Source organism: Oncorhynchus nerka, linkage group LG27 (genome assembly GCF_034236695.1).
Source record: "Oncorhynchus nerka isolate Pitt River linkage group LG27, Oner_Uvic_2.0, whole genome shotgun sequence".
In the NCBI taxonomy this organism is placed as follows: domain Eukaryota; kingdom Metazoa; phylum Chordata; class Actinopteri; order Salmoniformes; family Salmonidae; genus Oncorhynchus; species Oncorhynchus nerka.
Genome location: NC_088422.1, coordinates 46,633,757 through 46,777,935, shown reverse-complemented (window position 1 = coordinate 46,777,935; position 144,179 = coordinate 46,633,757). Strand labels below are relative to the sequence as shown.

The 144,179-nt window shown below is 43.3% G+C and overlaps 3 protein-coding genes and 1 long non-coding RNA gene across 4 annotated transcripts; 1 reads left to right on the top strand and 3 right to left on the bottom strand.

Annotated features, from left to right (window-relative positions):
• The first annotated feature begins 41,418 nt into the window (after positions 1-41,418).
• On the top strand, positions 41,419-94,336 carry kcnt1b (potassium sodium-activated channel subfamily T member 1b). The gene is made up of 31 exons (XM_065011147.1): positions 41,419-41,430; positions 41,655-41,764; positions 45,622-45,701; positions 47,708-47,810; positions 48,417-48,482; positions 48,732-48,780; positions 49,006-49,065; positions 50,018-50,092; positions 50,345-50,428; positions 51,525-51,619; positions 52,481-52,661; positions 56,227-56,391; positions 56,622-56,758; positions 57,792-57,855; positions 58,247-58,355; positions 58,649-58,757; positions 59,943-60,092; positions 60,338-60,573; positions 68,688-68,904; positions 71,473-71,578; positions 71,960-72,132; positions 79,196-79,267; positions 79,570-79,704; positions 80,652-80,763; positions 81,030-81,131; positions 81,627-81,710; positions 84,451-84,579; positions 86,551-86,857; positions 87,678-87,740; positions 91,143-91,227; positions 91,420-94,336. Exons 1-31 carry the CDS (start codon positions 41,419-41,421, stop codon positions 91,547-91,549), a joined length of 3,600 nt encoding a protein of 1,199 aa, XP_064867219.1. The 3' UTR covers positions 91,550-94,336.
• LOC115111895 (uncharacterized) lies at positions 94,326-98,062 on the bottom strand. The gene is made up of 6 exons (XM_029638426.2): positions 97,788-98,062; positions 97,578-97,688; positions 96,962-97,390; positions 96,606-96,848; positions 96,169-96,354; positions 94,326-95,943 (listed from the first exon to the last, which is right to left on the bottom strand). Exons 1-6 carry the CDS (start codon positions 97,792-97,794, stop codon positions 94,562-94,564), a joined length of 2,358 nt encoding a protein of 785 aa, XP_029494286.2. The 5' UTR covers positions 97,795-98,062; the 3' UTR covers positions 94,326-94,561.
• Positions 98,063-98,453: 391 nt separating this feature from the next.
• camsap1b (calmodulin regulated spectrin-associated protein 1b) lies at positions 98,454-141,800 on the bottom strand. Its single transcript, XM_065011715.1, is given in 19 exon segments — positions 98,454-100,847; positions 102,882-103,000; positions 103,220-103,332; positions 103,493-103,595; positions 103,922-104,172; positions 104,922-105,058; positions 111,552-111,676; positions 111,679-113,894; positions 114,082-114,160; positions 114,402-114,499; positions 116,530-116,671; positions 117,514-117,607; positions 117,856-117,995; positions 118,300-118,441; positions 120,463-120,543; positions 120,715-120,876; positions 128,605-128,867; positions 140,731-140,891; positions 141,354-141,800. Coding segments are annotated over 18 exon segments (4,722 nt in total). The 5' UTR covers position 140,891; positions 141,354-141,800; the 3' UTR covers positions 98,454-100,550.
• LOC135565321 (uncharacterized) lies at positions 106,654-107,370 on the bottom strand. Its single transcript, XR_010461516.1, has 2 exons — positions 107,239-107,370; positions 106,654-107,058 (listed from the first exon to the last, which is right to left on the bottom strand). It is a non-coding gene; the product is annotated as an uncharacterized LOC135565321 (long non-coding RNA).
• Positions 141,801-144,179: the final 2,379 nt, after the last annotated feature.

Below are 144,179 nucleotides of genomic sequence, written 5' to 3'. Positions count from 1 at the left end.
TTTGGAATAGTTTTATTCTCTACAGGCTTCCTACTTTTCACTCTGTCAAAAGGGTTAGTATTTTGGAGTAACTACAATGTTGTTGAGCCTTCCTCAGTTTTATCCTATCACCGTCATTATCTTCGTAGTGACTTGGTGTATTGATACACCATCCAAAGTGTTATTAATAACGTCACCCTGCTCAAAGGGACATTCAATGTCTGCTTTTTAAATGTATTTAGTTTTGACGTGCTGTGATTACCGAGCCGACGTGTCTGTGATTTGTTGAGGGGGGTTATCTCCAAAACCACCAGCAACCCAATGTACCTGCCTGGTAGTGGTCTGATCAAATCAAATGTATTTATATAGCCCTTTGTACATCAGCTGATATCTGAAAGTGCTGTACAGAAACCCAGCCTAAAACCAGCAAGCAATGCAGGTGTGAAAGCACGGTGGCTAGGAAAAACTCCCTAGAAAGGCCCAAATCTAGGAACAAACCTAGAGAGGAACCAGGCTATGATGGTTGGCCAGTCCTCTTCTGGCTGTGCCGGGGGGAGATTATAACAGAACATGGCCAAGATGTTCAAATGTTCATAAATGACCAGCATGGTCAAATAATAATAATCACAGTAGTTGTCGAAGGTGCAACAAGTCAGCACCTCAGGAGTAAATGTCAGTTGGCTTTTCATAGCTGATCATTAAGAGTATCTCTACCACTCCTGCTGTCTCTAGAGAGTTGAAAACAGCAAGTCTGGGACAGGTAGCAGGTCCGGTGAACAGGTCAGGATTCCATAGCCGCAGGCAGAACAGTTGAAACTGGAGCAGCAGCACGGCCAGGTGGACTGGGGACAGGAGTCTGATCTGTTTGTGTTGTAGTCAATTCCTCGAAGGTTGTCATGCAATACAGTCTGACCTTGTTATAGTAAGGCACAGATGATAGGATGATAGGATAGGATGACCCCCAGTCTCCCATGCAACACCGTCCCCAGCTTTTCTCTCTCTCTCTCTCTCTCTCTCTCTCTCTCTCTCTCTCTAACTGGCAGTTTTTAGAAAATAGCTATATTTATTATTATTACTAGTATGCAGGCTAGTGGATGGGATGGTAGGGGTAGTTGTGCGATCCAACAGACTCGGTCAGTGCTTTCTCCTTCCCTCCACCCTGTGTCTGTCTGAGTAGAAGGGCTAGTGGGTTCTGTCAGTGCTGTCAGTCTCCCAGGCTGGCTGCTGCTCCTGCTGGTGTTGCTGGTAGGCTAGCATTGGCGTCCTTCTCAGAGGGGATCCCCTCACTGTCATTATCTCCAGGGCTGGGGGGTGCAGGGGGGTGAACAATTACTGCTGAAGAGGAGCAGGCACACCAGGGGCACGCATATGACGGGGGATGTTAATGTGTTTGTGTGTGTGTGTGGATACACACACACGTGTATGATTGACAGGGGGATGGAGAAAGTAGGGCTGGCAGAGCGGAGGAGGAGGAGGGAGGAGGAGGAGGGGTTGTTAAATGCTCATTTCAGAAATAGAAAACAGAAGTCAGATTCTCTATGTAGCTCGGCTTTTATGTGTCGCCCACCTCTTGATTGAAACCTGAACGAGCAGCTGGGTAATGTTTGTGAAAATTGGTTCTATCTACGCTACCATTCAAAAGTTTGAGGTCACTTAGAAATGTCCTTGTTTTTCCAAGAAAATCACATCTTTTGTCCATTAAAATAACATCAAATTGATCAGAGATACAGTGTAGACATTGTTAAATGTTGTAAATTACTATTGTAGCTGGAAACAACTGACTTTTAATGGAATATCTACATACGTAGGTGTACAGAGGCCCATTATCAGCAACCATCACTCCTGTGTTCCAATGGCACATTGTGTTAGTTAATCAAATTTGATCCTTTTAAAAGGCTAATTGATCATTAGAAAACCCTTTTGCAATTATGTTAGTGTTAGTGTGAACTTTTCCCTGTTCTGCCACCTAATGTGTGAAGATATGTTATGTGATGTGTCTGGACTGGAGTGTTGGGCAATGTTCCTTCCAAAACAGGGCACCTACAGGTTAGACACAAATGCATGGCACACACACGTGCACAAGCATCACACACACACTTTCAGACTCAGAGCCTGGAGTCTAGACCATAGGTAGGCTTAGTCATCATGCTAGTGTGTGGGTGGGCCAGTTATAGCTCTCGCCTCTCACCCTCACCGCGCACTAGAGATTGTTCCATTTCAGTTGACTGCACTGTCTCGATCTGTACATCTGTATTGCGGAATACAGCCCAATCAGTATGAGAATCCCAATGTGTTAAATGTGTCTTTGAGAATCGCTTTCTACTTCCCTCTGATATGATTAACACTTGTTTCAGTATTTTTCTATCTAGAATTAGTCCGTATCTCCTAGCTAGAAAATAGAATAAGATTAAATTTGTTTTTGCCTACAGTATGAATAGTTACTGTTAGCCTGTTTTATAGAGCCCCAACGCAGAGGATACTAATTGGTTGTTGAGCACAGTCTCACGAAGCTCAACCTGGTGGCAGCTGCAATAAGTATAGACTTCACAGAAGTGAGAAAGGAGAACTGTCAGGGGAGAACTGAGTTTTATAACCCCTGTATTGCTTTCCTTTATTTATTTGTGGTGGGAAATTGTATCACTCAGGCGTTTGTCTTCCCTTGTTTAATTAGCTGCCGTTGGTGGAGGCTGGAGCCCTATGGTTGTCATGTTTAATAAGCTGCTGTAATGACTAGGATGTGACTAGCTCGTCAGCGAGCGAAGGGACTGTGTGTGTGCGTGTGTGTGCGTGTGTGTGTGTGTGTGTGTGTGTGTGTGTGTGTGTGTGTGTGTGTGTGTGTGTGTGTGTGTGTGTGTGTGTGTGTGTGTGTGTGTGTGTGTGTTTGCGCGCAGGTGGTATGTCCATAGAGACGCAGCATCGTCACACTGGACTGGAGGCTGATGTGGGGACAAGGGGAAATGGGAATTGGTTTCTATGAGACATGGCAGAACGGTAGAAGAGTTACTCTTCTTCTCTGTGCAGGCAAGTGGAATACATAGAAAATAATTGGCTAGTACAGTGCCTTCAGAAAGTATTCATACCCCTTGACTTATTCCACATTTTGTTGTGTTACAGCCTGAATTCAAAATGGATTAAATTGTTTGTTTTTTTGCTCCCATCTACACACAATACCCCATAATGACAACATGACAACCGTTTTTAGAAATTGTAGCCAATTTATTGAAAATGAAATGCTGAAATATCTCATATACATATGTATTCACACCCCTGAGTCAATACTTTGTAGAAGCCACTTTAGCAGCGATTCCAGCTGTGAGTCTTTCTGGGTAAGTCTCTAAGAGCTTTCCATACCTGAATTTTGCTAAATTTGCCCATTTATTATTTTAAAAATTCTATAAGCTCTGTCAAATTGGTTGTTGATCATTACTAGACAACCATATTCAGGTCTTGCAATAGATTGTCAAGTAGATTTAAGTCAAAACTGTAACTCGGCCAGTCAGGAATATTCACTGTCTTCTTGGTAAGTAACTCCAGTGTAGATTTGGCCATGGGTTTTAGGTTATTGTCCTGCTGAAAGGTGAATTCATCTCCCAGTGTCCGGTGGAAAGCAGACTGAACCAGGTTTTGCTCTAGGATTTTGCCTGTGCTTAGCTCCATTCTGTTTATTTTTTATCCTGAAAAACTCCCCAGTATTTAAAGATTACAAGAATAGCCATAACATGATGCAGCCAGCACTGTGTTTGAAAATGTGGAGAGTGGTACTCAACAATGTGTTGTATTTGATTTGCCCCAAACATCACACTTTGTATTCAGGAGAAAAAGTGAATTACTTTTTTCCCCCAGTACTACTTTAGTGCCTTGTTGCAAGCAAGATGCATGTTTTGGAATATTTTTATTCTGTACAGTCTTCATTCTTTTCACACTATCAATTAGGTTGGTATTGTGGAGTAACTACAATGTTGTTGATCCATCCTCAGTTTTCTCCGATCACAGCCATTAAACTCTGTAACTGTTTTAAAGTCACAATTGGCCTCATGGTGAAATCCCTGACCGGTTTCCTTCCTCTCCGGCAACTGAGTTAGGAAGGACACGTGTATCTTTGTAGTGACTGGGTGTATTGATACACCATCCAAAGTGTAATTAATAACTTCACCATGCTCAAAAGGATATTCAATGTCTGTTTTATGTTTTTTACCCAGCTACCAATAGGTGCCCTTCTTTGCTAGGCATTGGTAAACCTCCCTGGTCTTTGTGGTTGAGTCTGTGTTTGAAATTCACTGCTCGACTGAGGGACCTTACAGATAATTGTATGTGTGGGGTAGAGAGATGAGGTAGTCATTCAAAACTCATGTTTAACACTAATAAATCAAGCAAGCAATGCAGGTGTAGAAGCACGGTGGCTAGGAAAAACTCCCTAGAAAGGCCAAACCCTAGGAAGAAACCTAGAGAGGAACCAGGCTATGTGGGGTGGCCAGTCCTCTTCTGGCTGTGCCGGGTGGAGATTATAACAGAACATGCCCAAGATGTTCAAATGTTCATAAATGACCAGCATGGTCGAATAATAATAAGGCAGAACAGTTGAAACTGGAGCAGCAGCACGGTCAGGTGGACTGGGGACAGCAAGGAGTCATCATGTCAGGTAGTCCTGGGGCACGGTCCTAGGGCTCAGGTCAGTTGAAACTGGAGCAGCAGCACGGCCAGGTGGACTGGGGACAGCAAGGAATCATCATGTCAGGTAGTCCTGGGGCATGGTCCTAGGGATCAGGTCCTCCGAGAGAGAGAAAGAAAGAGAGAAGGAGAGAATTAGAGAACGCACACTTAGATTCACACAGGACACCGAATAGGACAGGAGAAGTACTCCAGATATAACAAACTGACCCTAGCCCCCCGACACATAAACTACTGCAGCATAAATACTGGAGGCTGAGACAGGAGGGGTCAGGAGACACTGTGGCCCCATCCGAGGACACCCCCGGACAGGGTCAAACAGGAAGGATATAACCCCACCCACTTTGCCAAAGCACAGCCCCCACACCACTAGAGGGATATCTTCAACCACCAACTTACCATCCTGAGACAAGGCCGAGTATAGCCCACAAAGATCTCCGCCACGGCACAACCCAAGGGGGGCGCCAACCCAGACAGGATGACCACATCAGTGAATCAACCCACTCAGGTGACGCACCCCTTCCAGGGACGGCATGAGAGAGCCCCAGTAAGCCAGTGACTCAGCCCCTGTAATAGGGTTAGAGGCAGAGAATCCCAGTGGAAAGAGGGGAACCGGCCAGGCAGAGAGAGCAAGGGTGGTTCGTTGCTCCAGAGCCTTTCCATTCACCTTCCCGCTCCTGGGCCAGACTTCCCACTGAAGAGATGAGTCTTCAGTAAAGACTTAAAGGTTGAGACCGAGTTTGTGTCTCTGACATGGGTAGGCAGACCGTTCCATAAAAATGGAGCTCTATAGGAGAAAGCCCTGCCTCCAGCTGTTTGCTTAGAAATTCTAGGGACAATTAAGAGGCCTGCGTCTTGTGACCATAGCGTACGTGTAGGTATGTACGGCAGAACCAAATCAGAGAGATAGGTAGGAGCAAGCCCATGTAATGCTTTGTAGGTTAGCAGTAAAACCTTGAAATCAGCCCTTGCTTTGACAGGAAGCCAGTGTAGAGAGGCTAGCACTGGAGTAATATGATCAATTTTTTTGGTTCTAGTCAGGATTCTAGCAGCCGTATTTAGCACTAAGTTTATTTAGTGCTTTATCCGGGTAGCCGGAAAGTAGAGCATTGCAGTAGTCTAACCTAGAAGTGACAAAAGCATGGATTAATTTTTCTGCATCATTTTTGGACAGAAAGTTTCTGATTTTTGCAATGTTACTTAGATGGAAAAAAGCTGTCCTTGAAATGGTTTTGATATGTTCTTCAAAAGAGAGATCAGGGTCCAGAGTAACGCCGAGGTCCTTCACAGTTTTATTTGAGACGACTGTACAACCATTAAGATTAATTGTCAGATTCAACAGAAGATCTCTTTGTTTCTTGGGACCTAGAACAAGCATCTCTGTTTTGTCCGAGTTTAAAAGTAGAAAGTTTGCAGCCATCCACTTCCTTATGTCTGAAACACATGCTTCTAGCAAGGGCAATTTTGGGGCTTCACCATGTTTCATTGAAATGTACAGCTGTGTGTCATCCGCATAGCAGTGAAAGTTAACATGTTTTCGAATAACATCCCCAAGAGGTAAAATATATAGTGAAAACAATAGTGGTCCTAAAACAGAACCTTGAGGAACACCGAAATTTACAGTTGATTTGTCAGAGGACAAACCATTCACAGAGACAAACTGATATCTTTCTGACAGTTAAGATCTAAACCAGGCCAGAACTTGTCCGTGTAGACCAATTTGGGTTTCCAATCTCTCCAAAAGAATGTGGTGATCGATGGTATCAAAAGCAGCACTAAGGTCTAGGAGCACGAGGACAGATGCAGAGCCTCGGTCCGATGCCATTAAAATGTCATTTACCACCTTCACAAGTGCTGTCTCAGTGCTATGATGGGGTCTAAAACCAGACTGAAGCATTTCGTATACATTGTTTGTCTTCGGGAAGGCAGTGAGTTGCTGCGCAACAGCCTTCTCTAAAATTTTTGAGAGGAATGGAAGATTTGATATAGGCCGATAGTTTTTTATATTTTCTGGGTCAAGGTTTGGCTTTTTCAAGAGAGGCTTTATTACTGCCACTTTTAGTGAGTTTGTTACACATCCGGTGGATAGAGAGCCATTTATTATGTTCAACATAGGAGGGCCAAGCACAGGAAGCAGCTCTTTCAGTAGTTTAGTTGGAATAGGGTCCAGTATGCAGCTTGAAGGTTTAGAGGCCATGATTATTTTCATCATTGTGTCAAGAGATATAGTACTAAAACACTTGAGCGTCTCTCTTGATCCTAGGTCCTGGCAGAGTTGTGCAGACTCAGGACAACTGAGCTTTGAAGGAATACGCAGATTTAAAGAGGAGTCCGTAATTTGCTTTCTAATAATCATAATCCTTTCCTCAAAGAAGTTCATGAATTTATCACTGCTAAAGTGAAAGTCATCCTCTCTTGGGGAATGCTACTTTTTAGTTAGCTTTGCGACAGTATCAAAAAGGAATTTCGGATTGTTCTTATTTTCCTCAATTAAGTTAGAAAAATAGGATGATCGAGCAGCAGTAAGGGCTCTTCGGTACTGCACGGTACTGTCTTTCCAAGCTAGTCGGAAGACTTCCAGTTTGGTGTGGCGCCATTTCCGTTCCAATTTTCTGGAAGCTTGCTTCAGAGCTCGGGTATTTTCTGTGTACCAGGGAGCTAGTTTCTTATGAGAATTTATTTTAGTTTTTAGGGGTGCAACTGCATCTAGGGTATTGCACAAGGTTAAATTGAGTTCCTCAGTTAGGTGGTTAACTGATTTTTGTCCTCTGGCGTCCTTGGGTAGACAGAGGGAATCTGGAAGGACATCAAGGAATCTTTGTGTTGTCTGTGAATTTATAGCACGACTTTTGATGTTCCTTGGTTGGGGTCTGAGCAGATTATTTGTTGCAATTGCAAACGTAATAAAATGGTGGTCCGATAGTCCAGGATTATGAGGAAAAACATTAAGATCCACAACATTTATTCCAGTATTTATTACAGTATGTGACTTGTTAAGCAAATTTTAAGCAAGTATTTACTCCTGAACTTATTTTGGCTTGCCATAACAAAGGGGTTGAATACTTATTGACTCAAAACAATATCTTCAACTAGCCACCCTTTGCCTTGATGACAGCTTTGCACACTCTTGGCATTCTCTCAACCCGCTTCATGAGGTAGTCACCTGGAACGCATTTCAATTAACAGGTGTGCCTTGTTCAAAATTAATTTGTAGAATTTCTTTCCTTTTGAATGCGTTTGAGCCCATCAGTTGTGTTGTGACAAAGTAGGGTGTATACAGAAGATAGCCCTATTTGGTAAAAGACCAAGTTCATATTATGGCAAGAACAGCTCAAATAAGCAAAGAGAAGCAACAGTCCATCATTACTTTAAGACATGAAGGTCAGTCAATACAGAACATTTCAATAACTTTATGCAGTCGCAAAATCCATCAAGCACTATGATGAAACTGGCTCTCATGAGGACCGCCACAGGAATGTAAGACCCAGAATTACCTCTGCTGCAGAGAATAGGTTCATTAGAGTTCCCACACTCAGAAATTGCAGCCCAAATAAATGCTTCACAGAGTTCAAGTAACAGACACATCTCAACATCAACTGTTCAGAGGAGACTGTGTGAAGCAGGCCTTTATGGTTGAATTGCTGCAAAGAAACCACTACTAAAGGACACCAATAAGAAGAAGAGACTTGCTTGTGCCAAGAAACACGATCAATGGACATTAGACATGGAAGACGTGGAAATGTGTCCTTTGGTTTGATGAGTCCAAATTTGAGATTTTTGGTTCCAACCGCCATGTCTTTTTGAGACGCTGTGTGGGTGAACAGATGATCTCCGCATGTGTATTTCCCTCCATAAACAATGGAGGAGGAGATGTTATGGTTAGCCTTTTTGGGCGGCAGGTAGCCTAGTGGTTAGAGCATTGGGCCCGTAACCAAAAAGTTGCAAGATCAAATCCACGGGCTGACAAGGTAAACATCTGTCGAGGCAGTCAACCCACTGATCCTAGTCAGTCATTGTAAATAAGAATTTGTTCTTAAATGACTTGCCTAGTTAAATAAAGGTTAAATAAATAAATCCAAATATGGTGTGGGGATGCTTTGCTGGTGACACTGTATGTGGTTTATTTAGAAATCAAGGCACACTTAACCAGCATGGCTACCACAGAATTCTGCAGAAATATGCCATCCCATCTGGTTTGGGCTTAGTGGGACTATCATTTGTTTTTCAACAGGACACTGACCCAACACACCTCCAGGCTGTGTAAGGGCTACTTTACCAAGAAGGAGAGTGATGGAGTGCTGCATCAGATGACTTTGCTTCCACAATCACCCGACCTCAACCAAATTGAGATGGTTTGGGATGAGTGAAGGAAAAGTAGCCAACAAGTGCTCAGCATACAGTATGTGGGAACTCCTTCAGGAAAATTATTCCAGGTTAAGCTGGTTGAGAGAATGCCAAAAGTGTGCAAAGCTGTCATCAAGGCAAAGAATGGGTGGCTATTTGAAGAATCTCAAATCTCAAATATATTTGGATTTATTTAAAACTTTTTTGGTTACTACATGATTCCATATTTGTTATTTCATAGTTTTGATGTTTTCACTATTATTCTACAGTGTAGAAAATAGTAAAAATAAAGAAAAACCCTTGAATGACTAGGTGTGTCTGGTGACTGGTACTATATATACAGTGGGGCAAAAAAGTATTTAGTCAGCCACCAATTGTGCAAGTTCTCCCACTTAAAAAGATGAGAGAGGCCTGTAATTTTCATCATAGGTACACTTCAACTATGACAGAACAAATGAAAATCACATTGTAGGATTTTTAATGAATGTATTTGCAAATTATGGTGTAAAATAAGTATTTGGTCACCTACAAACAAGCAAGATTTCTGGCTCTCACAGACCTGTAACTTCTTCTTTAAGAGGCTCCTCTGTCCTCCACTCGTTACCTGTATTAATGGCACCTGTTTGAACTTGTTATCAGTATAAAAGACACCTGTCCACAACCTCAAACAGTCACACTCCAAACTCCACTATGGCCAAGACCAAAGAGCTGTCAAAGGACACCAGAAACAAAATTGTAGACCTGCACCAGGCTGGGAAGACTGAATCTGCAATAGGTAAGCAGCTTGGTTTGAAGAAATCAACTGTGGGAGCAATTGTTAGGAAATGGAAGACATACAAGACCACTGATAATCTCCCTCTATCTGTGGCTCCAAGCAAGATCTCACCCCGTGGGGTCAAAATTATCACAAGAACGGTGAGCAAAAATCCCAGAACCACACGGGGGGAGCTAGTGAATGACCTGCAGAGAGCTGGGACCAAAGTAACAAAGCCTGCCATCAGTAACACACTACGCCGCCAGGGACTCAAATCCTGCAGTGCCAGACGTTTCCCCCTGCTTAAGCCAGTACATGTCCAGGCCCGTCTGAAGTTTGCTAGAGAGCATTTGGATGATCCAGAAGAAGATTGGGAGAATGTCATATGGTCAGATGAAACCAAATGATAACTTTTTGGTAAAAACTCAACTCGTCGTGTTTGGAGGACAAAGAATGCTGAGTTGCATCCAAAGAACACCATACCTACTGTGAAGCATGGGGGTGGAAACATCATGCTTTGTGGCTGTTTTCTGCAAAGGGACCAGAGACGACTGATCCGTGTAAAGGAAAGAATGAATGGGGCCATGTATCGTGAGATTTTGAGTGAAAACCTCCTTCCATCAGCAAGGGCATTGAAGATGAAACGTGGCTGGGTCTTTCAGCATGACAATGATCCCAAACACACTGCCCGGGCAACGAAGGAGTGGCTTCGTAAGAAGCATTTCAAGGTCCTGGAGTGGCCTAGCCAGTCTCCAGATCTCAATCCCATAGAAAATCTTTGGAGGGAGTTGAAAGTCCGTGTTGCCCAGCAACAGCCCCAAAACATCACTGCTCTAGAGGAGATCTGCATGGAGGAATGGGCCAAAATACCAGCAACAGTGTGTGAAAACCTTGTGATGACTTACAGAAACAAAGGGTATATAACAAAGTATTGAGATAAACTTTTGTTATTGACCAAATACTTATTTTCCACCATAATTTGCAAATAAATTCATTAAAAATCCTACAATGAGATTTTCTGGGGGGAAAAAATCATTTTGTCTGTCATAGTTGAAGTGTACCTATGATGAAAATTACAGGCCTCTCTCATCTTTTTAAGTGGGAGAACTTGCACAATTGGTGGCTGACTAAATACTTTTTTGCCCCACTGTGTGTAACAGCATATACTTTACGTTACTATTATGCCATCAAAATAAACAACCAGTTTCCACTTCTGTACAATAAGATATGTCCATATGTGCCACCCTGATCCCTGAGGCATAGTCTATTTCAGACCACATAGAGATAAGTGCTCTTTTTCAGGTTAGCCCTTGTGTCACAGTCCCTCTGCTGCATGCACGTGTGTGTGTGTGTGTGTGTGTGTGTGTGTGTGTGTGTGTGTGTGTGTGTGTGTGTGTGTGTGTGTGTGTGTGTGTGTGTGTGTGTGTGTGTGTGTGTGTGTGTGTGTGTGTGCAAGCATGTACATACAGTATGTGTGTGCGTACTGTATGTGGTCATGAATGTGTGTGTCCAAGTGTGCCGGTGGTGTTGACTTGTCAGCCTTTCTCCCCTCTCTGGCCATGTTATGTTGAAGCAGACAGCTGTGGTGTTGTGTAGCCTGTGGAGCTTGACGCTGCTTGCTCCTGTTCTGTGTTTTGACAGAGTGGTATTACTGTGGCTCTCTGTTAAGGAGGTAGTGGTGCATGACCAGTGATTATGGGTGATTAGGGGACCGTGGTCGCTTCGACGGCAGTGTGTCTGTCCGTGTGTGTGTGTTGTCGCCCCCCAGACTGCCATTCCATTCCCACTGTCGCCAGCCTTAATTTCAGTATTGGAATAAGATTTATGGGGACCTTTTTGACCCTCTCCCAAAGTGCCTATTATCTGCAATTTGCTGACTGTTCAATCTTCTAACAACACTACAGTACAGTATGTATGTTTTTTATAGCTAGGGTTTTATTTTATTGTTACAGACTGTGGTAGTGTTATTAGTGCTATATATTGTTGTTTTCCAAAAAGGTACATGAAGCGGAGGTAATTTGAAATCACGCTCTGGCAATTATTGGCCTTGACTATGTATAAAACCCAATAGTAGCCCTTGCACCAGAGTGATTTCCCTTTGATCTAATGGCAATAGCTCCTGGTTACGAACATTGACAAAGCATCAACTTATCCTAAGAGCCATATTTTGCTTAAAAAAATACTACTGATCATTCAGTTGTGTCTGTCTGCTTCTTGTGGTAAACTGCTGCTCCTGCTCAGCTGGAGGTATGGCTGTTGTTCTCTCCATCACCACAAGGTGACTCTGTGGAGACTGAGTATGGTCCTCTCCTCTGTTTCCTCCTTTGTTTTCTTCCTCATCCTTTTTCCATCCTTCATTCTAAATCGTTTCTTTTCTTGCACCCCCTTCCATCTCCATCACTTTTTTATTACATTACCTATATCATTTTCTTCCCTTACTGGACTCAGTCCTCCTTCACTTTTCTTCTTGCAATTGCTTTTCCTGGAGTTGCTATCTATTGATCATTCTAAAGTGTTTGTGACCGGCTGTCTTTTTGTCTTTCCTTGTATTATCCTCTTCACTGTAGGACAACATAAAAGGTTTTGAGGGTTCAGTAATGTTGGATAATGTACTGTAGGCCATGGTGAGGAGTGGAGGTTCCATTTTTGTTTTGGTGTTATAAATGAGCTCCTATATTAAGTGCATACAAGCATCCTAGTGTTATGTTAATTGCAGTGCACCTGTTCGTGTGCCTGTGGCTGTTGGTCTGGTGGTGCCACATCAGGTGTTGTGTCTACACTGTAAAAGACTACTCACTTTAGATGAGACATGGGAGTGATTACTGATTATAGGAGTGTCAGATCTGGTGGCAACTGCGAGCTTCAAGCTTTACTGAGATTTCACAGTATGAATAAGTCATCCATCACTCTTGTTTTGTAAATTAATAAACCTCACCTCAGTGATCCTATGCATTAAAAACCTCTTAAGGATCCGCCCATTTATTTCCAATTTTCGCCTAAAATGCCTGTAGCTCAGGACCTGAACATGGATATGTATATGCTTGATACCATTTGAAAGGACACACTTTGAAGTTTGTGGAAATGTGAAATGAATGTAGGAGAATATAACAGATTAGAGCTGGTAAAAGATAATACAAAGTTTTTTAAAAATGTTATTTTTTTGTACAATCATCTTTGAAATGCAAGAGAAAGGCCATCATGTATTAATCCAGCCCATGCACAATTTAGATGTTGTCCACTAGATGGCAGCAGTGTAGGTGCAAAGTTTTAAACTGATCCAATGACCACTGCATTTCTGTTAAAAATGTTGTATCAAGACTGTCCAAAGTGCCTAATTGGTTTATTAATAACTTTTCAAGTTCATAACTGTGCACTCTCCTCAAACAATAGCATGGTATTATTTCACTGTAATAGCTACTATAAATTGAACTAACAAGAATTAGATTAACAAGAATTTAATCTTTCTGCAAATATCAGATATGTCTATGTCCTGGGAAATGTTTGTGTTACTTATAGAGGTTATTAATTCATAATGGGGTAAAGACACTTTAAACTACAAAACTGTTAATACACATTATATTTTGGTGCACAGAATGACAGCTGTGGCAATGTGCACTGATCAAAATAAATCTTTGATTTACACCCCCCTTTGAACATCTTGCATCAACATCAAGTTATGTAACAATTAGTACAGCTACACTAGCAACAGGGGCACGCGTCTACTGGGTAGAATGGTTTGATGACGTCTGGAGGCTGGGATGCAATGGACCTCACATCTGCAAAGGATGGAGTGCTGCTCAATAACAATAAGCTCCCAGCACTTTCTCACATGATTGTGTGATGCAGAAAGGAATGGAAAGCAAGTCTACCTCGGTCTATATTGCCGCAGAAGTGCGTTCAGGATGCAGTTTTGAATTTCAGTCGCTCCATAGGCTGGTATTGACAGCAGAGGGGTAACATATTGGTCATTCTCGGCTGGGGGTAACTTGGGAGAGGGTGAACGATGGCAGGCGCTAAACTCACGCCATCTCCTTCGGAGATAGACCCAGATGTCAAGACCGAGGCGACGAAAACACCGGAGGAGCCGACTTGGGTCAACCCGTTGAAGCCGATACGAACGATGGGCTCTTTTGGGAGTGATGCTGGGCAAAGGTACCGCACATTGACCCGCATGAAGCCGCTGCATGTCTCAGACTAAGAGCACCAGTTCGATATCAAACCCGCAGCATCCTCAAACCCGTGTGGTGCTTCAAGCGCGCAGCGCAAAGCGCAGTCAAATTGTATCCCATATAAGCTATTTATTATTAAATTTAGGCAAAGGGTATGAATTGACCTATGTAATGATACATTCGTATCGAATATATAGCCTACATTCCTTAGTCGATTATATCCTTTGCAAAAATGAAAATAACAAATCGCGATCTCTTTTTTCCAGTCTGTTGATAGGTTAAGGCTATATTGACACATGTTATGCGCGATTTATGAAACTGATTTATGACGGATTGTCAAAGCTGACTGCACGCAATGGCACTGTTTGTTACATTTGCGGAAATTGGCACTGTATGTGCCACCCACTTGTGAATAATATTTTTTTCTCAGCCTCCTGTTTAGGTTTTTCTGGGTTTTTCTTTATGTCTGCAGTTTGATTCCTGTGCATCGCTTACATAACTCCGAGGATGCTGCGGCTCTTTATAGACCGTACAATTGCTTTATCGGTTGCATGGAGGATATTAACACATTTGTATTGATATTTTACTCATTCAAGTGATTTAATCGATTTCAATTTCCACGATAGACATTTACTTTTGAGTAAATTAGCAGACGCTCTTAACCAGAGCGACTTACAGGAGCAATAAGCGTTAAGTGCCTTGCTCAAGGGCACATCGACAGAGCCCTGTCGGCTCGGCTTGGGGATTCGAGAATTCTAACCAGAAACCTTTCAGTTACTGTCTGCTTTCCAATGCAAACCACAGGGGATTGTGTGTGTGTGTGTGTGTGTGTGTGTGTGTGTGTGTGTGTGTGTGTGTGTGTGTGTGTGTGTGTGTGTGTGTGTAGCCTAGGCTACATGTGTGCCGGAGCACATCAGCAACTACAGTGGAGTAGCCTTACCTTCACTCCCCAGCCAAGTCACATGAGATGCTTCTCTCTGAATGAGACTGCAGGGTTTCATTAAGGGGGAGTATATGCAGGCAGCCTACATTGGCCTGCCTGAATAATAATCAGTATGGGAGTTAAAATGCTCTCTTTAACATTCTCATCCCTTCTCGCCGTTTCTCTTAGCACTTTACTGCATAATTCAATTAAGGATGTTGGTTGGGCAGAACCTTGAAACAATGTTTTGAGTCTGCTACAGTATTTTTGCTGTGTAGCAAAATCCAGAGGGGAAAGGTAAGGTTGAGCTTGATGCGGGGTGTTAAATCTTTCAATAGTTGCAGAGAGTTCTGCCAAGTCAATACAGTTAATTACAGCAGTTTTAACATAATTAACAGTTGCATATCCCTGTAATGTTTAGTTCTGACATTTATGCACATTGGAATCCACTTACCTGTGATTTTCCAATGTCACTGACTTCATTAACTATTCAGAAACATTGACACACGTATGTTAACCGTTTTCTGTATACCATTACAACAATAATTATGTCAAAGCGAATGCAATATTGCTGAGGCCATAGTATACTGCCTTACTGCCTGTGAAAATAAGACAGTATAGTCTGTAGGCAGTATATGTTTCTCTTTCAAAGGCACTAGCTCTCATCAATAATACAGACTGAGGCAGAACTCAAGAGGCCCACTGCTGCACCAACAGCAAAAATGCATCAGGGTTGCCTACCCCTTTTTTTGGAGTCTAAAGTAAAGTACTGTAGCTGGTATACCATAGAGCAGGGGTAGGCAACCCTGGTCCTGTGGGGCCACAGCCACTTCATGTTGTTGATTTAACGTGAAAATCTGAGGCCCGCACTCGATCCTAACCCGCAAATATAGAAAATGCGCTGTATGGTCAGAGATGGTGGAACTCTTTTTTGACAGGCCTTTTCAGATATATCTATGTTTCTGCTTATAATTTCCAACATTTATGTAGACTATTTGTTAGTCAGGCTATTTGTTAGGGGTTGCAGGAGCGTAGTGGTTAGAGTGTTGGGCCAGTAACCGAAATGTTGCTCCATGGAATCCCGGAGCTAACAAGGTAAACATCTGTCATTCTGCCCCTGAACAAGGCAGTTAACCCATTGTTCCCCGGTAGGTCGTCATTGTAAATAAGAATGTGTTCTTAATTAACTGACTTACCTGGTTAAATAAAAATATGGTGTGGGGTGCTTTGCACCCTCACTATAATTAGATACATGCAGCTTTTCTTCTGTTATTACTAGAACGCTAAATATATTCTTGCTCACCAGAATAATGTCATAAATAGATATGCTTCAATCCAGTTGACATCGGAAAGTTTGTTTTCTCTTTCTATTTCATCTCTGCTTCTCTCGCGCAGCAAAGACGTTTAGAGAAAATGCAATAGGCCTAACTCTAAAACAACGAGAAAGCCTTTCCATGCAAAACTTCATCCGTTTGACCAGTTTTAAGGAAATTAAAAGCTGTTAAAATGACTCAACATGCTTGTTTATAAGATTTCAGTTCAGCTTGGATGCATATTTTATGTGGTTGAAATACTATCAGCGTTTATAATGCTGTTAAAGCTGGCACCCTTTACAAGCGGTCCCTAACCGCGCCTTCATTCTCTCAACATCCTATAATAAAATAATATTTCTCCACTCCTGTTCCTGATTAAAAATGTAAATTTGTGTATAATTTTACTGTAAGAAATGCTTAATTCTGCAGGAGTTAATATCATATTAGGTCAGAGTTTCCCAAACTCGGTCCTCGGGACCCCAAGGTACATTTAGTTTTTTTGCCCTAACAAAACACAGCTGATTCAATTTGAATTCCCCCTCTTGTGACTGTCGAATTTGTATAGCGCCTCACAATCATCATACATAACATACATATCATCCTCTTTTACCACTTCACTAAATCTTTTCCAAACATTAGACTACTGTTCTGGTCCTTTCTTCTATTTATTTTCAACAGTAGAAGCTACCGGGCCTCTGCAGATCTTCTTCTCCCGTCTGCCCTGCCTACTTTCTATCCCCTGTTGTTGTTTCCCCATGCTGTCAGCCTTAGGCTCAGAGACAGAGATGATTGGGAAGTTTAAAGAGCCCTGTGTGTGTGTGTGTGTGTGTGTGTGTGTGTGTGTGTCCACGTACTAGTGATGCGCGGGTCAGCTGTTTCCCCCGCGCCCGCCCGCAATTGCTAATAACACAACTGCCGGAAAATATGTGAAAATCTGAGGCCCGCACCCGACCCTAACCCGCAAATATAGATAATGCGCTGTACAGTCAGAGATGGCGGAACAATTTTTTGACAGGCATTTGTACATAGGCCTATGTTTCTGCTTATAATTTCTGACATTTTGGTAGGCTATTTGTTAGTCAACTTGTCTATAATTAGATAGATGCAGCTTCTCTTCTGTCATTACATGTTGCCCGAGAATACTACACAAACCCTTGCTCACAATAATAAAAGTCATAAAACATTGATAGAATGAATTCTTAAATCTAGTTGACAGTGGTAAAGTTTGTTTTCTCTTTCATCTCCGTTTCTCTCGTGCAGCAAATACATTTAAGGCCTAATGAAAACCCTCAATATAGCCTATCGATATGAATTGCGCAAGAATGATACATTTATGGATTTTTAATGCATTGTTTTCTCTATATTCAACCCGTCTGCCCGCCACGCACCCACCCTTCATCCACGCGGATATAACCGCTGGGACTGCGGGTTATGAGTCAACCCTTGCATCACTAGAGTGCTTGTGCATGTGTATGTGCATTCATGTGTGTGTGCTTGCGTGCAGGGACAAGATAGTGTTCCTCAGATGATTATGATAATGGTGGTTATGACTCTAAGCCCATGCAGCTTAATATACTCACAAAAGCCTCAGTCTGTCAGGACCCGGTTACGAACCCGGGTCTCCGGAGTGAGAAACAGTCACTTAACCAACTGAGCCACGAATAGTTGGCAGAACCCAGAAGATGAGGCAGACACAGCAGTACTTGAGACGATGTATTTAATGAAGTAAAAAATGAAGTTCTTCAGGAAAACATGTAACTCCACAACTTCAAAAGGAATTCCACAAGAACAAAGGTAATCCTCCAAGACAAAAGGTAAATCCACAAGGTGGAAGGTATAGCACAAAAAGCATCAAAAAATACTCAAAAACAAACAAGAACAAAAAACATAATTCCACAAGAGAGTCCACCGGGATCAACAAGAGTACACAGAGTACTAGGGCTGGGTGCTAACATACAAACACAGAGCAAAGGACTGAGGAAAACAAAGGGTTTAAATACAATCAGGGGAAACAAGGCACAGGTGCAAATAATAATGGGGATCAAGGGAAAACAAAAGGTCAAAAGGCACAATGGGGGCATCTAGTGACCAAAAACCGGAACAACCCTGGCCAAATCCTGACAGAATCCCCCCCCCCCCTAGGAACGGCTCCTGACGTTCCTACCAGCTCTCTCAGGGTGGAGAGCCCTGAACTGACGAATGAGGTCAGGGTCCAGTATGTCTTTGGCAGGAACCCAGGAGCGCTCCTCGGGACCGTAGCCTTCCCAGTCCACCAGATACTGCCAGGACCGCTGCACCCGGCGGGAATCCAGTATCCGATGGACGGTATAAGCCGGCTGGCCTCCAGTGACACGAGGCGGAGGGGGAGGTCTGTCTGCCGGGACAAGGGGAGAAAAAACAACAGGTTTTAATAAGGAAATGTGAAATGTGGGATTAATCTTAAGGGATCTGGGTAAGTGTAGGCGATAAGAAACTGGGTTAACTCTCCTGGCAACCTTAAAGGGACCGATGTATTTTTGGGACAGCTTGCGAGACTCCACCCGTAGTGGTAAGTCTCTAGTGGAGAGCCAGACTCTCTGGCCGGAGCGCAGGGTAGGCCCGGGACGGCGACGTCTGTTGGCTTGTTGTTGGTACCTCTGTGAGGAACGCATAAGATTAAGACGGGTCTTCCTCCACATAAGCCGACAGCGTCTGACGAACTTCAAGGCTGAAGGCACTCTGACTTCTGCCTCCTGGTCCGGGAACAATGGAGGGGCATAGCCAAACTGACACTCGTGCGGGGACATACCAGTGGAGGAGGAGCGCAAGGTGTTGTGCGCGTATTCGGCCCAAACAATGAAGGACGACCATGTGGACGGGTTGTTACGAGTCATACATCGGAGGGTGGCTTCCAGCTCTTGATTCATCCTCTCTGTTTGGCCGTTGGACTCCGGATGGTACCCTGAAGATAGACTGGCAGAAGCACCCATGAGTTGGCAGAAGGCCTTCCAAAACCTTGAGGCGAACTGGGGACCTCTGTCAGAAACCATATCTTGAGGAATGCCGAAGACTCAGAACACATGATTAATTACCAACTCAGCCGTCTCCTTGGCAGAAGGTAACTTAGTCAGAGGGACGAACCTGGCCGCCTTTGAAAACCTGTCGATTATGACTAGGATAGTAGTATTGCCATGGGATGGAGGAAGGCCAGTAATAAAGTCCAACGAGATATGGGACCAGGGTCTGTGGGGAATAGGTAAAGGGTGAAGGAGTCCTTGAGGGCGGAGGTGAGAAGATTTGCCCTGGCAGCACACGGGGCAGGCATTGACGAAAGAGGCAACGTCTTCTCTTATGGTAGGCCACCAGAACTTACGCTGGATGAACTCCAAGGTGCGACCTACGCCCGGGTGACAGGTGAGGCGAGAGGAGTGCCCCACAGAAGGACCTGAGTCCTCACTGCCTTGGGGACAAACAACCGATTGGCAGGACCCCCTTTCGGGTCCGGTTCGATAGCTTGAGCTCGTCTCACGGTATCCTCAACTTGCCACGAAATCGGAGCCACGATCTTAGCAGCAGGAAGGACAGGCATGTCCGTGTCATCTCGAATGGCAGGAGCGTAGACTCGGGACAGGGCATCCGGTTTGAGATTCTTCGACCCGAGCCGATAGGTGAGGATAAACTGGAATCGATTGAAGAAAAGAGACCATCTAGCTTGTCTAGAGTTCAACCGCTTCGCCTGCTGGATATACTCCAGATTTTTGTGGTCCGTAAGCACTTGAAACGGGTGAGAAGCCCCCTCGAGCCAGTGTCTCCATTCCTTCAATGCCATCTTAACCGCTAGGAGTTCACGATCCCCCACATCGTAGTTCCTCTCAGCCGGGGTAAGCCGGTGTGAGAAGAAAGCGCACGGATGAAGCTTCTTGTCTTCACCCCTCTGAGACAGGACAGCTCCAACACCAACCTCTGAGGCGTCTACCTCCACCACAAACGGTTCATCCGTAGTCGGTAGTATCAGGATGGGAGCAGAGAGGACGCGCTGCTTGAGTCCTTGGAAGGCCGTCTCAGCTTCTCTTCCCCACAAAAACCTTGCATTGCCACCCTTGGTTAAAGCTGAGAGAGGGGCTGCCACCAAGCTGAAGTTCTTGATGAACTTGCGGTAAAAGTTTGTGAAGCCCAGGAAACGCTGAACTTCCTTAACGGATTTGGGGTGGGCCAATCCGCTACCGCCCCTACCTTCCTGGGGTCCATTTGGACTCGACCGGGTTCCACTACAAATCCCAGGAATTGTACTCGGGATGAATGGAATTCACATTTTTCCGGCTTAACGTACAGATGGCTGTCTAGGAGGCGTTTGAGTACTTGTCTGACATGCTTTGTGTGTTCTTGAAGAGAGCTCGAAAAGATGAGGATGTCATCCAAGTAAACAAACACAAATATGTTAAGCATATCCCTAAGCACATCGTTTATGAGCGTTTGGAACACCGCTGGGGCGTTGGTCAGGCCGAAGGGCATCACCAAGTATTCATAGTGACCAGTAGGCGTGTTGAACGCGGTCTTCCACTCGTCACCAGGTCTGATCCGCACAAGATGGTATGCGTTCCGCAGGTCAAGCTTAGTGAAAACAACTGCTTCCTGGAGCAGCTCGAAGGCTGTGGCCATAAGGGGTAGCGGGTAACGGTTACGGACGGTTATGGCATTGAGTCCCCGGTAGTCGATGCAAGGACGTAATCCACCGTCTTTCTTGGCCACAAAGAAAAACCCTGCTCCCGCCGGGGAGGTGGATGGACGCATGAGGCCTGCTTCCAGAGCGTCCTTGATGTAGGTATCCATAGCAGCTCGTTCGGGTGGAGATAGGGAAAAGATCCGACCCCTGGGGGGGCAAGTGCCCGGAAACAGTTCGATGGGGCAATCATAAGGTCTATGGGGTGGTAGCATGGTGGCCCTCTGTTTGCTAAATACCAGTTTGAGGTCATGGTAACACTCAGGAACTCGGGTCAGGTCGATGGATTCTAAAGACTCGGGAGTAGAACTCGGGGAATTCGGGAAAATACATGTAGCTTGGCACGTAGGACCCCACTGCTTGATAGTGCCCACAGACCAGTCGATGTGAGGGTTATGGCTGTGAAGCCAGGGGTATCCAAGGACGAGAGGGAACTCGGAACAGGAGATCAAATCAAAGTTCATCAATTCCTTGTGTTGTGAAACTGAAAGTCGCAAGGAGGTAGTGACATGAGTGACAAGTCCAGATCCCAAAGGGCTTCCATCCAATGTAGTAACCCTCATGGGGTTACTTAGAGGTTCAGAGGGAACGCCATTCTCCTTCGCCCAGACACCATCCATGAAGTTACCTGCGGCTCCAGAGTCTACCAAGGCTTGAAGGTGAAGCTTGTGGTTGTCCCAGGAAAGGGTGACTGGAATGAGCAGACGGGAGTTGGACGGATGGGAGGAGGTTATGTTTCCCGTTACAGTTCCCCCCGGTCTGTACGGGACAGAGCGTTTCCCTGGAGCCCGGGACACGTGGAACGGAAATGGCCCGGTTTGCCACAATATAGACAGCGTCGCTCCCTCATCCGGCGGTCTCTCTCAGCCTGGGAGATGCGTCCAATCTGCATGGGTTCCGGTGGAGCCAGCGAGGATAAAGGTGGGGACTCGGAGCTGGGACTGATAGGGGCTAGAGGTCTACGGTTGAGTTCTCTCTCTCAGACGCTGGTCAATGCGTGAGGCCAACTTGATCAGGGACTCAAGATTGTCCGGTGGTTCCCGAGTGGCCAGTTCATCTTGGATAGTGTCGGAAAGGCCTTTCAGAAAGCACACAGTGAGCGCCTCGTTGTTCCAGCCACTCGCTGCTGCCACCGTGCGGAACTGGATGGCATAGTCCGTCACGCTGCGCCGACCTTGGTGGAGAGTCAGGAGCTGTTTGGCTGAGTCAGGACCACTGCTTGGGCCTTGAAACACTCGTTTGAATTCCTCAGCAAAGGCAGAGTAGCTGGCACAGCAGGAACTATGGGCATCCCACACAGCAGTAGCCCAGGCCAGGGCTTTTTCCGACAGCAGGGTGATGATATATGCGATCTTAGAACGGTCGGTGGGGAACGACGAGGGTTGCAGCTCGAAGGAGAGAGAACATTGGGTGAGAAACCCTTTACAAGCACTTGAATCACCTGAGAACCGTTGGGGAGGTGGAAGACGAGGTTCAGCCAGAGGGTTAACTGCCATGGGTACGTGAATCTGAGGTACTGGGACGGGAACTGTTGCCGAGGTAAGTCGATCAGATATCTGCTTTATGGAAGTCAGCATCTCCGACAGAAGATGAGAATGTCTAGCCATTAAGGCCTCTTGCTGAACCAGGGCAGCTTCGTGGCGTTGGACAGTCTCCTGGTGGTGGAACAGCCTGGCAACAAGGTCCTGGGAACTGGCTGCCTCTGGGTTCATTTTTTGGCTCTGTGTTTCTGTCAGGACCCGGTTACGAACCCGGGTCTCCGGAGTGAGAAACAGTCACTTAACCAACTGAGCCACGAATAGTTGGCAGAACCCAGAAGATGAGGCAGACACAGCAGTACTTGAGACGATGTATTTAATGAAGTAAAAAATGAAGTTCTTCAGGAAAACATGTAACTCCACAACTTCAAAAGGAATTCCACAAGAACAAAGGTAATCCTCCAAGACAAAAGGTAAATCCACAAGGTGGAAGGTATAGCACAAAAAGCATCAAAAAATACTCAAAAACAAACAAGAACAAAAAACATAATTCCACAAGAGAGTCCACCGGGATCCAAGAGAGTACACAGAGTACTAGGGCTGGGTGCTAACATACAAACACAGAGCAAAGGACTGAGGAAAACAAAGGGTTTAAATACAATCAGGGGAAACGAGGCACAGGTGCAAATAATAATGGGGATCAAGGGAAAACAAAAGGTCAAAAGGCACAATGGGGGCATCTAGTGACCAAAAACCGGAACAACCCTGGCCAAATCCTGACAGAGTCATCGTGCACTGATCTAAATACACTGGAGTGGGAATGAGAGTAAACAGCACCGTTTTCACTGAATAGCCTACAGTGTTGATTTACTGCTGCGGCATGGAATGATAAACTCAGTAGAATATAGCAGAGATAGTCTGAGTCATTAGTAATATCCGTTATCATATTAGATAGTCAAACAGCACCTCACATTAGATAGTCTGGTGTGCTGATCTTTCATGCATTGATCTTGCATGAAATCGAAAGGGAAAGGGGGATACCTAGTCAGTTGTACAACTGAATGCATTCAACTGAAATGTGTCTTCCGCATTTAACCCAACCCCTCTGAATCAGAGAGGTGCGGGGGGCTGCCTTTAATCAACATCCATGTCGAGGCTCTCATTTGCATAATAGTGTCCATATCAATTAATTTGACAGTTATATTTGACATGTCCATGTATTGTGTGAAAAACATTTTATAGTATAAAAACGTTATATTACTGTATCTGTGACTGTAAAAAAAATCCCACTTCCCCTCACTTTTAATTAACTTCCTTCGGACAGAAAGGATGCTGTCAGTCAGTCAGTCAGAGTTCTCCATGGGAAGGCAATGAAACATGATCAGCGTGAGACCTGTCCTCTACATGCTGTGTTCACCTCCAGAGAGGATGGAAGTAAGAAGAGATGGAAGGAAGGAGTGAGAATCCATAATATGACCCATCTCCATTGACCCACCGCTCCATTCCTCCACACTCCTCACTGTTTAGTTATTCATTACGGCATTATTTAAATGCCTAGGAACCCCCTCAGTGCCGTGCTAGGATTCTTCCACGGTACATTCATACCAACAGCTGGTCGGAAGGATGTAGGATGTAAACAAACAGTGTAACCAAGACTTACAGTAAACTAATATAGTAGTTTTCTTTCCAAGGATACAGGAAGTTGATACTGTAAGATCTTGTTCTTTTATACTGTAAAATATGTGTACGGTATTCTGATTATGGGACTATTATGATTATGGGATTATAGGATTAATAGTACTCACTTCCAAAGCATGTGCCTTATATCATGAAATTAAAAAAAGAGATTCATTGTGTGCATCTCTATCCCTATAGAATCCATTGAGATGTTACTCAGGTTTGATACATTAGGGATAAATCATCATTTATATAATGGTTATGGGAATATGCTATGTTCTATGCTTCCAAAGTCTGTCCCTTAATGTTGTGAAACCAAATATTTTTTTTGCAACTGTATCCATGTATCCATATAGACCGCAAAGGGTGCATGATTAGGTTTTTACCCTAGCACTACACATCTGACTCAAATAATTCAAGCTTGAAGATGGGCAAAAAACTAAATGTGCATCCCTTGGGGGTTCCCAGGATCGAGTTTGGGAAACGCTGCTATAGATGTTACTCAGGTTTGATACATGATGAAAAGATCAATTGTGTGCACTCTTACAAACTCTATTGAGATGTAACTCAGATTGATTATACGAAGCTATAGGTATAGAAAAACGTAATACTTTAGCTGAATTCCCTCTCCAGAATCCTCATCATTAGGTCTTTATCTTCACACCAACTCACCCATTCCCACACGAAAAAATACTATACTAAATACTATACTATGGTATAAATACTATAGTAGGTCGCTGGTTCCAATCTCCGAGCTGACTAGGTGAAAAATGTGTAAATGTGCCCTTGAGTAAGGCACTTAACCTTACTTGCTACGGGTCTGCTAAATGACAAAAAGGAATGGCTTGATGCTCTGGCCTCAATAGTAATAACAACTTTTGTCTAGGGAATGGCTGGAGGATGCTGATGACGGATTGCAGGGGGATTTGTTGCTCTGCAAGCCGAGGCTGCTGCTTTTCTAATTGAAATGAGGAGAGTGCTGTGCTTGAAAAGACAACGCAATGTTCTTTCTCTTTGTTAGTTCTCTGCCTTAGTTTAATCTCTTACAACCTCACCAATCCTCTCTTAAGCCCCCTGTACCACAATAATTGATTATGTATAGGCTTCTCCTATTCAGCTGTTGTTCAATGTAGGGCCACTTCTATCATCATTCACACACTGTATGTTGTGCCAGTCATTATCTATTAGTACAAATTGGACATACAGTTGGCAGATTATTTTTCTTTTTTGTAAATGCAAATGATATCCCCATAACTCAAGCGCACCTTTTTATATTGTATTATTATTTATTTTTTTTACCCTGTTTTCTCCCCAATTTCGTGGTATCCAATTGTTTAGTAGCTTGTCTCATCGCTACAACTCCCGTACGGGCTCGGGAGAGACGAAGGTTGAAAATCATGCGTCCTCCGATACACAACCCAACCAAGCCGCACTGCTTCTTAACACAGCGCACATCCAACCCAGAAGCCAGCCGCACCAATGTGTCGGAGGAAACACTGTGCACCTGGCAACCTTGGTTAGCGCACACTGCGCCCGGCCCACCACAGAAGTCGCTGGTGCGCGATGAGACAAGGATATCCCTACCGGCCAACCCCTCCCTAACCACGCCCCACGGACCTCCCGGTCGCGGCCGGTTACGACAGAGCCTGGGCACGAACCCAGAGTCTCTGGTGGCACAGCTGGCGCTACAGTACAGCGCCCTTAACCACTGCACACCCGGGAGGCCTCAAGCGCACCTTTTTAATAAATCCAAGAGCACCTTTCCAAGGGGTTACCTAGTTAAAATACAGGAGCTTGTTAGTTGATTGGACTCAATGCTGTATTTTTTATTCCTTTAGTGGGAGGGAGAGCATGAACCAAGTTATTATCCAGGATCCCTTCTGGGATGTCTTCTTAGCAATCCATCTCTAATCCATTACTCTATATCTGTGCTTAAATTGGCTATTCACTCAATTTAATAGAAATGTTGGTTGCACCTTTAACTGTGCCCTAATTAGCGTACTACTTAATGATCAAGATCTTAGAAGTTAACACACACTCCATTAGCTTCAGTATACTCATAGCAGGTGTTACTGAAGCTAGCTACGGTGAGCTCCAAAGGTATTGGGACAGTGACACATTTGTTGATGTTTTGGCTCTGTACTCCAAAACTTGAAATTATAGTGACTATGAGGTTAAAGTGCAGACTAGACTATCAGCTTTAATTTGAGGGTATGTTAATCCATATCAGATTAATCGTTTAGAAAGTACAGCAGTTTTGGAACATAGTCCTCCCATATTAGGTGAACAAAAGTAGTGGGACAAATTCACATATACAAAGTTATAGATGTACAAATATCAATCCCCTAAAATGCTAACCTCCCCTGTTATTGTAATTGTGAGAGGTTAGCATATCATGGGGATATGATATTTGTGCATCTGTAACTTTCTCACTCATCATTGTTCACGATTCATTCAGGAGTATCCGTAATCATGGTAGCATCAATATTAAATGTAGAAGTGTTTAGAAACGTATTATATTCTTATTTACAATAAAAGTTACTCCAAAATGACACAATACATTATTTACCATTAATTTATATCAGGCACAAAATAATCTGGAACACAACCAAAACAAACAGCAAATGCATCAAACACATTTGTAGAGTCACAAGCTTGATGTAGCCATTGCATCCTATGCATATGGACCAAATACTTCACTTTTTACTACTTTAATATACATATAAATGAATTTGTTCCAAACGGTTCACTCGATATGGATGAAAATACCCTCAGATTAAAGCTGACAGTCTGCACTTTAACCTCATAGTTGTATCATTTCAAATCCAAAGTGCTGAAGTACACAGTCAAAACAACAACAAACGTGTCACTGTCCCAATACATTTGGAGCTCACTGTATAAAGGGAAGTGCATCTGAAATCTCCATCTCCTGGATTGTGTTGCTGCTTATTTCTAGCCATCTTAATATAACTGTTCGGTTATGATTTCCTTTTAGCAACTCTGGCTTAATGAGCTGTTTTAAAATTCAACTGCCCCTTAGAACCAACTTCTCTGCTTTTATACGGCCTATGTGGCATGGATATGAGTCAGAAACATTCATTCTAGTGTCAAAATTGACTACAAAGTGTAAATAGGATAATTCCAGTCTCGTCCAAAGCTGATTTTTCTAAGTGAGTTTGTCACTATTTGTGCCCACTTGCCCACTAACACGAGAGAAGTAGCTGTGCTGCACACTCCATGCAAACATAGCAGCCAATACCTCCAAGAAGTCAGACAGACCTGCACATTACACAGCACCTCAGACTTCTTTAAATAAGACAACACGTCGCCAAGGCTATGTTGAAATAACCCTTGGTTCTAAGCGTGGTCATTTGCTGATGTGTTTGATAGTGTCAATCACTCGAGTCTGCCACTTTTTGGTGCAAAATGAGAATTGAGATGATCAGTTTGCACTTGTATCCCAACTACAATTTGTCAATAATCCAAAACCCTGTTTTTTTAAACATGATTCCCCATTAGACACCACCAGACAGACGAACACTCTGGTAATAGATAGTGAGACAGTTACAAAAAACTAAACTGCACCGAAGCATGCTAGCTACTAACGTTACTTGCTAGCTTAATTGACAAACACAGAGTTGACATTTACATAGCTAGCAAGTGATTTTGAGCACTGATAGACAGCGTGTAATTTATGCTTTATTTACGATAGCTTGACAGTTTGCAGATGATGAAGTTGCATACATGTTAATGTTCTCAAAAATCAGTCCTGAGCGCGCAACCATACTTTCCCGACTCGATAGACTGTATACACTGCGCTGACTAATTTTATGCACATTTTTTACTTGAGAAATACTGCACTAAACACCTTAGCTAGATGTAAAATTGCGTGACTAAGACCTCATTGACAAAAACGTCTAAATTAATGACAAATGTCTTGATTTATCCGAAATTATTTTTGACTATTTTAAGGAATTGCCTATGTTGTTACTATGGTGAGGGGGGCAAACAACAGTATCAGCCAGTGTATGCAAACATAAAACACCCACATCAAACTACACCCCCAAGACAACTCTTGTTTGGTTTAATTCAATGTCCACTAGCATTTCTCAATCAGCAATCTTCAAAACGAGGCCGAATCAAGGAGTACAGTCATCCTTTAACGTGGTCCCCATGGCAAATTATGTCACAATTGTTATCATTAAAGCTGTGTTCTGGAGCGGAAGCAGTTGCTCATCAGTTGACTTGAAAAGCAAAGTAGTCCCCATGGAAGCGTTGTCGTGATTGGTACGTTGTGAGTTCCTACCCACAATCCCTACTTTGACAGTCGAGTGGAGCTAAAAGCTGCCATTAATATTCAGGAGGGTGTATATGTCTGTGCGTGCATGTGCATCCTTACAAACACTAAATGCAAATGCCTTACATCTTTATTGTTTAAATCCCTTTGGATTATAAGGACAGAGTAATTCCCCAGAGGTGTTGGCAGAGGCAGGTGTGACTTCAGGATGGGTGTAGTTATATGCCCTACTGGCAAGCTTCCACTTTTGGGAAACGGAATCAAAACTACAAGTTCCAGCATCCCTCTAAATTACTGCAGAGACTCATGTGGCCCCACAACATTTCAATAGGTCCTTGAGGGAACAAGTGACAGAGGATTCAGCCAGTGTCAGCAGCATGGATATGCATTAATTCACTAATACATGCAGTGTTTAGCACTGGTTTAGCACTAGCAGTTGCTGTTTTTTTAATATAAATTGGTTTGCTGGATCTACTGTCAAAGTGAGGTGAGAATCAATTTGTTCCTGCATTGCATGCCTCAGGGGCTAAACAGAATGTGACAGTGTTTATGATGCACTACCTCACCTGCATGATTACCAAGACAACAGAGACTTGCAAGCTCCTCCAGTGGGCCTGTGATGCCTCTGATACCAGAGGCAGAGACCGAGTGTTGGTGATGTAGCAGTAGATATGTCATCAACAGAGCTGATTAGAGGATGAACATCTGTGTATGGCCTACTGCTTGAGTACCAGATAAGTGCTTTATAATTAGATACCATCTTTATTGTTCATTTCACAGCCCTCAACTACAGCCATCAAACAGACCGACACTCACCAAGAGAGATGTTGACAAAACCACTCTGTTCATTGCCATGGAGACATCAGTCTCACTTGTAGAGGTCGGGACAATCCAAATACATATGCTGTAAAAAAAATGTGCGATGTGTTGTCTTAGTCAGTGCTGCTGGGCAGCTCAGGTCTGTCTCACTTGCTATGCTATTGGATAGAGAGCCATCACCGTAGCTGTTCACCCCATGATAGTGAGCAAATGGACATCGTCAACCCAAAACCGAACTTTCATTTACCCTGTTGTGACGTACAGATGTTCCAAACTCCATTTTTAGAAAAGACTGACTTTATGACCAACATTATCCTATTTACACTTTGTAGTCAATTCTGACACTAGAATAACCACATAGGCCATTTTCAAAGGGATTTGTTGTTTTTTAAAGGCAGTCGCTCTTTAAATGTCAACTGAAACTTAATAAATCAAACAGACAGCGTGAAAATTATTGATTGATTAGTTGAACATCTATACTGTATATCAGTGTCAAGTTTGTCAAGTTCCCCAAGGTTGCAAATGTATATTCTCCAGCTAATCATCAAACCCTTGATTAGTTGAATCAGGGGTGCTTGTGCGGGGCCTGAACAAAAAAAGGGTAGAAGGGGACTGCAGTTGAGAAACACCTGTGTAGATCATCTGTTGAAGACTGTGCAAATAAATTGCTTCTAAAAAATGTTGCAGTGTACAACGATGTCAGGGACAGGCTGAATACTAAAATAGTTTTTCTTATTTGGCAGTCAAAAGTATTCGCCTAAGAGACTCAATAGGTGATGAGTTCCAGTTTAGAGTAGTGTGGATAAAACGTCTCTGTTCACACCTAAGTGGTTACTGGACCTCTCCAGGGTCCTGACTACTTCCTGATTGTGATGCGCCACACACTATTCTCTTCATCCACACAGAGTGACCTGAATGTAGTTGAGCTCAGGGATTTAGGTTTAGCTCAAAAGTTTGTGGCCTGGACAACATTGTAATCTGTCCCTGATGTACAATACCATTAAAAAGTTTGAGGTCACTTAGAAATGTCCTTGTTTTGGAAAGAAAAGCAATTTTTTTTGTCCGTTAAAATAACATCAAATTGATTGGAAATACAGTGTAGACATTGTTAATGTTGTAAATGACGATTGTAGCTGGAAACGGCTGATTTTATTGGAATATCTACATAGGCGTACAGAGGCCCATTATCAGCAACCATCACTCCTTGTGTTAGCTAATCCAAGTTTATCATTTTAAAAGGCTAATTGATCATTAGAAAACCCTTTTGTAATTGTTAGCACAGCTGAAAACTTTTGTGCTCATTAAAGAAGCAATAAAACTGGCCTTCTTTAGACTAGTTAAGTATCAGGAGCATCAGCATTTGTGGGTTCGATTACAGGCTCAAAATGGCCAGAAACATATATATATTTCTTCTGAAACTCGTCAGTCTATTCTTGTTCTGAGAAATTACGACTATTCCATGCGAGAAATTGCCAAGAAACTGAAGATCTCGTACAACGCTGTGTACTACTCCCTTCACAGAACAGGGCAAACTGTCTCTAACCAGAATAGAAAGAGGAGTGGGAGGCCCCGGTGCACAACTGAGCAAGAGGACAAGTACATTAGAGTGTCTAGTTTGAGAAACAGATGCCTCACAAGTCCTCAACTGGCAGCTTCATTAAATAGTTCCTGCAAAACACCAGTCTCAACGTCAACAGTGAAGAGGCAACTCCAGGATGCTGGCCTTCTAGGCAGAGTTACAAAGAAAAAGCCATATCTCAGACTGGACAATAAAAATAAAAGATTAAGATGGGAAAAAGAACACAGACACTGGATAGAGGAACTCTGCCTAGAAGGCCAGCATCCCAGAGTCACCTCTTCACTGTTGACGCTGAGACTGGTGTTTGCTCCAGATACTCATCGAGTCTAAAGAAGGCCAGTTGTATTGCTTCTTTAATCAGCACAAAAGTTTTCAGCTGTGTTAACATAATTACAAAAGGATATTCTAATGATCAATTAGCCTTTACAAATGATTAACTTGGATTAGCTAACACAACGTGCCATTGGAACACAGGAGTGATGGTTGCTGATAATGTAGATATTCCATAAAAAGCATCCCTTTCCAGCTACAATAGGGATTTACAACATTAACAATTCTCTACACTGTGTTTCTGATCAATGTGTTGTTATTTTAAATGGACAAAAAAAAAGTGCTTTTCTTTAAAAAACAAGGACATTTCTAAGTGACCCCAAACTTTTGAACGGTAGTGTAGTAGGCCTATTTTAAGTGTCGCTTACATTTACATTTACATTTAAGTCATTTAGCAGACGCTCTTATCCAGAGCGACTTACAAATTGGTGCATTCACCTTATGACATCCAGTGGAGCAGCCACTTCACAATAGTGCATCTAAATCTTTTAAGGGGGGGGGGGGGGGGGGGGTGAGAAGGATTACTTTATCCTATTCCTTAAAGAGGTGGGGTTTCAGGTGTCTCCGGAAGGTGGTGATTGACTCCGCTGTCCTGGCGTCGTGAGGGAGTTTGTTCCACCATTGGGGGGCCAGAGCAGCGAACCCTGCTTGGTCAGGTACGGGTTCCAAATAAAAATTGAATATTTTTATCCATCTACAAGTATAGGAAGTGACAAATCCATAAAAGGTATTTATCCCATTCTATCTTTTTCATTTGTCAGGTACTATATCTAGGGAATTACCGTGCCCCTCCTAATAAGAACTCAATCTGTCTATATTAATTTATTTTTATGACTATGTTTGATCAAAAGTACATTGGAAGTAAAGTAATGGTCTCTCCCCAAGGTCTCTATAAGCTGTTGATTCTTATAACTAAGATTCTCATTAGCAAACTTCAGGAAGTCTATACCTTTAGCTAGCATATTGTATCAGTATAAAGTATGGTACAGTCATTTTATACAAATCTGTTCGATACGATTTCATTCCGATTATTTTATTTTTTAAAAGTAACCTTTATTTAACTAGGCAAGTCAGTTAAGAACAAATTCTTATTTAATTGACTCACTTTTCTTATATCCTCCATGACTATTCTCATATCCTCCATGTTTGACATTGAGCCTTTGATTCTCAACATTATCCTTCTCTGTTTGCTGTCACCATAGGTTATTAATGTGTCCATGGCACCGCTCGGCTCAATGTCACCATGATACATTCATTCAACCTGCTACAGAACGAAATATAATCTGTCCAATTTGTCATCATGTGAATGCTGAAGCCATTGCGATTGACCCAGTGGGTTTCCTTCCTGCTGTCCTGTAGTCTCCTGTGGTTTGCAATGAGAGTCTCCCGTCTGTTCTTAAACCAATCAAAGCATTGTATGTGAGAATACCTGTCAATCCTAATGTGTAATCCTGATCTAGGATCAGTTTTTCATTTTTGTAAATCATGGCACCTGCTAATAGATCAGCACTCCTACTCTGAGACCCTTTTGTCTTTCTGGTGTTACGTGTCCTCTATAAAAGCATGCCCTGCCCCCCATCCCTCCCTCTCTTCCTTTCCTCCTTTTCTCCTCTTAACATCTCCCTATCTATGTCCATGTGTGCTGTGCCTATAGGTATCAGGAGGAGTACAGTATGGACTCTACCAACACCCAGTAAGTCCCAGGATGCATCCCAAATGGCACCCGACTCCCTATATAGTGCATTACTTTTGACTAGGGCCCATAGGACTCTGCTTAAAAGTAGTGCACTATGTAGGGAATAGGGTACCATTTGGGACACACATCCAGCATCATGCTAGCATGGCATGGCATGTGTCCTGTGATTATGTCCACTATGGGAGATTGATAAACACACACAGCTTGTTTCTTCTATCCCTCCCTTTTGACTTGACTATGCATCCCAAATGGCACCCTATTCCCTATACAGTGAGTACACTACTTTTGACCAGAGCCATATGGGCCCTGGTCAAAAGTAGTGCACTATAAAGGGAATAGTGTGCCATTTGGGATGTAGACTTAGTCACAGCACCAGATAAAACCGTTGAGCTTGTGTCATCAACCACTGGAGGAGTTTAGAGAAGTACTTTAGGTGCTAAAACCTCGAGATTATTTGATTTTGTTCAGTGATGCAGTCAGTGGATATGGTTGGAGTACGTTGACTGTCTGCTTGCCTGCCTATAAATTATTGCAGCGTACCGTAGGCATTACAATGTACATATTGTATAGTGCTCTCTAGAAGAACTGCAAATGAGTAATGGATTGTCTTCGTAGAGGAACGCTTATAAACCATTGTCAGTCGGTTTGATAAGTGCTCCCTCAGCATTTTATTGCAAATGACTTTTTAGAGAGATCATTATCAAAGTGGGCTAAACGGGCTACTGGTTACTAAAATCACATTATCGCCTATTTAAAAAAAGATAAATACAGCCCTCCGGGCGGCAGAACAATCACCAACGCTACCAAGTCAAACAGCAATTTTGATGTAGTGCGCGTGTGGACTGTGGGCTTCTATGCCTGGCAGGCTGGAAATGATAACTGATAACATGCTTCCTGTGCTCTCTGTGGTTTCTGTATTGTCTGTCTGTCTGTCGAGGAAATGGATGGTGAATAGGTTTCCTTAGGGATGCTATAAGTGCTGATGGTGCGGTGTCAGAGGCATGCAGCGGAGCTTAAATGTTGGCACAAGTGTTCTCTTCCGCTCTAGAGATGGGGCTAGAAAGGGGATTATTTTGGACGATATTATATATTGATTCTATTATCCCAAGTATCGATTTTCAAAAAACGTAGTTAACGCTAGCTATCGCTAGTCGGATGTACCTGCGCCAAAAATGATTCTCCCCCTATAGCTTGGCCTCAATCTTATTTTTTAAATGGTGAGTCAACATGTTTTCAGCACTTTTATTTCCATGACCGATCAAAACTCGTTTTTATGATGGTTCTTTCTTGTCCCTCTGCAGCAGACCTTTATATAGTGAGCAATATGTTTGGAACATTGAATCGCAATAAAACTGTAGTATAAAAATGGAATACATATAGAAATGCAATACACATCATATCAGCACCTACGTATCATGATAATATTGTATCGTGAGGTCCCTGGCAATTTCCAGCCCTATTTGTTTCCCATTTATGGAGAAAGAATCAATCGAGCAGTGGGTGGCAAAATGTTTAAACAAAACACGATTTTCCTCACAATATTTCCATATGATGGCATTCTGCTTTTGAGCGTTTGGCACTCGAAAAAAACAAGCAGTTATAGCTTACAAATTGTATTTTGCTCTTGTGGTCAAAGTGGATATTTGAGAGCAAAGTGGTCCTACATAATGTGATATGTGATCTGACCAGGCTTTGGAATTGACTCAGAAACACCAATTTAGAATGGAAAACATGATTATAATCAATTTTGATCCATGTTACCACTCACAGCAACAGTGTTTCTTTAAGATGTATCATCATCACAGTCTAATGCAGGGGGCTGAACACGGGAAATAGATTATGTGATGCTTTATGAATTCCTCCCTAATGAATGTGGAGCATGTGAAGAAATCAATAATTAGCTAGCAGTCTTAATTACAGTACAAGTAATAATAATTATAGATTTCATTCCAAGTAAAATCTCAAAGGCGCTAAAATAATTTTTGGGATCTGGTGGTTTTTGGGCGATGGTCTTCCACAACTTCAGATGAAGCTAGTTAGTTTGGAAAATTAGTGTCTTGAGCGAAGAGAGCACTCATGGTGCAGCCAGGCAGGGAATTGTCTGGAAAACATCTGACAGAACGGCCCAGGAGCTTTTCATCGTGCACCTTGTCATCTTCGATGTTTGCAGCTCCTCCTTCGTAAGTGTCACATATACGCAGGGAGTCAGGAAGCAGCTGCAGTGGGAGAGTTTAATTACAATGATGCAAGGCAAATTAACAAAACGGAATGCATACTGAACATGAAAACAAACCATAACTGCCTGATGACTGAGGCTATTGAGGGCTAAATAAACGATGAGGAATGATGATGAGGAAGGGGAGTCTTTCCTGGTGCATGGGTCCCACGGTGAAGGTGAGTGATGTGTGTGATTGTGACAGATCCCAATGGTTGCTTATCCAGTGTTTGGACCGGAAAAGGAGAGGAGAGTGTGTAGATTTATGTTCAGGGAGGAGGCAAGGGCCTGGTCGAGGAAATTCCTTGTGGCACCCGAGTCCACTAGAGCTGCAGAGACAACACCTGAGAGACAGCCAGCTAGTGAAATGGGAACCAGAAAGGTTTGGCAGAAAACGATGATGGAATACGCACACCTACCCTGGGAGACGGAAGATCACCTCTGCCCTAGTGGAATCCGGGTTGGGACGCACCGGACACCGCTGAAGCTGGTGCCCCTCCTGGCCGCAATAGGGACAGAGCCCCAGCTGTCTCTGGCAACTCCACTCTGCCAGGGAGAGGTGTGGGTTCAGGCTCAGACTCGGGACAGACAAAGGTGGGAGGCGAGTGGCGAGGTGAGCAAAGGCGCTCCCGAAGAAGGTTATCCAGACGGATAGCCATTGTGATGAGTGCGTCCAAGGATAGGTTGTCATCCCGACACGACAACTCCATTTGGACCTCTTTGCACCGTCCTCTCCAGAAGAGAGTGTGGAGGCCCGTCTCATTCCATCCGCTACAGGCTGCCACAGTCCGAAGGTAAGGGCGTACTCCACAGCGGTCTGGGGACCCTGCTGGAGTTGGAGGTGTCGCTCACCTCCCTCTCTGCCATCTGGAGGATGGTCAAAAACCATCCAGAACAGACCCATGAACCTCTCATTGGAACCCAGCTCCTCCACTCCTCTCTCCCAGACAGTCGTAGACCACTTCAACGCCTGCCCGGTCAGTAGGGAGATGACCGTGGCAACCTTGGACCTCTCGGTGGTAGGGGCTCCCATCTGATGGGCGAAATAGAGGGAGCACTTGAGACGGAAGTCACGGCATTTCGATGAAGTACCGTTATACTTCTCCGGAAGGGACAGTAGGGCTTCGCTGACCTGGGTAGGCTGGGGGACTGGCTGACTGTGACGACCCTTGGTAGGAGGCCCTCTGATAGGGGTATGGATAGCCTCCCTGGTAGTGTTGAGGCGGTGGAGAACCTCCTCCATGGCCTTACCCAGTTGCGCCAGCTGGTTGCGAGGTTGGTGGAGCAGATGACCCTGTTCCTGGACCTTCTAGAAGATGGTTTTCTCCTCTGCTGCTTCCATATTGCGAGGCAGTATGCTGTCACGAATACGAGTCAGGAAACAGGTGCAAAAAAACAGGGGATTCGTACTAAACAGGACAACAAACCAATACTGCCTGATGACTGAGGCTACTGAGGGCTAAATAAAGGGAATATAATCAAGGTGATGAAGTCCAGGCGTAATGCTGGGGAGCAGGTGTGCGTAATAATGGTTGCCAGGGCCGGTGATTAGTAGACCGGCGACGTCGAGCGCTGGAGAGAGGGAGTAGGCATGACAGTACGTGGGCTGGATCATCCACTATCAAAGTGTACCACCCACCTGGGTGATGCAGCGGTGACTGTAAAAGCAGCAGTAAGACCACCTCACTTGGTGGTTGTTTGGAAAAGCCCCCTATAAAGGGGTCTATTTTTTATTTATTTATTAAAAAAAACACTTTAAAAACAGTAAAATATGACAATATTGACATAGTTCTCTGCCTAGGCTTCATCAACATGCCATGGCAACCACGGAACAAGACTTCCAAGTAGGAGTTGCAGGGACTGGCTCGGTTGTTTCCCTGAAAGCTGTAGTCTCTGTGTTGTGATACACCTTCAGTCAGCCTGGGCTGGACGATCCAAACCAGAAGGCGATGGAAGGCTGGTTCTGTTGATCAATAAATGTACATTTGAAAGTTAAACATAGCCTATGCTTGAAAGTTTTAAGTCTTGTATTTGCATGTGCACCAGATTCTCTACTTGCAACATATCTCAACATTGTGCTTAGAGTAAGAACTGCTATTTCTATTTCTGATCACTTTGTGTATATTATGGATAGTCTGACTTTACTCTATCCACAGCCATCAAAGATAGAAATTGGTTGACTGGAGCAGTGGAGTTGGTTGACTAGACAGAGAAAGAGAGATATAGAACATTGTTCAGTATGCAAATAAATGTATGTAGGAAGATAACATGGAAAATCAACATCGCTGTGTGTCTCCTATCAAACAAGCCTCGGCTCAGCCAATGGGATGTGTTCTGTTCTGAACGTGTAGAAAATTACCTAGACAATTTTCCAAGTGTCCAACTGTTTGGTTGCACCCCCCCCCCCCCCCCCCATGGTTAGAGAAGTAGCAATCACTGACACTGTCATCTGTGTGTGTTACTTCTACGCCTTTTAAAAACAAGACATATGGAAGGAAACATCTGTCTCTTTCATTTATCATGGTTTCACTTCTCCCAACAGATGATAGTGACTCAGATAACAGAGCATTTAAAGCAGCTTTGTTCTCTTCTTTTAGACAGATTGCCCTGCTGTCAAAAAGCTCTTTGATGTTTATTTCCAGTGCACAGTCTTCACTTCAGTGTGTCATTTTCAAAGCGGCTTGAAATCGTAATCTTCTCGTAGGCAATAGTGTGTGTGTGTGTGTGCATGTCTTTGCATGCACACACGTGCGTGTGTTCAATGTGAATGAAAATGCAATATTTAAGTTAAATTGTGAATTCTAATTAAATATACATTTGTGTGTGCATGTATACCGAACAAAAATATAAATGCAACAATTTCAAAGATTTTACTGAGTTACAGTTCATAAAAGGAAATCAGTAAATTGACAAATTCATTAGGCCCTAGTCTATGGATTTCACATGACTGGGAATACAGATATGCATCTATTGGTCACAGATACCTTAAAAATAAATTGGCCTCACAAAGGGCCTCAGGATCTCATCACCGTATTTTTGTGCATTCAAATTGCCATTGATAAAATGTATCATGACACTAGGCGAGACCCAAATGCAGGCACAGGAGGCAGATGGTTGGAGTTAAAGATGTTTAATAAATCCAAAGGGAATAGACAAGAGAATGGTCGTGAGTCAGAGTCCAGGAGGTACAGAGTGGCAGGCAGGCTTGAGGTCAGGGCAGGCAGAATGGTCAGGCATGTGGGTACAAAGTCCAGAACAAGCAAGGGTCAAAACCAGGAGCACTAGAAAAAGGCGAAAAGGCAAAGCAGGAAACCGGGAAAACCGCTGGTAGGCTTGGACATATAAGACGCACTGGCACAGAGACAGGAAACACTGGGATAAATACACTGGGAAAACAAGCGACACCTGGAGGGGGTAGAGACAATAACGAGGGCAGGTGAAACAGATCAGGGTGTGACACAATTGTGTTTGTAACTTGCCCATACAATAACCCCACCGCCACCATTATGTACACAGAGTACAACGTTGAGATCAGCAAACCGCTCGCCCACACGACACCATACACACGGTCTGTGGTTGTGAGGCCAGTTGGATATACTGCCAAATTCTCTAAAACAACATTGGAGGCGGCTTATGGGAGAGAAAAGAGCATTAAATTCTCTGGCAGCAGTTCTGGTGGACATTCATGCAGTCAGCACGCTAATCTGTGTCATTGTGTTGTGTGACAAAACTGCACATTTTAGAGTAGCCTTTTCTTGTCCCCAGCACAAGGTGCACCTGTGTTATGATCATGCTGTTTAATCAGCTTCTTGATATGCCACACCTATCAGGTGGATCGATTAACTTGGCAAAGGAGAAATGCTCACTAATAGGGATGTAAACAAATTTGTACACAAAAGTTGAGAGAAATACATTTTTTTGTGCAAATGGAACATTTCTGGGATCTTTTATTTCAGCTCATGAAACATGAAATGAATGAAAGCGAGATGCTGAGGAAGATTGTGGCTCAATAGCTGCACATCTCTTAGTATACAATCTAACCTGTCAGGCACAAACAAGGCTCCAAGGTCCCTGCTGGAGCTTACAGCCCATTATTATTACCCTCTGCAGGAGTTAGGGGAGGTAACCATTTTATTACAGAAGGAGATCAAATAGATCTGTTTCACCCCCACTTTAGATTAGTTGACTAACAGTTAGTCACAGTTAGCTCTCCCATCATTTGTAACCTCCCAGACACACCGCAACGTTCAGTCCATGGGCCCTTATTAATGGAATTGCTTTACATGAACGTCAATGTGTTTCATTAGATAGCTACAGTATATGCCTATGCAACTGTATAGAATGAAATATATATTTTTAGAGTGACTAGCTTGTCAGTTTTGAATAAGTGGTACCACATGGGTGATCCATAAATCACAGTGACTACACCGTTCCGTTTTACTTTTCATGACATGATGGATTAGGAGAGTCCAATTGAAATACATGGAATAGCTGAAGGACCAATCAGAGTGCATATTCTTAGAAAAAAAGGTTCTGGATAGAACCAATAAGGGTTATAGTGATTGCTGCATATACGACACCCCTAAAGGTTCTATATAGAACCGTTTTGTAGGGTTCTCTGATCAGAACCCCAAGGGTTCTTCTTCACTGAACAAAAATTGGTTCCATATAGAACCCTTGGATTCCATATAAGGGTCCATATGGAACCAATTGCAGGGTGATATATATGAAGCGTGCATATAACCCTTGGTGGTTCTATCCAGAACCTTCTTTCTAACAGTGCAGGATATAAATAGACCTCTGGTCTCTGAGGATGTCACACACAGGAAAGGATGGGTAGGGATGTGCTACCCTGGGGAACACCAGAAATACCGAATTCGCCTCTTCCTTTTTTAGTACACTAAAGTTCTTCACACCACAACAAAGCTTTCTACAGATAGGAGCCGCAGCTATGTAATGTGTTGATCATTAGGTCATATGCATTTTCAGTACTGCAGCTCACAGAGCATTATAATCAACATATGACTGAACTTAATGAGAGTTCCTACTTCTTACATTACTGAACTTCTCACACTAGTACAGTATGTAACTTGCTTGGATAAATGGTATTGTAGGCCAACTAAGGGGGTGGCTTAGCAAATTGCATCATGGGAGTAGTAGAAGAAGTAGATCAAATTTATGCTCAAGGTAGTCGGTGTAAAATAAAGAAATAAGTTGGAAGAACAATCACAGAAAGTCAACATGACTAATTTATTGATGTTCCTAAGTTATTAAACCACATACAGTTATGTGTGTAAGCTGTTAGGGTAAATTCTAGGCTCCCTAAGGATGTAGGATATGTGGTTTTAAATTGCATCATGGAAGAACAATTATGCTCAAGGCCGACATAAGTAAGAGGATCCATTGCACTTTTAAAGAAATACATTATTTAAGGTCTGTTCAAATCCTCCACCGGAAACGATGTTACTCCATAGCTATCAGTGTCAAATTGAAGATTAATGTGGCGTGTAGCTTAAATGCCACACATTTCAACAAGACAGGCAACAGTTCTTCCAGACAGCAGGGATGCAAACTAATCACCTTTCGGCTAAATTCGCCTTTTTGAATCCAAAATAAGTGTGCTATGTGCTTCGTGTAGATCCGATGAGAATAGTTTTGGGGGGGCTTTGTATAACGATGTGAAGAGGTAGGTGCCTGACCGCAGAGACAGGGGTTGAGAATGTGACGAAGCGTACGTTTTGAGCTATAACATAAAACAGCTGGCATTTGGAAGGTTTGGGGTGAGGGAGAAAGTGTGGTGGAACAAGTATTGTTAGCATGAGGTATCTTGCTAGCTGGATTGAATTCTCCGTTAGCTAGCCAGAGAAATGTTGAGCAACATTAGCCAACTTTAACTGATCAAATAATTTAGTTCATGGTGTGAAAATTAGCTGGCTGCTAACCAATTCGCTATAGTATTAACTGGTATACAACTCTACTTTCCACCATAATTTGCAAATAAATTCATTAAAAATCCTACAATGTGATTTTCTGGATTTGTTTTTCTCATTTTGTCTGTCATAGGTGAAGTGTACCTATGATGAAAATTACAGGCCTCTCTCATCTTTTTAAGTGGAAGAACTTGTACAATTGGTGGCTGACTAAATACTTTTTTGCCCCACTGTATATTACAGAAACACTACAGACAAGACAGAATTGTCCGATCTGAACAGCCATTCAGTAGTCCTGCTAGTCTGGGTAGAATAAGAGCAGAAGACAACATGAGCAAAATTGAAAAAACCAGACAATACTATATGTGAAATACTTAACATAATAAATAAATAAGATGCTGATGAGATTGGTAACTACATAATATATTTATACCAACCTAATCTGTATATTTCTCAGAAGAATGTATATTCTTCAGGATTGCTCTGTCTTTGGCCAGCTTCTCCATGAACTCCTGGCAGGGGAGGTTGAAGTTTGTCTTCACAATAAGCATGGCCTTGATGGTAGGAACAGTGAACCTATTTCTTGCTGCTGTCCATAGATCATTCATTTGGGAGAACACTCTCTCGACTGGTGCATTACTTCCAGGTAAGCACATGACAGAGGCTAATCTAGCCAGGTTAGTGTGTGGGATGTCATTCTCTTTGAAGTGGGTAACCACCGTGCTCCATCTGTGACTAAGCGGTGTCTCTGATGTTTTCCATTCTTTAAGCGATCCCCCCTTTAGGAACTCTTGCAGGCCAGTAACCTCGTCACACAATGCATCCTCATTGATGGTCACATTGGGGCATTTTTCCTGCAGTGTGACTGCTGCCTTCTGGATCTCTTCATGCAGAGGTTGCCTTTTTAAAAGGAGACAATGTAAATCTTTAGATCATCTGTGTGCTTTCCCCATGCTTGCACGTAGTTCACAGCCGTAGTGAAGAATGATTGGGATGTTTTGAGAAAGCTCTCTTTAGACATGGCTCCATTTTCCTCTAGCTCTCTCAGAAGTCCTCTGACCAAAACTGGAATGAAGTTGTCATTACGTCTTGCAGTCAATTTTGCCTCAACGTTTCTCAGAATTGCAGCGGACTCCACAGCACAGCGGTCCTGGCCTCCAAGCATCTTGACCGTGTCACTGAATACGGTCAAGTTTCCATGGACAAAGGCCAGCCAAAGTTCAGTCAGTGGATCTTCGAACATTGTTCGCTGGACAACAGAGCATTTGTCTTCAGAAATAAAAAAGGATTTCAATGGCACCTACATTTTCAGCACTCTTTCTAGAGCAGGGTGCATGGACATCCAGCAAACATTGCCATGTCCTAAAATGTTATGGTACTCCTGGCCAACAAACTCACAAAAGCCCTTCAGTCTTTCTACTCTTGACGGTGAAAATAGGAAACATATCAAAATATCTTTGTGAGCAAGTACTCAACATCATATCCAAAGCTGTTCTGGCCGTGTTATGAATGATGTGGGAAGGACAACCTAAGCCAATCACCTCCCGCTGCAGAGAATTTTAAACTTTGGTATGGACATTGACCCTCCCCAGCCTATTCAGTCCTCCAAAATTGGTATTTGTTGTCGGCAGAGAATGTTTTCCAGGTTACATTTTTGGATGACCATCAGGACCTCAGCTGCAATTTTCTCTGTCGTTTCTCCATTCAATTCAACAAAATCAAGCAGTTTTACTTCCACAGATGTTCTGCCATCATATATCTTAGATATCTGACTACTATTGGCAGCAGCTTTACATGTCCATGATTGGACGCATCAATGGACAGGGACACAAATTCAACCTGGTCTAGGTGCTGTGTTACCGAAGTACTTGCCCATGTTGCTAACACGTTACTCACTATGGCATCACATTTTGTCCTAGCACATGTCAACGTTGGCTCATAAAGCTTCCGTGTCAGTTGTGCTGTGCAGTCCATAGATCTGTAACTATGATTGTGTCACATATTGTGGTATGCAAAGACACCCTCCTGCACCGCTAAACCATATTCTTCTTGGGAAGGCTCTACCTTCTTGAAGAATGTGGTGAGAGAGGACATACCAGCACGGGCAATCAGAGAGGCTTTATGCTTTTTCGTCTGCTGATGTTCTACTACTGCCATTCTTCTCTGGCTGCCAATTGAAAGAGAGGAATTCTATCGTCTTGACCGGAGCGTATAAATGGAGCATAAAAAATGCATTTCCGTTTCTTGGAAAGAGTCATTGTATCTCCTCTGTCTGCTCTTCTTACTCTCAACTTTTTCTTCTCCTCCAATCTTACTCCTCTTTTCTTCACTCGTCTTCCTTTCATTTTCTTCACCTTTCCACCTCACTCTTCTACACTTTCCTTTGCTTCACTATTTTTACTACCTTAATTTTTCCTTCTCCTTCCTCTCCAATCTGTATTAATAAATAGCATACTATTAGATAAAATACTTTGGTTAACAGATTCCCATTGTTTGCCTCATGTTTGTATTTTATCTCAAAAACTTTGTTTGGAATAATAAATTGGCAGGCTCTGTAACCATATCTTCACCTTTCCTCCTGTCTTCCTCCTCTCCTTCCTCTCCACTGCTAATGCTATCCATGAATTTTTCTAAATATATTTTCACACTACTTATTATAACGCCAAACCATTAAAATTGTAATCTACAAAAATATTAGCAGAATTAATTATGCATTCATTTAATATAATAATATTTTCAAAATAGCCGTCCACTGCATGTTTACATGTGAACGTTTTTTAACCTAGCTACCATAACAGTAGCTGCTAACTTAGTCGTAGTCTAACTTAGTCTACATAGCAAACGTTAGCTAGCATAACCTATTTAAAACCTTATAGAGCAGATCATCTATCTATACAATAAATTGTGTCATACATCACTAGCTAGTATCTCAAACGATGACCTGACTTGAAAAGACGTTTGTGGTGATGTTGTGGATTCACTTGACACTTGCTAGCTTCTGGCCGAGTTTTCCACAGCAGTTTTCTCTAAAACTAGCGCGAGCAAGTAGTAAGTAGAAGAAGAAGAGTGAGTGAAGCTGCTATGGCGAGCAGCCCCCTCTGCTGGACAAAACAAGCACCACGCGATTGAGACATAAACCGGTAGGCTCTGCTGCCTGGTCTTTCCTGACAAGTAAAATATTTCACTTTGCAGTCTGTTTTTAACGCACAGTTAAAAACGGGGACATTTCCGGGACAGCTCCAGCCGAGGACAAGCCACCAAAAACGGGGACTGTCCCCGGGAAACGGGTAACACGTGTGAGTGAGGGAGGGTTATTACATTTTTTTACTCAGTGAACATAATTTTTGCACATATGTAGCCTGTCAACTATAGTGGGCACTATAATAATGCAAAAATAGAATGCCTGTTTTTTCATTCTATTTCTACTTTAAGATGGTTTATTCCCAAGTGCAATATTTAGATGTGTGTGTGGTCACAAGTGTTCTATTATAAAGGTTGTCACTGCAATTTTAGTGTATTGTTTTTTTCTCAAGACTTGAGTGTCATTTGCAGTAAAGTCTAGGCAACAAATAACATTGGATTGCTTTCTTTTCATTTTTTAGCTGCGAGTTAGGTTCACATTAACCACTTTATTTTTCACACAGAGACTGATCATGTAGATCATATTCTTTGTTGTTTAATTAGTTAACCTGCATTTCCCCCTAGCAGGGATTTTTTTTGCATGTTTCAGTGAAACAAAACAAAAAAATCACCTTTTTGGGCCCTCACCAATTTGCATCCCTGCAGACAGGGAAGGCACTCATGTTAAAACAGATTCCATTCTCAATGTGTTGTTCTCCAACATCAGATCAATTGCTCTGTCGTATAACAATATTCAACCTCTATATGTTTCCAAATTCTCATGCTTACTGTTCATCTCTTTAATAATTTATTAAACTTTGTTGTCGTAATTGGACCACTGTGGGTAATAAGAGACTATAAAGGGGCCATTACAATGTATTAGTTCTTTAAATCTAAGCAGTATCTGTCTAGCTACCCGTTCCAGGAAAACAGAATCAATGAAAGGAACTGGTTTTGTAATTGTGACCCATTTTTATTTATTTTATTTAACCCTTATATTTTACCAGGTAAGTTGACTGAAAATACATTCTCATTTACAGCAACAACTTGGGGAATTGTTACAAGGGAGAGGAGGGGGGATGAATGAGCCAATTGTAAGCTGAGGATGATTAGGTGACCGTGATGGTATGAGGGCCAGATTGGGAATTTAGCCAGGACACCAGGGTTAACACCCCTACTCTCACGATAAGTGCCATGGGATCTTTAGTGACCACAGGGAATCAGGGCACATGTTTAACGTCTCATCCGAAATACAGCACCCTACACAGGGCAATGTCCCCAATCACTGCCATGGGGCATTGGTATTTTATTTAGATCAGAGGAAAGGGTGCCTCCTACTGGCCTTCCAACACCACTTCCAGCAGCATCTGTTCTCCCATCCAGGACCAGCTATGTTCCTTGTCTCACACTGTTGAATGCCCCATATGGTACTCTAATGCAACAATGGATGTCACAGATACACACAAAAACAGAGCATCTCAGTATTCACCAGAATGCATCTTGATAAAGTTAATTTACTCACTAATATCATGACTCCGTTCAGAATTTAACGACAAAACCATGGTCCTTGTATCTATATGGATGCATGTGACCTTCCATGGTAGTTGTACCGACTGTCTCTCTTCTGTCCAGGGTGCAGGTGGAGTTCTATGTGAATGAAAACACCTTCAAGGAGAGGCTCAAGCTGTTCTTCATCAAAAACCAAAGGTCAAGTAAGTAGATTACAGCACAGATGTACAGTACCGTCACAAAATAACAAGGAAGTCAGACACCTGGAAACGAGAAGGATAATAACTTTAATCTAAGTGATAAGGTGCATTGCATATCCAATTTCAGCTCCAGTCAGGGTTTTCAATTAGTTGTCGTGACTCATGGTGCTGCATCTACACACCATGTAAGTGTGAAAGGAAGACAATACTTTCGTTTTTTTGTTGAGGGAGAGGGTATTATCATTTCTGATTAGGACATAAGGCAGTGGTACAGTAGGCTTTCTAAAATGGACATATCTGTCCAACTTGCCATGCACAATGTGTGTGTTAGACATCAGTCTTCGGTCTGTGTGTGTGTGGTTGCAGTATGTTGTTACTGTTTGCAATGTATTAGTCCTTATCTCTGAGCAACTTCCCATCAGTTATAGAAAAAAGCATCAGGGCCAAATACGAAATGTCATGCAAATCCAACCTGTATAGAGCCTACTGTTGAGCCAGCAAGCTGTTTACAATGATTGTTTTGGCCTGTTCAGTTTAGAACCATTGTGAAGCTTTGATGTTGTCACTGTGTCCCCTGGTGAGTTTATATTAAAAAGAGATTCAATGGTAGGCAGGCTTGGATGAATGAAAAGTGAACATTGTCTTTGTGAAGCAACTAGCACCATCCTCTGACTTACATGTGTATCTACAGCCAGGCAAGGTGTGTGTGTGTGTGTGTGTGTGTTCAGCTTTGTGCAAACACAGTGTTGTTGTAATGATTTTACTGTCACCGTACTCTGGGTTGTGTTTTCTTCCCCAATTATCATAATAATTCATCCTCTATTCCACTGCTTTATATACCTGCCACAACATACAGCATTCAAGCACGACCTCCCCCTACTTCAAAGCAGTGACACCTGTGATGTGTTGTTGCTGGGAGCTGTGTGTGATAAAGATGAGTCGGGGTAAATCAGTTGTGAAGGCTTGCCAGACCAGCATGAAGCCGTGTTAGTCATGGCTCTGTGCATAGACGTATATTGTCACTTTAGACTGGTCAGAGAGAGAGAGCAGAAAGCACAGCCTGGGCACTTAGACAGATAGGGTTCAGGGGAGGAGTGATGTCCGGTAAGGTAGAATCACTGCCTCTGTCCGTAGACAGATATAATCACTTTTTTCTGGCCAGAAACAGACAGAGAAGCAAACAGACGGGCAGCACTCTAACAGGTTCAGGTGAGAGATTATACATCTGTCAGGTAGAATCATTTTAAAACATTCGGAAATCTGTAAAGCATAGTCAAAATAAAATATAAAATAAAAAAATGAGAATGCAGCAAATGCACATGGCAGAGGTAATTAACAGAGGACTGGCTGCTTTTCTCTGTAGTTTTTGGCTAAAAGCAACAATGAAAGATATTTTTGCCATGATAGAACTGATTCTGACTGGAAGTCTAAATGTGCAGCATTAGCTCAGCATGGTTCTAAAAATATAATATATTTTATTAAGTATTTCAAATGTCATGGTAGGTAACAATGTCACAAGGATAATATCATTTAATTTATAATAAATATTTTTTTATCGTCAAAATAGGCCTACCATTTTTGTTCTCCGAAAATGAACACTCACTCAAGGAATCGAATACTAATGTCCACTTGGATATCCGGATATTCGATTAAATGTCCCCACCTCTTATTTCATTGGCCCGGGATGAGGTCAGTTTTCGAGTTAAAAACGCATTTCCTTAACTAGTATATCCCTATACTAATGTCTTGCATTACAAAAACTTTACTGCAAACATCATCCAGATTTATTAAAATACAGTAGCCCGGATTAAGCATATTCGTTTTTTAATAGGTGATAAATCAGCACAAATTCAGTTACTCTTTACCATAATACGTTATTAAGCTTGATTTGACCTTTGTCAGCTATAATCGTTTAATTCCCTCTTGAAAACAGGTGAACAGATTTGCTCCCAATGCAATTACTTAGTAAATCTGGCCTTTAGTGTTATATTGTGTTTGCTCCCCTGCAGGCCTGAGGATCCGTCTGTTTAACTTCTCCTTGAAGCTGTTGACGTGTGCCCTTTACGTCATCAGAGTGGCTCTGGACGACCCTGAACAGGTCACTGGAGTATGGTGAGACTCCTACAATTGCATTGATCTCTTACTAGAGTCCTGCTATTTCACCTCTTACTAGTGACTCACCATGTATGCTAAACTGTGATTTGTCATTTAAGCTGGTGAATACAGACTTGTGTGGGCGCTTGGAGACAGAATACCTACGTACTTTACTGATTAGGTATTTTATTCCTATTGATTGATACATGTGGTATTCATCCATGTGGGTATAGTTTGTTTCAGAGAATCTAACTTTTACACAGTTGAAAAGAGAACTATTTGGTCCAGATAAAAAAGATTCCGAGTTTCTATGACTCTGAAATGAGTTTTTTTTATTTGTGAGTGTGAGACACAAAGCATGAAAGAGCAGCGTTAGTGATGGGGCAGCTTTTCTCTCAGTCTTAGTGTGGTGATGTGGAAGCAGGATATGTTTGTTTGTGTATCCCGCCGCCAGAAGCTCTTAAAGACGTAGTCTCTCTGTCTCCCGGCCATCACCATGGCAGCATACAGTACTGAGTGAGTGATGGTGACTATTACCCACAGGGTATATTTTTCACCACACACACACACACACACTCTGAATGACTTCCTTCCCCCCACCTTTCCTATGCATTCCATTTGCAGTGTCAACTGTCAGAATAGAACAAGCACAGCCACAGCAGAATCCACAGAAATCACAGAAATCAACTGGTAAGTTATGAGGGTCACTGCACATTGACTTGACCCTGGGCTTTGAATGTGTTTTGGATTGTAATGTGCTCAGCTAATTCCATAGATATCAGGTGGTGTTTTGGAATTAATATTGTCTAACCCATATGGTGTATTTATAGCCTACTCAATAATATTGTTTTGTCTTGTGAAAGGGAGAATTAATTTTGTCTAATGATAAATATACAGCACATACTGTATAATCAATAAGGTTATTTTGTTTTGTGAAAGGGAGTTGATTTTCTGGGTGAACAGAAGGGTTCCTGTCTGGGCAATACAGGTAAGAGGAGACTGATAGTCACAAACATAGTTTATTGGTACTGTAGTCCCAACTAAAACGTAGCATCTTAACACACAGCATATAAACTGAAAACATTTTACAGCCGGAATGTTTTTAGAACAGGAACGACTTTACAACACATCTCTCTCAGGTAGTGGATTGCCTGGGCGCCTCGGTTAGATTGCAGCCCTGGTTAATACGTTTCTTCTGTCTGTGCTGCACCAGGTGACCGTGGCCTTAATCAGTTTCCTGGAGGCGATGCTCCTCACGTATCTCAGCTACAAGGTAAAGCCACCTCAGCTGTACTCCGCCAGGGTCGTATGAGCTAGAAGGAAGATTGCATTTAATTGGTGAACTTTCTGGCAACGTTTTTGCAGCGACCAGTGTGAATGCACCTTCACTTAGCTCTAAATTGGTTCAGAAGAACAGATAATGAATATGCTATCCCATTGAACAAAGTCCTGGAATCAAAATGAATAAAAGATTAGGTGTCCATCCTACATTGATTTTATTTCCTCAAAAGGCCCATTAATTAAAGTGCCACAGTGCTATGTCTCTTTGATGAATTAGGTGAAGTTCGATCTACTTCAGGAGGACAAAGTAGATTGGGTTTAGTTTTAGTTTGTTTTGGCAGATAGATCCCATCCCCAATTGTTTTAATGAATCCTTGTATTATAATAAGTTATGAGGGCTTGTCATTACTACAACGATATTGGTGTTGTTGTTTTGGTATTCGGACCTAGTCACTATTACTGTAATTAGTACACAGACAGAGCCAATGCCACGGCTAACACTTTGAACGTTTGCTCTAGTCTACCAGATGGACGGATTTCGCAGTTTTGTCCCTATTTTATTGGTTCCATTGCACCAGGCAAGCTCAGTCAAGCTCAGCTAAAGTATTTCAAATGATTTAGAATGGTGTTTGAACCCAGGTATGATCGATCATAGTTATTTTGTCATTCGTGGCGGCAGGTAGCCTAGTGGTTAGAGCGTTGGGCTAGTAACCGAAAGGTTGCTGGATTGTATCCCCGAGCTGACAAGGTAAAAATCTGTTGTTCTGCCCCTGAACAAGGCAGTTAACCCACTGTTCTCCGGTAGGCCGTCATTGTAAATAAGAATTTGTTCTTAAATGACTTGACTAGTTAAATAAAATATAATAGTTCTGATCTGGTCACTATTACTGTAATTAATACACAGCCTTGGCTTACACTGCATTGATCCTGTTTCTTTGTTTCAGGGGAACATCTGGGAGCAGATGTTCCAGATCTCCTTCATCCTGGAGATGATTAATACCGTGCCATTTATAATTACTGTGAGTCTTCTTCCACCTGATCTCTCACACACACACACACACACACACTATATTCCACAAGCAAACGAGGCCAATTAGCAAACATATGACTTTTTGCAATGTTTATGGTGTCGATTTCAGGCTCTCGAGACTTAGGAGTATGGTAACGCAAGACTATGAGTATCGAAACTTGATGATGGGAGCATAGGCCTACACTGTACATGTGCATATTGACCTAGGCTCGAGTATTCACTCATTCAATTGTCTTTTCAGATCTTCTGGCCTCCGTTGAGAAACATCTTCATCCCAGTGTTTCTCAACTGCTGGTTAGCCAAGTGTGCCCTGGAGAATATGATTGTGAGTATATGCTATAACCATAACGCAGCAGGCAAAACTGGACAAAACTAGTTGCAATGACGTCATTTCAACCAGTTTCGCTTGCGGAGAATACATGTAACGATGTACGCTGAGAGTCGGGAAGCAAGTTCAGGGAGTGAATGCGTTTAATTAATAAATGAACAAAACAAGAAACACAAACGGAGCACTGACATGAAACAGCAACAATGACGACTAGGGAAGAAACGAAAGGGAGTGACATATAAAGGGCAGGTAATCAAGGAGGTGATGGAGTCCAGGTGAGTGTCATTATGCGCGTAACGATGGTGACAGGTGTGCTCCCTAACGAGCAGCCTGGTGACCTAGAGGCCGGAGAGGGAGCACACATGACAATACATGTTTTTTTTATCTGTTTTTATTTTTTTATCCGTTCTAAGAGATTATATACAGTAGTCTACCAGTACAATAGCCAAACTCTGTCTGCATTATGTGGGAAGACAGTCCAAAGCAGTGGTGGGTAGAAATTCCCTAGGTATAAAGAGTCAAAAGACACCCAGTTCCTATTTGTATTGAGTAAAGCAAACCGTCAATGAGTGTAGATTTGAGGCAGCGCCAGCGGCATCTCTCTGTGGGCAGATGGTTAGGTCCTGGGCCAAGGAGATCAGTGCTGTGAGAGAGAACAGAGAACAGATCCAGCCTAGAGAGGTTGGAGGGAAGTAGCTAGTCAGACAGGCAGAAACATTAACACGTAATGAAGGGACGTGGTGGGTGGGTAGCTTGAAGAGATTGGAGGAGAGATGGTGGGTAGCAAATCAGCCAGGCAGAAACATTAACAAGGTGTGACATGGACTGCATGCCCACTGGTACATCTGAGGAAAGGTCGTGTTTATTGAATGGTTGCATCAGTATCAAAGTAACCAGATAAAATGAAAAAATGGGGTCCCCAGAAATTCTAGCAGAACAAACGGGATGCCTGCTGAAAATGTTTAAATACCACTGGCGTAGATAGATAGGCAGACAGACTGGCTGACCAGCAGACCAATTGACTGACCAACCGATTTAATATTCTCACTGTCTTTCTCCTTCCCACTCTCCCTCTACCCCTCTTTCTCCTCAGAACGATCTCCATCGTGCCATCCAGAGGACCCACTCTGCCATGTTCAACCAGGTCCTCATACTTATCTGCACCCTTCTCTGTCTGGTCTTCACTGGGTATGTGCCACCTGATCCCAGACCCTTTTCCCTTGAAACTCCATGGATCTGGCACCATGGGCAGCATCTCATTCCACAAACATGTTCCCTCCCATCTGTCCATTCCCACACACAGATCTGATAGAATCTGGTTAGGTGTAAGAAACATTGAAAAAATGAGGTGAAGCTATTAAAATAGGAGAAACTGGTTGTAATGCCCACTGACATAGTTTGCTCTTGCCCAGTTGTGCCAGATCTGCGAAGGGGACTAACAAGAGCAGATCGGAGAGGAGGAAACAACTTTGTGAAATGAAATGCAGCCCCTGATCTTAGCCACTTATCCCTGAAGCTCCCTGAGACCTTCTCCTCTCCTCCTACCTCTGTCATCTTGGCATGTCATTATCCAATACAGAGAACTAACTGAGGACGTCAGGCAGAACAGACAGCAGAATCAATGGTGTCATTCTCACTGATTACACAGATCAGAGCAGAGGTTTTATGGTGCATCGATCGTGGGGAAAGTAGGATTTTGATCCTTAATCTGCCAGGCTGAATTTCAATGTAGATGTATGCCAAAGCCTCTGTTGAAATATTATCGGAAATGAGTAGGTCATATTGGCTCATCACCCTATTATCATTACATGATAGTGTAATTCACCTTTCTCTTTGTTAATTCAACGGGTCTATATTTTAATTGAATCTATCCTTATTCAAATAAGCGCACTGCTTTTTCCTCATGCATAGCCTAGTTCCAGAGTTATAGTGGTTCTCCATAATACAGATTCAGAAACGTACAACATTGAGCATTGAGCATCTATGCTCGCAAGACTACCTCGTGCAAAATATTTCCCCCTAAATGTGAAATCCCTCTCCTCCTTCCAGGGCATGTGGTATCCAGCATCTAGAGAGGGCCGGAAAGAACCTGACTCTGTTCAACTCTCTGTATTTCTGCATCGTCACCTTCTCTACGGTGGGCTATGGTGACGTCACACCTCATATCTGGCCTTCTCAGCTGCTGGTGGTCATCCTCATTTGTGTGGCCCTTGTGGTGCTCCCGCTACAGGTATGAGACTAAATATAACAGAGCTTATACAATGGTAAAATAGAATGTGTGGCCCCAGATGTTTTTTGAAAGATAATTGAGGCTGTAAATGATTTCCCATAATGTTTCCTGGATTGACTGTTGATTGTTCTCAAACACTGTATCACAACATTTCATTTAAGAAGTACCCGATCAGAGCTGTTTGGAAATGATAGCTGTATACCCATAGTAGTAACCATAAAGTAACATCCTCAATGCTAAGATGATTTGAACAAACATCATGACCTAGAACAAAAAAGAAACAGACGTAGTTGCATCTGGTGTAAAAACTTAACTTAACCTCCTTGTCATACTCTGACATCATGCACTGTCCTTCTGTTTTTGGAACTCAGAAATGAGAACACATTTGACATTTGAGTGATTTATCAGTTATTGCATTCACTAACTGTTTAAGACACTCTTTGAAGAGGTAGGGTTTCAGGTGCTTTCAGAGGATGGGCAGGGACTCTGCTGTCCTAGCTTCAGGTGGAAGTTGGTTCCACAATTGGGGTGACATATCAGAGAAGAGCTTGAACTGGGTTAAGGAGGAGCTGGTGAGAGGGCCAAGAGACCAGAGGTGGCAGAACGGAGTGCTCGGGATGGGGTGTAGGGTTTGAGCATAGCCTGAAGGTAGTGTGGGGCAGTTCCTCTTGCTGCTCTGTAGGCAAGCACCATGATCTTGTAGTGGATGCGAGCTTCGAGTGGAAGCCAGTTGAGTGTGCAGAAGAATGGGGTACATGGTAGAACTTGGGAAGGTTGAAAACCAGGCGGGCTGCAGCGTTCTGGATAAGTTGCAGGGGTTTGATGGCACAAGCGGAAGGCCCAACCAACAGTGTGTTGCAGTAGTCCAGACGGGAGATTACAAGTGCCTGGATTAGGACCTGCGCTGCTTCCTGTGTGAAGTATACCTAAAATGGAGCGGGAAGAAATGGCAGCAGTTTTACAGGCGCCTAACCAATTTGCTATTGTGTTTTTTATTGCGTTATTTGTAACTTATTTTGTACATAATGTTTCTGCCACCGTATCTTACGGCAAAGCAGAGCCTCTGGATATCAGGACAGCGATCACTCACCTCGGATTAGACAAATATTATTTTATTCAACAAGCATGACGCACAGGATTTACTTCGAACACCCGACAAGGCCAACATCTCCGTCATTGGCAAGCGAAAGAGACGCAGGTACAGAGGACACGGAGCGGGGTACCCCGTAAGGATCCACAGACAGAGAGTGGGAAAGCTGCCGTTACCGTCAATATTACTTGCCAACGTGCATTCACTGGACAATAAATTAGACGAGGTACGATCACGAATATCCTACCAATGGGACTTCATAAACTGTAACATCTTATGTTTCACGGAATCGTGGCTGAATGATGACATGAATATTCAGCTAGCGGGTTATACGCTGCACTGGCAAGATAGAACAGCACACTCCGGAAAGACGCGGTCTGTGCATATTTGTAAACAACAGCTGGTGCACGAAATCTAAGGAAGTCTCTAGATTTTGCTCACCTGAAGTAGAGTATCTTATGATAAACTGTAGACCACACTATTTGCCAAGAGAGTTTTCATCCATACTTTTTGTGGCTGTTTATTTACCACCACAGACAGATGCTGGCACTAAGACTGCACTCAGTCAGCTGTATAAGTAAGTAAATAATCAAACAAGAAATCGCTCACCAAGAGGCGGTACTCCTAGTGGATTTTAATGCAGGGAAACTTATATCATTTTTACCTCATTTCTATCAACATGTTACATGCGCAACCAGATGGGGAAAAATTCTAGATTACCTGTACTCCACACACTGAGACGCAGACAAAGCTTTCCCTCGCCCTCCATTTGGTAAATCTAACCACAATTCTATCCTCCTGATACCTGCTTACAAGCAAAAATTAAAGCAGGAAGCACCAGTGACTCAGTCTATAAAAAAGTGATCAAATTAAGCAGATGCTAAACTACAGGACTTTTTTGCTAGCACAGACTGGAACATGTTCCGGGATTCTTCCGATGGCATTGAGGAGTACCCCACATCAGTCACTGGCTTTGTCAATAAGTGCATCGAGGATGTCATCCCCACAGTGACTGTACATACATACCCCAACCAGAAGCCATGGATTACAGGCAACATTCGCACTGAGCTAAAGGGTAGAGCTGCTGCTTTCAAGGTGTGGGACTCTAACCCGGAAGCTTAAAAGAAATCCTGCTATGACCTCCAACGAACTATCAAACAGGCAAAGAGCCAATACTGGGCTAAGATTGAATCGTACTACACCGGCTCCGACGCTCGTCTTATGTGGCAGGGCTTGCAAACTATTACAGACTACAAAGGAAAGCACAGACGTGAGCTGCCCAGTGACGAGCTTACCAGATGAGCTAAATCACTTCTATTCTCACCTCAAGGCAAGCAACCCTGAGGCATGCATGAGAGCATCAGCTGTTCCGGATGGCTGTGTGATCACGCTCTCCGTAGCCGACATGAGTAAGACCTTTAAACAGGTCAACATTCACAAGGCTGCAGGGCCAGATGGATTACCATGACGTGTACTCAGGGCATGTGCTGACGACCTGGCAGGTGTCTTCACTGACATTTTCAACATGTCACTGATTGAGTCTGTAGTACCAACATGTTTCAAGCAGACCACCATAGCCCCTGTGCCCAATAACACTAAGGCAACCTGCCTAAATAACTACAGACCCGTAGCACTCACGCCCGTAGCAATGAAGTGCTTTGAAAGGCTGGTAATGGCTCACATTAACACCATTATCCCAGAAACCCTTGACCCCCTCTATTTGCATACCGCCCCAACAGATCCACAGATGATGCAATCTCTATTGCACTCCACACTGCCCTTTCCCACCTGGACAAAAGGAACATCTACGTGAGAATGCTATTCATTAATTACAGCTCAGCGTTCAACACAATAGTGCCCTCAAAGCTCATCACTAAGCTAAGGACCCTGGGACTAACCACCTCCCTCTGCAACTGGATCCTGGACTTCCTGACGAGCCGCCCCCAGGTGGTGAGGTTAGGTAGCAACACATCTGCAACGCTGATCCTCAACACTGGAGCCCCTCAGGGGTGTGTGCTCAGTGTCGAAGGCAGTGGATAGATCTAGGAGGATGAGAACAGAGGAGATAAAGTCAGCTGTGGCAGTGTGGACAGCCTCCGTGACACAGAGGAGAGCAGTCTGGGTTGAGTGACCCGTCTTGAAGCCTGACTGGTTAGGGTCAAGACGCTTGTTCTGAGAGCGATAACGAGAGAGTTGATCAGAGACCGCACGCTCAAAAGTTATGGAAAGAAACGAAAGAAGGACTTCACAAAGCATCAACCCTCCTCATAAAGTATTTTGATATGTTGCCAAAATCCCCACAGTATACATTAGCTAATGAATAGAATCCATAGAAATCCATTTTATGAACTTCACTTCTGCATCAGCATTTTAACTTCTCACTCTGTCACCATCCAAAAGAACATCATTAGGCTATAAGTGTATTACTTACAGTAGCGTACAGCAGGTTGTTGTAACCCCGTGTGTGTGTGTCAGTTTGAGGAGTTGGCCTATCTGTGGATGGAGCGTCAGAAGTCAGGAGGGAACTACAGCAGACACCGGGCCCAGACAGAGAAACATGCGGTCCTGTGCGTCAGCTCTCTGAAGATAGACTTGCTCATGGACTTCCTCAACGAGTTCTACGCTCATCCTAGATTACAGGTAGGTCTACGGGAATAGAGGAAGGCCATGTTATTTGGTGTGTACTCCAAAGACCGAGCTAAAGGACAGCGCTCAATAGTTCCCTTTTATTTTTGTCACCCCTGTCATTAAGACAATCAAATCGTGCCTAACAACATGTGCAATTAGCTTGCAAAATATCATATGTGAAAATGCAAACATTCAGTCTAGATGTAAGGGTTCTGACAGGTATCTACCCTGCTCTCCTGCAGGACTACTATGTGGTGATCCTGTGTCCTACAGAGATGGACATCCAGGTGCGTCGTATCCTCCAGATCCCCCTGTGGTCCCAGAGGGTCATCTATCTCCAGGGCTCAGCACTCAAAGACACAGACCTCATGAGGGCCAAGTGAGTGACCCACAACCCACGGGGAGTAAAGAGTCTCAATGGGAGAGAAGGGCAGCGTTGAACAGGGCCCAATGCTGTGGTGCGTTATAGGTACAAATGTCACGTCTCTCGGTCAGCTCCATACTATAGCATTTCTATTTGCAATGATAAGGGGAAGCAAGGGGGATCAGAAAAGTTAATGACACCATCGGTTGAGGTCCCAGAGGTCGGCTGTGGTTACCTCAGATAAGGACCAACCTCTCATGAACCTGTCATTGAGTCCTCATACTTACTGGCTGATAGGCTTTCTTATCTCAGATATTAGTCCAGCGTCTGTGAGTGAGTCTGTGTACCTTGTGGTGCTGGCAGATGTGAGAACAGTGAAGTCAGGAAAATGGCGGCCGACGGTATTCATTTAGTTGGCTGTCCTCTCCTAGTACAGTATGTCAGTGTAATGGGATTTCTCACTACTGCTCATCCTCGTCATGACAGCCAAGTTCATAAGCATCAGCACACATTTTTGCCTGGGTATATCACACCATAACGTGTTGGCATTGGCACGGGCTGACCTGTCAATCACACAATACAGGCATCCTTTGATATATGCAGCTGTTCTAATGTATCGCTCCAGTTTTTATTGTGGCCATGAAGTGGATGTTAAGGAATGGTGGTTTGAGTTGTGGTAATACTGCTGGTCCCCTTGAGGGAAAACTGGGATGGAGTGAAATTGACCCTCTATCAACTGCAGCGCTGCCTGGCCATTCAGTGAAAACTGAGTCATAATTCCAGCAGCTCATCCCTCTGCTCTGCCCTTTTCACACATGAAATGACTCAGGATGATACAGAAATACAGTAATGGTACAGTTCACATTACAACAACATGGTGCTGTTAGCCTATTAGCTTTTCTCACAGGTAGTTCTCGCTAATATTACCTGTCTGAAGCTTCCTTGGCTTGGCTTGGCTTGGCTTGGCTTGGTGTGTGTGTGTGTGTGTGTGTGTGTGTGTGTGTGTGTGTGTGTGTGTGATTCTGTTAATACAGTGTGTTTCCTACAGGATGGATGATGCAGAAGCCTGTTTTATCCTGAGCAGTAGGAACGAGGTGGACCGCACTGCTGCTGTAAGTTCATTATCAGATTCATGACTTCATATTCAGCTCATTGCAGTCATAACTCAACACATGTCCAAATATGAGTAGAGTTACGATGGCAATGAACTGAATATTTCCACTCCAACTCCCTCTCAGTTAGATCGTGCTGATTGGATCTGTGGCTCAAGTACTCTTTTACTTTTCCAATCAGCTGATTATTTCAAGATGGACAGAAATGGGAAGAAAATGAAAAATATGTATTGGATTTATATACCCATATTGGTCACACATTACATCCTAGCTCTCCAATTCTCAGGGCTCATAAAATCTGGATTACATTTACGGTTGAGGGATGATGACAATATTGAAGGTGGAAATGGCAGAAGTGTCAGATGGTAAAGGATGTTGTTTTCTCCTGCAGGATCACCAGACCATACTGAGAGCCTGGGCTGTGAAGGACTTTGCCCCAAACTGCCCCCTGTACGTCCAGATCCTCAAACCAGAGAACAAATTCCATGTAAAGTTTGCTGGTGAGCTTACCTCAAATAGCGCTCTTTCATTTTGTCCCCGTCTCTTTCATTCTGTCTCCCTGTCTCTTTTATTCTGTCGCCCTGTCACCCTTTGTCTCTTTCTCTTACATTCTCTCTCTACTCCATTCTCCAAATCCCCACATGCTTCACTTAATCTCTAACTTGGTCGCTCCTTCCCTCCCCACAACTCTTTCTCTCAATTTCTGTCTCCTTCATTTGCAAGCCTTACAAAAAACAAGTATTTTACAACGCCTATTTGCTCTGACTTAAGAGTATTCTGGTTCATTTGTTAGATCATGTGGTCTGTGAGGAGGAATTCAAGTATGCCATGCTGGCTCTGAACTGTGTATGTCCAGCCACATCCACACTGGTCACACTCCTGGTGCACACCTCCAGAGGACAGTGAGTACACCCCATTAACTTCCCATTAAAACACTAATGATACTCTCCCTCCTACTGAAAACTGCAAATAAGCATAAATATTGAAACCACACACCTCAGACTTTGGGGTTGTGAGAAAGTGCTATACAAATAAAATCCATTATTATACGTGCAGGTTTTGAAGTGTGAAACTGTAACCTATACATTGAGGTTTCCTTCTTTCTACACAAGTGCCAGGAAGCCACAACAACAACAAACAAATGTGGCACTGTCCAAAGGCCTTACCCTATTATGGTCTCCTTCCTGAAAGCTACCGCACTGCCATAGAGTTTACCTTGTGCTTCCACACTCATAATTCTCAGTGTGCTTCCATCTACACCAAGCCGAGGTGATAACTTCAACACCGTCATAATATCCACAGTTTAACTTAGCAGGAAAGCTATTATAATCCTCTTTATTGGAAACTTGGATAGGCTATTTTATTTTTTACGTGACAGGTTGTTATGGAAAAGTTTCTCTGAAGTCATCAGATTGATTAAAAGTGAAAATGTGAAAGGGAGAGAGAAGCGCGCGAGAGAGAGAAGAACAATAGAAGGAGGGTATGGATGAGTACAAACTCATAAAAGGTCAGAAACAATTTGTTTGGCCAGATGGAGCAATTATTCAAGGGAAAGTGCTGGGTTGCAAATCAAGCCAAAGGAGTGCTATGGGAGTGGAGGTAACTGAGCCAAACCAGAGTGTATATCAATACCCCTAAAAGCATTCAGTCTGAAAGCGTTCAGTCTGCCATTTTTCATACATTAAGAAGAAGAACCATATATTTTTCACACTACTGAGGCGAACAATGCCGTTCTGAGCTGTACTGTGCTGGCCAATTTACACATCCATACACCATAGTTGCTGGAACTGTGCTGGAAAGGACAATGTGAAAATAAAATATCTGAGCCAGCACATTACGGTTCAGGCGGAGACTGTACTGTGAAAAGTGTATCAGATTATCTCCATAATAGCTAGTAGTTCATCACTGTCTAACATTGTCTTAGCATCTCAGGTCAATGTGTTGTCAGGTATAAGACCCCTGAGTCTCTCTTCTCAGGTACTGCTTGCTATTACAGAGAGAGTCAATTAATTGCTCAATCACCTTTGTCCCCGTTGGGACATAAGGCCACAATGAGTTTCCTCGACTTCTTCTGTCCTTGACTACAGGGAGGGCCAGCTGTCGCCAGAGCAGTGGCAGAGGACGTATGGACGTTGCTCTGGGAACGAGGTCTACCACATCCGCCTGTGCGACAGCAAGTTCTTCGGGGAGTACGACGGGAAGAGTTTCACCTACGCCTCCTTCCACGCACACAAAAAGTGAGTAGACAGGCTTACTGATTATCCTGGTAACCCAGGAATGTATCAGTCTCTGTATGAAAGACAAACCAGGATAGCCTGCAGGCGCCCTCAAGGTCCAGAGTTGCACACCACTGGATTAAACTGCAACATATCAGATGACTGAGCCTACTCTTCATTTCTCTGGGGGTGTTGGAAAAAAGCCAGAAGGCTAATTTATGTTCTAACCAAACAGACAATAAAGTATCTAGTCCATCTCCCCTCAGGTATGGTGTGTGTCTGATCGGGGTGAAGAGGGAAGACAACAAGAGCATCCTGCTGAACCCAGGTCCTCGCCACATCATGTCCGCCACAGACACCTGCTACTACATCAACATCACCAAGGAGGAGAACTCCTCGTTCATCTTCAAACAGGAGGAGAAAGACAAGAAGGGCCTGCCGGTGACCGGGCTGTATGACGCCCCCTCCAGGCTGCCTGTACACAGCATCATCGCCAGCATGGGTGAGAAACGGGGAGAGGGAAGAGAGTGAGAGAGCAGGGTCGATATCTTCTATGTTGGTTAGAGAAGAGGGATGGGTGAGTCTGATAAAGGGGTTAGTGGGGAGGAAGTGGGGGTGATAGAAAGTCTCATGTAGAGGGGAATGGGGTGTTCTATTATTGGAGGAAGGAAGAAGAGATTGGGGAAGATATGGCGAGGGTGAAGGAGAGGGATGACTGAGTTTTGTTTTTATTTCTTCACTCTTCACTGCTGTGTATGAGTTTAGCTACATCTTTTGCCGGGTCAAAGATTTCACAGTGCACCTGCTGTATGGGTCATTCCACGAAATGAGTGCCTTTTGCGTCCATTTGATATTTGAAGTAGATGTTGTGCACCAATATATGTATTTTTAAAGCCTGTCATATTAAATGAAGTGCCCTTTAATATAGACCATGTTATGGAAATTCTTATATATGACACTCAAAGACAGTATTAAATTAATCACTCTTTATTGTCAGCGAGCTGAAGAGGTCACAGTCAAACTTAGATGCATAAGTACCAGTCTGAAGTGAGCTCTAAAGGGCATTCCTTACATAAAGCCTTATATACTGCTATCTAAACCTATTATCAGGAATCAAGGTAAGACCCAGATGCAGACACGTAGAATAAACAATGGTTTAATAGTCCATGGGGCAGGCAAGAGACAGGTCAATGTAGGTAGGGGTCAATAATCCAGAGTTGGGGCAAGGGTACAGGTCGGCAGGCAGGGTCAGGGGCAGGCAGAGTGGTCAGGCAGGTGGGTACAGAGACGGAACAGGTGAGGGTCAAAACCAGGAAGGCGAGGAAAAAGAGAGGCTGGGAGAAAACAGGAGCTGACAGGACAAACGCTGGTAAGCTAGACGAACTTGCAACAGACAAACAGAGAACACAGGTATAAATACACAGAGGATAATGGGGAAGATGGGCGATACCTGGAGGGGGGTGGAGACGAGCACAAAAACATGTGAAACAGATCAGGGCGTGACACCTACACGATTAATTTGATCTGTTTACACATGTGACTGGCTCCGTCTATCTTAACTTAAAGAACATATGTGACTCACCACCTGGATTCGGTCTTATATAGTAAAATGTGAAATGGTGTTTTTGACATTTGATAAAAGTAGAGACTCAGAGCTACAAAATGGTATATCATACACTGCATTTGAGGATCAATGGGAAAGTAATTATTTGAAAGTTGATGAACTTGTAAACTCACTTTTGAGAAAATCGCCTTTGAATGTTTTGGTATCTAGTGAAGAGCTCCTCTTTGTCTACCTACACCCATTCAGCATCGTTCACACCCTCTTAGCTTTATCCCCACCCATCTCGGAGTGCACACGTGATGCTCTGGCCGATGATTTGTTTACCTCTGGATAACATGAAAACAGCCTAACCAGCTCTGTTGGCATCAATTTCATTATGCTTTTTTGCAGATGTTTACTGACACCGGCCATATTCAACGGGTATTTTACACACGTCATGTTACGTTAGCTAACGACCCAGCCAGCTAACGTTAGCTAGTTAAACAACAATGAACAAAGTGCCAACAATGCCTAACATTAGATTCTAACTAGAAAGCAAACAGCTCTGGGGAATGAATAGTAACGTCCGATAGGGAGCCAGCCAGCTAACATTAGCTAGCTAGCTAACAGTACACTTTAGCTTAAGACGTATAGCTAGCTAGCTAGGTAAACAATGAACCTAACTAGGTAAACAATGTTTAAGACCACACACACCACGTAACGTTAGCTAACGAGCAAGCCAGCTAATGTTAGCTAGTTAAAAAACAATGAACAAAATGGCAACAATGCCACAGTGCTGGGAGCTAACCAACCAGGTCCAATGTTAGCTAGCTAACATTAGGCTCTAACTAGAAAAGCAAACAGCTCTGGGAAACAAATAATAGCGTCAACTAGGGAGCCAGCCAGCTAGTGTTAGCTAGCTAGCTAACAGTACACTTTAGCTTGAAATGAAACCACTTTCTGTCAAAATTAAAAATGTGTAATATATGAATATGTAGCTAGCTATCTTACCAGCATACATCAACATGCATCATGGACGCATCTTTCTGTCAGGAATGCCATACCATGGGTTGCCCTTAGTTTGAAGATGTAATCCGGAGACGGGTGTTTTCACCATCTCTTTAGTTATCATACTCTAAATCCACTGATTTCAAAACTTATGCAGCTCCACTACACAATTTTTAAAAATTAAAGCCGCGTTTGACAGGATTACCAACACAGACTGACGAGCTCAAATAGACAGATGCCTTCAATATGGCAGACCAATCCAAAGTCCTCTCTTGGCATGTCCAGCCTATTCATTATCTCAGCCAATCATGACTAGTGGGAAGGTTGCCCCTCTTTTTCTGTGGCTTAACCAACAAGGCTCGTAATTTAACATACGGAAAATATGAAATGTATTCGTATTTACAGATGGCATACAAGTTTGTTATTAAGGCACATGAAAGTTCACATGTTCGAGAAGGCATTTCTGGCCAAAAAAAACGTATTTTGATTTTGTTTTTAAATTACGCTCAAACGGCTCTCCTGTGTAGTGGTTACTTGTCATATTCGTCTAGTTTCCAGAATCTGGTCACATGTATTCTGGCCGTTCTGCCAGATGTTCCTTCGGAGGGGCCCTCCCCCTCCTCTCTTGACCAGACACAGACAGGAACCAAGGATTGTTGGACACAAAAGATAAGATGCACAAAGTAAATTTAATCCAAGGTTTTTATATGAATAAAGGCTTGCTAAGGTGCCAATATTCAGCATTTTGACATGTCCTTCCATCAACCCTGTATCACTTCCAGGAAGATTGTAACCCACTTAATCTCAAAATTGATCGAAGTGTCACCATCATTGTAAAGCCCTAGTTATTTTGTTGCTTTGACAAGTTAATTTCTGAAGATTATTATTTATTTCATGATTAGTGATTTATTTATGTTCGTCCCTCATTTTAAGGTCAACCCTGTAACTTGAACTGAATTCTATTTTAAGATGGTGAAACTATACATTTTTTAAAATTTATTTCTAAAGAAACATTGACCATCTAATAGTCAAATCATAGAGTACAAGCAGGTGAGCTGGTTCTACTCTTTTTGGCCATTTACTGGTGTTTTGTGGTGGAAAACTGAGCGGGTCGAGCATAACACGTCAACCCTGTTACCCATAGATAGACAGGCTAGAAATGTTATACCAATTTTTACATTTTTTATTGTGAAGCTTGCCACTCTTTGTTGCACACAACAAGCTTCCATTCCCCCATCACAAGGGGATTTATGGATGATTTAAGGAGAAATCATCAACCCTGTTACGTTCAACCTTGTTACTTTATTTGGAACTTAATAGACACTTACTATAGTATTTTTTTAAATTGATTTATTCAACCTCTTGAGATGGAAAAAAATTTTTTTATGAAGTTGAACATGTGCTCTTTATGACAGAATGTTAAAATTGTGTGAAATCAAACATTACACTTCTCAAAAGGCTTCAAATTGGTGGAATGACCCGTATGCTGGAATAGACATGGTGGTGATTGTTTGGTGGTTGTTGTGTGGTTGTGCTCTCTTACATGGCACGCATGTGTTCCTTTCTGACTCTATTGGCTTTTTTCCTTTTCTGGGCTGACTTTTTATTTTTTTCCTATTCTCACTTGTTAAAGTTGATCAGGCCAATTTTTATGGTAAGTTTGTGCATGTTGCTACCACATCATTGTGCTATCTATTATGTAGGGTCATTTTTTGTGTGATTGTTAAAGCTTGATATGTTCTGTAAAAAATGTATTTGCTGTTAATCAGCGTTTTCTTGACAGGTTTTTGCACGTTTTGCATCGTTTTAGTTCTGTTTTTCAAATAATCATGAACTGTCCTGTCAAAATGTTGTCTGTGATACGAATGGATGACTTTTCATACAGTAATGCAGTCCATATATACTTTTGACATAAGCACATCTATGTGGTTTTGCATGTGTTGTAGGGTTCCTTTACTTTCAGCATAGTGCCTTTAAAACCCTAAAGTCAGGTGATGAAGCTACTCCCCACTATAACGAGATAAAGTTTGGCCTGCATTTGTAGCCTTTCAGAAATGAGATGCCAAAGGTGGACACATCTGCTCTGAATGGATGGCTTTAGAACTTGTCATTTACCATGCTGACAGTGAACTCAAGGGCATCCATCCATTCAGTGATGGCATTGAAGTCATTTTGTATTCAACTGTTTTTGTCAAGGTTGTGTATAGCACAGCTGTGACAGATACTTTATAATTCTATAGAAGGATGGTACAGTGTAGATGGGTCATTCCATGAAATGGGTACCTTTTGGACATGCAAACTTTTAAGAAATTAACTTTAAAATATATCTCCTTTCAACATTCAATTGCATGGAAGATCAATCAATCAATCAAATTGATTTATAAAGCCCTTTTTACATCAGCAGATGTCACAAAGTGCTATACAGAAACCCCAAACAGCAAGCAATACAGATCTAGAAGCACGATGGCTCGGAAAAACTCGCTAGAAAGGCAGGAACCTAGGAAGAAACCTAGAGAGTAACCAGGCTCTGATGGGTGGCCAGTCCTCTTCTGGCTGTGCCAGGTGGAGATATGAGTACATTACCATTTAAGGCCAGATTGTTCTTTTTGGACAAAAAGTAACTTATTTTTATACTGTTACGAAGATGGAAATAAGCTGTCCTTGAAATATTCTTAATATGTTGGTCAAAAGAGAGATCAGGGTCCAGAGTAATGCAGAGTAAGGTCCTTCACAGTTTTATTTGAGATAACTGTACAACCATCAAAGATAGTCTAGTCCATCAAAGATGGTTTAGTCTACATAAAAACACTGTTTCCTATCTCAGGCATAAAACATCCTATGAACTAAGAGCCGTTTATCTGCATTTGTACTACAATGTCTGTCAACCCTGTTACGGACACTTATGTAACTTCCTCACTATTAAAAGCATGTTTGAGATAAATCCAAAATTTTCTCATTGTTTAAGCATCCCTTGTACAAATAAACTCACATAATATCACACCGATAAAGTTGCCGTTGGGCCTCTGACAGAGTTGACAAAACAGAGTTGAAGTTTTAGGTAAAAATCGGACATTACTACTCATGTGGTGAAAAGCATGTGACCACATAGTGTTAATGAAATAAGAAATTATACAGTTGAAGTGGATGTTTACATACACCTTAGCCAAATACATTTCAACTCTAGTTTTTCAAAATTGCTGACATTTAATCCTAGTAAAAATTCCCTTTCTTAGGTCAGTTAGGATCACCACTTTATTTTAAGAACGTGACATGTCAGAATAATAGTAGAGGGAATGATTTATTTCAGCTTTTATTTCTTTCATCACATTCCCAGTCGGTCAGAGGTTTACATACACTCAATTAGTATTTGGTAGCATTGCCTTTAAATTGTTTAACTTGGGTCAAACGTTTCGGGTAGCCTTCCACCAGCTTCCCACAATAGGTTTGGTGAATTTTGGCCCATTCCTCCTGACAGAGCTGGTGTAACTGAGTCAGGTTTGTAGGCCTCCTTGCTCACACACACTTTTTCAGTTCTGCCCACAAATGTTCTACAGGATTGAAGTCAAGGCTTTGTGATGGCCACTCCAATACCATGACTTTGTTGTCTTTAAGCCATTTTGCCACAACTTTGTAAGTATGCTTGGGTCATTGTCCATTTGGAAGACCCATTTGCGACCAAGCTTTAACTTCCTGACTGATGTCTTGAGATGTTGCCTCAATATATCCACATAATTTTCCTCCCTCATGATGCCATCTATTTTGTGAAGTGTCCCGGTCCCTCCTGCAGCAAAGCACCCCCACAACATGATTCTGCCACCACCGTGCTTCATGGTTGGGATGGTATTCTTCGGCTTGCAAGCCTCCCCATTTTTCCTGCAAATATAACAATGGTCATTATGGCCTAACAGTTATATTTTTGTTTCATCAGAGCAGTGGACATTTCTCCCAAAAGTACAATCTTTGTTCCCATGTGCAGTTGCAAACCGTAGTCTGGCTTTTTTTATGGCGGTTTTGGAGCAGTGGCTTCTTCCTTGCTGAGCGGCCTTTCAGGTTATCTCGATATAGGACTCGTTTTACTGTGGATATAGATACTTTTGTACCTGTTTCCCTCAGCATCTTCACAAGGTCCTTTGCTGTTGTTCTGGGATTGATTTGCACGTTCATCTCTCGGGGACAGAATGTGTCTCCTTCCTGAGTGGTATGACAGCTGCGTGGTCCCATGGTGTTTATACTTGCTTACTATTGTTTGTACAGATGAATGTGGTAATTGCTCCCAAGGATGAACCAGACTTGTGGAGGTCTACATTTTTTTTCTTGGCTGATTTCTTTTGATTTTCCCATGATGTCAAGCAAAGAGGCACTGAATTTGAAGGTGGGCCTTGAACTACATCCACAGGTACACCTCCAATTAACTCAAATGATGTCAATTAGCCTATCAGAAACTTCTAAAGCCATGACATAATTTTCTGGAATTTCCCAGGCTGTTTAAAGGCACAGTCAACTTAGTGTATGTAACTTCTGACCCACTGGAATTGTGATACAGTGAATTATAAGGGAAATAATCTGTCTGTAAACAGTTGTAGGAAAAATTACTTATGTCATGCACAAAGTAGATGTCCTAACTGACTTGCCAAAACTATATTTTGTTAACAAGAAATGTGGGGAGTGGTTGAAAAACCAGTTTTAATGACTCCAACCTAAGTGTATGTAAACTTCTGACTTCAACTGTACATACTGTATGTTCCACATATAATGAAAATATAATCAAATTGAAGTTTTGCTAGAATGAACCATTATAAATAGACCAAAAAAGAGAGAAGACTGACTTCCCGTTCCACCATGCTGTTCAGAAGACCCAAAGGATGTAACCTGCTGTGAATAATTTATCTTGGTGGAATGGTACATTATTTTAAAGGTGTAAATTGGTTTATACTTTAAAATGAAGGACAGACGTAAATGCATCACTAATCTGAATATAAACAATAATATTCTGAAATTACTTTGTCAAAGCAGCAGAATAACTAGGCCTTTACATAGATGGTGAAACTTGGAGACATTTTTTTGGATTAAGTGGGTTGAAAATGCTTAATTTTGCACTTTAGCAAGCCTTTAATTACATAAACCATTTGATTCATTGAATTCTTATTGAATGAGGTCTATATTAAAGTGCACTTCATTTAATATAACATGCTTTTAAAATAAAAATGGAAATTCAATATTGGTGCATAATTTCTACATAAAATATCAAAGGGACGCAAAAGGCATCCATTTCAAAGCCTCCCGGGTGTGGCAGGGGGTCTAAGGCACTGCATCGCAGTGAGACTCTGGGTTCGAAACAAGGCTCTGTCGCAGCCGGCCGCGACTGGGAGGTCCATGGGGTGAATTGGCCTAGCGTGTCTCATTGCGCACTAGCGACTCCTGTGGCGGGCTGGGTGCAGTGCACACTGACCAGGCGTATGGTGTTTCCTCCGACACATTGGTGCTTCCGGGTTGGATGTGTCCTGTGTTAAGAAGCAGTGTAGCTTGGTTGGGTTGTGTTTCAGAGGACGCATGGCTCTCGACCTTCGTCTCTCCCGAGCCCGTACTGGAGTTTGATTTTGATTTGAGGTGTAGCGATGAGACAATTGGATACCACGAAAAAGGGGGTAAAAAAAGGCATCCATTTCGTGGAACGACCCAGATATTGTTAAGTAGTCTGTAAAGTCCACTAAAACTAAAATGAAATGTAGAGGGAATATGAGTTTGATGGATGATTGTGCCGCTTTGGGGAAGGACAAAAGACAAAGATTTCTAATTCAACCAAAAGTAATGACACATGGCTGCTGTGCGGGTTAATTTCAATTAAAAAAAGAATCGTGAGTATCATCACTAGACAACATCATGTGCTTAAAATGCTCTATGTGTAGTGTTTTAATAGGAAGTATCACCAAAGTTTTTTTTCAAACAGTTATCAATAAATGGACAATGTCATTGACAATGAATTCCATCTATCTAACACTAGGGCTTTTTACAGCACCACCCCATACATATAATTGTCTCACCGTCCATTCTACCACCTTTTCCAGGGACGGTCGCCATGGACCTCCAGAACCCGGCGGACCCCCCAGAGGACTGCAGCAAACTGACCCTGCCTACAGAGAACGGGGCTGGGAGCAGACGACCCAGCATTGCCCCCGTCCTGGAGATAGCTGACTCCTCCTCCATTTTGCCCTGCGACCTGCTCAGCGACCAATCAGAGGACGAGACCAACCACTCAGACGAGGAGGGCTCGTCGGTGTCAGAGTGAGTGTCCGATCACGGAGGAGAGGATTGGGAGGGGTGTAGGAGTTATTTTGGTGGGTCGGGAATAAATTGGTGGATTGCAATAAATTCCTACTGTGTGTGGGATGGATGGGGGTTAGAGCGGGTGACTGTGGATTACGCTCATTTGACTTTATGTCACAAAGGTAATAGGTGTGAGATTGAAAGGATTGAGTTGGAATGTGTAGGTAATGACAAGTAACCTATGTGGTGATGTCTTAAGGTACTGAGGTGGCGTGTGGGTGATGGATGTGTCTGATGAATGAAAGGTAGCATGCTTCTCCACCTGATATGGCTCCTTCTCAAATCATAAATCATAGGATCTGAGTAACTTGTCCTGTCTCAATCTATCTGTGTGTTAGAGTAGGCTAGACTACTGGATTCCTTCTTTCGTTCGTTCATTTTCTTAATTGGTTTCTCTCTCTCTTTTTGTGTCTCTCTCTATGCCTTTCTTCCTTTCTTTCTGTTTTTCAGTGCATAACATTGAGCCCTTAGACCACAGTTACATAAATAACACTCTCTGCCATGACACCCTGCGGCAAGAGACTGCTACTACTCAGAACATATTGCATGTGTCTGGCTGTGCTTCTGGCAATGTCACAGTGCTTGTCTCAGCCCATACAACCCAACTCAGCACACAGCAGTTTAGGGCAGTCTTGGCCACTACACGCTCTCCTCTCGCAGACCAATACACGATTTAGCCTCTCCTAGCCTCCAGGCTCTTTTATGCTCTCTGCCTTCCATGCATGGTGCATGTTTAGCTTCCATGCTTTGCGTGGTGCTGGATGTACTGCTGCCTGGAAAAGAGAGAGATGGAGGACAAGAGAGAGACGGGAGTGTTCTACAGGAGCACCATTGAGAGCATACTGTTGGGCTGCATCATAGCCTGGTATGGCAACTTCACCACCTCTCACCGCAAAGTGCTTCAGAGGGTGATACGTGCAGCCTAATCCACCATTGGGTGCACACTGCCTGCCCTACAGGACCCCTACAAGACCAGGTAGCGCAGGAAAGCCAAGAATATCATCAGGGACCCCAGCCACCCAAGCCATGCCCTGTTCTCCCCGCTTCAATCACTCATACGTGGGCAGTACAGAAGCATCATGACAAAAACTGGAGACTGGCAGATAGTTTCTACCCTTAGACCATTAGGCTGCTGAACAGCCATCACTAGTCAGCTACCTGCTCCCTGCTACTCCCCCTATGGGCATTTCCCCCTCACACCCTCTCAACAGTCACTTAGTGCCTTGCAAAAGTATTCACCCCCCTTGGCGTTTTTCCTACTTTGTTGCATTACAATCTGTAATTTAAATGTAATGGACATACACAAAATAGTCAAAATTGGTGAAGTGAAATAAAAAATAAAAAATACTTGTATCAAACAATTCTCAAAAATAAAAAACGGAAAAGTGGTGCGTGCATATACAGTGTATATATATATATATATATATTCACCCCCTTCGCGATGAAGCCCCTAAATAAGATCTGGTGCAACCAATTACCTTCAGAAATCACATAATTTGTTAGATTGCACACAGGTGGACTTTATTTAAGTGTCACATGATCTCAGTATGTGTATATTTTCACTTGTTCTGAAAGGCCCCAGAGTCTGCAACACTACTAAGCAAGGGGCACCACCAAGCAAGCGGCACTATGAAGACCAAGTAGCTCTCCAAACAGGTCAGGGACAAAGTTGTGGAGAAGTACAGATCAGGGTTGGGCTATAAAAAAATATCTGAAACTTTGATCATCCCACGGAGTAACATTAAATCCATTATAAAAAAATGGAAAGAATATGGCACCACAGCAAACTTGCCAAGAGAGGGCCGCCCAGCAAAACACACGGACCAGGCAAGGAAAGCATTAACCAGAGCGGCAACAAAGAGACCAAAGATAACCCTGAAGGAGATGCAAAGCTCCACGGCGGAGACTGGAGTATCTATCCATAGGACCACTTTAAGCCATACACTCCACAGAGCTGGGCTTTACGGAGGAGTGGCCAGAAAAAAGCCATTGCTTAAAGAAAAAAAATAAGCAAACACATTTGGTGTTCACCAAAAGACAAGTGGGAGACTCCCCAAAAAGGTACTCTGGTCAGATGAGACTAAAATTGAGCTTTTTGTTCTACAGTGCCCCTGCATGGTCATGTGATAGACAAGCCTTTGGAAAAAATATGCACAATACTGTATGTAGCAATCCATCACTCCTCTGTGCTAGCCTTCAGTACAGCAAAGCTTTGAATATATATATACAGTACCATTCAAAAGTTTGGACACCTACAGAGGGTAGAGCGTACGGCCCAGTTTATCACTGGGGCCGATCTCCCTGCCATCCAGGACCTCTATGCTAGGCGACGTCAGAGGAAGGCACATGCATGTTTCAAAGACTCCAGCAGTAAAAGCAGTATGGATGCACCAAGTTGTTTACGAGGCATGTGACGAATACAATTTGATTATTCAATCGATTGCCTTGTTGCTAAAGTTTCTGGTCTCTTGCTTCTTCTCAAGCCTTTCTCTGCATGTGTGTGTTTTTGCTGTTATTTTACCTCAGCTTTGTGAAAGGATACCCTCCCAACTCCCCATACATTGGCAGCTCTCCAACCCTGTGCCATCTCCTACCTCAGAAAGCCTCATTCTGCTGCCTTCGGCTGGACAAGGTGAGTGGAGACAAGTACACGAGGAGGCCTGTTGTGCAAAAACAAACGTGGTTTTATTCTCTTGTTAAGCCACATAATCCTATCCCAAGGACCGTAAACAATTACATTGTATCCTATTGTGTTGTGCTGTGTCTAAACAATTGTATGGCTCCTCTTTGTTATGTTGACTGTATGAATAATATAATTAGTCTTTGTAGCCTTGAATAATAGAATAGAGCAGAAACATATAATTGTATATTGCCAACACAATAGTTTATGGAATAGTTTGTTTATGGAAACAAAAGTTGCCTGAAGATTTATCCAATAAAACTGACATACATGACAGACATTAACAACCTTTAAACATAATTAAAAAACATGTTTTTTCATTTTCATATCCAGGGTTGCAGACACAACAGTTTTGAGGATGCCAAGGCCTATGGTTTTAAGAACAAGCTGATCATAGTATCCGCGGAGACGGCAGGGAACGGCCTTTATAACTTCATCGTCCCTCTACGTGCTTACTACCGCCCCAGAAAAGAGCTCAACCCTATTGTATTGCTACTAGACTACCCGTAAGAAATCACTCTGCTTCTTTATAAGGGTTTTAGCTAACACATCCTTGAAAAACGACCTGTTTCTAATGTATTTATAGTGCTTTATAGAACACTCAAAGTGCATTTTAAGACTGTAAGCATTGGTAATGACTTATGGAATCTTATAAAAGCCTTTATAAATGCATAACACAGTATTCCTGCTTATATATATACTGTATGTTCTTTTCATAATGCATTACATTCAATTGGTAAACTACTTATAAACCTCGTGGGTCAAGCCTTGAATGCTGATTGGCTGAAAGCCGTGGTGTATCAGACCGTATGACAAAACATACCCTCGGGGGTTAGTGATATATGGCCAATATACCATGACTAAGGGCTGCGTCCAGGCACTCCAGCTGTGGTATATTGGCCATATGCTGTACCACACCTCCTCAGGCCTTATTGCTTAATTATAGCAGTAAAATATATTACACACCGATGGTAGCTTCAAAAGAAAGTGTTACCAAGCGAGAGAGAGGTTATTATATAGCAGTAGCCTGGGGTTAACTTTAGTGAAGCAGGTTGAGAAATGATTTCTGCATTATTCATTGCTGGCAGTGCCTCTGTTGGATTAATGGAGCGCTGGGGAGCACTCAGGTGTGTGCGCGTGTGTGTGTGCGTGCGCATGTAAGTGTATTATGTTTTTGCCACTAATAATTCAGTAGGGATTTCATTACAATAACTTCAAAAGACTCCCCAGCGAAGTTTTATTTGTGTAGATAAACAGAGAACCATGTTGCTCTGTAATAACATACAGTCTATGGTAGGGCTGGGCGATATGGCAAATAAATTATCATGATGTATATATTTTTCATTCGATAACGATAATTATCACGATATTAATCAAATAATGCTTAAAAGGGTCATTTCTGCTTCAGACTCAAGAATGCCTGAACAAACCAAAAGCTTTAATGTTTCTTATTTATTGTCAGAAGTAGAACTCACAAATAACATTTTAACTTGTAAACCCTTACAAGTCATGAGCAAGAAATACGTCAATAAAATGGTGCAAGTCAATATGCATTATAACTGTTAGCCTAATGGCACATCACAGTTGAAGTTGGGGTAGTTGTTGTCTTACAAGTTGCAAGAAAGACCAGTCTATCCACTGTCTTTAATAATAATTGTCACAATTTTAATAAAATCATGTTTAAAAGGGTCATTTTTGCTTCAGACTCAAGCCTGTCTGAACAAACCGAAGGCTTTAATCTTTCTTATTTATTGTCAGCAGTAGAAGAACTCACAAATAACGTTAACTCCACTTTTTTAAAGCTATAGACCCTAAACAAGTTATGAACAAGAAATAAAATAAAAACGAACAAATAGTGCAAGTCTATGTATTATAACTGTTAGCCTAATGGTACATCACAGTTGGGGTTGTTGTGTTACAAGCAAGAAAGACAAGTCTGTCTACGGTCTCTGGCTTTAAAGCTGCCCTATGGTAGGTCACTATGTTGCCACCTGTGCTAAAAACACGCTCTGAGGGGGAGCTGGTCACAGGAATGCGCAGTTAGCGCTTTCCCAGGTGGCTGACTTTGGGAATGCTTTTTTTGGGTAGATCTTCCACCAGTCCAGTGGATTGGTTTCACTGTCAGCATCAGGAGACTGGAAGGTAACAGCTGAATTCCTTTTCTATCAGCTGGATTTCAGTAAGACCTGTGGTGGTGGAGCATGGCTTTTTGAAAAAACTGCCCAGTGACTTTCTCTAATTAGCTGTCAGTTGTGGTGAAGCAGCAGCAATGTCTCCCTGTGCTGGGCTTGTGTTTTCAAGTCCCTCATTGACCATCTCTGAGACAGCTCTTGCTTTTATGTGGTCCACCTTCTCTTTGATGTAATGTGTTTTAAACCGAGGGTCGACCAACGAGGATAAGTCCAGGAGGTCATCATATTTCTCATTCAGATAGTCCATGACTATCGTTCTGTTTCACCATCATCAGGTTTCATGACCGCTGTATTGAACAGGTGTAGTACTGGCTTCAGATAAGACTCACCAGACAGAGCATCTGTGAATTCTAGGAGTGGGGTCAATGCCTGGTTGATGGACTCAAGAACATCTATATCTGTATAGGTGGGAGCTAAGTGCCAGTTCTTCCTGTCACTGGACAAGACCTGTGAAATGGCTTTCTTCTGCTCCAGTACTCTTTGCACCATCTTTTGACGTGATCCCCACCTGGTAGGTGACTCTGTCACCAACTTGTGCTGGGGTAGGTTGTGTTCTTTTTGAGCAAATGCCAGGTCTCTCTGCTTTCTCCACAAATAGGAAAAGGCACCTACCACTTTCTTGCATACTCAAATTGCTCGATCCACCCGTTTATCTTTACCCACTCTAAGAGAAATCAAGAGATTTTAATAAAATGTTCAATCACAATAAACCCTTTAGTTATGTACAAATGTAATATTTTACTTAATCAGTTAATTTAAAAAAAATGCACATTTAGTTTCGTCTAACCAATCACTTCAATTTACACAATTGACAAGGTTACTTACCTATGTCCAAGGCATTGCAGTTGGGTCCATTTGTTGATTTGAGCTGCCTTCACCACGTTCGCACCACTATCTGTCCCCAGGAGGCGAGAGCGTCAATGAGCCCCTCTGCTATAGCTTCACCCGTGTGGTAGTCGGGAAAGTATGATGTTTGAAGGCATTTATTTAGAAGATTCCGGTCTTTGTCAATATTGTGGGTAGTGAGGCTAATATAAGGCTCTGATGTGCGACTAGACCACAGATCGGTAGTAGTAGCAAAATCTGTCTTGAGCTGTTCCTCAACTTTTTCCCTACACTAGGCGTAGAGTTTAGGCAGTGCGTTGTGAGAAATGTTTGCGGCCAGGGAGCACGTACCTGGGGTCAATTAAATTGATAATTCTCTTGAAACCTTGCTTTTCGATTGTGCTAATTGGTAGCATGCATAATAGCATTTGTGATGTCTTTGTGTCTTTTCAATGTTTGCTCCTTGGGGCATAAACGCTGTCAGTGTTTACTGCTTCGGGCAAACATCCCTAAATTGGCTGGTGCTTGAGGGGCGTTTATCAATACCGTGGCGCAAACTCAACTTTCTGCATGTTCCAAAGAGTGATTTTGCTTCAGATGGTAAAAAAGATTTGTTGTATTACCAGACTTGGTAGCCACCTGTCTATGGCACAATTTGCACCGAACATTGCTCTGCTCTTTGCCAGACTTCAAAACGCCAAACCACTTCCAAATAACTTAAACAGTTTAACCCTTTTTCATCAATCATTTCTTTGTTGGAAGCTGCTCCTTCTCCATGGCTATCACTGCCACTGTTTTCGCCTACATCACTCATTTTTCGTGGGTAATAGTGGCTACTCCATCACTCGAGGTGCTAAGTGTTTTTTAGTGGGCGTATACCTCTCCACGTGCATATTGTCACTTCTCCACACGTTCCTGCTGTGTCAGAGGTCAAATGGACTGCTGCACCTAATTATTCTATATTGACATTTTCGAAAATGATTCTAAACGTTTTTATATCGTTATTGAGGGAAGTAATTACCTCGATAATAATTGATTTATCGCCCAGGCCTAGTCTATGGTAATATCAATCAATCAAATTGATTTATAAAGCCCTTTTTACATCAGCCGATGTCACAAAGTGCTATACAGAAACCCAGCCTAAAACCCCAAACAGCAAGCAATGCAGATGTAGAAGCACGGTGGCTCTGAAAAACTCCCTAGAAAGGCAGGGACCTAGCAAGAAACTTAGAGAGGAACCCGGCTCTGAGAGGTGGCCAGTCCTCTTTTGTCTTTGCCGGGTAGAGATTATAACAGTACATGGCCAAGATGTTCAAACATTCATAGATGACCAGCAGGGTCAAATAAGACCATTCCATAAAATTGGAGCTCTATAGGAGAAAGCCCTGCCTCCAGCTGTTTGCTTAGAAATTCTAGGGACAATAAGGAGGCCTGCGTCTTGTGACCGTTGTCATGACGTGACCCTTTCTGGGTATAGATCGTGGCTTCTCACTGTCTGCTACACCCAGGTTCTGTTATCTCAGGTCATAAATTCCTGGCCATGCAGTATGGAGAGAGAGAGAGTTTCACAGTAGAACAAAGGAACTCCCGCCAAATTATACTACATTCCAGAATTGAACCATATCCATATTTTGGAGAATGTGTAAACGGTCGGTGGAGAAGCCAGCTACGACCCGGTCCATTTTGTTTCATGTTTGTGACCTCATGAAAGACAATACAGCCACATTACCCTAACTCTGTTTATACCGGTTCCTCAGTTATGAGGCTTGCATCTAATTATTGTATCAAATGAATGAGTAAAGATGAACTATTTGTGAAATGATGTGATGTAAAACCTTTAATGTGAGAGAATTGCATTCCCTTTAAAGTTTAACTAAGTCATTGGCCTGCCCCCGTGAACACAGACATGATCAGGCGTCATGGAACCGCCTCTTCTACTGTTACGAATAAAAGCCCCTCCTAAGAAAATTCTCTTAAGACTAAGCAAACCCACAGCGTGAGCTGTGATTGCGAATAGTTTAGACCACGCATACCTCGGTGTAAGCTAAGGTGGCACAGGTTTGAGTATCAAGACTGAGCAAACCCACAGCGTGAGCTGTGATTGCGAATAGTTATTGAATTCCTAACCATACCACGTGGAGCATTGGCTACATGGCTGGAAATGGTTAAACTCTGAGACTATCGATCCCTACAGAATAAGAGCAAATATTAGATACTAATTACTAGTCTGCAGCTAGAAATTATGTAAACCTGGGACGAGAATACAGATATAACTGCCGAAACCTCTATTCTAGGACAACATTTCCGAATGGTACTCTGAAGTAACCATTCTAACCACGAAAGACTTTGATCTTCAAGGTAACAGAAAGAGAGCAAGCGAAACTCTGATGGACTCTCCAGCAGACGGACCAGATTCCAACAGAGAAGATCACAACGACACATGGGCATAGATATATATTGTTTGCAATGAATCCCGAATGAGTGAGCGTTCATGTGCAAAGGATTAGCATTTGAATTAATATAATTATCAACTGTGTGTAGTGATCCCTTTTGTCTTTCCCGCTTCTTTCTCAGTCCACACCCACTTCCCTTTGTCCACCAAGCCGTCATATCGGCTTAAACCACTAGGGAATCTTCCCTATCATTTGTTAGTAACTAATATCTACTGTTTGTTTGTTTATGCATTTCTCTGATTATTAGTTAGTAAATAAATGATTAAGCCAATTGGTGTGTGGATGATTTATAGTAAAGGCTGGGTTCGTGCAGATAATCAACCATTTACGACGTTCAGATGAGACTGACGTGAGGTAAAGAATAATTCATTAATAGAAGACTAATTGATCAGATATTAAAATATCTGAAGAATTATATTCTGAAAATTATAACTTTGTAATCTGAAGATTTTCGGTGGTGCCCCGACTTCCTAGTTAATTAAATTGACATGATTAGTTTAATCGCGTAATAATAATTACAGAGAATTGAATTGATAAAATAATTCTTCACCTATTAATGACTCCAAAGACACGACACCGTAGCGTACGTGTAGGTATGTACGGCAGGACCAAATCGGAACGATAGGTAGGAGTCTGAAGCAGAGAGACTAACACTGTCTGTTTATCTAGCCAAGTGCCACTTAATTAAAAGCTGCCTACTGTATGAGGGGTTATCATGGCAACAGTCTAATTGGCCATATTGCATATATCCTGAGTAATTATGAGGAAGCAGTATTTTGTAATCCAGTGAGCAAACAGTTAACATAATACATGTTTGTTACATACGCATTTTAGGGCATTATGCAATTCAATGCACAGCCAAAGGCAAATTGATTTGCTATGATGATTCGCTGTGGTTTCTAATTGTCTAAATTCCCACTTGTATGTTCAGGTAACTGCCAAAATAAAGGAAACGCGTAATGGATTGATATAACATATATTGAAAGCAGGTGCTTCCACACAGGTGTGGTTCCTGTTGTAAGCAATTAACATCACACTTACACGGAACCCAAACCAGCTGCGCATTTGCGTAATTGTGCATACATTTATTTAGTCCCCACTCACCAAGCGCGATCACGACACGCAGGTTAAAATATCAAAACAAACTCTGAACCAATTACATTAATTTGGGGACAGGTCGAAAATAATTAAACGTATGGCAATTTAGCTAGCTTGCACTTGCTAGCTAATTTGTCCTGGGTTATAAACATTAATTGATATTTTACCTGAAATACACAAGGTCCTCTACTCTGACAATTAATCCACACATAAAATGGTCAACCGAATCGTTTCTAGTCATCTCTCCTCCTTCCAGGCTTTTTCATCTTTGAACTTATATGGTGATTAGCATCTAAACTTTCATAGTATTACTACACCGACCGGCAACACAGTTCGTCTTTCAATCACCCACGTGGGTATAACCATAGAAAGGACTTTTTGCCCTTGGTAATGCAGATGTGCACTAGCAGTGTGGGTGCAATAATTGAATAACATAGATTTCTACATTTATTTTGCAACGCTCGCACTCACGAGCGGTGTAGTCAGGGTATTGGTGTCATGTATAAAACTGCCCAGTTGCCCAATCTTTTTGGTACCATGGCTAGAGGAAGGGATCTCAGTGACTTTTAAAAAGGGGTTTCAATGGAGCATAGGGGGTTTAAAAGGGTATACGTGTGTGTGTGTGTGTGTGTGTGTGTGTGTGTGTGTGTGTGTGTGTGTGTGTGTGTGTGTGTGTGTGTGTGTGTGTGTGTGTGTGTGTCAGTCACCAGATCTTAACCCAATTAAACACTTATAGGAGATTCTGGAGTGGTGCCTGAGACAGTGTTTTCCACAACCATTAGCAAAAATTATGGAGTTTCTTGTGAAAGAACTGTGTTGCATCCCTCCAATAGAGTTCCAGACACTTGTATAATTTATGGCAAGTCTAATTGAAGCTGTTCTGGTGGCTCGTGGTGGCCCAATGCCCTATCCTTTACTTTATTTTTGGCAGTTACCTGTATTTAATCTGTGTGTGGTTGCAGTTGTCCTGTCCCTATTGATATGCGTTTTCCTATTTGCAGGCCTGACAACCACTTCCTAGAAGCCATCTGCTGTTTCCCAATGGTCTACTTCATGGGCGGAACCATAGATAAGTAGGTGTTCATTACTCAATCATTATAAACATAATGCCCTTCCTAGCAGAATTACAATTACTCTTCTCTATTCAAATGACGTCATGCACGGACAGGCCACAATAAAGCACATATCATATCATATGACGTACCATTTTATTACATCCCAGGGATTTACAATTATCAAGTGAAATCAATTACACGTGCCTATTTTATAGGCTGCTAAATTTCAAAGTCATGAATATCATAATATGGTGTGTTGGGTTCTCTTTGTGGCAGATCTTCATTATGCGTTCTTTTGTGTTTTGCTCTCTCTGTGGCAGCCTGGACAATCTGCTACAGTGTGGCATCATCTATGCTGATAACCTGGTGGTGGTGGACAAGGAGAGCACCATGAGTGCTGAGGAGGACTATATGGCAGACGCCAAGACTATCGTCAACGTACAGACAATGTTCAGGTATGGTATGGGAGGCATGTTAAATTATCGACTGCACACAGAGTTTTAGCTCTCCATTTTGAGTAAACTATTGTGTGGACTACTTGTAGTCTAGTAAAGCATTATTATGAACAACAATTGTATTATCCAAGAGGGACATTTGTTTTGCAAGCATGGAACAGACAGAAAAACTATTCTTAGAATCTAGAAGGTTGCAAGTTCAAATCCCCGAGCTGACAAGGTAAAAATCTGTTGTTCTGCCCCTGAACAGGCAGTTAACCCACTCTTCCTAGGCCATCATTGAAAATAAGAATTTGTTCTTAACTGACTTGCCTAGTTAAATAAAGGTAAAAAAAATGATACAAACCTCCCAAAAATGCATTTTATTTTGAGGTTGTAAGGCAACAAAAATGCCAAGGGGCGTGAATACTTTTGCAACCCACTGTAGTTGCTTTTCCCTGAAAAGTCTCTACAGTTATTAAAACCCTGGGTGAAACTATATTAAACAGCATCTATCAGGGTAGAAAACCTCTGCAAAGTTTTCTTCTTCAACATCCTAAAATGTAAACTATGCATCACTGCCAGCTTGGTCCTACCCATGAGCCCAAAGCATTTAATCTCTGTCCCCTCTCTCTCTCTCTATTTCTCTCTCTCCTTCCCTCTTCCCTCTCTCTCTTTCCCTCTTGCTCCCCCCCCTCTTCCCTCTCTCTCGCTCTCTATTTCTCTCACTCCATCCCCTCCTTCTCGCCCTCCCTCCCTCATCCTCTCTTCCCTCCATCCCCTCTTCCCACCCACTCCCTACCACTCTCTCTCCCTTCCTCCCTCATCCCTCTCTCTCTCCCTCATCCTCTCTTCCCTCCATCCCCTCTTCCCACCCACTCCTTACCACTCTCTCTCCCTTCCTCCCTCATCCCTCTCCCCCCCCTCTCCTCCACCTCGATCTCTTTCTCTCTCTCCATTTTGTCCAGGCTGTTCCCCAGTCTCAGTATCATCACCGAGCTGACCCACCCCTCCAACATGAGGTTTATGCAGTTCAGGGCTAAGGATTGCTACTCCCTGGCTCTCTCCAAGCTAGAGAAGGTGAGCAGAGCAGTTCAGGGGCATGTCACTCCTCCATCTTTAGATCTCAGGCTTCAGCGGGTGTCGTCTGGGAGGTGCACTCTTATACAGACTCAGACATGAATATATAGAGCCCTGGGGCTGGGTTAGCAAGCCAGCTGGTGACATTTCACGTGCACTCTCTTTCTCTCTCCTAACTCTTTCCCCTCCCTCTTCTCCTCACCCCCACTCTCCCTCTGCTCCCTCCCCCCGCACTCTCTCCCGCCCCTCCCCTCTCGCCCCTACAGATAGAGCGCGATAAGGGTTCCAACTTGGCCTTCATGTTCCGCCTGCCGTTCGCTGCAGGCAGAGTGTTCAGTATCAGTATGCTGGATACGCTGCTCTACCAGGTGGGTTACCAGATGTAATTGAAATAATAGTACCCTATTCCCTATATACTGCACTACTTTTGACCGGGGTCCCATTTGAGACGTAGCTAGGAAACCTCACCTTATCTCAGCCAGCAGAGTGGACTGTTTGATCACTGAGTCACTCCCTGAGGCTATGATCATCTTAACTTCTCTAAATCCTAACCCTTAACTATTAGGTGGAGAACCGCAGAACTGATATTAGATCCGTGTCTCGAGGGAATACTCTGTTCACAGGGGTGTGTGGAGCGTATCAGCGTATGATGTAATCTTACTCCAGTCCTTACTGAGAAAATCATCTGATATTGCACTGTCTTTGAAGGGAGAGAGAGGGAGAGCTAAAGTATTTTTGGGCGCAATGATCATTCAGTAGTTTCTCACCTCTCCTCAATAGTGTTTTCTTTGGAACTAGACATGAGTGTGTTTTCAGCCGCTGGTTCCTCCTGTTTGTTTATACATTCTCTTGCTTTTTTACAGTCATTTGTAAAGGACTATATGATACCCATAGCAAGACTTTTACTAGGCCTGGATACCACACCAGGATCTGGTTACCTATGTGCAGTAAGTATGGATATCTGTGTCGTGGAAATTCTTACACAGGGACACTCCAAGTCAATCTTAAATGAATCATTCTTTATTATCAGCACGCTGGAGAGGTTCCAACCAACTCAATGCACCATGTACAGTCCCGTTAGTTCTCTTATATACTTACACAGAAAGTAATATTTGCATGATTTAGCATATTCATTATTCATAATTAATTCAGCATTAATGTTTGCTTCATTCATGTGACCGACCAATACTGGTTCATGAATGTGGGAGACCAATACCTCACAAGACTTATTCTCTCCAAGCTGAGACCTTGAAAGTGAGATATTGTTCTTCAAACAAGGGTCTGGGTGTACTGCCAAATTGCAGATACTACAGTGAGGATTTATCCCAGGCACGTTCAATCAGTCACTTGCATGAACACAGAAGTTGGTTATTAGAAAAGCACAAACATAAACATTTCCAGCACACCTGTTTTGGGTGTGTGTGTGTGTTTCAAAGGAAATCCAAGTTGATTTGTCACATGCACAGGTGTAAACTATACCAGGAAATGCTTACTTACAAGCTCTTCCTCAGCAATGCAGAGTTCAATATCAAATGTATGAAATAGAGTCAAGAATAGGATCTTTAAAAAAAGCAACAACAGGTCAGTTGCAGTCGGAAGTTTACATACACCTTAGCCAAATACATTTAAACTTAGTTTTGCACAATTCCTGACATTTAATCCTAGTAAAAATTCATCGTTTTAGGTCAGTTAAGATCACCACTTTATTTTAAGAATGTGAAATGTCAGAATAATAGTAGAGTTATTTATTTCAGCTTTTATTTCATTCATCACATTCCCAGTGGGTCAGAAGTTTACATACACTCAATTAGTATTTGGTAGCATTGCCTTTAAATTGTTTAACTTGGGTCAAATGTTTCAGGTAGCCTTCTACAAGCTTCCCACAATAAGTTGGGTGAATTTTGGCCCATTCCGCCTGACAGAGCTGGTGTAACTAAGTCAGGTTTGTTGGCCTCCTTGCTCGCACATGCTTTTTCAGTTCTGGATTGAGGATTCAATAGATTCAATAGGATTGAGGTCAGCGCTTTGTGATTGCCACTCCAATACCTTGACTTTGTTGTCCTTAAGCCATTTTTCCACTGCTTTGGAAGTATGCTTGGGGTCATTGTCCATTTGGAAGACAAGCTTTAACTTCCTGACTGATGTCTTGAGATGTTGCTTCAATATATCCACATCATTTTCCTCCCTCATGATGCCATCTATTTTGTGAAGTGCACCAGTCCCTCCTGCAGCAAAGCACCCCCACATCATGATGCTGCCACCCCCATGCTTCACGGTTGGGATGGTGTTCTTCGACTTGCAAGCCTCCCCCTTTTTCCTCCAAACATAAGGAAGGTCATTATGGCCAAACAGTTCTATTTTTGTTTCATCAGACCAGAGGACATTTCTCCAAAAAGTATGATCTTTGTCCCCATGTCCAGTTGCAAACCGTAGTCTGGCTTTTTTATGGAGGTTTTGGAGCAGTGGCTTCTTCCTTGCTTAGCGGCCTTTCAGGTTATGTCGATATAGGACATCTTTTACTGTGGGATATAGATACTTTTGTACCGGTTTCCTCCAGCATCTTCACAGGGTCCTTTGCTGCTGTTCTGGGATTGATTTGCACTTTTCGCACCAAAGTACATTCATCTCTAGGAGACAGAACGCATCTCCTTCATGAGTGGTATGACAGCTGCGTGGTCGCATGGTGTTTATACTTGCATACTATTGTTTGTACCGATGAACGTGATACCTTCAGGCATTTGGAAATTGCTCCCAAGGATGAACCAGACTTGTGGAGGTCTACAATTGTTTGTCTGAGGTCTTGGCTGATTTCTTTTGATTTTCCCATGATGTCAAGCAAAGAGTCACTGAGTTTGAAGGTAGGCCTTGAAATACATCCACAGGTACACCTACAATTGACCCAAATGATGTTATTAGCCTATCAGAAACTTCTAAAACCATGACATAATTTTCTGGAATTTTCCAAGCCTTTTAAATGCACAGTCAACTTAGTGTATGTAAACTTCTGACCCACTGGAATTATACAGTGTATTATATGATACAGTGTATTATAAGTGAAATAATCTGTCTGTAAACAATTGTTGGAAAAATTACTTATGTCATGCACAAAGTAGATGTCCTAACCGACTTGCCAAAACAATAGTTTGTTAACAAGAATTGTGTGGAGTGGTTGAAAAACGAGTTTTAATGACTCCAACCTAATTGTATGTAAACCTCTGACTTCAACTGTATATACAAGGTCAGTTCAGTACCATATCAATGTGCAGGGATATGGTGGAGGCTGAGGTAATATGTACGGTTGAAGTTGGAAGTTTACGTACACTTAGGTTGGAGTCATTAAGACTTGTTTTTCAACTAGGTCAAGGAAGGGTTGGAAATGTTGGTGAAGACGCTTGCCACCTCTTGCCACGCTTGCGCATGCTCTGAGAATTTGCCCTGGTATTCCATCAGGTCCTGCAGCCTTACCAGTTTTAAGCAAGATACAGAACAGCGGGAGCCCTCATGCAAGACTTGATGTTTACCTCGAAGCGAGCATAGAAGGCATTGAGTTCGTCTGGGAGGGAGATATCATAGGTCAACGCACAACTGGGTCTTCCTTTTTGTGTGTGTGTGTGTGTGTGTGTGTGTGTGTGCGTGCGTGCGTGTGATGTGATGTGTATACTGAATGTGCTCCCTCCTCCTTCCCAGATGAAGGTGACAGAGGAGGACCTGTGGATCAGGACGTATGGCAGGTTATTTCAAAAACTGTGTTCTTCCAGTGCAGAGATTCCAATAGGCATCTACCGTACAGAGTCACACATGTTTTCCTCCTCAGAGGTAAGACAAGATAGAGACAGTCCCTGTTCAAATACTCTAGAGAGGCATCCTTCCTTTCTTTCCTTCCTTCCTTCCTTCCTTCCTTCCTTTCTTCCCCTATTTATTTTTTCTCTTAATTTCTTCCTTGAGGTAAATGAGAGCAATAGGGGTAGTGATCTTGCTTTCGCTGGTCAAATCACTGAATGATAAATGACTCGCTCAAGGAAAGAAGGATGGAAAGAAAGAAGGATGCATTCTAAAAAAATAATAATTTGAACAAAGCCACTTCTGAGTCATCAGTAGATTTCTGAGTGTACAAAACAATAGGAACAACTTCCTAATATTGTGTTGCACCCCGTTTTGCCCTCAGAACAGCCTCAGTTCGTTGGGGCATGGACTCTACAAGGTGTCGAAAGCGTTCCACAGGGATGCTGTTCCATATTGATTCCAAGTTAGCTGGTAGTGGATCTCTACTCCGAATAGATTGTTCCATCTCATCCCACAGATGCTCATGTGGATTGAGATCTGGTGACTGGGCAGGCCCCTGTAGTAAGCTGAATTCACTGTCATGTTCGTGGAACCATTCCTGGACAATCCTAGCCTTGTGGCATGGGGCATTTTCCTGCTGAAAAAAATACATTTGCAGATGGGTACAGTGCTGCTATGAAGGAATGCAACTTATTGGCAATGATGTTCAGATATCATGTGGAATTCAAATGTTGCGGCACTTCCTTCAAGAGGACCATTGTGTGCCATGAGAATTCTCCCCACACCATCACCACCAGCCTGCAATGTTGACATGCTGCATGATGGATGCATGTACTCATGTGGTTTTCTCCATACCCTAGTCCTCCCATCAGCGTGAAGCAGCAGGAACCGGGATTCATCAGACCAGGCATGTTTTTCCAATTCTCCAGTGTCCAGTGTTTTCGTTCCTTAGCACACGGCAACCGCAATTTCTTGTTTTTTTTTGCTGAAAGAAGTGGAACTCTGTAAGGTCGTCGACTGCCATACCCCATTCATGTCAAGGTACTATGAGTTGTGCATTCTTTTATGGGTCTTTGGGCACCAATGTTGTACTGGACCGTCAGTTGACTAACTGTATGTTGCTCTGCACAATTTGTCTCAGCCTTCTTTGTCCTCTTTCATCAAGTACCCGTTTCCGACTACTGGCCAGCCGTTGCCTGGATGTCCTTTGGGTGGTGGGCCATTCTTGATACACACGGGAAACTGTTGAGCGTGAAAAACACAGCAGCATTGCCATTCCTGACACACTCAAACCGGTGTGCCTGGCACCTACTACCATGCCCCGTTCAAAGGCACTTCAATCTTTTGTCCTGCCCATTCTCCGTCTGAATGGCACACATATACAATCCATGTCTCAATTGTTTCAAGGCTTAAAAACCCTGTCTCCTCCCCTTCATCTACATTGACTGAAGTGGATTTAACAGGTGACCTCAATAAAGGATCATGGCTTTCACCTGGATTCACCTTGACAGTCTATGTCATGGAATGTACACTCAGTGTATTTGTGCTATAATTGTGCTGCTAATCATTGTAATTATGCTTTATATGCGTCATTGAACTATTTGGTGCAACCATTCACAAACAAACATTCTTGGTCAAGTACATTATATTTACTTTTGCCAATGCTACTCTGTGCAAGTTTTTTTTATTTCATCCATCGTGTTTTTGTTTGTTGGTCTGTCAAAGTCTCCTCCTTCCTAGTTACCTACAGTTAAGATGACATCCTTGTCTTGACATTTTACATAACATGACTGTCATTATCTGCTCATATTTGCAGTACAACAAAATGAAAGTATGCGTTGTGTTTTGTTTGGCACTTCAGTAATGCTGTCAGTCAAGCGCTTCTTCATAATGCATTATAAATGCGTATCTAGAGCTTCTATGTAAAGTGTCACCGGGACATCCTATTGGATCCTCATACTGTCCACACAGTTCATTTGGTATTAACCCTTCACCCTCCCCTAGTCTCAAGTATCCATCAACGTAGAGAACACTGGTGGTGACGACCAGAGAAGCAATCGTCGCGAGTCGTGGAAGGAGAAAACAGCTCAGCGGAACTCCACCACCAGCGACCAATCAGAGCATCCGTTGCTGAGGAAGAAGAGCCTCCAGTGGGCGCGGCGTCTGAGCCGTAAGAACACCAAGCCACCGAGTCGCACCGAGCGGATCTCCCAGCAGCGCCTCAACCTGTACCGGCGCTCCGAGAGACAGGAGCTGTCTGAGCTGGTCAAGAACCGCATGAAGCACCTAGGCTTGCCCACTGTCGGATACGGTGAGCGGAAAGTTACAGGACACCCTGGTAATACTGAGTGACATTATAGGGTGCTGTGTCATATTTAGTTTGGTGGTCTTATATGTGTCACCTGTAGGGTTTAAAAATTCCGGGATTTCTGGAAAACCAGGGAATTTATTAAAAGTTCCCAGAATTTTGCAACCCTAGTCAACTGTCATAGTTTGGGAATTGGTGCTGTATGGAATGGCAATGACTATTCTCCATTATTCACATTATTCTACATAGTATGATAATGTACCTGCATTAACCTCCTTTATGAATGTGCATTAACCTTCATGTTACTTGTAGCCTATGGATGGATGGACAACTGAAGTACAATGAAGCATTTCATCTCAGACTGCATTTTGCCTCCCCTCAGACTGCATCTCCTCCCCTCTAACTTCTTTTCATTCTTTTCCACTCTCCTCAACTTCCTTCGCCTTCTTTTGCAAAACCCCCAAAAATATTTCCCTATATAATCCTCCATACAATAGCTCATGCCAAAACATTATGATGACTCATTCATATAATCCCTGTCGAGGGAAAATGCTCATTATGTAATACTGCCAGAGACGCATAAAAAATACTGAAGAATTAAATACTTAACAAATTATTTACTGGTGATTTTAAATTGGGTGATTGAGACAGAAATACTGTAAATATTTACATAATAAATTATCTAATATTTATGAAATAATTCAAAAAACACATTTGTTTGCATGTTAGTTCATTTTTGCATCCCCTTTTGAAAACTGCAATTGCATTTTTGCTGCTTGCCTAATCTTTTCATTCTCCCCCCTTTTTATTTTCTGTCTTGTAGAGGATGTTGCTAATCTTACTGCGAGTGATGTCATGAACCGAGTAAATCTAGGATATTTACAAGGTAATCCCACATACAGTAGTGTTCACATACAGTATGCAATGCAACACATTTAATTTAGTCATCACTCCCATCTCTTAAATATGTCAAGTGGTGTGAAATTATAATTTCATTCTATATGTTCAAGTGTAGTGCTACTTTCCTGAAAACTATGATCATTGCTCAGAGAAGAATGTTGTTAGGGAAATTATACAGTGCCTTCAAAAAGTATTCAGACCCTTTACTCAGTCCTTTGTTGAAGCACCTTTGGCAGCAATTACAGCCTTGAGTCTTCTTGGTTATGCTGCTACACAAGATTGGCACACCTCTATTTGGGGAGTTTCTTCCATTCTTCTCTGCAGATCCTCTCAAGCTCTGTCAGGTTGGATGGGGAGCATTGCTGTACAGCTATTTTGAGGTCTCTCCAGAGATGTTAGATTAGGTTCAAGTCTGGGCTCTGGCTGGGCCACTCAAGGACTTTCAGAGACTTGTCCCAAAGCCACTCCTGGGTTGTCTTGGCTGTGTGCTTAGGGTCATTGTCCTGGTGGAAGGTGAACCTTCGCCCCAGTCTGAGGTCCTGAGTGCACTGGAGCAGGTTTTTCATCAAGGATCTCTCTGTACTTTGCTCCGTTCATCTTTGCCTTGATCCTGACTAGTCTCCCAGTCCCTGCCACTGGAAAACACCCCCACAGCATTATGCTGACACAACCATGCTTCACCATAGGAATGGTGCCAGGTTACCTCCAGACATGAGTTCAATCTTGGTTTCATCAGACCATCAGAGAATCTTGTTTCTCATCGTCTAAGAGACTTTAAGTGCCTTTTGGCAAACTTCAAACAAGCTGTCATGTGCCTTTTACTGAGAAGTGGCATCCTTCTGGCCACTCTACAATAAAGACCTGATTGGTGGAGTGTTGCACAGATGGTTGTCCTTCTGGAAGGTTCTCCCATCACCGCAGAGGAACTCTTGAGCTCTGGGTTCTTGGTCACCTCCCTGACCAAGGCCCTTCTACCCCGATTGCACAGTTTGGCCGGGTGGCCAGCTCTAGGAAGAGTCTTGGTGATTCCAAGCTTCTACCGTTTAAGAATGATGGAGGCCACTGTGTTCTTGGGGACCTTCAATGCTGCAGACATTTTGTGGTACCCTTCCCCAGATCTGTGCTTTGACACAATCCTGTCTCGGAGCCCTGCGGACAATTCTTTCGACCTCACAGCTTGGTTTTTGCTTTCACTGGGACCTTATATAGACGTGTGCCTTTCCAAATCATGTGAAATTAATTGAATTTACCACAGGTGGACTCCAATCAAGTTGTAGAAACATCTCAAGGATGATCAATGGAAACTCAATTTCAAGTCTCATAGAAAAGGGTCAGATTACTTATGTAAATAAGGTATTTCTGTTTATTATTTTATTTTTTATTTTTTTTGCAACAATTTCTAAAGACCTGTTTTTGCTTTGTCATTATAAGGTAGTGCGTGTAGATTGCTGAGGATTTGTTTGTAATTTAATCCATTTTAGAATAAGGCTGTAACGTAACAAAATGTGGAAAAAGTCCAGGGCTCTGAATACTTTACGAAGGCACTGTATATGCTTCTAATATTCTACTTTGTAAGACATCTCAAGTGGTGGATATACCACCATCCCTTTAAAAGGCGAGATCGGTTGAAGATGGTACCATATTCATTACAGTACATAGTGGATGGATCGATGTCATACTAGTAGTTTAGTACCTGCTTCGAAGAGCTAGGCTACTGTATGTTAGTATAGGCCGTCAGAATGTTGTGTTATTGAATGAAAGTACGACAGTAGCCTGTGGCTTAACAGTTTTGACTGTCTTAGAGTTGCAGGGAATTTCAGAGCCTCCGTTAAGAGAAGAGACCAGAACAGGTTAGATGGAGAATCATAATCATACAGCACTACTGCATGACTCTGTGTGATAATGATGATGGCTGTGGTGGTCGGCAGACGAGCAGCCTTTCTTTCTCTCTGTCCCCTGCGTTGTGTGGACTGAAGTGGGTGACTTAGGCCTAGTTCAAATTGTACAACTGATGTAACACAAGCGTTGTTTCAAATGCATTGTACATCAGTTGTACAACCTGTGTGAACTAGGACTTATCGACTGGTGATGGCAGGTGAGAGACGGCCAGACAGACTACCAAGTTACTGCAGGGCGTGGAGAGTGTTGGATACACTACAGTGTGGCAGGGATGGGACAGAGTGAGTGGAGCAGAAAGCATTGCGACTGTGTTGTTCGGAAGGTCAACAGTACATTACTGTCGACAAACCAAAGCTACACTGAGAATCTGGTAGAATATAACAATGGTTGCTAACAGGAAAAACATTTTAGCATTTTATTAGCCTAAATACAATATGATTTCAAAATATTCACCACGTTTTAGTCCCTCTGTAAGACTATCCTAGATTGACGCTATATTTATGACCCCCTTCTAATCCCACACACCCAATGTATTTTGCTTTCACTCTTAGATTGGTTGAGCCTCACTTTGTTTGGTTGAGTCTGCCCTGCCGGATGCCAAGAGCATGTTCTAGTTGTGTTTGTGGGTGTGTCAACATTTTTATATGGGGGCTGAGTGTCGTTGGCATGGCAACCATGGTGACCTGTCGCCGTGAGTGACCAGGCCCGACGTGTGGAATGCGCAGGAGATGAATCGATGCGGACAGTGTCTGCATGTCTTTCTTAAACTGCGCATGGAGGGATGCGCTTGCCTTGTGGCAGCATGGGCCTACCCTGTACCAGCTATGCCCTGTCAGTAACAGTTAGACCTTCTCTCTCTCCTACCCACCCCGCCTGGCATTATAAGGGGCAAACACAGGTGGGTTTGGAGAAGCAGATGCACTTTACCCCCCCAACCCCCAAGCTTGAGCCTCATTCTGTCCCAGGTACACAGTTTCTCACTCATACACGCGAAACAGGTAAAACACAATCACTTCTCACTCACAGACACTCACTCTGAATAGATGTTGCCCCCCCTAGGCAAAGGTCTAAGATCAGGGGGAAACTGACCTTAGATCAGTGTCCAGGGGCAACCCGATCCTACTCCAAGACAAGAACAGGACATCAAGGTATCCCATGTCAAGGGATATTCAGTTACACACCATTGATTAAACTGTATTTGGATAGACATTAAGAAAATGAACACAGGGCTTATATCATACAGGACTTATAGGCTTACTATATATAAATAAGCCTTGTCCAGCCAGAACGGCCCTTAAAATGGCTCTTACTGGAAATGCATATGATTTATTATGTCAGTCAGCCGTTTACTGAAGATCAGGGAATCCTATACTTCCATTTTCTAAATGGACCATTAGTTGTCTAATGTTGTGTGTAATTGGTGAATGTGAGGGAACTGGTACAGCCAGAGCAGCTGCTAAGAGCTGTCCCTGTATCTGTTCTGTTCCAGATGAGATGAACGACCACCAGAACAGTCTGTCCTACGTTCTCATCAACCCCCCTCCAGACACCATGCTGGAGCTCAATGACATTGTGTAAGTACCAGCAGGACAGGCGTCTCTTCTCTTTTCATCCCTTCTTCTTTACAGTATCGGTACTATACTGTACCAAACTGTGTCGACTGGTCACTAGCCTGGGTATAGGACAGTACAGTTATCTAGTAGTGTGTTCTTTAAATATCTGGATGTTGACCCAAGAGAGTTAGTTTTGTCCTCATCTCTCTCTAGCTACATCATCCGGTCCGACCCGCTGGCAGGGCCTGACGTGCCCGAGGATGCGGCTCAGGGGCAGAGCAGCGGCGGCGGCCAGACGAGGCAGGACTTTGGCACAGAGACCAGGGATGAGACCCACCTCTGAAATCCCCTCGCCTCACCACCCCCGGACCTCTTGCCCCCTTGTCTCTCCACCCACGGACCTCTCGCCCCCTTGTCTCTCCACCCCCGGACCTCTCGCCCACTTGTCTCACCACCCCCGGACCTCTTGCCCCCTTGTCCTCCAACCCGGACCTCTTGCCCCCTTGTCTCTCCACCCCTGGACCTCTTGCCCCCTTGTCTCTCCACCCCTGGACCTCTTGCCCCCTTGTCTTTCCACCCACGGACCTCTTGCCCCCTTGTCTCACCGCCTTTGCATGATACATTCTATTTGTGCCATACAAGGGGAAGATCCCCACTGCCCTTGCCCACCCTTACCTTCCAATCCCCCTTCACCCTATGTCAGACTTACAGAGAGACACGTGTCACTGAGCTGCTATGGGAGGATGCATGAAGAGTGCCTCGTCATTACCTAACCTCTTAGAGAGCATCAGACACACAGACTCAGACATTGCCCTCTTTGCAAAAGATAAAACATGAACAATGCACCAGACGATGGAAACATACTGGTAACCAACCAAAGGAGAGGAGAGACAGATTATGTCGGAGGTCATGTGATGCTCTGAATATTTAGAGGTTTGTTTGATTTAGTTCGTCGGCATACTAGGTGGGTGGAGCTTGCTTACGCTTTAGCACCAATAGAAAGGTGTCAAAAGGGCAAACTCTGCTCAAATGGCGCGCCTGCGAGCTACACCAAGCACACTTGGCATGTGTGTGTGTAGACTGTGTGAATATCAGTTGCAAAATCAAGTCATGTACAGAAATTGTTATTCCTTAACAAGAATTCCTGGCAGTATTCTTACACATCAATCATGAAAGTACATGATAACTTATTATTTTCCCTATGAGCACAACCCACTGGGCCCAGACGTCAATTCAACATCTATTCCACGTTGGTTCAATGTAATTTAATTGAAATTATGTTTTAAAAAAAGTGAAGACTTTTATAAGCAATTTTTTTAAACACTATCTTTTACTGCTCATTCTGCATAACTTTTTTTTTTCAAATATCATGCTATTTGTTATTAAAAAGTATAGAATTAATGGATGGAGGAACCTTAATAGATTACGCCACGCACCTACGTCATTCTATTTGTGCCATACAGTTTCTGGTTCTTTATGTATCAGTCAATGTTCTACGAAAGCCAATGCTCAATCATTCCTCATTTCTGACAGGATTTGATTAATTACAGTAGAACAATCTTTCGGAGCTGTTTACAGTGGCAACCCTATGTTATGAACACGTATGAGTACTTATATTGCACAATAAGAGACAAGCATAGTTAAAGTGATAGGTCACTCCAAAATGATATCAAAAGTAATCTGATGTTGAGTTGGAGTGAACTATTACTTGAAGTCTGTTAATATGGCCAGTACCTGGGCTTGGAGTGCAGTGTTGCAAGCTGCCTTCCAATATGTCATTTCACTTGTACAGTAAATGTAGTATTGGGTGTGCTTTATATATTTTAATAATTATTTAAGATATTTATCTGTTGTATTTCTGATACTGTTTGCTTGGACTAATATGTGTGGTGATATCATTGTAAACATTTTTTTATCCTCATTGTTTGGTTCAACGTTCTTTTGGTCATTATTAGTCAAATGAAAACAAATGGGACTTGAAATATTTTTGCACTAAGCTCTGTGGTCGTTAATAGAGCATTATAGCATGACCCTTTAACCCGAAACTTTAACTATACAATAAAATACTTTAGTATTTGCACAGTATGAATCAGCCTCCATACAGTCAGTGTTATATATAGTATATCAACTTTTAAAGGGCTGTATTCAACATGGCGGTTGTTTTTCGGTGTTAGCGCTATCAAATCCACAAGCAGCTCCTGGCATACCTAAAGAGGACATTGGCTATTCCCAATTTAGCGGAGACGGCATTCACCGGTAAACACTGCATATTACCTTCACATTTCTATCGCGGAGTCTAACGCTTCAGCTGTAAAGATTGAAGAGAGCCCTAGGCCTTTGTTAAGTACATTTGCAAAGTTTTAAATGATCATTGTCATTTGTAAACAGAATATATTTTGATATGTGCCATTTCTGCTTGTTTGTTATAAAATGTACTAGGGAAGTAGTTCTGAACATGCATTGCCAGAATGAGATTAAGTTGATGGAAAGGTTAGATAAGGAAAAAAGTGGGTCATGTCAGGCTTTTACATTATTTAGCAGTTTGAATATCTCTTGAGTAGTCCTTGATGTGTTTTGGGATGTAAATGTAACGCAATGTGTCCCCATTCCCATTGAAGTACTGTATGTATGTGTAGATCAAATATGTTCCATACTAGCCAGGCCCCCAGAAGGGCAGTTTACAGATCATCACCTCGTGTCCCCCCCCCCCCCCCCATCGTCGTTGTATGTGAACGGAACCCCAAGGGAATTCTCTTATCGGAGTTGTTCAGTAAAAAAATATGTTTTTGAAGTTCATACTGTAATATAGAAAGGGGCATGAAAACACAAAGCATGTTTTGAGAGAAAGTTTGCCAAACCAGATACGTTTTCCTAGTTAGGTGACCTGTGTGAAGTATCACAACTAGAAAATTAATCATATCTCCCGCTTGTTATTTGTCTGCATATCATTATATGGGACCATGCATGTCCTCCAGACAAAATCTTCTGTTTACCTTTATCATATTCTTAGTTAATTGTCAAAAAGGTTTTATCCATTTTGTACTTTTTCTTATTCCGAAGTACGTGTACTTCTCTATCGTGATGTAAAATATGAACAATAAATGCTGCATGCAGCCAGAAACATTGGAATGGAAAAACACTCCTGTAGTTTAATCACAGAGAGAAATGATCACTCAAACACTTCTAATGGTGGGGTTGCTCACCCTTTGTCACCACAGGAAAGGGGAAAAACACAGTTAATAATACATTTTATTATGTATAGCACTTTTCAAAACACAGACTATTACATACACCAATAGACAGGACAAGTAAAAACACAAGACAACACCAGATCATAAAAGCCACAGTCTGTAGTTTAATGTCCCTGGGGCTTGCTTGCTGCTTTGTTGAGGTGAGTCTGTTTCCACCTCTCTCTGGTCCATCTGCCCTGGTTCTGAACCACCTCGTGCAGCAAGTCAATATAGGCGTATTCATTATCCAGTAGCAGGTTGTCGTCACTGGGGGAGACACCACTAGGGGGAGCTCCACTACTCTCTCTGCTCCTGCCTGCTCTCTTTGGCACCCCCTTTCGGTTTGATTTGCCTTCACTCTGTACAGCCCTGTTTATAATTTGTGTGGGTTTGTTATCCAATTCTTCAGGATTTTCTTGACCAGGATTGGTCTCAGTCTGGGTCAGGACATTACTAGACAGGGAAGTGTCGACCAGGTCTGACAGGGTCTCGCTTATCTCAATAAGAGGTTCTGGATCATACTCTGGAGAGGATGTCTCTAAGTCTGGTGGCGTGCTGCAGTTCTCCTCAGCATTGACCTCACCCATCACCCCTTCTGGGGGTGAAGACTCCAGAACACTGACAGAAACATCAGCTGAACGATTATCTGTGTCATCTTTAAACTCTTGCTCGAGGTCAGATGATTGGTTCTCGGTTTCCCCGGGGTCAGGTGACTGGATCTGTTCGAACTCTTGGTCAGGTGATTGGTTCTCTGTTTCACCTTTGACCTGTTGGCCAGGGTCATTCTCAGGGAAGACACAGATCCCCTCTCTCTGTATGGCGAAGTGGGTCTGCCACTGAGCTGAGGTGGGGGGCCAAGTGGAAATCCTTGTCATGACTTTCTGTGGACTTGGACCTTTGTGGCGTTCAAGGTTTGGTTCGGCCGGGTCAGCACCGATGGTCAGGTACGGTATGGTCTCCGAATCCTGGGATACACATATTATGTTTTGGCCGCCATCTTGCAGATTCACAGTTCCATCATCATCTCTCTCCTCTCTGTCCTTTTCCTGACTCACTTCACCCTTAATATCATCTTTTCCTGTCAGGTTTCTATCTACCCCCTGGGACTCATTATCTCCTGGCTCTTTGCTGTCCTCTACCTCGGAGTTCCTCATCTCTTTTAACGGGCTCTCTCTCACACTTTCCTTCCTGTATAGTTCTCGCTCAGTCTCCACCACCACCCTGTGTGCTTCTCTCTCTGCTCTGCCGAACTGGGACGTGGAGAGGACAGCATCAGCAGACTTGGCTCTGACTCCAGATCTGTAAGTCCTTGCAGCGAGCTCTGGATCCCAGTCAGTTATTGAAGAAGCCACCTGTCGGTGGAGGGTGGTGGTGGAACTGTCTGGCTGCTCTGCGGCTTCCTCCTCCCGTTTTGTCTCCAGACTGGGCTTCACCTGTTTGGTCTCACGTTTCCTCCTCCAGACTACAGCCAGGGCACAGACCCCACAGATCAGGATACACAGCACCACTGGAAGACAAGACAAGCTATTATGTTCACACTTGATTCTGTTGTGTTATATGAATGGACCACGATACATATTTTGCCTGATAGCATAATAGTGTAAATGGTTCGTTATGAGATCGACTAAAACCAGTCTTAACATACTGTACCATAGATATGTATAGGCAATACTATTGTGTTCTATCGGATTTCTTTGTAGTGTACACTGTACAGCACTGCTCCAGAACCTACCGATCACTGCTATGAGTGTGGAGACAGTGATGGACATGGCTGGGGGCTGTATGTGGGTATCCTCCTGAGGCTGTGGGTTAGGTATCAAACACTTGGACACGTTCCACACAGGCTGGCCTCTCAGGGCTGATGGGCTGGCACACATCACTTCCATCTCCCACTCCAGCAGAGAGGCATTCTGCAGACCTGGATACACAATAGTGACATCTAGAACATAATGTGTGTGGGTTGTGTGTGGTAGTCATTGTGTGGGTGGCTCAAGCCTAATTAATTAGTTTCACTCATTACAATTTTCATAGCATTGGCAGATACATTTTAAAAAAACGAATTAATTGAAGCTTTTTGCAATAAAAATATACTAAATATGATCACTTTACAGCATTGCAGTACTTATACCCAAAAATAACCCCTACCCACAAATTACTAGAAAACGCTACCTCTGAGGAAGATGACAAAGTCCTCCACTCCACAGGAGCAGTCCCAGGGGTTGCCATCCAGCCTGACATGTGTGGAGGGGGAGAGTGGGAGCAGATCCTGGGGGTTAACCCTGGTCAGCCTGTTACCAGACAGATCCAAGTAGGCCAGACTGGTCAGGGCGCTAAAACAGCCAGGACTGATGCTCTTGATCCTATTACTGGCCAAGTTGAGACTAGTTAGGCCAGTGAGTCCACTGAAACTACCTGTATTGATAAGACAGTACACCATTGTCAGCTTCAGGAACTTATTTACTAAGATAAAACAGGATATCATACACGGTGCATTATGGGTAATGTAGTACATCATGCTACATTACCAGGACTGATGGTTACGATCCTATTACCAGACAGGTCCAAACTGGCCAGATGGGACTGGGTGCTAAAACTACCAGGAGCAATGCTCTGGATCATATTCCTGGTCAGGTTTAGGCTAATTAGACCAGTTAACCCACTTAGCATGGAGTCCTCTACCACCTCAATATGGTTCTGAATTAGGGTGAGGTTTTGGAGGATGGCTGGTTGGCTGAACCAGGCTGGGTTGAGCTGGGAGATGTTGTTGCGGTCCAGGCTGAGGGTTTTGAGGTCACGGAAGAACCAGAGAGCTCTGGATGTGATGTTGGTGATACCAGCGTTGTTTATGGTGAAGCGGGTGACTGAGGCCAGGTTGTCACTACTGAACACAGTACGGTTGATTGCTCCAACATTACTTACAAAGAGCACCAGAGAGGCCAGGCCAACAGGGTAACCTGAGGTAATAAAAATACAAGTGTGTAGGGGCGTTAAGACTTGTTCATAGGTATTTGATAGAATGTTGATCATAGAGAGTAGATTGACCCAAATATGCAATATCAAAATGCCATAGATGAGAGCCAAAAGATCCATGTTATTGTTTAGTTTTGTGATCAAATAGCTTTGTTTCTAAAAAGGACTTACTTTGTGGGATCCCTTGACAGATGTAAATCTGTACCTCCTGAGCACAAATGTTGGAGCGCACCGAGACCAGAACCCCACACAGCATCATCACAGAAAGGCCAGCAGCAGACACTGTGGGATAAGCAACAGTAAGGGAACCTCAGCTCATAGTGTACCTTCAATACAAATACATGGCTGTGACAACCATCAAAACAAGGAATAAGAACTCACCGGTCATGATGAATTCAATGTGGCCTCAAATGCCAGGCATCTGGTTTGCTTCTGAAAAGGTTGTCGTCAGACGCAGAACAGAGTTAGAACTAGTCTCTCAGATGGGACCTGCAAGTCACAGATAATCTTGTGACAAAATACGTGACACTGAGCCACCTGCAGAGAATAAAGTCTGTTGCCATGGCAGGCCTATGTATGTCTGTAGATGTTTACCATGGTTATGAGTCCTGCTGCAAGCGAAGCATGCCGGACACCGTTGTTCCAGTTGGGTGGTGGGAGACAGTTAACACCAGGGAGGCTTGGAGGATAGCAGCACATCTCACTAACACCCTTGTAGGTTACTTGTGATCTGGGTTTAACTTCACTTATTAGTATTTTTGGCTCAGCACCGGTGAAAAAAAAAAAAAAAAACTTTAGATCTACTTGATATTCAATTTAAGTGAAAGATGCCATCAATAACCCTAGGTAACTGGTGCGGGAGTGAAAACAGGGCATGCAAAAATATATGTAAATATGCAAAATAGGTATTGTAGGTGTCTGAATAGTCGTGAAACATGCACGTGAATGCCAAACTATACATTGAACTGCTGGTGATGTAGGCTGAAACATGTATTTTAAGTCAAATGTATTCTAAACAATGTGAACAAAAAAAAAGATGAAAATGTGTTTTATTAACTTGAAAATTTTATTCTGTTTCAGTGCATTCGTTTAAAATAAATAGATGGTATGATCTGAAAGAAATAGTCAAATGAACAGGCATGGAAATTGCATACAGTAACAACAAATGGTAATCGATGCCTATACAATCTTTTAGTAAACATAAAAACACTAACATTGAAAAGATCTATTAAAAAAATAAACCAAATGCAGCAAATTATAATCAAGTATTCTACGTATTTTTGGAGACAAGCCGTAGTAGTGAAGAAACGAGGACTTCTTAAATCGACTGCTCAGTGTTAAATCTTAGTGCTTTGTTTTAGTTCAGGAAGGGTAGTGTTTCTCTGTTGGGAGTGTAAAGGAGTTGTTTAAAAAAAACTTAACCATGTTCTGTTTGTTTGCAATACGTTTCAAATGTCCGTTTAAAGTCTAATTCCACTTTTTGTACTCAGTAAGTAAAGTGCACGTGCAACACTTATAGTTGTTCTTGAGGCCAACATATGGTATCTAATAATAAGCACTTGGACAGAGAAAAATGGAAAATGGTGGCAGTGTTTGTTGACACCTTTCAGGAATGTTCTTTAATGTTGGTTGGTAGGTAAATAAAATAGACCACAGTCCCACAGAGTAACCCATTATGAATATATTAAATAATGTCATTCAAACCGGTTCCAGCAGGACGCACGCACTCTTCAGAACAAGAGCATGCAGCTCTCTGGGGAAAGGGCTGCAGAAGGAGAGGGGGAGGAGGCTGGGTGGGTAGCAGGGTTGGGGTCAATTCAGTTCATTTAGGAACGAAGCCAACATTTTAATTCCCATGGACTTGAAATGATAAGTTTACTCCCTGAATTGAAATGGACCCCACCCCTGGTGGGTAGCCGATCACTTGTGGGATAGAAGGGAGGGGGGGTACATTGCATGATAAAAGCCTTTGAAACGTGATCGTGAGTGGAGTGCACCTTTATACAGGACATAGTAGTGCCCAGTGAAGAGAAACACGACTAGCTCTAACTAGCTGACGTACGTCAGACAGATTCATGGATGATGAAACACACATAACATAAGCTCAATTGCTGTATAACCAACCACACTGCTCAATATAAAACAAAATAACACAAAAAAAAAAAAAAATAAGCATCTTGACATTTTTCTACAGTACCAAAGCCTATTACTCCTCGTCTTCACACCCTCGTTTTAGAGGGTTAAAAGGCGAGTAGACGAGTAGTTTAAAAACGACCATCATAATTCTACACACCAGATAGACAGTGCTACAACAGGCTGATATGCATTTAAAAATCGGTTGAACTTTGAATAAATAGACAGTTGACAGTACCACTATGACGCATGAAGAAGGCCAGCAGATGGTCTGGGAGGAGCCCAGGTAACAAACAGGAGATCAAAGCAGCACATTGGACAGAAAGATAACTGGAGAGGCAAGGTTGGCGATGCTTGTCTGGTAGATAAGGTCCAGTTTGTTCGACTGCAGATTGTTTTGTTGCAGCAGAACGGCCCTTTTAAGTCCTGAAGGGACATAAGGTCCTTTCAGGTCAGATTTTGCAGTAGAGAGATTATGAACAACCCACCCCCTCCAACAAGAGCGAGAGGGGTGTTCGTAGGGTCATAACCAGTCCAATAAGAGCGAGGGGGGGGGGGGGTAGTGTTGAATGGACTACTGCAGCTGAGCTCAACCATTCAGTGCCAAACCAATAAATACTTCAAGTAAAAAGAAACCCACCACATGAAAAAATGCCACATGCTTCTCTTAAGAGTCTTTAGAAAAACAGAACCGAATGAATTGATCGATGGACACCCTGAACAGAATACATTGAGATCCAGACAAAGAGGACCCTCCATATTGGTTCATGCAGATGACAATCCCACTCGCAGGCCACCAGCACAGATGCATACATCCATCCATGTCCCCACATTAGTGTGAACTGAAGGGGCCACGTGTCTGCCCATACATGTGGCCTCTCTTTCAGCTTGATAGAGGGAGTTTATTGGCAGTGGACATCAATGCAGTTTATCCAGGAGAGCAGGGTGGAATGGAACCTAGGACAACCATGGAGTGGAACGGAACCCCAGAGTTCCAAGGGCCTCCACAGATTATTTCCCGCTCTTCTTTGGCACAGTGGTTCTCTTGGCCTGCCACAGGTGGTTGTGGATGGTGATGGCGTCTATGCTGACCGACACAGTCTTGGCGGGGATGACGGTGAACTGCTTGCGGTCCGAGCTGTACTTGTAGAGCTTGTCAATCATCTTCTTGCTGATGCTCTTGGGGCCCGTGCCAGTCAGCTTGAGGATCTCCTCCGTGTCTGGGAAGAACGAGTAGACTCCCCGGAACTGGCAGCCGCCGTCCCTGAACAGGATCATCAGGTGGTGGGCCTCAACCTTCTCCAGCTCCTGGGATGAGATGGGGGGGGGTTGTTAGTTTGTATGGCTGACAACTATCTTGAGAAGCAGTCTCACATTTTAAGCAATTTGACACTCCCAGGTACAGTGATGCCTGGATGTCCTCCTGGGAAGGGTCGGGAGTTTTCCCTTCCTGGCCACCTGATTGACCCGCAAAAACTCTAGACTAAAGTTTTAGTCTACGGTTTTAAATCAGTAAAACTCAGAGCACTTTAAAAACAGGACATCAGTGTGTGTTTAGGACAAGAACATGCTGTGCTACAGCTGGATAATATTGAGCTGAGCAGCACATTCTGGCCCACTAAATGTGACCTACATGTTACTGTGCTCATTTACACAGCATGGGATTTGGCTGGACTAAATTACTGATAAATAGGACAGAAGAACTAAACTCTTGAGTTTTGTGGTTCACATCCCTACCTTGCAATTTGACTATGTTGTGACGAAGAGCCCAAAAGGGGGGGGAGAGAGGGGATGAAAAACTAAAATCCTTAAAGTACCACATTTCAGGTCAAAAGTTAGTTTGTATTAGACGGTACCCCTTTAAAGGCTATTATAAGAAAAATAAACTGCTCTCCCTTTTTGACTGAATAGCCTGTTTTTTTGTGTGTTGGGGGGGGGGACTACTGTATGTACTTCATCCAAGAGATAGTTTTTCTTGTATAAACACATTTACATACCATTCTGTGACCACTTATGAGGAAATCTCAGGTTTATCTTGTGAAAATTATGAGATGTGAGTTCCCATGTCACTCTATCCGACCATTAGAGAAAGCCTTCCGCGAGTATCCCTATAAGTGAGAGGACTCACTAAACAGAAATTAGATCAGCTCTTCGTGAGGTGCGGCCACGCCTTAGAGGCAATGATCCATCTCCTCGAGAACCTAACGCAACTTTGACTTCCACAATCCAACTCTGACAGAGGTGGCCATCTCCTGAGAGGAACTTGGCTGGACACACTCTGCTCACTCACAACGAACCGCTGAGTTTCTCTCTCTCCCAATGAGGACCCAAACATTCTACTGCCCCCGAGTGCCTTAAACGTACTCTCTTTGGACCGAATGGAATTGAGGACTGAGAAAGAAAGAGCTCCGACGAGGGAAGAAGCTTCTTCGGCTGCAAACTCCAATGCCAGGACCACTGACCTTTTTCCTGTTTCCTCTCGGTCATAACAGAAATCCACCTGAACCAGGTGACACTCAGCTAAAAATACATGGAAATGCATTGTATTTCATTTCCCTTTGGATGATGCTGTGTGTGTAAACGTGGCAGTGATTGATTATTGTAAGACTGTTAGTCTGAATTAATAACCAATACTGTGCTAGCGCTGCCCACAGCAGGTGTTAACCTGTAACCGGGCCGGTATACCCCTGATTGGGGAGCCTATAGTTTCACGGCTGTGAAACTGTACTGATGTAGCCGCTTTCACTTCTCCTGTTTTCACAAATAACAAAATGTCCAATTCTCCAAAGTCCTGTTCAAGTGTCATCACATCTGCCTGTGAGTACATTAACCTGAAACAAAGCTGTAGAGTTTCCTACTTCAGTGATTGTACTGCATTCCCTTTGTATCTTGTGTCTATTAAGACAACTGTACCAACCTTCATTTTCAATCCATTTGAGTCTAGCAATACAACTTTGACGTATATCTGTTGCATTGAAGTCCCTAAGGAGCAATTCGATTCTTGAAGTCAGATGACCGTTCAGAATGAAAATATAGTAAATTGACTGTTGATTATGACTACTGTCGATATAGGATTACAATGGTATAACAGTTAATAACTACTGATAGTGTTAATTCAAGGGGTCTTTATAGCAAAACCCTTAAATGGTGCCCCTCAGATGAATTTGGATAGGATAACCAAATTAATTCAAATTAGATCAATTATTCCAGTAATTTAAATCAGTAAATTATCTTGAATATCCATATCCATCGTACCAGTGAAATGATGGCTCACCTGGGTGCGCGTGACCATTTGCTCTGGAGTGCACGTTAATAGCATTTCACAGTTAGGTAAAGCTTTACCTCTAAGAGGGTGTTCTTCTGAGGTTCATTGACCTTGCCAGCCAGGCAGCAGTGAGAGATCGCGTTGAAGATGATGGGCTTATTGGACTTGGAACTGGGCTCCTTGAACAGCTTGGGACCTGAGGGACACAGTGGAACGACAAGTCTTAGACATTTAACATTTACATTTAAGTCATTTAGCAGACGCTCTTATGCTAACATTAATAGAGACGAGGAGAACGTGAGCAGAGCAATGGTTTTATGGGAACATTGTAGGGGTGTTATGGGAATATTATTGGAACGTTATGGGAAAGACTGTTTCCCAGTATGACAAGAGACTGACTTTCATGTGTACTGACCAGTGTATTCTGCCATGGAGTTGATTGAAGATGCAGTGGAGCCGTTGTCCCAGTCTCTCTCAGTGTTTCGACTGGCGTTTCGACTCAGGCCTGGGAAAGACTCAGACTCACCACTGGCAACGGAAAGCAGAGCACACGAATGACGATCAAAAACAAAAGAAGAAGAAGAAGAGTTTTAAAAATGGCACACGAGAGGTAGAAAACACTGACATCAATTACACCCAAACCAAAATTCTTACACAAGCACCCAGCTACATATTTTGGGGCACTTACCGTTGGGATCCTGCTCCTCCAGAGTTAACGCTGTCTGCCTCAGTGGTGGCAGCAGAGGCCAGGGACAGACTGGAGCCTGACTGGGCACTGCTCAGGTTGTCAGCTACCGAGCACCAAAATATAGACCATCTTAGTATAGCTAACTCTTCCTATTACACTCCTATCCCCACACAGAAACGCATGACTGCAAAATCTGCAATATTTTCTCAAAGGGAATTGGGAGACATGAAACTGACCTGGACCAAGGATGTCAACCAATCTTGGTTCCAGAGAACCACAGTGTTAACAGGGTTTTTTTTCTCCCAGCGTAGCTGAATGAGATGTATTAGTGCAGGACTGGAATAAAAGTCGGCACACACTGTAGTCCTCTGGGACAGGAGTTATTAACCCCTGGCCTAGTAAGATGAACAAAAGTGTGGTGGTTATTACGTGTAGATGAAGAGCACTTGGAAGAGAAGGTGTCGCTGGACGACTCCTCTCTGCTGAACGCAGACTTGGGTCTGTGAGTCTGGTGACTGGGTTTCTTAGGCTTGGTCTTGGGGGTCTTGGGCTTGGCTGGGCTGCCAAGGCCCTGCTCCTCCATCAGCTCCTGCTGCTTCCTCCTCAGGTACTGCTCCTTGATCAGCTCCCTACGGGCCTTCTCCTCCTCCTTCCTCATCCGGTCCTCCTCCGCCTTCCGCCTAGGGGGGGAGACAGACCACAGGCTCAACAACTGCAGAATTTGAAAAGACTTAACACGGAAGAGGACGGAGGGACAATACTGACATTTTCGGTGTTTTTCTATGAATTAACATTTCAAATCAAATGTTATTTTTCACATGCGCCGAATACAACAGGTGTAGACCTTACCGTGAAATGCTTACTTAAAAGCCCTTGACCAGCAAAGCAGTTCTTAAGTAAAAAATAAAATAACAATAACGAGGCTATATACATGGGTCAATGTGCAGGGGTACAGGTTAGTCGAGGTAATTTGTACATGTAGGCAGGGGGTCAACTTAAATAGTCCAGGTGGCCATTTGATTAATTGTTCAGCAGTCTTATGGCTTGGGGGTAGAAGCTGCCTTTTGGACCTAGACTTGGTGCTCCGGTACCGCTCGCCTTGCGGTAGCAGAGAGAACAGTCTATGACTTGGGTGACTGGAGTCTGACAATTTTTGGGGCCTTCCTCTGACACTGCCTAGTATATAGGTCCTGTATGGCAGAAAGCTTGGCCCCAGGCATGTACTGAGCCGTACGCACTACATTTGAGGTGTAAAGAGCCAATACACAGGTGTGCAAAACTTGTGACTATACCGGTAACACACGCTATTGTGGGAGGGCTTTGGTGGTTTTTAAGCTAGTGCTTAAAAACAGTCTTATCCTACCTGAGCATTATGACTGATCTAGCAGACATAGTTTTGATTTGGTTGTAAAGACGTCATGTTTGTTACCTGGACTCTTCCCGCTTCTGTTCAGTCTCTGCCTCCAGCTGTAGTTTGCGTAACCGGGCATCCTCAGCCTTCTTCTGCTGCCTTACGAGAAACGCTGCCCTCTTCTTAGCCAGCTCATCCTCCGCCTTCTGTTCATCCTGTGGCACAATACAACACACTTACTAGGAGCATTTTACTCAATGACATTCAAATCAATTGATTTACGCCACAAACAATTGCCTGTCTCCTCCCTCGTCTCTTGCTTTATTTATTCAGTCAAATGTAGAATTTTATTTTATTCCTTCCCGGAAAATGTTGTACTATAAAAACGATGTAATACCTTTCCCTGTCCTAGACATTCGACCACCCAAAAGATGAGAATAGGCCTTATATCTTGTCCACTTTATGACACACACACACACACAGCCGGTAATTGCCGGCTTTTGGCCAATAAAAAAAATACAATTGTAGCCTGGCCGGGAGAAAAACAATCTCCCAATTAGGCTACCAATCATACAACGTGATTTCGTGCTACAGCACCATTCCCGCACAGCCTTACGTGCACCTTCTGCTGAGAGAAAGAACTAGTGAGAGGAGCCTTGGCCCACAATAATTTAGCAACACATTTTTGGGGGAAATCTGCTCCCAAGAGCCATACTGTATGTGATCATGTCTCATGTAATTCAAGATATTAAATTATTTTCAAATACAATCTATTTTTAGGCTTCGTTATGGTCAATTTGCAGCTTACAAATTATTATAATTGCCCCCTGACCATCCGCTCGGACAATTAAAAAAATTATAATAATCGGTCCGCGGCTGAATCCAGTTGCCTACCCCTGGCCTAGGCTACTGCTATTGTGAAGATGGAGGCCTTTTTCATTGAAGTAAAATGAAAGCTGAAAAAAAAAGAAAAAAGTTTGCCTTTAGTGAAAATGCCTATTGTAGTGGACAAAGGTGAGAAGAACGTTAGCACAACCAAATGCAGGTTACTGTGTGCAAATCGCTCTTAAGGTAGAATGCAATTTTGGAACTTTCATTTATTTTCGTAATTACAAGGATTAAAGCAACAACAAAATAATCCCATGACTGAAAAGTAAATCAATCTCAGATCGATTGTTAACCTCCCCTTTCATGTGAGAAAGGCATGACCATCATGCCTTTAGGGAAAGAGGACCATTTTTAAAAACAGCAAGTTTGTCAATTCCAGTTCCCTTGCTTAGGTGGTCCTGGGTCCTCCCGGAGATCATTTTTATGTAGAACTGAGAAGCTCAGTCCTGGTGACTTAAAAAAATACATTCTAGTCCAAAATGAATTTAAATAAAATTACGCTGACACCATCTAAAATATAATTTCCACCACCAGCAATGTGCCCAATAACATATCAGTAAAAATGATTTTAGAAAGGTCCAGTGCAGTCAAAATACATTGTTTCCTGTGATTTGTATCATATTGTACAACAGCTGATGAAACGAGCACTGTAAAATAGTTCAGCTATTTTTGTCAATTTTAATGGAAAACTATTACAAGGTACTTAAATTGTTACCCAGTAATTATTTGATATTGAGATAAAACAGCTGCATTGGAAATTTAAAATCATTTTTTACACATTGGACCATGTAGATAACGGCAGGTAGCCTAATGGTTTAGAGCAGGGGTCCCCAAACTTTTTCCTGTGAGGGCCACATAACTTTTCCCTTCTCTGATGGGGGGCCGGTGTCAGTTTGTAACAGAAAAAGTGTGACGATCGTAGGGGAGCTTAAAATTTTTATTGTTTTCCAGAAAGCCACACATAACCAAATAACCCTTTCCAGGTTCTTTACAGAAAAAAAGTCAGGAAACAAATAATAACACTATTAATGAAATAAATAATAACTAAATAACCCTCTCTGAGTTCTTCACAGAAAAAACAGGAAATAAATAATAACTAAATAACTCTCTCTGGGTTCTTCATAGAAAAAAAAGCCATGGAACATTAACTTTCTGTCGTGCCATGCACAATCTTAACAGATAAAAGTTCAGCTCAGTTGTCAGAGCAGAATCTCTCTGACACATATGAGCAGTCTCTTAAAGTTCTTGTGTTCCTTCCTTATAATCCTTTGTAGGTTCCAGTAGGCTTGTAGACACCGCTGTTTGCAGCTCTCTCTCATCAACTTCCCTGTGAAAACCACAAAAGAAGCAGGTTGAGAAACTGAACTAAGTGATACAGCACCTACACAGCACAATACATTTCACTACCAGTATGGTTGTAAAGATGGATTTTATCCCAGTAGATTTTATTATGATTATATTTGTTTATGCTCAGAATGACTCATTCAAGTCAGAAAAGTGAGCTTACCTATGTATGTTCATCAGTGTGAACTGTGGGCCTGCATCTGGCTGGTGAGAAGTTGAATATCAGGTTCCATTCTAGTTACAGCCAGTCTCAAGCACTGATGCAAATGTTCATCTGTCAATCTTGATCTGATCGGGTTTTCAGCAGTTTCATGCGAGAAAAGGTTTTCTCGCAGATATACGTGCTGCCAAAAACTGTGGACATTTTCATTGCGTGTTTTTTGATGTTTGGATATGTGTCGTTTGGGAGGGCGGCATAGAAGTCAATGAGACTGTTGGGCTTGAATGCGTCTTTCAGAACATCACAGTTCTGTAACTCAGCCAACTCAAACTGATATGAAGGCTAGGCTTCATCAATGTCGGCAACAAAGGGGTTCTGAAAAAGACGGATTTCTTTTGCATGAACATGTAGTTCACTGAATCGCACACCGAACTCCGCCTTCAGCATTTCCAGTGCTTCCACGCACTTTTCAGCTGGGAACGGGACCGCTGGGTTCTCTGTCGACAGGTTTTGGGTAGCAGGAAGATGGACGAAGTTGCGCTTTTTCACTTGTTCCAAAAGCAGCGCTAATTTCACCTCAAATGCTTTTATGTGTGAATACATGTCGCAAATGAGTTTCCCCTCGCCTTGTAGCTGCAAGTTAAGGCTGTTAAGTATTTCTGTCACGTCTGTTAAAAATGCGAGGTGCCATTTCCATTCTGGGTCGATCAGCTCTGGGACCGTTTTGTCTTTTAAATGAAGAAATGCGTTAATTTCGGGTAGCAGCTCGTAAAAACGCCTCAAAACTCTGCCCCGGCTCAGCCATCGGACCTCTGTGTAGTACAGCACATCTCCGTGCGTAGACTCCAGTTCAGACAGGAATTCTTGGAACTGCCTGTGTTTAAGTCCCTTTGCTCTGATGAAGTTTATGCACGACACCACAACCTTCATTACAGAATCCCACTTCAACACTTTGCAGCACAGTGCTTGCTGGTGAATTAGGCAGTGGACTCGTGAGCGGGGCGGTGAGACCCCTTTTTCCAACTCCCGGTTCATGCGTCCTATTAGACCGCGAGTTTCGCCCACCATGCTAGGAGCCCCGTCAGTCGTGATGCTAGCTAGCTTTGACCAGTCCAGGTCCAACTTCTCCATGGTTTGGCACACTTTGTCAAAAATATCCTCTCCCGTTGTAGTCCCTTTGAGACTTTGGAGGGCTGCCAGCTCCTCGCATATCTCAAAGTTTGCGCTAACTCCACGAATAAAAATGAGCAGTTGCGCTGTGTCTTGCACGTCCGTGCTCTCATCCAGTGCTAATGAAAAAAAGTCAAATTCTTTCGTCTTCTGCTGCAGCTGGGCATATACATTACTCCCGATTTCTTCAACGCGTCTGGTGATTGTACTCGCCGACAGACTTACGGCATTAAATGCATCTTTCTTCTCGGGACACACCTCCTCCGCGACAGCATCCATACATTTCTTAACAAACTCTCCGTCAGTGAAAGGCTTACCGCTTCTTGCTATCAGTTTAGCAACCCGAAAGCTGGCCCGAACGGATGCCTGGTTCAGCTGAGCTTGGCGTACAAATGTATTCTGCTGAGATAGTAGTCCACTTTTTAGCTTTGAGAGTTTGTCTGCTCGTATTTGGCCTTGCAAGCTATCGTACTTGTCTTTGTGACGGGATTCATAGTGTCGGCGAAGATTGTATTCTTTGAATACCGCCACAGTCTCTTGACAGATGAGACAAACAGCCTTTTCTTTGCATTGAACAAAAAAAATTGTTTGTCCACTGCAGGTTAAATACCCTGCATTCTGAATCAATTTTTCTCTTACCTAACCATTTCGCCATTATTCTGTTCTCTCTTTGACAGGGCCGGGCCTAGGATTTTTTTTCTGGAGGCCAAATAGGAAAAAAATTCGATAGCGTCTCTGGTATTGTTCAGAGGGCCGGGCCAAATGTGCTGACGGGCCGTATCCGGCCCGCGGGCCGTAGTTTGGTGACCACTGGTTTAGAGCGTTGGGCCAGTAACCAAAAGCTTGCTGGATCAAATCCCCGAGCTGACAAGGTAAAAATCTGTCATTCTGCCCCTGAAAAAAGGCAGTTAACCCACTGTTCTAGGCTGTCACTGTAAATAAGAATTTGTTCTTAACTGACTTTCCTAGTTAAATAAAAGGTTAAATTAAATATTAACCTAAATGAAATAATAACCTATGAATGGTCTATATTCTTAGATGCACAAATCGCAATTGCCTGTAGCCCAACTGATGCAACATAGTGGCTATACAATTTACATGGACAAATCCCAGGATTCAGCCTATCTACATTTACCCCATTAGACACAACATCCTGATTGTTAATAATTATTTTATTATAAATATATAAACAAAAAAATATATGTTTCTATAATGAAATTATGCCATCGCCCTTTTAAGATACCATGTCCCCATTAAGCTCTGTGTTGCGCAGCTGCGCCTAAACCATGCTTGAAAGTCCGGTTGTAAATGCATTTGTAAAACGATGCAACTCGCACAATCGAAGTAGAGAAATAAACGTGGTAGCAATGGAAAAATTGGGATCCCCTCTCTTAAAAGGCCAAAACTGTTTTTCAAAATACATTTGTGGTGGGCCTCCCGAGCGGCGCAGCAGTCTAAGGCACTGCATCGCATTGCTGAGGCGCAACTACAGCCAGGGGTTTAATCCCTATACAGAGGGAGGTGCACAATTGGCCCAGCTCCATCCAGGTTAGGGGAGGCTTTCGTTGGCTCATCGCGCTCTAGCGACTCCGCCTGCAAGCTCTAACGCCTGCAAACTGGGTTCAGTCAAACAGTGTTTTCTCTGTAAAAATTGGTATGGCTGGCTCCCGGGTTAAGCGAGCAGTGTGTTAAGAAGCAGCGTGGATTGGCAGATCATATTTCGAAGGACGCATGTCTAGACCTTCACCTCTCCCGAGTTGCAGCGGTGAGACAAGATCGTAACTAGAAATTGGATATCCTGAAATTGGGGAGAAAAATGGGGGAAAATTACAAAGAAAAAAAATGCGTAACAATAAAACAAATAAATAAACAAACATGGGTTTTCCAGCGATTGTGTTAAGAATTGTTGTGCGTTGACTGCTTATCAGAATACATTTTTCCCTCCCTATGGCTCTCAACTTGAAAGCGCCTCGAGAATAATATTTATCCCGCACAGAACACAACAACCCGACTAGGTAAATATGTAAACTATTCTTCTATAGGGTTGTCCGATTTTGTTTTAACATTACAGCGTAAAAATAGTTGCATCCTGGGTGAAAGTACAATCATTGGTTTGATCATTATTATTGTACATCACTTATTATAAACTGGGTGGATCGAGTCCCGAATGCTGATTGGCTGAAAGCTGTGGTATATCAAACCATATACCATCGGTATGATAAAATAAATATTTTGACTGCTCCAATTACGTTGGTAACCAGTTTATAATAGCATTAAGGCACCACTGGGGTTCGTGATATATGGCCAATAGGGCTGTGTCCAGGCACTCCGTGTTGCATCGTGCTTAAGAACATCCCTAAGCTGTGGTATATTGGCCATATACTACACCACTTCGGGCCTTATTGCTTAATTTTTGTAGGGGTATTAATCTAAACGAGTTCTTTAAATATGCAAACATGTTTTGTTTCATTCTGTTGAGACATTGTCATTGGCTAAATTAAGCTATGCTTTAGCTACTGCAGGCCTATGATATGAAGGCATTGCGCACCGGCAATCCAACAGAGTTCGACAGTTGAACTTGAGGTTAGGAATGTTTTAGGCCTACCAGAGTTACTCCTATAATCTAACAACATAATGATCATTTTTATAAAAAAAAAATATTCAGATAAAAAAATGAAGTAATTAGCCTCCTTCTGTACGTCTTAATCTCTATAGCAGACACAGTAGCCCATCTGACAAGGATAAAGAAATTAACGTTGGTGATGTAGCATGCCGCCAGGATATCTCTATCGCTCTGGAACAAGGCCTAAGCTTTTCTTCCTTTATATATTTTAAATATTAATATCATACACTGGACCGCTAAGCCTATAGGCCGCATGCCCCGATGCATTTAGTGCTCAAATCTCAGACAGCTGAACCGTGAGGTGGACAATCATTATTTTAGAAAAGTAAAAAACAATAGGCGTTTTGCATTTCATACACTCCGAAACACAGGCTGTTTTTAAGGACACGTAAATATGGATAATCTCAGATTGGAACGCATATGGACGTCTGGTAAATTCCTCAAATGTCCGGTAAATTAAAATCTTCCCAGTCACATTGTCCCTCCGCAAATTTTTCTGACAGAAAACCACACACACACACACCTTGAAGAAGAATCCCAGGCCAGACTTCTGTTCTCCGTCTTCCCCATCCATGGTGCTGTTTTGATCACAGTCTCCCTCCATCTCCTCTGGGTCCTTCAGGTCTGACAGGTCCACCTCTATCAGGGGGCTTTGCTCCATGACACCTCCTCCAAGGGGACGTTCTCCTTCCCAGAGCTGTCCGAGGAATTCAGCTCCCCCTCCCTCAAGGTACTGGACAGGCACTCAAAGGACACTTCTGGGGTGACATTTACCGGGTCGATACGGGCCATTGTGCGCAGGTTAGCCTCATCGTTGAGCCTAAAGGTGGCGCTCCGTCCAGGCTTGTCCTGCACACCGATTGTCTCTCCACCAACAGAGGGGGTTCTGGTGTCAGGGGGGTCTGCCCTGGGGGACCTGCCCCCGGGGAACTGCCTCAAGTGGGGCAGGGTCTCCAGGCTGTGGGTGGGGGTGATTGCCCTGCTGGAGGTAAGGCCCTGCCGCCCGTGCTCCTTGACCAGCTTCAGCTCAGACGGCTTGGACCTTGGGCCTCTGGCCGAGGTCAGCTTGGGGGGTTTCCTGGTTGGTGCGGTACCGGTGGTTGGTGCGCCGCTGCCCATCTCCACAAAGTGGGCGGCAGATTGGGCTTTTGGTTCAGAGCCGCTGGTCTTGTCGTTGGGAGGAGGGGGGCCGGGAGGGGACTGTACATTCTGTTTCATCAGCAGGTCCTGCTGGAGGGACAGCTGCATCATCTGCTGCTGGATGCTGCCGATGGCATCATTCAGCATCTCAATGGAGCGGTTACATTCGTTCAGGTCCAGTTCTTCGTCCAGCAGCAGACCAGTGCTACCGCTGCACTTCCTTTCCACCATCTCTAAGGCATCTGGGACTGGCGAGGTGGCAGACCCTGTCTCTTTGGCCACTCTCAGTGCGTCCAGGCACGAGTCATCTTTCGAGCTCCCCCCTTTGTCCCCGTTGAGCTCCTCTTTGGAGTTGTAGTCTGGTTTGAGCGGGTGGGGCAGGGTGTCGCTCTTGCCCTTCTTGACGATGTGCAGAAAGGCAGCCTTGCCCAGCTTCTGTCTATGTCTGGCTGACAGCACCTCCATCTTCTTCTTCTGGTGCTCGATGGCCTTCCTCTTCTCCTCCAGCTGCATGTGGAGCTGGACCAGCTCAGAAGCCAACAAGTTGGTGCCACCGTCCCCTCGCCCCCCCTGGGGCGAGGAGGGGCTCTGGTCCCTCTTCAGCCTCCAGGAGGTGGGCAGAGAGAGGGGCCCGCTGCACTCGGAGCCGTCTGGGGTGGTCCTTTGGGAGCTGGACGCGCTGGGTCGCAGGTCATGGTTGCTGCCAAAGCGCTGCTGGGCCTTGCGTTCAGCGAAGCTGGTCATGCGTATACTGCCGCTGGCCAGGCTGCTGGCCTGGGAGTGGGTGCTGAGACAGGGGCTGGAGCGTCCACTACCACCATCATCCCCTTTATCCTTGTCCTCTTTCTCCTTCAGGTCCTCCTGCAGCTTGGCTGACTCTTCCTCCTCATCGAAGGCCTTCCTAGGCCTGGTTGGGTCCTTGGTGGTGAGAGCTTCATCCAGGTCCTCCTCATCAGCCTCGTCCAGGTCTGGCTCCAGGTCCTGACCAGGATTCTGGTTGTCACTGTCAGAGTGGAGGTAGAAGCCCCCAGGTGGCTCTCTGGAGGAGGGGTCCACACTACTGGTGACCAGGTTTTTACAGGCTCCTTGTCCCTGGGGTGGCCCAGCCAATGAAGCTTCAGCAGACACGGCAAACTCCCCACTAGAAGTGGGAGTAGAGGTCCGATTTAGGCTGGTGGGGATTTTTCTCCTGGCCGACGCCGCGAGTCCAGGCACCCCCTCTACTCTCCGGATGGACCCCGCTCCCCACGATCGCCCCACCTCCCCACTCTCCTCCTCCTTATTCAGGCATACAGACTTCTCTTTTGCCGATTTCAACACAGCAGGCATCAGTGGTTCTAAGTAAAAGCTATCCTTGGGCCTGGCCCCAGCAGTTGGCTGCGTCGCCTCGCCCTGACTGGGGAGAGCGGTTGACGCTTCAGTCCTCATCACAGACACAAGCTGCTCCTCCTCCTCCTCCTCCATGTTGACGTTTCCCAGCAGGCCGTGGCCGTTGACCCGGCGGGGTGCAGGGCTGACTGGGGTGCGGCCTACCTGGGCGGGGCCGATCAGGGTGTGGCCCTGGGGGGTGAGACCCTGGTGTTTGGGGGTGAGGTTGGCTACGTTAGAGGCCAGGCTGTCTTTACTGATGGAGCGGGCCAGACTCACACTGTCCCCAGAGGCTATATCAGCGTCGCTGTCAGTGGCTGAGATACCAAACGTGTACGGGTTGAGCGTTGACATTGGCCTGGAGGGGGAAGAAAGAAAGAGTGAGACACCATACATCATGAATATGATCAGCATAACATTAGAAACAGAGTTTGTAAAGGATAAGAAATCAGGCTATCTGGAGTTAAACAAAATAATCAAAATCGGAGATCCCCCGATTCTGATAAACTGTATTATTAATCAAGAAAGGTGTTGTCACACTATACCTCTGTCTCTTGTCAGGCCAGGCCTGCACTGAACCTCGTGGCTGTCTGTTCTCCAAGGAGTTGGAGCGGTTTCTAATTCCTAGACACACACAGACAAAACATTGACCATACAGCTACCTATAATACACAATAGAAAAGCCATCTGATATTGAAATGTGCGCTGCAGTATTATTCCACTACAACACAAAGCTACACAACTAGAGAAAACCATCAGTATAACCAAAGTATAAATGTAATTTCTAAAATGTGCCTATGAATGGTTTTGGATTGTCTTCTATGGTAAATGGTAGCTGTGGTGGTGTGTCGTGTGGTGCCCTCACCCGATCCATCCTCTCCCTGTTGCTGCTTCTGTTGTCTCTGCCTCAGAGGGAGGAGTGGGTGGGAGGTGCTGAAGGCTGCAGCAGGACCTCCTTTAGTACTGTGAATCACACGCACACAAACCATTTCGATTACCTACCTAGTCAGTCTTTGGATGTTGTCTGCTGGATTACAGTGCATTCGGAAAGTATTTAGACCTATTGACATTTTCCACATTTTGTTTTGTTACAGACTTATTCTAAAATTGATTAAATAATTTTTTGCCCTCATCAATTTACACACAATACCCCATAATGATAAATCGAAGTATTCAGACCCTTTGCTATGACTCGAAATTGAGCTCAGGTGCACCCTGTTTCCATTGATCATCATTGAGATGTTTCTACAACGTAATTGGAGTCCACCTGTGGTAAATTCAATTGATTTGACATGATTTAGAGCAGGCCGCCTGGCCAAACTGAGCAATCGGGGGAGGAGGGCCTTGGTCAGGGAGGTGACCAAGAACCCGATGGTCACTGACAGAGCTCCAGAGTTCTTCTGTGGAGATGGGAGAATCTTCCAGAAGGACAACCATCTCCTCAGCACTCCACCAATCAGGCGCTTATGGTAGAGTGGCCAGACGGAAGCCAATGAATGGAGCAAAGTACAGAGAGATCCTTAATGAAAACCTTCTCCAGAGCGCTCGGGGCCTCAGATTGGGGTGAAGGTTCACCTTCCAACAGGACAACGACCCGAAGCACACAGTCAAGACAACGCAGGCGTGGCTTTGGGACAAGTCTCTGAATGTCCTTGAGTGACCCAGCCAGAGCCTGGCCTTGAACCCGATCTAATGTCTCTGGAGAGACCTGAAAATATCTGTGCATGCAGTGATGCTCCCCATCCAACCTGACAGAGCTTGAGAGGATCTGCAGAGAGGAATGGGAGAAACTCCCCAAATACAGGTGTGCTTGTAGCGTCACCCAAGAATACTCGAGGCTGTAATAGCTGACAAAGGTGCTTCAACAAAGTACTGAGTAAAGGGTCTGAATACTTATGTAAATGTGATTTCAGTTTATTTGTAATTATTTGCAAACATTTCTAAACCTGTCTTTTGCTTTGTTATTATGGGGTATTGTGTGTAGATTGATGAAATTGTTTCCCCCCCTCAATTTAGAATAAGGCTGTAATGTAACAATGTGGAAAAAGTCAAGGGGTCTGAATACTTTCAAAAGGCACTGTATATCCTTTCCTAGACTATGTGAATTCATTGAGGTCTTACGTACACGGACAGTTTAAGGGATTAGCCCCTCTTACACCTTCGGTAAAGCAGATTGACCCACATTCCCTAGATCCACATTATCGGTTTAGCTGTCTCTTATTGCTCACATTTTTAAAGGTCCAATGCAACGGTTTTATCTCAATATAAAATCATTTCTGGGTAACAATTAAGTACCTTACTGTGATTGTTTTCAATTCAAATGGTCAATAGATGTCTTAAAGGACAATTTCTTAGGCAAAAATGTTGCTAGGACTGTCTGGGGGTGGTCTGAGTGGGAAGGGGAAAACTTAAAATGAGCTGTTATTAGCAGAGAGGTTTGGAACTCTCTTATTGGTCTATTAACTCATTTACTGCATGGTGATGTCACCATGGATAACCAAAACTCCATCCCACCAAAACAGGCTGACATTTCAGGCTCCCTTTTCAAACAGTTCTTCTTACACTAAAAGTAAACAAACATCAGGAAGAGACACCCCATAACCACTCACTCTCCACACAGATAATCAACCCATCAGTCAGTTGACTCTATAGTCTTTGTTAATCTGACCTACTGTCCCTTTAATCCTAATCTTTTACCCTCCCACAGTTCAACCAACAAACACGATACACAATGTTCACGCAATATGCTTTCTTCCAAGGCTGGAATGATTGTGGAACATAAATGAACTAATATCGATAAACAGTGGAGAAAGTGAGGGCAAAAATTAGAAGGGCCAGCAAATGCATGTGTAAGGTGAGAGGAAACAATGTCATATTTTCCAAGATCGCTATATGGGAAACACAGGTTGATGAAATATGAAATGAGAAGGGTGGACAGAGAGGAAGGAGAGACTTACAGAGGGTCAGAGTCTTCAGCAGGGTGCAGGAAGTACCTGTTGGAGACATCAGGGCTGCTCTGGGCAGAGACAGACAGAGAGGCCTCGGTGATGCCAGGGGTCACCTGGAAGCTACGCTTGGTGGCGTTGGAGATGGGCACTGAGGGGCGGGCACTCTTCGGCTGAGCCATGGCTCGGGCTGTTGTGAGAGGAGGGGAGAGGCATCAATCAAAACAGAGGTGGGTGGGTAAGGAGTGGAGAATATTATAAATTGTCTCATTGAAACTGCAGCTGCTTATTTTCATTCCCAGTCATGTTCTGTCTAAATGTATTATGTTAAGATCAGCTAAATCTGCAAGTCAACGTACATAACAGACTATTGAAAATTCCAAGGGGATTACCTACAAATGTGCAATGAAAAGCTATGGGAATTACAGTAATACATGTTTTTTTTTAAAGACCATTGACACTTCAGTTTAACCAAATAAGTAAGAAACCATTAATACTGTTCTTCCTCATCTTACAGGTTCAACAGCTTTAGTTGATCCACCCATTTGGCACTACCCTCCCTGCGCATACAAATACAACATACTGCACAGTACATCACTATACCTCAACTAGGCTTTGGCGGTACACCGTATACTGGGGTATTTTGAAATACCAATGGTATGATTCTCAATATCATAGAGATGGATAAGATAGATAGATATAGGATTTGGGGCCCCCTGAAGCTCAAGGGGTGCATGCTTCTACACCTGCATTGCTTGCTGTTTGGGGTTTTAGGCTGGGTTTCTGTACAGCACTTTGAGATATCAGCTGATGTACAAAGGGCTATATAAATACATTTGATTTGATTAAAAATATAGGTTCACCACTTAAGATGTGTCAAATAAATTATCTCAAGCTCAGTGCTCCAGCTATTGCGTTTGGTTTGCTAACTTGCTAGCTAGGTAGCTCCCTTGCACGATCAAGCTTATTGGTTACAGCAGACACACCCACCCAATCCCCAACTGAACCAGATGCAGAGCAGATGATGCTCACCATCTTTGAACTCCTCAGTCCTGGGTTGGACAAACTCTGGCTTGACCGTCTCAAACCACCAGAAGAACTCCGCAATGAACACCATCACATTGTGCTGCAGGGAGAGAATAGGGACCATGTTAGACAACAGACATGTAGCCTAATGCCCTGGCAGCTAGCTATCCGTGGCTAGCTTAGCCTCGCACAATGACATTGCCTTTCTCCCATGAGAGATTAGGTACTATCGCCCTAACAACCAATATTTTGTGGGCTAGCAGAGTACTGTTGTGAGTATGGTATCAAATCCCAGAAGTAGTTTGGTACATGCAACGGCTCATAAACACTAATATATGGAATATTTACCTTGAGCACCAGTGGAGAGTAGAGCATATCTTCTATTGTTAGGTAAAAGCTCTTGTTGAGATACTCGTTGGCAAACTCCTTGAGCAGCTGGATGTTATACAGACTGTCAGCTATGGAGGTCACCTCCTTCAGGCATATATCTGATAGGAGACACACAGGTCAAAAAGGTCAGGATGGAGCTGAAAGACCTGCTGCTTAGATATCACATAGGAGCACAGGATTACACAACTCGGTGTACTACAGTAAGAGAACACTAGTTTGCCGTGGTCTATTTCAATTAGAAATCAGATGAAAGACATTCGTGATTGCTTAGTTCAATCAAGGCCTTCTAACTAGGCCTAACCAGGGAATCAAATTGCATAGGCTTCCTCTTCCCATCAAAGTCATTCAACATATCTAATGATTAGCCGAAGTTTGTTGAGTGGGAAGGCGTCCATGTCCTACCGTCAAGCTTCATGAGGTTGGGGCAGTAGTAGTGGACCACGGTGAGGAGCGCGGCTCCATCACACACATCCCTCATCAGGTCCTCCAGTAGGGGGAAGAAGGGCAACTGGCGCCCTGACGTGTGCTCCCTGCGGTACCGTACCTGACCACCAGGGGGAGGGAGAGAGTCAGACCATCTCTATGGCTTGAGCCCCTCTGAGTTATTATAGTCCTACCATACAGCCTAGGGCTTATTCAGTGGACGGCAATGTTTATAAGGTTGCAGATAGAAATATAATGACAAGAGTAGATAGGAATGTAATGACATAGGCAGACACGGGTCCCTATTGAATAAAACAGAATCATGTTCGGTCTAGACAATGCATTTCTATCGGAATTCATTCAGTGGCACTCCCTGAATAAGCCCCAATCGGTCTGTGTAAGGGTGGAGATGGGTGGAGTGGTCCTTCATAAAGTGTGACATGGTGCCATGGTTGGTCTGCCACCAACCCTCACAAACCTCTCTGTGAATGCAGTGTCACGGTCCCCACAGTCAAACCAGGCCACTAGCATACAGAAGAGGGTCACATGGGAATCACTGGCCCACTTCTGCTGGCTAACTGTGTGGTGTAAAAAATAAAAAATAAACTGAACTAGCCTATTGTATTCATTAATGCTCTAGTCTACTGGCCAGGACTAGCTGAACAGCATGAACCACATTAACTTAATGATTAATCAAACTAAACTCCAACCATCAACCAAATACAAGGCCTACAGAATGAATTTCTGATAAGAGATACTAAATGGATCTCAATCCATAGGCCTCCCAGTCTAATCACAACTTGGCCACAGTAGTAGCAAATAAAATAACCCATCCTGCAATCTGAATATACAAATCTTAAATTATTCAAGTGTAACTACCATAAAAACAACACACTAATCTTTAATGGGGAAGTAGCTAATTCTACATGGGTAGGCTTAACTAGAGTGACAAGTCAGAAAAAGATCAACTAGAAGGTTCCAGATCTTTAGGGAGGCAGGGACATCTACAGTAAGGAGGACTGCTGCAGGTGTACTACCACTGTGGAGAGCTCCAGCTCCTCTGGCTCCAGCATGCAGTGGGCCAGGGCGTGCATGAAATCAGATTGAGTCGCACAGACAGCAGAGTGTACGAAGGAGACCGCGGGCAGAGCAGAGAGACACCGTGAGAGGCCAGGGAGAGACCACATGGGTACAGCAGACAGAGAGAGCATAGGAGGGGTGGGCATGGTAAAGGTTGTGGGCACAGGTGGAAATGGCATCAATATCTCAGCGCATGAGCAAAGGAAAGCAAGGGCTGAGCGATGGATACATGGCTCTCGCTCACTCAAGACACTTACACATTTTCTGTTTTTCCTTTACTCACACACACACACACACACACATCTTTCTCTCTTATCCACACGCCATTATGACTCCACAGTTTGCAGCAGCTTGAAATGAAAGGCAAAAAAACATTGTTCACCCAAAATATACATTGTCACCAAATATCCAAAACCACCGGACTAGACAAGTGTGTGACATTCTCAACTAAAAAATGGAATAACCAAAAACACCAGCCTTCTCCCACTGGCTGGCTGACTCACTGGCTACAAGCAGCACAGAAAGGGCTTGGATGAGCCATGGTGGTGTGGTGCGTGTGCACATAGACACAGAACTATGCGTGCAAAAGGGAGGAGAGGGGGGACTATTAGCAGCCAACTTACAGGTACTAGTTTCCAATACCATTTGGAGGGAGACTATCCAAGTAGCAGGAGAGAGGGGAGGGGGGAGGAGACAGACAGGAAGAATAGGAGCAGAAAGGTCAAAGGTCAGACAGGATTGGATCTGCTTCCGGGTTAAGAGAACAGAGGTCAATCAGGGTTCAACCCCAAATGGCAGTAGACAAAGAGCTATGTTGACTTGAACCAGGTCTTTCTTGAAAAATAGATATGGTCGATGAGACTACCCTGCAAAAATACAAATAAATTGGTTTTACAACAGCAATTATTCTTGGAATGTGTCCTGGATGTATAGACTGCAGTATAGAGACTGATGATGCATCAAGAGCAGCAAGCTCCATGGGAGCCCTTTTGGCTCTAGCGCTTCAGTTTCCTTGTCTATCTATGGTAGTGCCATGAGAGCGCTGTGCTGCTCCAGACTTACCTTCTGGTGATTGGGAGACTCCAGCGGGTGATGCTTGACTTTAAGCTCTTTCTCTGTGATCTCCCTCATCTTCAGGTTCACCTGCAACAAAAGCAACATTCACTCTTAGTTCTTAAAGTGCTATTTTCGGAATGCCTCTTGCTGATAGACAACTAAAATAAGAACCTGTACGTTAAAACACACAGACAGACACCTCCACTCTTGTAATATTGTGCGTGTGGTAAATACATGTTTGTGTATTCCCCACCATACCTTGTTGATCCAGAATACCATGGCATCCTCCAGGTCAAAGGGCAGCTCCTTGGAGGCGCTGAAGGTGGAGAAGCGTTTAACGCAGGCCACCACCTTCTCTATGCTGATCATCTCCACCGTGTAGGCCATCATCAGGGCATCAACCATCGGCATGTGGGCACTCTGGAGGAGGGAAACGATGGCACAGATTAGATCAGAAAACACACACACTGTGTAAAGGTAGGTCATCGTAGGGGCATGTGGGAACTCTGGTAGATGGAGTGGGAGCGAGGGATACATAGGTGTAGGTCGGTTCCGAAAACACCATGTTATTGATCAATCATGGGATAGGTCAGTTCAGAAAACAGTAGGGTATTGATCAATCATGGGTATGTTGGCATTGTGTGGGGGCAGGACGAGCCAGAACAACAATCACGTCACGCCAAAGTCGGGGCATCAACTTTGGGCACAGGGCACTCAGTGTGTGGAACCACATAGTAACCAAAAACGTGTTAAATAAAAATATATTTTATATTTCAGATTCTTCAAAGTAGCCACCATTTGCCTTGATGACAGCTTTACACACGTGTTACATTCAATCAACCAGCTTCACCTGGATTGCTTTCCAATAGTCTTGAAGGAATTCCCACATATGCTGAGCACTTGTTTTTCCTTCACTCTGCGGTCCAACTCATCCCAAACCATCTCAATTGGATTGAGGTCAGGTGATTGTGGAGGCCAGATCATCTGATGCAGGACTCCATCACTCTCCTTCTTGGTCAATTAGCCCTTACACAGCCCGGAGGTGTGTTGGGTTCATTGTCCTGTTGAAAAACAAATGGATTGTCCCACTAACACTATCAAATCTTGTTTTGGCTATCACTGCAGAACGCTGTGATAGCCATGTTGGTTAAGTGTGTCTTGAATTCTAAATGAATCACTGACAGTGACACCAGCAAAACACCCCCACACCTCCTACATGCTTCACGGTGGGAAACGCACATGCAGAGTAGGTGAAAGGATGATCTCTCAAAGACACGTCGGTTAGAACCAAAAATCTCAAATTTGGACACATTTCACCGGTCTAATGTCCATTGCACTTCTTATTGGTGTCCTTTAGTAGTGCGTGTAATTTAGTAGTTGTAGGTCTTCACTATTATTCTACAATGTAAAAAAGAAAAGAAAAACTCTGGAATGAGTAGGTGTCTCTCCAGAGTAAGTCTCTCCAGAGATGTTCAGGCTCTGGCTGAGCCACTCAAGGACATTCAGAGACTTGTCCCGAAGTCATGCCTGTGTTACCTTGGCTGTGTGCTTGAGGTCATTGTCCTGTTGGAAGGTAAACCATCGCCCCTGTCTGAGGTCCTAAGTGCTCTGGTATAGGTTATCATCAAGGATCTCTGTACTTTGCTCTGTTCATCTTTCCCTCGATCCTGACTAGTCACCATAGGGATGTTATAGGCCAGGTGATGAGCAGTACCTGGTTTCCTCCAGGCATGACGCTTGTCTTTCAGGCCAATGAGTTCAATCTTGGTTTCATCAGACCCGAGAATAATGTTTCTCATGGTCAGAGTCCTTTAGGTGCCTTTTGGCAAACTCCAAGCCGGCTGTCATGTGCCTTTTACTCGAGGAGTGGCTTCCGTCTGGCCACTCTACCATAAAGGCTTGATTGGCGGAGTGCTGCAGAGATGGTTGTCCTTCTGGAAAGTTCTCCCATCTCCACAAAGGAACTCTGTCAGTGACCATCGGGTTCTTGGGCCATTCTCCCCCGATTGCTCAGTTTTGCCGGGCGGCCAGCTCTAGGAAAAGTCTTGGTGGTTATTCTACATTTTTTTGGTCGTTCAGTTTATTATTATTTTGTTTGTTGTGTAGTACATTTGTTTTTATTTTCTTTTAGTTTTTTTTCCTGTGAAGCACATTGCGTTGCATTCCATGTCTGAAATGTGCTCTATAAATAAAATGTGATTTTATTTAACAATATGGAGCATGGTCCTCAGTAATGTTTTGTATTTGCCACAAACAACACTGTGTATTCAGAACAAAAAGTGCAGTACTACTTTAGTGCCTTGTTGCAAAAAGCATGTATGTTTTGGAATATTTCTGTACAGGCTTCCTTCTTTTCCCTGTCAATCAGTTAAGTATTTGAGTAACTACAATGTTATTGATTCATCCTCAGGACCCTGTATCTAAACATAGAAAATATTGAGTCAAATAATAATACTAGCAAAAACAGCATAGCCTAACTGTCATGTGCTAGTGTTAGGAGACAATGAATATGCCAGACACACACAAAACCAACAATCCCCTTCCCCAGACCTGTCTGAAAGAAAGGAACCCAGGAGAGTATGGATGAACTACTACTGTTATATTGCCCCAAGCTGACTTTCAAGTCTCCCGTCTCTCTCCCCCTCACAAAGACAATGCATTTCCTCCAACCCATCGGAGCAGACCCAGGGAATGATGCACTGCTGTTTTATTAGCCCCAGCTGCTAGGCAGCAGGAGTCAAACAGGAGGCAGAGCACTGCGCAGGTATCGCTCTCTATCTAATTTGAATTGTCGCTTACACATTTGCAGATGCTATCGCTAGGATGCAGTGGTATGACATTTTTGGCCGATACAGATATATTTTCTTTGCCCCCCCCCAAAAACAGCCTCAAGCATTCTCGTGCAGTTAAATAGTTGAAACACACAAACCAAAAAGTTATTTGTTAGCATTTACACATGTCCCATTTACTAGTAAACATAATCAAAACCTATCTTTCACTTACTTGCTGTGCTGTTTCATTGTTCTTTTGTTCAGTCTCAACCAGGATTTCATCATACATCCATGGCCTCTCTTCCTCATTGCGCACTGTCACTGTCCGTTTACAGCTTGTCCAGCTGTGTAACATTTCACGTAAACCCTGTTTCTTGTCTGCATCGAAGTAGTGGGCAAGGTGGCGACACAGTAAAGAGGCTCAGAGAGAATGCCACTGACTGGCTTGTTCTCCCAGCCTCTGGTACAGTACTTTTCCAAGTTAACCCAACGAGCAGGTGTTTCAATGCCATGACAGAGGGTATCGCGTCTGCTGCAGATGCAGTTGAGCTTATTTCTCGAGTCAGTTGTTCAAATGGCGGTAGAAGTGTGTTCATGTTTCAAACATGTTCTCAAATGCCATTGAAATGGCAGCAGCGGTATGAGAACCAGCACATTCTTGAGCGTGCAATACAGCTTTCCTCAGTACGAAATCATTGTCAACCCACTGTACTGTCAAACTCTGCATGCTCATGGGGCTGACATCGCTGGTCCAAATGTCAGCTCTCAATTAGAGATCGCCGATACCGATTATTGGAGGACCAAAAAAAGCCGATACCGATTAAAATCGGACAATGTTTTTTTCTTCTTTGTTTTCTTTGTAATAATGACAATTACAACAATACTGAATGAACAATGAACACTTATTTTAACTTAATATAATACATCAATAAAATCAATTTAGCCTCAAATAAATAATGAAACATGTTCAATTTGGTTTAAATAATGCAAAAACAAAGTGTTGGAGAAGAAAGTAAAAGTGCAATGTGCCATGTAAAAAAGCTAACGTTTAAGTTCCTTGCTCAGAACATGAGAACATATGATAGCTGGTGGTTCCTTTTAACATGAGTCATCAATATTCCCAAGCAAGACGTTTTAGGTTGTAGTTATTACAGGAATTATAGGACTACTTCTCTCTATACTGTTTGTATTTCATTAACCTTTGACTATAGGATGTTCTTACAGACACTTTAGTATTGCCAGTGTAACAGTATAGTTTCCGTCCCTCTCCTCGCCCCTACCTGGGCTCGAACCAGGAACACATTGACAACAGCCACCCTCGAAGCATCGTTACCCATCGCTCCACAAAAGCCGTGGCCCTTGCAGAGCAAGGGGAACAACTACTTCAAGGTCTCAGAGCGAGTGACGTCACCGATTGAAACGCTATTAGCGAGCACGCCGCTAACTATCTAGCCATTTCATATCAGTTACACCAGCCCAATCTCGGGAATTGATAGGTTTGAGGTCATAAACAGCTCAATGCACAGGGAAGAGCTGCTGGCAAACGCACAAAAGTGCTGTTTGAATGAATGCTTACGAGCCTGCTGCCTACCACCGCTCAGTCAGACTGCTCTATCAAATCATAGACTTAATTATAACATAATAACACACAGAAATACAAGCCTGAAGTCATTAATATGGCCAAATCCGGAAACTATCATTTCGAAAACATAACGTTTATTCTTTCAGTGAAATACAGAACCGTTACGAATTTTATCTAACGGATGGCATCCATAAGTCTAAATATTCCTGTTACATTGCACAACCTTCAATGTTATGTCATAATTATGTACAATTCTGGCAAATTAGTTTGCAACGAGCCAGGCCGGCCCAAACTGTTGCAAATTCCCCGACTCTGCGTGCAATGAACGCAAGAGAAGTGACACCATTTCCCTAGTTTAATATTGCCTGCTAACATGAATTTCTTTTTACTAAATATGTAGGTTTAAATATATATACTTCTATGTACTGATTTTAAGAAAGGCATTGATGTTTATGGTTAGGTACATTCGTGCAATGATTGGGGCGGCAGGGTAGCCTAGTGGTTAGAGCGTTGGACTAGTAACCGAAAGGTTGCAAGTTCGAATCCCTGAGCTGACAAGGTACAAATCTGTCGTTCTGCCCCTGAACAGGCAGTTAACCCACTGTTCCTAGGCCGTCATTGAAAATAAGAATTTGTTCTTTAACTGACTTGCCTAGTAAAATAAAGGTAAAATAAAAAATACTTTTTTGAAATTTTTGTTAAATCATCCCCCACTTGGCAAAGTTGGCGGTCTTTGTTAAGAAGAAATAGTCTTCACACAGTTTGCAATGAGCCAGGTGGCCCAAACTGCTGCATATACCCTGACTCTGTTACACAGAGCGCAAGAGAAGTGACACAATTTCCCTAGTTAAAAGAAATTCATGTTAGCAGGCAATATAAACTAAACATGCAGGTTTAAAAATATATACTTGTGTATTGATTTTAATGAAGGCGTTGATGTTTATGGTTAGGTACACATTGGTGCAACGACAGTGCTTTTTTCGCGAATGCGCTTGTTAAATCACCCGTTTGGTGAAGTAGGCTGTGATTCAATTTTACATTTACATTTAAGTCATTTAATGATAAATTAACAGCCACTGCATGGATTATATGCAACACAAGACAAGCTAGATAAACATGTAATATCATCAACCATGTGTATTTAACTAGTGTTTATGTTAATTAAGATTGATTGTTTTTTATAAGATATGTTTAATGCTAGCTTACCATGGCTCCTTGCTGCACTCGCATAACAGGTAGTCAAGCCTGCCACGCAGTCTCCTCGTGGAGTGCAATGTAATCGGCCATGATCGGTGTCCAAAAATGCAGATTAGTAATCGTTATGAAAACTTGGAATCGGCCCTAATTAAATCGGCCATTCCGATTAATCGGTCGACCTCTACTCTCAATGGTAAATCTGTAGAAGCGAGGGTCTGTGGGGCCAAGCTAAATTTCTTCAGCCTCCTCACACACGAGCCCAGAGGCTGCACATGAGGAGTCGCGGAAGAACATTGGTGTTGCCATGGAAACACCTCATTGCCAACTCAGCAACCAGGGGGGGGTTCTCAACCCTTATACAGACCTGCCTAGTCTATCAAAGACCAGCAGTTCTCTGGTCAGGAGGATTTCAGACTTTCCTAAGCATGTGTGTCTGGTTCCTTACATAGCACCTTGGTTGGATTATCAACCTAGACTTAGAGACACAAACTTGACTAGTCACACACCAGAACGGAGCTGCCTCAGCTACAACGTGTGTCTGTCTCCGTGACAATGACAGGATAGAATGTTTAAACGCTGCCAAACACCGGTGTTGGTACTCTAAGTGCTTTCAGTGAAACATATTATTGGAACTCTTATGAAATACTGGTGTAATGTATTCAATTCAACATAAACAAGCATGGAGGGAGTGGTGTTCATTCCACAAAGCTAGTTGGAGATGTTGCTATGGGTCAGTAGTCCAAATCTGTGTTTCCTGACCTAATAGACATCTACAGGGTGACTCGTGTCAAAACATTCACCTTCCTGTGCCATCTCAGGAATTAAATCGAGACCTCAGAGAAGTACAAGCCCAATAAAAAAAAATACCAGTCACAGATTTTAAAGTCATAAAGGAGAAGCTTTGTGCTTCCTGAGAACTAGGCTACATGAGCTAATGGAGACAGAATAGAGCGCTGAAATGTTCAATCAATCATTATGCAACTGCTGCACCAGACTTTCCATATTGACTAGTCAACATGGAAAATGGTCCTGTTATAGGGACAAGGGTACACTACAGTAGAGTGGAAAAGGTAGTGCAGGACAGATGGAACCCCACTGGGTCATTTAGCTCATATTAGGCCTAACTCAACACTGCTCTCTCCTCTCACCATGGAGAGGCCTGTTAGCCTTTCTCCATCCAGCTGTGAGGAAATTATTATCAAACGAGATCAACTGAATCAGTGTTCACTTCACAATGGCCTAAAGAATCAGAATGGGCCAAAAGCTTTGTTGTGAATGTACAAGGAATAGGCAATGACTTTATATGGACACGAATCAGAGACAAATTTAAAATCACCAAGGTAGCTAAAGATAAGGAAGCAGCCAAATGGTCTGGAACTAATTAAATAGGTTAAACAAATGAAGAACATGTATATTACTGTAAGCCGGAATGTTATGATGAGAAAGTTACTGTCAACAACAAAATACTAGAGGTCAAAGGCAAGACTAGAGGTCAAAGGCTGTTTGCCAAGATCTAGTAGATGAGGTATTCCAGTGTTAGAGGCTTAGGGCTGTAGAGAGATGCCATCGTTTGATAGAGAGAAGAGAACAATGGCTACTTTCATTGGATAAATCAGAAGAGATAAGAGAAGGCCTACAGCAGGAAGGGATACTGATACAGGCAATACTGGCCCCTGTAACATTTCCAAACTCCTTTCCCTCTCCCTCACATTGCCTTGGCCAGCTTGACGTCTATATAAAAAAGGGCAGTGTACCTACACAAAGATTTACCAAACAGAAGTCGGAGGTTGTTGACTTCGCTCATCCTTGGCCATGTTAAAAATGCAACACTGCACCAGCAGAAAGGCAGTGTGTGCTTTTCTGACTTGATTTATATCCGTTTTTGCACAGGGGCTAATTCATTTGAACAACTTCTCTCGCCCACAAATCATGAGCAGCCTCTGGCAAAGACTCCCACAAACAACATGGATCACCTACCATATCAGTCCCAACGCCCCAAACAGGGAGCTCCTAGTCTGTGATGAAGAGGCCATTGGGTGCATCTCAATCGCTTCTTGTCCATAATCTGTACTCATGTGAGGCATCCACCAAATTGCTTTTCTCTCTCCAATGTTTTCAGTGCAGATTAAGGAGAGGAGACAATGAGAAATACTTGAACCACTTGAAGGTCGACATTGGGCAAAAATGCAAAAATAACAGCTTTAAACTGTATAACTGACAAACGCACCATTATACCATGAAATTTAATTATATTGTCTAAAAAAAATGGATGCATAAGATTTTTTTGCTACAGAAGTGCAATTTCTTACCGATCAAAATAGATCCCGTCCAAAAACAAATCCTGAGAAATGACATCAACACATGCTGGAACAGTTATTGTGCACTACGTCAGTCGCGGTACGCATGACTAGAATGACGCGTCGATGAACCACCAAAGGAAAACCCCATTTCTGTTTGAAAATTCCAAAAGGAGGCAGAGTTGGACTGTTCTTCATGCCCAAAGTCGACCTTTAAGACTATTGAGATGCTGCCATTACCTTCTGAACAGTAGGCCTATTTCACCCTTCCTACACACACTACCCATTCTCTCCCACTCACCATTTTGATGGGCACACAGGCGAGGTCGGCCTCTGTGACTGGCGTGTCATCACTCTCCATGACATAGATCCCTTTACGGCTCAGGGCCTGGATGACTGACAGGTGTGACTGCAGCGAGGCGGCCTGGTCCGTCTTTAGGATGAGGGCACACACACGGCAGTAGAGCTCACAGGACAGCAGCAGGTGGAGGACGGGGGGCTTGATGTGCTCTTGCTCATACTGGTCTGTGTAGAATGGGTCCCGCAGGTCCTCTGGGATGTGGTCTGGAGGGGAAGAGGCATGGTTAGTTATGTAACAGACTGGTTGGGTTCCCAATTCTTCCATCTATTTGTATGGCAACCTGCATGAAAATATTTGGTTGCTATTGGTTTCAATGGAATATTTTGGTGCACGCAGCCCTTTGCCTACTTCAGGAATATTCTAGGGGAAACACTGCTGTGATGACTAAGATGCATAGGGCTATATACACAAGAGTCTAATGTTTCATGGATAGCCAAATGTGAAATAATTAACTTTTTACTTTGAAAACTCCACAAGTGTCTCTGTAGTATTAAGCTTCTTAGGGAATATCAAACCTTTCAACAATGAAAGGGAATGTGACAACTGCAACTGCTCACTCTGTAAAAATACACTGCTCAAAACAATAAAGGGAACACTAAAATAACACATCCTAGATCTGAATGAATGAAATATTCTTATTAAATACTTTTTTCTTTACATAGTTGAATGTGCTGACAACAAAATCACACAAAAATTATCAATGGAAATCAAATTTATCAAACCATGGAGGTCTGGATTTGGAGTCACACTCAAAAATAAAGTGGAAAACCACACTACAGGCTGATCCAACTTTGATGTAATGTCCTTAAAACAAGTCAAAATGAGGCTCAGTAGTGTGTGTGGCCTCCACGTGCCTGTATGACCTCCCTACAACGCCTGGGCATGCTCCTGATGAGGTGGCGGATGGTCTCCTGAGGGATCTCCTCCCAGACCTGGACTAAAGCATCCGCCAACTCCTGGACAGTCTGTGGTGCAACGTGGCGTTGGTGGATGGAGCGAGACATGATGTGCCAGATGTGCTCAATTGGATTCAGGTCTGGGGAACGGGCGGGCCAGTCCATAGCATCAATGACTTCCTCTTGCAGGAACTGCTGACACACTCCAGCCACATGAGGTCTAGCATTGTCTTGCATTAGGAGGAACCCAGGGCCAACCGCACCAACATATGGTCTCACAAGGGGTCTGATGATCTCATCTCGGTACCTAATGGCAGTCAGGCTACTTCTGGCGAGCACATGGAGGGCTGTGCGGAAGAAATGCCACCCCACACCAAGACTGACCCACCGCCAAACCGGTCATGCTGGAGGATGTTGCAGGCAGCAGAACGTTCTCCACGGCATCTCCAGACTCTGTCACGTCCGTCACGTGCTCAGTGTGAACCTGCTTTCATCTGTGAAGAGCACAGGGCGCCAGTGGCGGATTTGCCAATCTTGGTGTTCTCTGGTGAATGCCAAACGTCCTGCACGGTGTTGGGCTGTAAGCACAACCCCCACCTGTGGACGTCGGGCCCTCATACCACCCTCATGGAGTCTCTTTCTGACCGTTTGAGCAGACACATGCACATTTGTGGCCTGCTGGAGGTCATTTTGCAGGGCTCTGGCAGTGCTCCTCCTGCTCCTCCTTGCACAAAGGCGGAGGTAGCGGTCCTGCTGCTGGGTTGTTGCCCTCCTACGGCCTCCTCCACGTCTCCTGATGTACTGGCCTGTCTCCTGGTAGCGCCTCCATGCTCTGGACACTACGCTGACAGACACAGCAAACCTTCTTGCCACAGCTCGCATTGATGTGACCTGAGCCACTTGTGTGGGTTGTAGACTCCGTCTCATGCTACCACTAGAGTGAAAGCACTGCCAGCATTCAAAAGTGACCAAAACATCAGCCAGGAAGCATTGGAACTGAGAAGTGGTCTGTGGTCACCACCTGCAGAACCACTCCTTTATTGGGGGTGTCTTGCTAATTGCCTATAATTTCCACCTGTTGTCTATTCCATTTGCACAACAGCATGTGAAATTTATTGTCAGTGTTGCTTCCTAAGTTTGATTTCACAGAAGTGTGATTGACTTGGAGTTACATTGTGTTGTTTAAGTGTTCCCTTTATTTTTCGAGCAGTGTAGTTTGGTTTATGTGGACACCCCTTAATTCGTGGATTTGGTTATTTCAGCCACATCCATTGCTGACAGGTGTATAACAATCGAGCACACAGCCATGCAATCTCCATAGACAAACAGTGGCAGTAGAATGGCCTTACTGAGGAGCTCCATTGACTTTCAAGGTGGCACCGTCATAGGCTGACACCTTTCCAACAAGTCAGTTCGTCAAATTTCTGCCCTGCTAGAGCTGCAACGGTAAAACTGTGTGCTGTTATTGTGAAGCGGAAACTTCTAGGAGCAACAACAGATCAGCCACAAAGTGGAAAGCCACACAAGCTCACAGAATGGAACAGCCGAGTGCTGAAGCGCGTAAAAAAAAAAATCTGTCCTCAGCTGCAACACTCAGTGCAGAGTTCCAAGCTGCCTCTGGAAGCAACGTCAGCACAGGAACTGTTCATCGGAGGCTTCATGAAATGGGTTTACATGGCCGAGCAGTTGCATATAAGCCTAGGATCACCACGCGCATTGCAAAGCATCAGCTGCAGTGGTGTAAAGCTCACTGAAATTGGAATCTGGAGCAGTGGAAACGCGTTCTCTGGAGTGATGAATCACGCTTCCCAATCTGGCAGTCTGACGGACTAATCTGGGTTTGGCGGATGCCAGGAGAACGCTACCTGCCCGAGTGCATAGTGCCACCTGTAAAGTTTGGTGGAAGAGGAATAATGATCCGGGCTAGGCCCCTTATTTCCAGTTAAAGGAAATCTTAATGCTACAATATCAAATAAAAATTATTTATATAGCCCTTCGTACATCAGCTGATATCTCAAAGTGCTGTTCAGAAACCCAGCCTAAAACACCAAACAGCAAGCAATGCAGGTGTAAAAGCACTGTGGCTAGGAAAAACTCCCTAGAAAGGCCAAAACCTAGGAAGAAACCTAGAGAGGAACCAGGCTATGTGGGGTGGCCAGTCCTCTTCTGGCTGTGCCGGGTGGAGATTATAACAGAACATGGCCAAGATGTTCAAATGTTCATAAATGACCAGCATGGTCGAATAATAATAAGGCAGAACAGTTGAACCTGGAGCAGCAGCTCCCTTGTGAATATACAATGACATTCTAGGTGATTCCAAATTTGTGGCAACAGTTTGGGAGAGGCCCTTTCCCGTTTCCTCATGACAATGCCCCCGGGCACAAAGCAAGGTCCATACAAAAATGGTTTGTCGAGATCGGTGTGGAAGAACTTGACTGGCCTGCATAGAGCCCTGACCTCAACCCCATTCAGATTAATTGGAACGCCAACTGCGGACAAGGCCTAATCGCCCAACATCAGTGCCCGACCTCACTAATGCTTGTGGCTGAATGGAAGCAAGTCCCTGTAGTGTTGTTCCAACATCTAGTGGAAAGCCTTCCCAGAAGAGTGGAGGCTGTTATAGCAGCAAAGGGCCGACCAACTCCATATTAACGCCCATGATTTTGGAATGAGATGTTCGACAAGCTGGCCTCCACATACCTTTAGCCATGTAGCGGATTTGTTCTGCAAGGAGGGCTCAGTTTACTCGGTGTAAATATAGTCACGGCTTGGGACCTATATTTCCACTCAGGAGTTCCACTCAGAAACAGATGGGCTACAGTAACACTAATGAGAGCAGAGCTGGGTTCTCCGGTTGTTCTAGTCTGCAACAAAGCCTTTCTAGTTTCCACCACAGAGGAGGAAAATAAACACTGATCTAGAAGTTATCCTAGTCTATTTTGCATTTGCAATGACTTGAAAACCCACCATATTAGGCTAAATGACTCCAGTGTTGAAAGATAGGAATCCAATCATGATAATTGATGTCTGTTGATGTCATACTCTGGTCATCTAATAGGAAACATGTGCATACAATCCATGACTTTATGAGCTTAAAGCAGTAAAGCGTAGGCATAAAACAGAAAAACCACAGCGGCCCCTTGCATGTGACAAGCCCATGCACACCCTCTCAGAAAGGTGCGATGTTCTTCAGGGCAAAAATAACCCTGATGAACTCCGTTATTCAGACAGCTCGCACTCAGTTGTGGCTGTGAGGCTGAGCTCAATATCTAAACTCCTACATCTGCGTGTTATGACACCCTCCCAACTCCAGTCCCAGCCATGACTGACGGCATAGAGGCAGAGCCTAAATCGTCTGGGGATCGTCAGCATTCTCCCATCCAACCACACTAACAGGAAGAGGCAAGCAGAGCTCTCCTTGAACCAGTCAACGACACAGCAGGTAAGATAGTCTGATTTGGATTTCACTGCAATACACAGTCTGAGTAGGCGCTCAATGCCCATAACAATATTGTTATTTTATTTATTTTACCTTTATTTAACTAGGCAAGTCAGTTAAGAACCAATTCTAATTTTCAATGACGGCCTAGGAACAGTGGGTTAACTGCCTGTTCAGGGGCAGAACGACAGATTTGTACCTTGTCAGCTCGGGGGTTTGAACTTGCAACCTTCCGGTTACTAGTCCAACTCTCTAACCACTAGGCTACCCTGCCGCCCCGTTATGAGAAGTAGGGATGGATAATACACCTGGGACTGTATAACAACGTGTGATTCCTGTAGAGGAGTGTGTCTGGGCATTACAACAGATTCAATAATAATCATGTTATTGTATAACAGTCAGTCATTGCAAGAAATAAATGTGTGAGGGATGCACTTTATATAATGCATTGAGTGAAAACAAAAGGGGTCTGGCCTGGCTGGGACCCGGATGGGTCTTCATGTTTGACTTCCCCCTGGAGACGCTGATACTGTGTGGCAGCAGCTTCCCCTCTCCTACCCCCTCTGCACAGTGGGCTGGGATAGCCAACTACTGGGACAGGGAGAGGGCTCTGCATGGTAAACACCCTTTCGCTCCATTGCCAGGACCAGCTGTAGTGCATCCCCCAATCACCATCAGACCAGTCAGGAGAGCAGAACACCAGCTTTCCCCAACGGGTGGCATTCTGACTGGATGGCTGGCCGCTGGTATGAGGAGCTGTGCCAGCCATGTTCCGTCTGTGTCGGCACTGGGTGGATACAAACTCACAGGCGGTAGCCATCACAAAGCCCCAACCTCAATCCTATAGAAAATGTGTAGGCGGAACTGGAAAATGTGCGAGCAAGGAGGCCTACAAACCTGACTCAGTTACACCAGGTCTGTCAGGAGGAATGGGCCAAAAATCACCCAACTTATTGTGGGAAGCTTGTGGAAAGCTACCTGAAACGTTTGACCAAAATTAAACAATTTAAAGGCAATGCTACCAAATACTAATTGAGTGTATATGTACACTTCTGACCCACTGGGAATGTGATGAAAGAAGTAAAAGCTTAAATAAATAATTCTGTACTATTATTATGACATTTCACATTCTTAAAATAAAGTGGTGATCCTAACTGACCTAAGACGGAATTTTTACTAGGATTAAATGTCAGGAATTGTGAAAAACTGAGTTTAAATGTATTTGGCTAAGGTGTATGTAAACTTCCGACTTCAACTGAAGATAGCAGATAGATGTTGTTGTGCATGCGACTGTACTGTGCTCAGTCTCTGCCTCATTTTTCTTTTTCTTTTTTAAATGGCGCCGGAAAGAAATGGCAGCTGTTTTACAGGCACCTAACCAATTGTGCCATTATGTATTTTTTCTCATGTTATCTGTAACTTATTTTGTACATAATGTTTCTGAGGCAAAAAAAAGAAGTTCTGGATATCAGGACAGCGATCACGCATCTCGGATTAGACTAAGATTTTATTATTCAACAAGCAGGAAGCACAGGATGTACTGCGAACACCCGACAAGGCCAAAATCACAGTTGGCAAGGGAAAGAGACGCAAGTACAGAGGACACAGAGCGGGGTGCCTCGTAAGGATCCGCCAACTGCGAGTGCCTTTACCGTCAATATTACTTGCCAACGTACAATCATTGGACAATAAATTAGACGAGGTACGGTCACGAATATCCTACCAATGGGACATAAAAAACGAACATCTTATGTTTTACCGAATCGTGGCTGAAAGACGACATGGAAATTCAGCTCGCGGGATATATGCTGCACCGGCTATATAGAACAGCATACTCCGGTAAGACGAGGGGGGGGGGGTCTGTGCATATTTGTAAACATCAGCTGGTGCATGAAATCTAAGGAAGTCTCTACTCTAGATTTTGCTCGCCTGAAGTAGAGTATCTCATGATAAGCTACCCCAGTCAGACTGTTCTCTCTACTACCGCATGGCAAGAGGTACCGGAGCGCCAAGTCTAGGACCGAAAGGCTTCTCAACAGCTTTTACTACCAAGCTATAAGACTCCTGAATATGTAATTTGCCTAGTGTCCCACCACCCCCCTCACCCCTCTGTTACACTGCTGTTACTCTGTTTATCATATATGCATAGTCACTTTAACTATACCTACATTTTGCCTAAATTAGCCACGCTACTGTTATTTTCACTGTTGTTTTTATTTCTGTACTTATCTATTGTTTACCTAATACCTATTGTTTACTTAAAAATTGCACTGTTGGTTAGGGCCTTAAGTAAGCATTTAACTGTAAGGTTTAACTGTTGCATTCGGCACACGTGACAAATAAACTTTGATTTGATTTGCCTGCATGGCTTTAGCCAGGGCCCTTAGAGCAGATGACAGACAGCCAATGGGGAGACTCCTCAGAGTGAGAGAAGAGGAGGGGGAGAGGAGGATGAGTGCCAGGCAGAGTTCGTCATCAGGACAAAAGCCAATTACTGTTTCTGAGCTCTCTGGGACCACAGCTCGCTGTTAGAACACAGGGAGCTTTTAGGAGAGTAAGCAGGAAAACATCCTTAAAATGGGAGAACAGCATTCAAACCATCCATATAGATAACCATTATAAACTAAATCTAGGATCATTTGCTTTCTTTGTGCAGGCTTGAGTCTGAGTGACATCATGAAATCACAGTAATGAATGCAGAAATCTAAAGGGTGGGATCATGAAATGGAACCTAGGCCTAAATAAGAACAATGTAGGCTATCATATACTACAATAGACTGCAAAGATGCAGGCGCTTAAATGTTACTAAAGGAGGTGACAGGCCTCAGCATTAGTGAGGCCTGAACAGTAAGTTAATACTAAGGTAAATAGACCCTTGAAGCCAGAAGTGGTAATATGAACGGCAATCCAAAGAAGCCATAATATGAAAACAATGGACGGAGTCATTCTGTTCTTCCAATGACAACAGGCACAGACGACACACTCCATTGACATGACTGTTCAGCAATTAAAGATTCATGGCCAGAGTAAGTGCTCTTTCTGTGAAATTAGGTCACGCGTCTCACACATGACAGGTTCTCTACTATTGATAGACAGACCTAGCTCTGGCGCCTCCACAACATCTTAGCATGTCTTTAGCAAGTAACAACAGCCACAGGCCTTCAAAAACAATGCTAGGCCTGATTGCTATTTTAAAGGATTTCCTACCTGTATCTATGCAATTATGCTCCCAAACAAACAATGTAAATACTGGGGGTGAGGGTAACTGATGAGCTACAAAACAGTGACACTCATTGAAATCTTGTAACCTCTTCCCCAAGCTATTACGCACAGCATCAACTAACCTGTACCCCCGCACATTGACTCAGTACCAGTAACCCTGTCTATAGCCTCATAGTGTTACTTATTATTTTTTTTACTTTAGCTTATTTAGTAAATATTTTCTTGAATCTTCTTAAAACTGCATTGTTGGTTAAGGGCTTGTAAGTAAGCATTTCACGGTAAGGTTGTATGCAGCGCATGTGACAAATACTATTTTATTTTATTTGATATAGCCTAAGTCTGGGATAATCACTCGTTCAGTTGGCCTTAATGGAACTGAACTACTGAGTAAAGTATGTCATTTCGGCAAATCACATGACTGAGGGGTAGCTTTGTGCTTGTAGTATGCTAGCGTGCAGGGGAAGGTGTTGTGGGAGATGATTGGTTGGTAGATTAAGCCAATGCCTTTTTAGGACTGACGATACCAGTTTCACAATATTTTTCCCATGGCAGAAATGAAAACACAAAGCAGACCAAACTCTTTGGTCCTCTAAGACGGTTGTTTCCAAACTGTGGGGCTCGCAGGTTTTTCTTTTTAAAGGAACTTTAAACTTACGATTGAAAGTTGTAGTAGTAGAATGCACAAGGTGCAATTTATAAAATTGGGTAGTGCACCATCAGTTCCTCTTGTCATGTTAATCATTGCATACCTTAGAGAGCGATTTATAACTTGTCAGAAATGTCCAGGTCAACCAGACCATGTCAGCTAATGTTTTTTTTTTTTTTTTTTATCCCAGAGAAATAGTCATTTGTGTGTCACTCATATCACATGAATGCACAGACAAAGTTATCTTTGCATCCTGGCTCTGTTTTGGCTAACAAAGGCCATGTCTGACACATAGATCCAGAAAACTTTGTGCTTTTGTGCGGAAGTGTCGGGGAACGAGATTAGGAATCTTGCAACCAACTGGAAATCCAGAAGTGTCATAATATTTAGGTTGTTTTGCTATGAAGTTTGACAAATGTACATGGGTCATTTAGCGGACGCTCTTAACCATTGCGACTTACAGGAGCAATTAAGGTTTAGTGACCTGCTCAAGAGCACAGACAGATTTTTCAACTAGACGGCTCTGGGATTCAAACGAGCAACCTTTCGGTTACTGGCCCAACGCTCTTAACCACTGGGCTACCTGCCGTCCACAAACTATTGCTTGCTCTAGTGGTTACCATGACCTTGCTCTAGTGGTTACCTTGCTCTAGTGGTTACCTTGCTCTAGTGGTTACCTTGCTCTAGTGGTTACCTTGCTCTAGTGGTTACCCACAACAACTCAGAGAACTTGGGCACCTGGAAAAGGCTAATACTAAAGGTCAACACTTGCTACAGTGGTCCCTAAGAGTAAGCCAGGCCTGGAGTGCCACCCCCATATCCGTGCCCCCCTCTCTGGCCAGGCAAAGCCCAGACGTCGTGTCTGAAGGGATGAGTGGGTCGGCCTTGGGGTCAAAAGAGGGTTCGGTTGGAGTTAGCACTAGATCCAGGTAGCCAATTTATTGTCAAAAATGTTCTTTACCTAAATAAAACATCATTATAACAAGCCAACAACCGTTGGCTATCTTCACAAGAGAGTGAGAAAGGCTAATGTCTTGTTCTGCATTTTCCATGACCTGATGACAGTCTGACAGTAGATTCTGTGGATTTATACATCAGCTTCCTGTGAGTCCCATCTCACTGCTGCTAAGGGTCACTGCACAAAAACAGAATGGCAAAATCTGGTGAGTCAGTGGGGAGGCAGATCATTTGCCAAGTCATACTGGGGTGGTGGTGGGGGGGCGGCAGCCAGTTCAGCACACACACACACACATTTTGATGAATAACAGAGTAAATGTAGAATGGTTTCAGAATGGTTCATTCAGAATGGTTCCCACCATCTAGGTCTGTTCCAAGCGTGGCTCATTAATACTATCTTAACTGCTAACTGTTAGTCTGGATGAACACACAGACACATTTCCTGTCCAAAAACATTTGGAACCAACTCTACCAGCCTTGCAGATGAGGGATAAAGACAGCTGATCCTCACTTTCAATTCCAGGTTCAATGGACACTGGCTAGGGCAGTGTTGTTTTTCTGGTAATTAAAAACCTCACGCCTCGATAACATTTTGGTTCATATAGGGTAAACACCCAGAAGTGCCTTAGTGAGAACAGTAAAAGAAAATTATACTGAACAAAAATATAAAACACAACATGTAAAGTGTAGGTCCAATGTGTCATTCTTGGGGCGTCACTACAGACCCTGGTTTGATCCCGGGCTGTCGTGATCGGGAGTCCCATATGGCGGCGCACAACTGGCCCAGCATCACCCAGGTTAGGGAAGAGTTTGGCAGGGGTAGGCTGTTATTGTAAATAAGAATTTGTTCTTAACCTGTTGCCTCTACTTGGGACGCTTGCGTCCCAACTAGAGCTCTGGAAATGCAAATGCGCTACGCTAAATGCTAATAGTATTAGTTAAAACTCAAAAGTTCATTAAAATACACACGCAGGGTATCAAATTAAAGCTACACTCGTTGTGAATCCAGGCAACAAGTCCGATTTTTAAAATGCTTTTCGGCGACAGCATGAGAAGCTATTATCTGATAGCATGCACCAATACACTACAACAGAAAAGCACAGCAGGGGACGTAAACAAAATAATTAGCATTTCGGCGTTACACAAACCGCACAATAAAATAGAAAACAGTCATTACCTTTCACCATCTTCTTTGTTGGCACTCCTAGATGTCCCATAAACACTATTGGGTCTTTATTTCGATTAAATCGGGCCATATAAAGCCAAGATATCGTTATATGTAGACTGTGTGATAAACGAAAAAAACTGCGATTTCACAACGTAACGTCATTTTTTTAAATTCAAAAAGTAGACGATAAACTTTCACAAAACACTTCGAAATACGTTTGTAATGCTACTTTAGGTATTAGTAAACGTTAATAAGCGATAAAAATCATCCGTAGGCGATGTAAATATCATTAGCTGTCGTCTTGGAAAAAATTTCAGGAGAGAGCTCTTCCGGAATGATCTGGGCGGAGACCGGAGGTAAGTCGTGCCCCTCTTTCGGTTCAACCAAGAATCAAAGAGGATTCAATTCACAAGACTCTAGACAACATGGGGATGCTGTGGGAGTTGAATGCTCGGTCTTATCTAATTCGGCTCACTGTTAACAATTGCTGGAAGTGGCGCAAGGATATTTATTTCCATTTTCTGTGATCAGGTTTTCCTGCGCTTTCCGATGTAACGCACGTTATGTAATAGCCACAGTCGTGATTTAACCAGTTTTAAAAACGTCCGAGGGTTTCCTATCCACACATTCTAACCATATGAACGTACTATATTCCTGGCATGAGTAGCAGGGCGCTGAAATGTTGCGCGATTTTTAACAAAATGTTCAAAAAAGTAGAGGGTCGACTGAAGAGGTTAACCAACTTGCCTAGTTTAAGGTTAAATAAAAAAGCTCAAATAGAAGATTCCAGAAATGTTCCATTCACACAACAAGCTTATTTCTCTCAAATGTTGTGCACAAATTTGTTTACATCCCTGTTAGTGAGCATTTTTCCTTGCCAAGATAATCGAACCACCTAACCGGTGTGGCATATCAAGAAACTGATAAACAGCATGATCATTACACTGGTGCACCTTGTGCTAGGGACAATAAAAGGCCACTCAAATGTGCACATGTTGTCACACAATGCCAGAGGTGTCTCAAGTTGAGGGAGTTTGCAATTGGCATGCTGACTGCAGGAATGTCCGCCAGAGCTGTTGCCAGATAATTTAATGTTCATTCCTCTACCATAAGCCGCTTTCAACGTTGTTTTAGAGAATTTGGCAGTAGGTCCAACCAGGAAAGTTGAATGCATATAGATACCATGACGAGATCCTGAGGCCCATTGTCATGCCATTCATCTTCCGTTATCACCTCATGTTTCAGCATGATAATGCACGACCCCATGTCGCAACGATTTGTACACAATTCCTGGAAGCTGAGAATGGCCCAGATCTTCCATGGCCTGCATACTCACCATACAAGTCACTTGTTGAGCATGTTTGGGATGCTCTGAATTTACATGTGACAGCGTGTTCCAGTTCCCGCCAATATCTAAGCACAACCATTGAAGAGTTCAACATTCCACAATTGACAGCCTTATCAAATCTATGCGACAGAGATGTGTGGCGCTGCATGAGGCAACTAATGGTCACACCAGATTCTGATCCACGCCCCTACTTTATTTCCAGGTATCTGGGACCAAGATATGCATATCTGTATTCCCAGTCATGTGAAATCCATAGATTAGGGCCCAATTCATTTATTTCAATTGCCTGATTTCCTTATATGAACTGTAACTCAGACATTTGCGCTGTGTGTGACAGGAGACTATTTTGGAACTTTCCAGTGCCTATGTTGTGTGCGTGTAATAACTTACCAATGCCATAGGCTTTGGCGAACAGCCACCGTAGGTTGGCGTCTATTTTTGCTCTGGCAGAGTCGTACAATTCCAAAGGTACAACCTCCACTGTCCCTTCGCCAGCTGAATCCATCTTTCTTCGGGTGCTGTGCCCGCCAGCACACAATTCCACATCCATCCTGTAAAACAGTCAAATGTACTTATAATCAAATGTATTTATAAAGCCTTTTTACATGAAACATACTACAAGTGATTTAATGAGTGCATTACGTTAACTAGGTAGTCAATGAAGAAATGTTCTTAGCTAGCTAACTGGTTACTGTAGCCTGCTAACTAACGTTAACCCTCTAACGCTAGCTTCCTAGCGTAGCTTCATTGGGCGCCCATCCTTGGACAGGTGGCTAACTAGCGAGCTGACAACTGGGTGGGCTGTTATGTTCAATCTGTGTCGTAAATTACATGTTTTACAAAATAACTTTGCTAGCTAAGTTAGAAAGCACATTGGCCAACACAGGCGCAAACGTTAGCTACCTATGAGGTTAAAAACAACAGCCTGCCTGATAGTATCTACGCTAGGTTACAGCAACTGAGTGAATCAAGCGGACATTCGCTAGCTGAATCAAACAATATTTTCAATATACCTTTAAAGCCGCGATGTGTCCTCAATCCACCCTTTAGATCCGACAGGATAATGGATTCAACATAAGGACGTTCTTATGCAATTGCTCGAGCAAAGCCCAAGCAGCACATAACAGCAGCGAGGTGAACGAACGGTCTCCTCCCCAGCAACAAAAAAAACAAATTTGCGGCCTGAGAAATTTGCGGCCACCGCAACCCGAGGAGCGCTTACTTACTACCAATGCCAGATATAAATGTATGGCGGTTACGGAACACAGTATTTAATCATTCGGCGTTTTACCGTTTATCCCTTCTATTTAATGTCTCATTTTAGGCCGAAGAATTTGACTTATTCGCAATAAGCACCTTGTCTACCTCCGTGTCTGCGCTTTCCCTTACAAATCTTAATAGTCAGACGGTTAGCAATACATACATAGCTAGGTAACCAGTAATCACTACGCCTGCGTGGATGCTGAAACTATCACGCAGCCGAGATTCAAAGTAACCATTCATTCAGTGACAAAGAAGGGCGTATATGAAGGTAGATATGAAACAATGTTACATTGTATGTTTTTTTGCAAAAAAAGTATCAGGAACAACCCAGCCCATGTCTATGCAATACGGTCTGTATATGGTGTGTATGCCCATACCAACAACTTTTGTTATGTTCTGAAATTAGTCCATGGAAATTTAATGAAACAGTGTAATATAAACTGCATTCGTTAATAAGTACTTTATATGGCCCTTCAACTTATCAATCAATTATAGTATATTGAACAGGGTTGGGTAGGTTACTTTCTAAATGTAATCAGTTACATATATTAGTTACCACTCAAATTGTAATCAGTAACAACTTCTGGATTACCCCAAACTCAGTATCATAACCTTTAAGCTTGATCTGAAAATGAGCGTCAACAAGCGTCTGCGTTGCCAAGGGAAAATAGAAGTCATTCCTATTTCTGACGCAGATCGCGCTGCAAGTCCTGCCTCTCCCATTTCCTCATTGGTTTATAGAAGCAGGTACCCACGTGCCATCTCCTCATTGGGTGATTGTACCCACGTGGGTGGTTGAAAGATGAACTTTTGCTGGTTGTCATGGTAATACTATGAAAGTTTAGGTGCCAATCCCCATATAAGTTAAACGATGAAAAATCCTGGAAGGAGGAGAGATGACGAGAAACTAGAGGTCGGCCAATTAATCGGAATGGCTGATTAATTAGGGCCGATTTCAAGTTTACATGACAATCGGTAATCTGCATTTTTGGACACCGATCATGGCCGATAACATTGCGCTCCACGAGGAGACTGCATGGCAGGCCGACAACCTGTTATGCGAGTGCAGCAAGGAGCCAAGGTAAGGTAGGGTGACAACGGGGACAGTCCCCGTTTTTGGTGGCCTGTCCCCGGCTGGAGCTGTCCCCGGAAATGTCCCCGTTTCTAACTGCGTTAAAAACAGACTGCAAAGTGAAATATTTTACTTGGCAAGAAAGACTGGGCAGCAGAGCCTACGGGTTGAGGTCTCAATCGCGTTGTGCTTGTTTAGGCCAACAGGGGGGCTGCTTGCTATAGCAGCTTCATTCACTCTTCTTCTACTAACTACTTGCTCGCGATAGTTTTAGAGAAAACTGCTGTGGAAAACTCGGCCAGAAGCTAGCAAGTATCAAGTGAATCCACAACATCACCACAAACGTCTTTTCAAGCCAGGTAAGTTACACTCGTTTAAGATACTAGCTAGTGATGTTATAATGTCACAATTTATTATATAGATAGATGATCTGCTCTATAATGTTTTAAATATGTTATGCTAACTTACGTTAGCTATGTAGACTAAGTTAGCTAGCTAGGTTAGCTAGCTACTGTTATGGTAGCGAGGTTAAAAAACGTTCACATGTAAACATGCAGTGGACGGGCTATTTTGAAAATATGATTATATTAAATGAATGCACAATTTATTCAGAGAAAAATGTTGTAGATTACAATTTTAATGGTTTGGCATTATAATAAGTCATTTGGAAAATATATTTAGAAATGTTCATGGATAGCATTAGCAGTGGAGAGGAAGAAGACTGCATAGGAAAGAAGAGTGAAGGAGACAGAGGAGGAAAGGTAAAGATATGGTTACAGAGCCTGCCAATTTATTATTCCAAACAATGTTTTTGAGATAAAATACAAACATGAGGCAAGCAATGGGAATCTGTTAAAATACTTTGGTTATCTAATAGTATGCTATTTATTAATACAGATTGGAGAGGAAGGAGAAGGAAAAATGAAGGGAGTAAAAAGAGTGAAGCAAGGAGAGTGTAGAAGAGTGAGGTGGAAAGGTGAAGAGAAGGAAAGGAAGACGAGTGAAGAAAAGAGGAGTAAGATTGGAGGAGAAGAAAAAGTTGAGAGTTAGAAGAGTGACACAAGGAGAGTGAAGAAGAGCAGACAGAGGAGATACAATGACTCTTTCCAAGAAACGGAAATGCACTTTTTATGATAAACATGATGAGAGATTTTCCATTTAATATGCTCAGGTCAAGACGATAGAATGGTTCACTGCACCCTTTGTAATTCCTCTCTTTCAATTGGCAGCCAGAGAAGAACGGCAGTGGTAGAACATCAGCAGACGAAAAAGCATAAAGCCTCTCTGATTGCCCGTGCTGGTATGTCCTCTGTCACCACATTCTTCAAGAAGGTAGAGCCTTCCCAAGAAGAATATGGTTTAGCTGTGCAGGAGGGTGTCTTTGCATACCACAACATGCGACACAATCATAGTTACAGATCTATGGACTGCACAGCACAACTGACACGGAAGCTTTATGAGCCAAAGTTTGCATATGCTATGACAAAATGTGACGCAATAGTGA

Bases quoted from the DNA above. Each gene is read 5' to 3' on its own strand.
- kcnt1b (XM_065011147.1), top strand. The intron at 56,759-57,791 runs GTGAGTGACCCA...TGTTTCCTACAG, and splicing joins ACAGACCTCATGAGGGCCAA to GATGGATGATGCAGAAGCCT. The intron at 81,711-84,450 runs GTAAGTATGGAT...CCTCCTTCCCAG, and splicing joins GATCTGGTTACCTATGTGCA to ATGAAGGTGACAGAGGAGGA.
- LOC115111895 (XM_029638426.2), bottom strand. The intron at 97,391-97,577 runs GTAAGTCCTTTT...TTATTACCTCAG, and splicing joins CTGTCAAGGGATCCCACAAA to GTTACCCTGTTGGCCTGGCC. The intron at 96,849-96,961 runs GTAATGTAGCAT...TTATCAATACAG, and splicing joins GATCGTAACCATCAGTCCTG to GTAGTTTCAGTGGACTCACT.